General features: G+C 32.7%; 3 protein-coding genes and 1 long non-coding RNA gene across 9 annotated transcripts in view; 1 reads left to right on the top strand and 3 right to left on the bottom strand.

Annotated features, from left to right (window-relative positions):
- Positions 1 to 589, top strand: part of LOC143062952 (uncharacterized) — a 4,557-nt gene extending 3,968 nt beyond the window's left edge. The window contains exon 3 of the mRNA XM_076234812.1: positions 1 to 589. This exon is cut by the window's left edge and continues 1,145 nt beyond it. Coding sequence (XP_076090927.1) covers positions 1 to 483 — 483 coding nt within the window. The 3' untranslated portion in view covers positions 484 to 589.
- A 31,584-nt stretch (positions 590 to 32,173) lies between these two features.
- Positions 32,174 to 63,124, bottom strand: LOC143062951 (sodium- and chloride-dependent glycine transporter 1-like). Of its 2 annotated transcripts, none has more exons than XM_076234811.1 (14): positions 63,024 to 63,124; positions 54,989 to 55,161; positions 53,567 to 53,698; positions 52,895 to 53,207; positions 48,787 to 48,919; positions 47,636 to 47,770; positions 45,927 to 46,030; positions 45,591 to 45,715; positions 43,396 to 43,508; positions 41,376 to 41,504; positions 36,188 to 36,287; positions 34,897 to 34,997; positions 33,177 to 33,347; positions 32,174 to 32,413 (listed from the first exon to the last, which is right to left on the bottom strand). In XM_076234811.1, exons 2-14 carry the CDS (start codon positions 55,143 to 55,145, stop codon positions 32,270 to 32,272), a joined length of 1,857 nt encoding a protein of 618 aa, XP_076090926.1. In that variant the 5' UTR covers positions 55,146 to 55,161; positions 63,024 to 63,124; the 3' UTR covers positions 32,174 to 32,269. The 2 variants fall into 2 exon arrangements, with proteins under 2 accessions (XP_076090926.1, XP_076090925.1); XM_076234810.1 differs by lacking the exon at positions 63,024 to 63,124 and adding an exon at positions 55,950 to 56,091.
- A 3,369-nt stretch (positions 63,125 to 66,493) lies between these two features.
- LOC143062950 (uncharacterized) lies at positions 66,494 to 68,972 on the bottom strand. Its single transcript, XR_012974894.1, has 2 exons — positions 68,559 to 68,972; positions 66,494 to 67,049 (listed from the first exon to the last, which is right to left on the bottom strand). It is a non-coding gene; the product is annotated as an uncharacterized LOC143062950 (long non-coding RNA).
- An 8,437-nt stretch (positions 68,973 to 77,409) lies between these two features.
- On the bottom strand, positions 77,410 to 132,541 carry LOC143062949 (sodium-dependent proline transporter-like). Of its 5 annotated transcripts, none has more exons than XM_076234806.1 (14): positions 132,525 to 132,541; positions 109,864 to 110,030; positions 102,156 to 102,287; positions 101,172 to 101,424; positions 99,873 to 100,005; positions 96,626 to 96,760; positions 95,854 to 95,957; positions 92,017 to 92,141; positions 87,061 to 87,173; positions 86,052 to 86,180; positions 85,015 to 85,114; positions 84,428 to 84,528; positions 79,817 to 79,987; positions 77,410 to 77,642 (listed from the first exon to the last, which is right to left on the bottom strand). In XM_076234806.1, the coding sequence occupies exons 2-14, from the start codon at positions 110,018 to 110,020 to the stop codon at positions 77,502 to 77,504; spliced, it is 1,794 nt and encodes a 597-aa protein (XP_076090921.1). In that variant the 5' UTR covers positions 110,021 to 110,030; positions 132,525 to 132,541; the 3' UTR covers positions 77,410 to 77,501. The 5 variants fall into 5 exon arrangements, with proteins under 5 accessions (XP_076090921.1, XP_076090919.1, XP_076090920.1 ...); XM_076234804.1 differs by lacking the exon at positions 132,525 to 132,541 and adding an exon at positions 115,907 to 116,056; XM_076234805.1 differs by lacking the exon at positions 132,525 to 132,541 and adding an exon at positions 110,245 to 110,350.
- Positions 132,542 to 144,179: the final 11,638 nt, after the last annotated feature.

Genomic DNA, 144,179 nt, shown 5'->3' with positions numbered 1-144,179 from the left:
TCATTTTTGGAACCGTTAATGAAAACACAACATCTCCATTTTCATCACAAAATGATAATAGCAAGCTTTTTAGGATCGATTGCATATTGCTCCTCAGTAATTTTTGCTTGCATACACGAAAGAAAAGAATATTTGATAATGTGTCAGAAATTAATGACAATGATTGGTCTGTATTTTCAAGTTGTTTGTATTTTACAATTAAATAGTTATGGAAAGAAAAAGCGAAGTCTCGGCGAGTACGTATACCTTTTACTCTCTATTTTAAATCTGTACTTCTGGATTGATGATAGTATTTTTGAAGCTACATCTATTTACGATAAGAAAATATTGCAAAGTGTATATAGCATAACAACACAGAAACTCATTTCTCATTGTTTGTTCCCTTTCTTTGTTTTTTTTAGATTTAAATCTTTCATATCATTTTATAATATTTTTCGACAAAATCCAGATAACGACATGCCCCAACAAAACGAGACCATTTAGTTTATTTTGAGCGAGGAAATACTGCATCTGTCTATAGCAACTAAATTCATGTGTATTATAAACATATATGTTCATTCGTTTGAAATAAAATTAAAAAAGAAATTTACTTATGTGTTGTTTTTCTATTGTGTTTAATTATTGAAACAAGTATGGACATTGATCAGTGTGGATAGTAATTGATTGCTTACAGTTAGCATGTTTGACAAACATTTCAGTAGCTTACGTATGCTGGTTCCACCAACCAGATGTTTAATGATATGTTATAAATCTATTTTGTAAGGTTCTATGTTAAATTGTGTCCAACAGATTTATTGAGAGCCAAATTGGATTTCAGATTAGTACAATGTAGCAAAAGCTGAAATCTAGCATGGTGTCATAAAATTTCAATATTTGGTATTAAAGTAAATCAACGAAAATACAGAACTATAAGAAAATTCTAAACAGAAAGTCCATAAGCAAATGGAAAAATTTCAAACTCAAACACATCGAAAAAATGGGAACAACTGTAATATTTCTGACATGGTACTGACATTTTCATATGTAAAAAATGGTTGAATAAGCCTGGTTTTATAGCTAGCTAAACATCCCACTTGTATGAAAGAGGGGCGAAAGATACCAGAGGGACAGTAAAATTCATAGATCGAAAATAAACAGATAAAGCCATGGCTAAAATTGAAAAAGACAAACAGAAAAATAATAGTTTACATTACACAACATAGAAAACTAAAGACTAAGAAATACGAACCCCACCAAAAACTAGGGGTGGTCTCAGGTGATCCAGAACAATAAGCAGATCCTGCTCAAACATCCTGAACAAAACAAAATAGGTAAGCATGTCAATAAAAGGGGTACAGTAGTCCACATTGTGTTATAATCTTAATCAATATAGAAACAAACAAATATGTCAACTAAGAAAAAAACTTAGCAAAAATAAAAGACAAATATTTTTTTCAGATTCCCCCCCCATCTTTTCTATAATATACTTCACATAATTATCAATGAAATATAAGATTCAGTCTATTACAGATAAAAGTTACCAGTCTTTTTATATGTCTAATATGTGTCCAATTATGTGTGAATTTGGATATATTAGAAGTGCATTTGATCCTTCGATGCATGCAATTTTTCTTACAAATGACAAATTATAGTGATATTAAAACCCTCTACAACAACAACAACAACAACAACAAAAAACAATCCCTCCCCAAAAAATAAACGAACAAATAAGCATAAAATTGGAGTCACATTTTATTGTTACGTTTACTTTTATTCGTCGTTTGTTTCGACTTTTGCATCTTCTAACTTCATTCTAATAAAAACTGTCGAAAAGTGCAAATTGGTTTATTACGTCATTTAATCTTCTACTTCCTTGTTGATGAAAAGCTCGAGAGAAAATTTTATTTCTTACCCTAGATATGGATCATATAATTATATTGTTGTTCGTGTATCACTTTGAAATTTTACAATTTTCGTATTATTTTATTTTATGTGGTACTAGTATGACTTGAAGTTGTTACTTTCATTAAAATAATGCATGAAAAGTATAAAATAACAACATTTGATTTTTTACGGTTACTTGTAGGATCATATTTCAAAAAGAAGTCCTCATTTAAATTTTGGAAACCCAGTATGAACAAGAAGTAATTGTAACAGGATGCTGTTACGAAGTCTCCCAAACAAAGCTCCCATAACTCGCCATTTATATGGTCTCATGTTCATTTGATTTGATTTTTTGTCCAATACAAGAATATATATGGCTTACGGGTGGGGATGTTGACCGTTTACAAGTTTTCAAACAAGAGGGGTGGAGTGACCCCCTCGGGACTTTCCTTTTATTTCATTTCATTTGTTTTATTGTCCCCTACAAGAATAAATATGGTTTAGGGGTGGGGATCTGGACCATTTACAAGATAATAGCACATTCTCAAATTGAACGGGGTGGGGGCAACCCCAAGGAACTTCCCTTTAATTTCATTTGATTAGCTTTATTGTCCATAGAAGTATATATATGGTTTAGGGGTGGGGATGTTGACCGTTTACAAGTTTTCAAACAAGTGGGGGTGGGGTGACTCCCTCGGAACTTCCCTTTTATTTTATTTCATTTGTTTTATTGTCCCTTACAAGAATATATATGATTTAAGGGTGGGGATCTGGACCGTTTACGAGATAATAGTACATTCTCAAATTGAACGGGGTGGGGGTGACCCCCAGGAACTTCGATTTAACTTCATTTAATTAGTTTTATTGTCCCATACAAGAATAGATATGATTTAGGGGTGGGGATGTTGACCGTTTACAAGATAATAGTACATTCTCAAATTGAACGGGGTGGGGATGACCCCCGGGACTTCCCTTTAATTTCATTTGATTTGTTTTATCGTCCCATTCAAAAATATATATGGTATAGGGTGGGGATCTGGACCGTTTACAAGATAATAGTACATTCTGAAATTGAACGGGGTGGGGGTGACCCCCAGGAACTTCCATTGAACTTCATTTGATTAGTTTTATTGTTACATACAAGAATAGATACTGTATGGTTTAGGGATGGGGATGTTGACCGTTTACAAGTTTTCAAACAAGAGGGGGTGAGGTGAGCCCCTAGGGACATCACTTTTATTTTATTTCATTTGTTTTATTGTCCCCTACAAGAATATATATGGTTTAGGGGTGGGGATCTGGACTGTTTACAAGATAATAGCACATTATCAAATTGAACGGGATTGGGATGACCCCCGGGGACTTCCCTTTAATTACATTTGATTTGTTTTATCGTCCCATTCAAGAATATATATGGTTTAGGAGTGGGGATCTGGACCGTTTACAAGATAAAAGCATATTCTCAAATTGAAGGGGGTGGGGGTGACCCCCAGGAACTCCCCTATATTTCATGTGATTTGTTTTATTGTCCTATAATCATTTCTGAAGACTGCATGTATCTATCACTTACAGTTTTCAAGTTATATTCATTTGAAAATTTTAGAAAATAAAATCCCATAGGGTTCTATAGTAAATCCCTCCCTCCTTTCTACCCCTAAAAATACCCCTTAATAGACCCCAATGCACAAACGAAACAGTGATGGCTCAACTAAACATGTTAGTCTAACATATTGTAAAATCCTAAGTAAATCTGACAAGCCGTTTAGGAGAACCGCTGCGGACAAGTTCATTTTTAAAGAAGAAGAAGAAGAAGAAGAAGAAGAAGAAGAAGAGGAAGAAGAGGAAGAAGAATAATAAAAATTAAAAACCAATTGTTCAGAGAACAATTGAAGGTCTTTCCACTAGTAAAGATCTATTTTGATATTGAAATATAAAAAAAATCAGTTTAAAATGTTAGTTCCTATGGCTTTGTGATGTATTAATATGAATTTAAAGCAAAGGTCAAAATCTAGAACGTCCTATTAGCCTACGACCTTGACCTCAATTTCAAGATCACAAACCAAGGCCCTTAAATCAAAAGACCCTAGGTCTTTAATATGTTTGGTTAATGAGTAATATCAATTTACGCGTAATTCTAAATGTAAGATGGGCAAAAACTCCCATTTATTGTCTGCGCACCCTTTCAATCAAAATATACAAGTAAGGACATGTCGCAAATAGCAATTTATGAAAAATTATTTGTCGAAATGTCATACGGTATTTGAAAATAAGAGAAAATAAGCATAAATCAAAATTTAGAATGTGACCTTATTTTCATTTTTTGGTACCAAGGACCTCAAATCTAAAGACCCTAGGTCTCAAGACGGTCTCTAGTTATCGATTCATCAAAATTCTCTGCTTGATTTTATAACAGCTACACATTTGCATAAACCGCTCAAATAAATGAGAGGTCATATAAAAAATTAACAAACCAGTGCAAGAAATTGACAAATCTCTGTCTAGCTTATAGTAAAACAGCAAGAAGACAAAAATTTAAATTACCACAGAATTTTCAAACTATTGCTGAATCAATTTAGTTTATAAGTATTAAATATGATAAAGCAAATAATCCGAGGATTACATACATCAATTAATGTTAATAAACATACAGAGAGAGTGAAGAAGAAACACATAAATGAGTAAAAATTAAAAAGCAAGTTGAAAAATAATGACTACTTTATTAAAGTTAAAATCTCGTAAATCATTTCACAAAAAAGAAATTTAGATTACTAACAAAAACCGTGGGAATCGCATTTGTACTGCTGATTAGGAATGCTTTGAAAAGTGTATAATATGGCTAGCTCTAAATTGTATTCAGTCTAGAAATATATAAAATTAGTTAAATAGAGACTTGAATTTGAATAACACATTCTGCTGAATACCACAAACTTTTAAATACTAGAACACAATAACCCTATAACAATGTTCCCGATTTTGGACAGGTGTATGATATGGCTGTTTTTGTTTGTGTGTGTTGGGGAGGGGGGGGGGGCGGTCAATTTACGTAGATTTTGAATAAATTGTAAGTCAGTCATTTGTATACTTTTCATAAGTAAAGCATACATATGGCTGATTTGAATTTAAATTGTGTAACATCAGCAGAATTATAATGTTTCAAGATGCAACAATTACATTTTCACATTAATTTTCCCAAATTGATCAGGTGTGTCGGGTATTATTTTGACATATTTTACTCTGCCTGTAACTGAGATGCATGGATTGACTTTCTATAAAAACAAGCATAATTTACCTGGACGATGTCAGAACACATATAGCAGGTGACAAAAAGACACATCATTTTCTTTTGGAACTAAAGTTTGTGTTCAGCAATGGAATCCTTTGCAAAGTTTTTAAATACTGCCATAGTCCTACTACTAACAGCAGGCGGATCATTAAAAAAACCATCATTCAAGTGAAAACATTCGACCTCATGATGGTAGTATTAGTGGACTTGTACTTCTTTCAAGTGTTTTACTTATATCTGTTCTTTATATGTTCGGAGTTCAGTTTGTAGATAAAGACAAGGACGAGACAATGACAAATCATCTAATTTATTTATATCTTTGTGTCGTAATTTTCTTACCTATAGTCGTATGTGTCGTACACTTGATTATCGAATATCGATGGAGACAGGCAAGTTTTTCATCAACGTCGTTAAATGAAAAAAAAAACAACCTCAAAAGTGAAATTTGTATTTCTGTGGATTTTTACATTTGGGAGCATTCTGTTTTCCCTTGCTAAAATAATTTGCACAATTTGCTGTCACGAGGACTTATTCGACGAGCACAAGCAAATAGGTTGTATAGACAAAAATGCCACATGCGACAAAAGCCATGAGGTAGCGACAGTTAGTTTTCACTGCTTGCAAATAGTATTTTATATTGTACATTCTTGGTTTTTACAAGTTTGCATTCGTTCCTTTTTTAAATGCTCGTGGAAGATTTAGTACAGCTTGTTGTTAATAGTACTAGCGAATAGTTCACAATGGGCTCATTATTTTGCTGAAGTATACAAAGTCACAAACTCTGAAAGCAATGGTATGCATTGTCTAATAAAAACAAATGCCATCCAAAAAGTGTTTTTTAGACTTTATCAAGCCATATGCAACGCCAGCAGAGATGGAATACTTTCTACTCTCAATGATTTTTATTGCTGAACTTTGGCCATCAAATGACAATAAAACACCATCTAGCAGACTTGGACCACATCTCACAAATGTAAATACTCCCTTACTCACCCCTTCGAGTTCATTATTACCAATTACGGATTCAGAGAAATTTTCACATGAAGTCTCAGGGGGAAACAGAACTAAATACCTTTCCTTCCTTGTTTTGTGCATCGTTTTTGGAGTTGTGGTAGTTTTACCGAGTTATATTTTAGGATATTGTAGGTACAAATCCAAATGTACAGACAAGGCTAGTGTGGCTTACGATACCTTTTTATCATTTGTAATAATTCTATTAATTGTTATTTTTCATAGGTTTACTAACGCGTGATACGGTGCTTTTTGTCCGCAATTTGCTTTTTGTTCGCTTTTGCTTTTTGTCCGATAATTTTGCTTTTTGTCCGACACTTTTGCTTTTTGTCCGTTGCCTTTTGTCCGTTTCGCTTTTTGTCCGATAATTTCGCTTTTTGTCCGACACTTTTGCTTTTTGTCCGTTTTGCTTTTTGTCCGATAATTTTGCTTTTTGTCCGACACTTCTGCTTTTTGTACGTTGCTTTTTGTCCGTTTTGCCTTTTTAGCTCACCTGGACCAGAGGGTTAAGCGAGTTTTTTTCATCACTTGGCATCCGTCGTCGTCGATAACTTTCAGAAAATCTGAAACTGATGGCAAAATTAAAGCAAATATGGCCACAATCATCATTAGGGTGTGTAGTTTCAAAAAAGGTATCCGATGACCCCGCCCAAAAATCAAGATGGCCACCATGTCTCAAAATAGAACATTGTGGTAAAATGAAGATTTCAGCTTATATCTCTGAAACTAAAGCATTTAGTTCTGGGATAAAAATATTCATCAAATCATAATCTATAGCCCGAGATTTTTCAGTTACATTAGACAACGCGTTTTGGGGTAGCTGCCCCTGATATTTTAATTTTAAGGTAAATTAGCATTTTTTAGTTTTAGTTTGATTGAAATTTTATTTCAAAGTCGTTATCACGAGTAAGCTTACTTGTTAAATAACGACTTAAACTAACAACACAGCTTACTTGTTTTAACGACTTAACCAACTCGTTTAAACCACTTGACTAACTTGTTTACTTAAAAACTACTTATTGTAAATACACAATTTTTATGTGATGTTTGATAATAATATAATGATTAAATTTGTTGCTATTAGATAATAAATAAAATTGAGAATGGAAATGGGGAATGAGTCAAAGCGACAACAACCCGACCATAGAGCAGACAACAGCCGAAGGCCACCAATGGGTCTTCAATGTAGCGAGAAACTCCCGCACCCGGAGGCGTCCTTCAGCTCCCTAAACAAACATGTATACTAGTTCAGTGATAATGGACGTTATACTTAACTCTGAATTATACAAAGAAATTAAAATTAAAAAGGATACTATACTAACAAAAGCCAGGGGCTCCTGACTTGGGACAGGCGCAAAATTGCAAAGACCCTATAAGTGAATCAATATTAAAGCCAAAATATGCAATCTTTAATGACCTGGCAACAGTATCGTAACTATATCCCTTCTAAATAAGTCTGTTTAAAGGTTTTGTTAGCTTTTGAGGTGAATACTGACATTTTTGTGCTTTGTAAAGAATATTACCATAAAAGATTGGATGTGAAATACCTGAACGTATAAGATATCTGCATGTTGAGTTATATTTACGAATTATTTCCTTGTACCGATGACAAATTAAGTAAATGTTTTGACTAGTTTGTGATATCGAAAACCCTGGTGTAATAATTTTTTAGTAGTACATAAATTTCTCTCGCTAAAATCTAATACGTTGTTTTATACACGAGCGAATCGTACAAGTTGAGATATATAAACACCATAAGATGGTGACAAGGGAACGTCACCATCTAAAAATGGATAATTAACGATAGGAAATGAAAAATCATCTCTTTTATCATAAATTTTTGTATTAAGCTTCCCGTTAATGATATAGATATCAAGATCGAGGAAAGGACAGTGGTCATTGTTACATGTAGTATTAGCTATGTTTAAACTAAGTTTAACAGGATAAATTTCTTTAGTATACACACTGAAGTCGTCATTATTGAGAGCCAATATATCATCCAAAAATTTAAAAGTATTGTTAAATTTTTGTTTCAAATGTTGTTTCGATGGATCTTTGCTGGTTAAGGTCATAGTTTGTAACTCATAACAATACAAAAACAGGTCCGCAATAAATGGTGCACAGTTATTTCCCATTGGAATTCCAATAACTTGACGATATACGGAATCTCCAAAGTGAGCAAAATTGTTATCAAGTAAAAATTCAAGCGCAAATATAGTATCAAAGCATGTCCGATTGACATAGTTCATTTGTTTGTTGCTACTAAAAAATGACCGAAAAGAGTTTGAACATATGTATTGGCATTCTGACTTTTTAAATGCCCAATTAATTAGGGATGTGATTTTTTTTTCTTAATATGAATATGAGACAAAGTGGTTTATAGAGTAGAAAAATCATAACTTTGAACAGATTCAAAATCACCAATATATGCATGCAATTTATCAAGTACTTCCAACGAGTTTTTGACACTCCAAAAGTAATTAATTCCACTATTTTCAAAGGCCTTATTTGAATAATTTATTATCAGGTTTTTGATTGTACCAAGTGTACCTGTAAGTAGAATAGACAATTTAGTAATGCAACAATGGCTTGAAGATGAAATAAATATATACTTGCAATGTGTTTTGTGTAGCTTCGGAAGCCAGTACATAGTTGGGACTTTCATTGTATTTGGTTCTGCTTGTAAAGATGTTGCTAAAAGTTTGTGTTTGTTACAGATGTCGTTTACTGAAAATGAAGTCAGTTGGAATGTTAGTGAATTCGTGATTTCCTTTTGCAGAACCTCAATGTAAAATTTACGTCAAACAATAATGATGTTAATAGTAGCTATATCAGCCGGGACAAAAACAAATTCCTTGGCTAGTTCATTTAGTTTAAGCATGGATTTCTGGCGAAAACATTTATAACGGCCGAATTTAAAGTTTTGTCTTGGTTAATAGAAGAAATTTTCATCATAAAATTGAAACGCATGCGGAAAAACGCACAAACGCATAATATTAGTTATCTTGGTGTAATCAGGGGTGTACAGAATTTTACACCGTTGTTGAAAATTCATACACCCTGAGGCGCAGCCGAATGGGTGTATGAATTTTCAACAACGGTGTAAAATTCCGTACACCCCTGATTACACCAAGATAACGAATTTATTTCTTATGAACATTTCCTTAACTCATTTTGAAACCAGGATGTAAAATTGAAAAAATGGTAATGAAAAATTTACAGTGTAACTTTTTTTCAATGTCTATGTTGCTGCGCATTGTAAAATACTTTTTACTTAATTTTTGGAAAAAATCAGAAAAATTTTGTGTTCTTTGAGTTTTCCGGAAAAAAATTTTTTTTAAATATTTTTTATTTAAAATTTTTTGAATTTTTTTTTTTTTTTTTTTTAAATTTTTAACATTTTATTTTGATTATTTTTTTTTTTTTTTTTTTTTTTTATTTTTTAAAAAAATTTTTTCTTGGCAAGAAAAAGTAAAAAATTCTGAAATTTTTGGCCAAATTTTATTTATCCCGGGGTGAACCAGGGTGGGGTGTTATTTACACCGGGATAATTAACCAATCAGATTGCAGTATTTTTGCTGCATAAGAAATAATATTAGTTATCTTGGTGTAATCAGGGGTGTACAGAATTTTACACCGTTGTTGAAAATTCATACACCCTGAGGCGCAGCCGAATGGGTGTATGAATTTTCAACAACGGTGTAAAATTCCGTACACCCCTGATTACACCAAGATAACGAATTTATTTCTTATGAACATTTCCTTAACTCATTTTGAAACCAGGATGTAAAATTGAAAAAATGGTAATGAAAAATTTACAGTGTAACTTTTTTTCAATGTCTATGTTGCTGCGCATTGTAAAATACTTTTTACTTAATTTTTGGAAAAAATCAGAAAAATTTTGTGTTCTTTGAGTTTTCCGGAAAAAAAATTTTTTTAAATATTTTTTATTTAAAATTTTTTGAATTTTTTTTTTTTTTTTTTTTAAATTTTTAACATTTTATTTTGATTATTTTTTTTTTTTTTTTTTTTTTATTTTTTAAAAAAATTTTTTCTTGGCAAGAAAAAGTAAAAAATTCTGAAATTTTTGGCCAAATTTTATTTATCCCGGGGTGAACCAGGGTGGGGTGTTATTTACACCGGGGTAATTAACCAATCAGATTGCAGTATTTTTGCTGCATAAGAAATAAAGATGTTTATTCAGGACAATAACTTATATCTAAAAATAACAGCAGAAATATATACTGAGTGCCAATGAAAACGCAACACTTGTAAATTTCAAATATTTTAAAATATATAATTATTTTTTTTTAAATGATTACCTATATCGGTTAGAAAATGAATCGTCAGACTTCTTTTGACAACTTTACGCTTGAATGATTTTAGAAAAAAAGTTACGTGCTCGGTTACAAAAAAGTGGGATGAGTCGAGTGCACCGCTATTTAACGCACGAGTGATTTTCTCATTGTGTGTTTTTGAAAGCCTCGCTTAAGAATTGAACTTTCCCATCCTTTTTTGTTAGCCACTGCAATAAACTAAGCCGTAGATGCCAAGACTTTTAGACAACCAGAGACATGAAGTTTGGGGCATGGTGCAAGGAGACATTTCAAGTCGTGAAATTGCACGCAGAATGCATTGTTCAGCCTCAACAATTACCAGACTTATCAAAAGATTCAACCAAACTGGGTCTTTGAATGATAGACCACGTCCCGGAAGACAGAGAGCAACTACTGCCCAACAGGACCGATACATTCGTCTTCAGCATCTGCGAGATCGGTTCCGTACGGCTGTCCAACCAGCACGGGAGACTGTCGGCGTCCATAGGAAACAAATTGGAACAAACACGGTAAGACGCCGTTTGCGCAGCAGTGGATTGAGGGCACGGAGGCCTTTCCGTGGTAACATGCTGACAGCAGTACAACGCCAAAATCGGTTAAGATGGTCACACAGGCAATGGACAACTGTCTTATGGACGGACGAATCAAGATTTCATCTTCGCCGTAGTGATGGACGAACTCGTGTGTGGAGACGAAGAGGAGAACGCTATGCAAATTCGTTTATTTCTTATGCAGCAAAAATACTGCAATCTGATTGGTTAATTACCCCGGTGTAAATAACACCCCACCCTGGTTCACCCCGGGATAAATAAAATTTGGCCAAAAATTTCAGAATTTTTTACTTTTTCTTGCCAAGAAAAATTTTTTTTAAAAAATAAAAAAAAATAAAAAAATAATCAAAATAAAATGTTAAAAATTTAAAAAAAAAAAAAAAAAAAAATTCAAAAAATTTTAAATAAAAAATATTTAAAAAAATTTTTTTTCCGGAAAACTCAAAGAACACAAAATTTTTCTGATTTTTTCCAAAAATTAAGTAAAAAGTATTTTACCAGGTTCAACCCACCACTTTTATTCCCCTTTAAAAGTGTCCTGTACCAAGTCAGGAAGATGGTCATTGTTATATATTGTTCGTTTCTCTTTGTGTTGCATTTTAACGTTGAGTCGTTTGTGTTTTCTCTTATTTTTGAGATATTGAGATAAGACGTGGCACGGTACTTGTCTATCCCAAATTCATGTATTTGGTTTTCATGTTACATTTGTTATTCTCGTGGTGTTTTGTCTGATGATTGGTCTGTTTCTGTGTGTGTTGCGTTTCGATGTTGTGTCGTTGTTCTCCTCTTATATTTAATGCGTTTCGCTCGGTTTTGGTTTGTTACCCCGATTTTGTTTTTTGTCCATGGATTTATGAGTTTTGAACAGCGGTATACTACTGTTGCCTTTATTTACAATGCGCAGCAACATAGACATTGAAAAAAAGTTACACTGTAAATTTTTCATTACCATTTTTTCAATTTTACATCCTGGTTTCAAAATGAGTTAAGGAAATGTTCATAAGAAATAAATTCGTTATCTTGGTGTAATCAGGGGTGTACGGAATTTTACACCGTTGTTGAAAATTCATACACCCATTCGGCTGCGCCTCAGGGTGTATGAATTTTCAACAACGGTGTAAAATTCTGTACACCCCTGATTACACCAAGATAACTAATAGTATCCAAGAGACAGATCGTTGGGGTTATGGTAGTGTCATTGTAAGAATTATATTTGTTTATATTCTTATTTTTAATATTTGGTAGAAGATACATTTATATATAAGCACTAACAGTGTATAGTTCGTCACTTGGCTGTCACTTTTTAATCTATAGGTAAGCTTTTTGTAAAAGCTATTTTTTCTTTGTAATAATTGACGTTTACGGCGCTAAATATATTTGCTGTATTTGCCGTCCGTCTTTATGACGTTATGTTTTCCTATGAATGTTATTTCAATTTGTTTACGGCAGTTTCTAATTTGGATTTTATTTGGACACACAAGATGTTTTTTTATAAGAGAGCATAATCGGTAAGAATATATTTAATCCGACTTTATCATTCATTTCTTTAGCAAGAATTGTAACAATGTTCCGTAAATGAAATATATTGATTTAATCATTTGTGCAAACTTTGTACTTTTATCAGGAAACATGTTTCTTTATATTTTTATGATTGAGAAGTAATTAATGCGCTGTATATTATTTTTATGGATAACGGAATTTAGTTTCACTGTTATTTATGATTTATAATTTATGTATTTGCAGAGAATCGTATCGTATACAACGAAATTAAAGAACTGATTTGATACGCATACTTGACTTTGTTTTTGATTTACTGTGTGGTCCAAACAGTCATGGTATGGGGAGGAATATCATTCAACCATAAAACTCCTCTCATCACTATCAATGGCAATTTAAACGCTCAACGCTACATTGATGAAGTTTTACGACCGACCGTTATACCGTTTATGGCTGGACATCAAGATGTTAATCTTTTTCAGCAAGATAACGCTCGTGCACACTCCGCACGACTCACAACTGCGTTTATCAACAACAACCATGTTCAGACATTACCATGGCCAGCCTTTTCGCCAGATTTGAGTCCAATTGAACACTTATGGGGTCAAATTGGACAAGCCATAAGACGACGACAGCCACCACCAGTTACGCTGCGCCAACTCGAAATTGCATTGCGAGAAAAATGGACAAACATTCCACAACACCGTATCCGACGTCTGGTCAGGTCAATGCCACGTCGTTGTAGAGATTGCGTTGCAGCACGCGGTGGACACATTCGTTATTGAGACTGTGAGTTAGTGAATTGTAGCGTTGTGTTGCATTAATGTATTGCATTCGAATCGTGGTAATTGAACATTTTTGGTTGACTTTTATCTTTAGATAAACCCTTTAACTGTCTTTAACAATTACTGTACACAAAATATTATTTTTTTATACAAATGTTATTTCTAAAAAACTTAGTGTTGCGTTTTCATTGGCACTCAGTATATATGAACTACCACCAATGAAGGTTATAAAATACTATAGGTAATACTTAATGCTTTACATAATGTGCTGTTTATCTTTTTTTTGTCGTTTAGACTTAGAATTGCACAAAAATAATGGATTTATACTTTAACGAAAACATCTCTTGAAAAGTTATTCGTTGATGGCTAAATGATATTTATTTCTGAAATCTAAATCTTTTTTCGCTGTTCTGAGTGTTCAAGATGTTACATGCAGTTAAGAGTGGTGAAACACATACAAAAAAAAACACTGGTCTGTATAAAAGTAAACGAAAGAAAGACGCTGGAATGCATTCCTGGTCTCAGATAAGCATATTTAAAAAATGACAGCTAACATGAAATAAGTGCCAATAAAAGAGTGAGTCCAACACTTGCTTTTTCAAAAACAAAATCTATATTCAAAATGATAATGTATATAAAAAAAAAATGAATATGAACGTTTACAATTCAAACACGAAGGTAGCAAATTGTCTGTGTGACCATCGCTGGCGGCTTTTTGGTACACATAAGATATTTTATTTTGTTGGTTAACAGATTTTTTTTTAATATGCCGGACAGCCATTAAAACATCACCAAGGAAAGGTTGCCATGCTCTCTGTTAATTTCAATGCAACTGATATAGCCCCAAAGGTTTTACATGAACACCAATGAATACTCATGTCAATTTGAAAGCCACGTGGAATCAATATCGAAGATGTTTAAGACAAATGTATCGATCCTGCTGGGCGTTTGTTCCTTGACATGGTCTATCATTGAAAGGTCCCTTTTGAGGACTTGTGGATTATTTGGTATACTGTAGAGGGTAATTATACAGTCTACAAGCAATTGCATCCTTGGAAAAGCCTCCTTAAATTACGCCCCAAATTGTTTGTCATTAGTTGTTAGAAAGACCTGGCATATAGTCTGCTGTTTATTGAAGTGTTTTTACAATAAGGGCGTGACATTCATGACATAAGCTAAACTTTACATGTCGAAAGTAAAAGCAAGAAAAAAGTCATACTTGAGTTAGAAAACGTTCGAACTCGAATTACGTCCGTTCAAATAACCCTTGTCCTTCACATATGTTCCAAAAATCTATTAAGCGAAAAGTATTCGACATTAGTCTTAACAGTCATGTTTAACCAACTATGCATAGTTCTAATAAAAATAAACTAGAAGCTCTAAATAGCCTTTGTGATCACCTGGGTCTATGTGCATATTCAACAAAGGACACTCTCCAACATTATACACAAGAATATAAATCATGACAAATAAAGGCAACAGTAGTATACCGCTGTTCAAAACTCATAAATCCATGGACAAAAAACAAAATCGGGGTAACAAACCAAAACCGAGCGAAACGCATTAAATATAAGAGGAGAACAACGACACAACATCGAAACGCAACACACACAGAAACAGACCAATCATCAGACAAAACACCACGAGAATAACAAATGTAACATGAAAAATCTGTTTTTTTTTATCTTGTATTGCTGATCATGTGCTGTTTCGATTCCTTCTTTCTTGTTTAGTTTTGCTCAAAACACAAAAGAGGATAAAAAAAAATTCTCATTTAAGTGCAATTACTTCTATAAAGATTCACAGTCTACTTAACTTTGTCGACAACATTTGACTCGTTAGTAGATCTTGACTTGCTGATCATTTTTGTGATTTAAAGTGTATCTTAATCTATAATAATTTTCTATAATATATGATAAAACTTAAAAAAAGATAGATGAAAATCTTCTTTAAGGTGGTATGGAAGTTTAGATTAAAAATGCTAGAATGTGCCAAAACGTAGTACAAAAATGTATATATGAACTGTGTAAATAAATGTTTAAAAATTTAATAAATATGATAGGTCACCGAGCATTTTTCGCAAGCTACAGGTTGTGATAAAATGACACAATTTGTATGACAGCGCTGAAGTACGTCCATTATTCATTTTCCATTATTCAAAATTTAATAATGAATAATGAAATATTTTATTTCATTAATTACTATACGTTAAATGATGAATAATGAATAATGAATTAGTTTTTGTTTCAGTATTCAAGTTAAAAAGTGAATAATGAAATAGAATAATATTTTTTGACTGTGACACTATATCCCGTATTACAGAATTCGTAATTTTGATCTTACAAATATTCAAATTAATATCAGACAAAAAAAAATTCAAACGCTCTTTGAAATTTTAAACTTTGTTTATTTATCTAGTTTCGCGGCCTTTTATAGCTGACTATGCGGTATGGGCTTTGCTCATTGTTGAAGGCCGTACGGTGACCTATTGTTGTTAATTCCTGTGTCATTCAGTCTCATGTGGAGAGTTGTCTCATTGGCAATCATAACATATTTCTTTTTTATATTAAGTTAAGAAACACAAACGATAAAGTCAGTATTTTCTCCATTTATATAGGGCATAAAAGGAAAAGTGAGGTCATCAAAATTCATACTTGACCTGTGTTTTGTGGTATACTCATTGTATATAAGTTCCATGCCATTTTTGTAAGGCAAACTGCAGTTAAAGAACGGATATAAAAAGTTCAGCAGTTTTTCCATTTCCAAACTCTAGAGCAGTAAACGTGACGCCAACAAAAATTCAAACTTGATCTGGGATGTGTGGTAATAAGCATTGCGTTTAAGTTCCATAACATTGGTTTGGGACGAACTATTATAATAGTTAAAGAATGGAAACTAATTTTGGACGTCATCTGACAATTTTGACAATTGGTAGAGCTCAACATCCTGCTGTCAGATTTTCTCTCTTTTTAATGGTTTTCAGAATAATAGACAAAACTTTAATTTTACCCCGTATGTTCTATTTCAGTCATGTTGGCCATCTTGGTTGGTAGGCGAGGTATAAATCAGGCATATTTCTTTTTAAATAAGATAACCTAAAGATGATTTTTCGAAGTTCAAAATAAAACCTGCAAAAATATACACGTTTTTATATCGGACATAAAGCAAAATCAGCGGACAAAAAGCAAAACGGACAAAAAGCAACGGACAAAAAGCAAAATTATCGGACAAAAAGCAAAACGGACAAAAAGCAACGGACAAAAAGCAAAAGTGTCGGACAAAAAGCAAAAGCGGACAAAAAGCAAATTGCGGACAAAAAGCATCGTATCAAACGCGTCTTATCTAAGGACAGTAATGGAAAAACTACATCTCCATTTTCATCATAAGATTATTATTCGGCCTAGCCAAGATCAGATGTGCATTTTGTGTTTCACATGAAGTCAAAAATGAGTATCACCTCAGGGAAAAACTCTTTTGATATTTTGGTTCAAAAATGGTTTAAATTATGAAAAATTGCTATCGTTAGGCTAACACTGGAAGCATTTATATAATTACATGCAGTTTTTGGATGAAATATTTAATATTTTTATTAAATAAATTGTGTTTAAAAACTGTATAATTTTCTTTAATGGTTGGCTTCAAGACATGGTCACCAGTGTCAGATTTTTGGTCAATGACAAAGACAACAAAATATGTTTAGAATAATTGAATATCAAACATTTTAATTGAAAAAAAATGACAAGAACATGTTTAACTCATAGTTATTTCAAACAACAGTAGCTTTCTTTGATCATTAATCTTATCTGATAAAACTGTATCTAAAATTATCTATAAATAACAAAACTTCCAAAAAAACCCTTTCTTTTGGTGTATAGAACATTAAAATAACTTGATGCATATTCTTACAATAAACAATCAAACTTAGCAATACAATTTATATGTTTTGTCTACGGACAAGACATTGTATTCATATTTAATGAAATGCATTATTAAAACCTAATTTTGATACAGCTGAAAGTGTTCTCTTAAAAAAAAAACATACATTTTATCAGGTTTATCTATCAAATGATGCTTAACTTCGAGGAAAATGGAAACAAATACATTTTGATAATGTCTACGGACAAGACATTTTATTGATATTCAATTAAATGCTTTCAAAGATGATTGTTAAAGTTAAGATTAAAAGTTACTATTTAAATTTTAAGCTGTGTTTTTTAAATTTTGGAAAATACAAAAATGTACCCATAATTCTTTACATATCTCAATAATTTATTGATTAAGCCAAACTGAAGACACATTCTTTTAACTGAAATACATATATCTGACTGTTTAAAACAATCAAACTATTATTAAAACTCAATTTTGACATAGTTGAATGTGTTCTCTTAAAAGAATAACATACATTTTACCTATCAAATTAGGCTGAAATCAAGGAAATTGGATACAAATATATTGTGGTAATGTCTACGGACAAGACAATTTCAGTTAAACAAAAAATCTGTTAGAATTAATTGTGACTATATTCATGTTGAAAATACTGAGTTTTAATTTGAATAGATAACTTTCATCACCTATAAATAAGATTTAAGTTCCATAGCAGACAAATAATTGAATTTAATACTTGTTATGTACAAGTGTCTTGTCCGTAGACACTTCCTCATCTGCTGTTAATACTGAAATGCAAAAGATAAAGTTAGAGAGAGAGAAATACTTTTTCTTCATTTGATTTAGTTAATCTTTTAAGGTATGCATCAACTGGAATAAACAATATTGAAGTAAAATAAGGTATGCTTTTTATGACTGATAATCTGACACTTTTTAAAATCCACTCCCGTAAAGTCATTTTACAAAAATTGAGAACACTTAAATTACCATTCATTTATTAAAAATAAGATATTTCTAAGTTTAAACAACACATAGGACTAATTAAGACCCATAAAGCCAAGCAATATTGATAAAAAGTCATGTCTACGGACAAGACATGTGTCTACGGACAAGACATTCTGACATGTTTTTGAATTTTTTCCTCTATTAATAGATGGTAGAAAAAAATGTTAGTAGTGTTTTCATATCTACAAAAGAACAGGAACTTAGCAATGCAACATAAATGTAATTATGCTTCCAGTTTACTAGGGAATGCATGTCTACGGACAAGACATTTTTTCACTTTATTTGTATATCCAACTTTGATGGCATATATCTCCAGCTAGGGTACTGCAATTTTGATAAATGAGGTAGTTTCTGATAATGTATATACTAGAAGAGAAAATAAAAGACATAATAGCATAAATTTAATTTATTTTTCTCTTTTATCACTACACTGAGCAAGCTAAAAACAAAAGTACAAAATTGCATAACGAGCGCATAGTATTAAACTTTTTATCATAACTTTGTAACCACTGAAGATTTTTTGTTGCAACAACCAGTAAAAGAAAGAAGAATAAATTGTCTATAACAGTGAACCAATAATGTAGTTCAAATTAAGTTCAATTATTAACTATCAATTGATAAAAAAAGGTAAATTTTAAATGAAACAACATAACGTGTAATTTTGCCCATTTTCAGCGTGTATTTTAGTGTTTTTTTTCAAAACGGTAACACCTATACATGATATTTGATATTCATTGTGAAACCCTACATCCTCTTCTTCAGTTCAAAGATGTATTACTTATGTAAAGTTTATCTTCTTGTCTTTACAAGCCTATAACATAGACCCAATATGAAATGCACATCTGATCTTGGCTAGGCCGATTGCAAGTTTTGTATGTTCGATCGGATATCAATCACTTATTGTGCTTTCCAGCTTTCACAATAAGTCAATTTTTTTCATGTTCCAAAAGTTTTTATTAATGTTAGAATTGTATTTACAAACTGTTTGTATACTACAATTCAATTGTTTTACGAAGTATCGCCTGAACCCAAAAAATTATGTTTATCTTCTATTATCTGTAGTCAATCTGTGCTGTTGGATTGGTGATAGTATTGTTAAAGCTACTGCCTACGATAAGGAAACATTGCAAAACGTATATACTGTTTCTTCAGAAAAACTAATTTCTCACTGTTTATTTCCTTTCCTTGTCTTTTTGAGGTTTAAATCTTTTATTTTTTCTATGGTATTTTTCGCCAAAGCCCAAACGAGGATAGATATGAGGAAAACTTAATAATATAGTTCTGATAAACGCTTGATCTCATACTCAGATTTAAAGATTTTTACTGTTTGCAAAAGTATAAATTATTCGAAATACCAGGCATAGATTACCTTAACCGTATTTGGCACAAATTTTTGAGTTTTAAGGTCCTCTTTGCTCTTCAAATAAAATAAAATGTAAACGAAACGCGCGTCTGGCGTATAAAATTATCAGCATGGTTCCTTTGAAAACTATTTAATCATAAATATTAAAACATAAATATATGAATAGTTTTTTGTGCCTTTTCACAACAGGTGATACAGCCCGTAACAGAGTAGTGATCGAATTCGCGTTTCTTTACCGTCAGAATAAGTTACGTTATCGACAAACTTATTTTAAAAGTGACATAATCTAATTTTCTTCATCGACAAAATATTTCATGTCCAACGTGTAAGTGTACATTGTTTAAGTCGAAGTTTTTTTAACACAGTAAAACATTTTTTATAATCAACCTCTGGCATTGGCATTTTCATTTTAACGGTAAAGGATCAAATACGGGATCTCCGAAATTTCTATCATTTGTTACGAGGAAATCATTATTCAATCGAACATATGCTCAATGTAGATATTATATACTGCTTGCCTGTGAATATTTATGGGATTCAACAATGTAATAGTTTTTCTTTCGTCTGATACAAAATACCCCATATCTTTTCTTTTTCATACCTATCTGTTTACTATGTCCCCGGGATTATGTGAATCATACATTGTTGCAATACCAACATGCTTGTACTTTGTCACAGAATAAATAAATTTCCTTCAAATCGAAGTAAAAAATACAAATGTACCCTTTAACATTTGAAATGTTGAAGACAAAATTGCTCTATATCTTAAGTTATTGACGAATATTTGAAATTTAAACCTCTATAAGATGTGATGTACGGCATTTCATTTTATCATTGGTATTGATCCATATCTGACAGAGAAGAGATATTCATAATTCTCAGAAAGCTTTCATAAATATTGTTAGATACCACTAATCGTTCCAACAATCAAGACAACAGAGACAAACAGGGAAAAAAATATGAAAATGAAAAGATATCATGACTTAAGTGTTAGCATGTTCAGGGAGACGAAACTCAATTTACAAAAAAATAATTGATGTTTTAAGGAACTGTAGAGGTCTCCACAGGTTTTCAACAAGGGTAGAATTCAAATATGAAAGCCTCCAAATCCATGATACTTTTTCTGTGCGGTAGTTATATCTACAAAATCCAATCATGTACACGACATATAATACATGTATATTCATACATGTATATTTATATATTGGGAATTTATTATTTTTCCAAACAGAATTATAAGGTTAATATGTATAAGTGCCTCCGTTCACTACACAATTGTAAATTGTCTTCCTAAAGACCAGCAAAAATAAATTGCACAAGTTCACGTAGTCATAAATTTAAAAAAAGTCGTATAATTTACGTTATCGAACAAAAAATCAGAAATACGGAATATTATATGTGAATGGTTAGGAAATCCGTTTCCCCTACATGTTTTAAAAGTCAAAGAAAAATGTTTTCTCTGATACAAACGTTTTAAGAACCAGCTTTGTGTAACCTATAGACAAATTCGACTGGATATAAGGAAGTTAATATGTTTACTCTGATTTGAAATTATCTTTTAGAACTTTTTTTGGTGTGTTCCCATTTCGCCTTAGTTGTGAATTCCAGGTAAAAAAGGTAAAAAAAGTACTAAGGCGATATGGAAATTCAACCAAGGCGAAATGTGAATTTAGATAAAAATGTTAAATAAACAAATTAAACCTCTGTGTTTTTATAACAATGTAAAAAATAACATGGAATTAGGGAAGTGTTGATTTTTTTTTATATTCATTTATAAGTGACAATTTTTTTGATTTCAACAGTTGCGAAATCAGAAAAAAATCTGCAATAAAAACCATTTTTTCAGTAGGAAAGTTGCTTCTCTTGATATTTTAATGTATAAAAATAAAGAAACATTTAAAATTGTGCTAATTATATACAATAAGGAAAATCCATATGGTACAAGTAAACAATGTCTTGACTTCTTTAAGATTGGACCAAATTACCAATTATTAGTTCACCATGGGATGCCTAGACCCTTGAGACTGCACTATAACTGCCTTCATTCGAAAGCAGGAGATAAGCACTCTACATAACAGACAAAAACTGTACCACAAATACCAAATACTAGACCAAAATTCACGCCCTGGAAAACGATAAGACAGATGCCTGCACCAAATTAACGTGTAATTCTGACATGGATAGAAGGCATATACCCATACCTGCATGGAACCACCACAAGACAGAAGGCCGAGGACAAACAATCACTTAGAGGGCTCACATAACAAGCTAAAAAATGGGGAAATTTATTATCCAGGGGCCAATTTCACGAATCTGTCTTAGGAATGTCTAAGAATGGTCTTACGACATATCGTAGAATAATATTATATATAATCTAAAATTGTGCTTGTAATCTAATGCAGATTCAGAAATGAAATATTTGTTATGAATATATGATATTTGTCTTTATTCTATTCATTGAAATATGAAATATTCCGTACAGATTTGTCATCTCTAATAAGAGACAAGATTTTTATTTACAAAATTTATCACATAAGTGAAAAAAAAACAAGTTTATAATGGCAGATTTTTACATTAAAATAACAAATATAAAATAATTGCAATGCAAACAAAACATTACTTAACTATATTGTTTACAAAAGTTCCCATTGGTTCATTCAACCTATGCCAACATTCTAAAATTTAGGTATATAATTGTGTGAAAAAATGTTGGCATAGGTTGAATAATTTGTTACAGATTAAGTGCTATAAAAACATAAATTAATTAGGGCCTAATCAATCTACAACCAGTTTAAACCTAGCGTTGATTTTTACTCAATATACAATTTCTTTTACAAGTACTAGTGAAAATGTAGGTAATTGTGTGTGTTGAGGATCTCTATTTCATAAACAAAAGGAATTAGTTGAAAATTAATATAATGAAAAATGGGGGGAAAAGGATTTTATGAATTTTTATTTAAGGAACAATCATCTAGTCATATTGAATATCTATCAGTGTCATTCTCATGAATAATATAGAAATATATGATAAAAATATTAAATTTTATGTAAAATAGATTCCTTCAAATACAATGGCATACATCACTATTGAAACTCATGTATTTCATAGATACTGGCTCATGTAAAATATCTATTTTAAATGTTCACTTTTAATTCCAACACATTCAGAGAATAAGACAAATTTCACTAATATGATTGTCTCAAAAGTCATACTATAAGATATGAATTGATGTTGCATCTGCACAAGCAACTGGTCATGTTGTTATCCTCGAGTCTCTGGGGACAGGTTCACAAAGTGGTCCTTAATTTGGACATCTATTAAATTTTGTCACAAAGTAATGACTACATGAGAAATTGTTTATATAAATTACACTAATTTTTGTCGAGCCTTCGACTTTAGTAAAAAAAAAATCAAGACATAGCGATCCTACATTCTGTCGGCGGTGACGGCTTCCACAAATATTCACTCTGTGGTTAAAGTTTTTGAAATTTTGATATTAACTTTCTTAAACTATTCTGGATTTCCACCAAACTTGGACAGAAGCTTGTTTATGATCATAAGATAGTATCTAGAGGTAAATTTTGTAAAACAAAACATCCATTTTTTCAATATTTTTCTTATAAAAGGACTTAGTTATAAAACATAACATTTGCTCTGTGGTTAAATTTAAAAAAAATTGAATAATTTTCTTAAACTATCCTGGATCTGAACCAAACTTGGACAGAAGTTTGTTTATGATCATTAGATAGTATCTAGAAGTAAATTTTGTAAAACAAAAAATCCATTTTTTCCCGTATTTTACTTATAAAAGGACTTAGTTTTTCTGCCAGGATACAATACATTCACTCTATTGATAAAGTTTTTAAAAAAAATAATAACTTTCTTATACTATCCAGGATGTGTACCAAACTTGGACAGAAGCTTGTTTATGATAATAAAATAGTATCCAGAAGTTAGAAATTTAGTCTTATTTTATTTTTATAATAATTCAATATTTATTTCAACTCAATTTTGCTAGTATCATGGGTTCCATTTTACAATTTATGTCTTTTTAGAATTTGTTTATAATTCCATTTTTACTACAACAGAATTTTGCAAATACTTCATTTTTGTTTGTGAATTTTTAAAGAGTAATATTTAATGCTTAAATACACTGACTGTATTTTACCTTTTATTAATTAATAAGTGTTATAACAACAGCTATTGTATTTTGTTTGTAGGCATAGATTGAATATATTTTTATCAAATGTTGGCATAGGTTGAAGACACCGTTCCCATTTCGCCTTAGTTAATTATCTTTTACCTGAAAATTTGTACTAAGGCAAAATGGGATTAATTTTATGTAAAGATTTTGACAGCTAAAGCGAAATGAGAATAAGCCCTTTTTTTTAGCAATAGAGAACCTATGTTGTTTATGGGTAATAGGTGAAATATTGCATGATCCCTCAAAATGACAGCAAGCGCAGTTTTCCGGACGATTTTCATTTGTACACTGCTAAAAACTGTCAGGTCCTGGCCATGGTATATTTTGGAGAAATTTTTTTTTACTGATTTTTACTAAAAAAAATATTCTCTGTGTGTGCCATTGCAAGAAATAGTTTTGTTCGTTATTTTGTCATATTAAAAAAAATTCTCAACAAAATTTTCCCGTTTAAACTGTACTAGGAAAAAGTTTGGCATGTGAAACGGACGAAGACATATTCTAACAGAAGTACAAATACCAGTCCTCCCTTTTGTGTATACATATGAGAAAACATTTCAAAGTTATTGATTGAATTCAAATCCATCACACATACGGTACACATTGTAGTCCGAAAAAATAAAGGACTTCATTCCTATCAAACACCTTTTTAATTGTTTACCAGTATATTTCTTTTAGTTTTGGATAAAATTGTAAAGGAAATAATACTATCAAGACGTCCTTCCATAAATCTTTTTTTTCTGTTCTGACTTTGAAGAAATGACTACTTTTCGCCCAATCGAAATGGTGCATGGACATATTTTGTTTCATATTATTAGAATTATTTTCAATATTATCGGTATTAAACTTGATTATCGACACATGAAAGATTGTCAGCATTGTCAATCTTTTTAGTTGGGTCACTACTCAATTAAGTTTGTCGATGACGTAGCTAATTTTGACGGTAAAGAAACATCAATTCGATCACTTCTCTGTTACGGGCTGTACATTTGGAGTCAAAAGAAGGCAATATGCCTATTTACATCAATATCCTGCCAATCTATTCTTTTCAAAAAAAAAAGTACTATCACAAAAATACTGAACTCCGATGCAAATTCAAACGGAAAGTCCCTAATCAAACGGAAAAATCAAAAGCTCAAACACATCAAACGAATGGATTACAACTGTCACATTCCTGACTTGGTACAGGCATTTTCTTATGTAGAAAATGGTGGATTGAACCCGGCCTAACAGCCAGCCAAACTTCTCATTTGTATACAAAAAATTGCAAACAACACTTTGTATAACTGCCGAGTCAAATTCCATTAATTGCCAAAAAATGGCATACAGACCAAGCATACTAGCAAAATTAATGACAAGAATACACAAATTGTTCATAGTACAATAACACAATGACGGGATGTAGAAGTACATAGCCACGTCAAATATGTAACAAAGACACACCAAAAGGCACACAGACAAAACACACCAGCAAAAATGTAAGACAAGAATACGAGATTATTATAAACAATAATGACAGGATGCACAGGCACCACAAGTATCTCAATAACAACAAAACAAACAAATATTTAACAAAAAGGCATATATTAGAATGAACAACGTCATGCATTGATCTTATTTTTGAACTTTATTTATGCATGTTAAATCCACCCATCAACGATTGAAAGGTTTTAAGCACTGGGACCGAATGGCCAGATCAAGATGGCTCTAACGTAGAATCGCGCGTTTGACGTCAGAATGTAAACGTCACAGAGGTAAAGATACAACATAATTTTGTCGTTCAAAGTATGAAAATAATAAAGCCTATATTTCTTGAGGCATATCCTCTGCGAGATGATCAAGTACAGCGCCACGTCATATGTATCAAAGAAACACAAAAAGTCACAAGGACACAGCAAATATAAAAGATTAATGCAAACAACACAATGACGGGATGCACAAGTACAGAGCCATGTCAAATGGATATCACCAAAAACAGACCAAACAGTAAAAGTAATATCAATAAAGACAAAAAAAAAGAGAATATACTATAATATACTATAATTGTCAATGCTAAAAACTAAGAATATACTATAATTGAATTTGTCAATGCTCAAAACGATTCAAGAGAGTTCAAATGCATTGGAATCAAGCAACTATATGTCACCGTACGGCAAGGACAAATATGCAAAACCACATCTGTATTTTAAATTATGAAAAGCGGGCGGATTAAACCAGTTTGTGACCGCTCAACCCTCCCCTAAACTGAGATAAAGATGTAACAGCACAACATATAAACAAACTATAAAGATCAACAAGAGAAACACGAAAAAAAAACCATCTAACATAAAAAATAATAGACACAAGATCTGACGTAGGAGTAATCGAAATATAACATCTAATAAATATACCATGTTTCACCCGGCTCAAGTTAAAGCTTATAACTAACTAATGTACAGAAAATCAAGAAAATCACTTTTGTCATAATTAGTATATTAACTTAGTTTAAACAATATTTATTCAGATAAATCAACATTAAACATATTATACAATGAAATAATATTAAGGATTCAGAAACAAGCAATTTGCTTTTACAAATCTGTCTCTGTATATTAACTTGTTAAATATTTATGTGAACACTTGAGTATTTCGCATATTTTTCTCAATAAAATATCATACTGAACAATATTGTACATTAGATTATCATTTCAGACAGATTTATAAAAATGTTTGCATATAAATAATGTTACCGTAACAATGAATATTTAAAATAAATTATCAGGTGGAATCATACTTCAACAGTGTATCAATATTTGCGATACATTATAAAACAATGTTAGTATATCACGTCAATAGAAGATTTCAAAGGATGAAAATATAATGTTCATTTAAATTTCAAACATTACTAAAATAAATGAGAATCTGAAACCAGCCGGAATATGTATACTTTATTTTAAAAAGACACAAAAATAGCACCAACATGAACAGCAATAGATAGGAAAAGAACGACTTATAATGTCCGCAAAAACACTAGTCAGAAGAACCGTCATACAGAATTTACTGGATGCAGATATTGAATAAAGTTAAAAACGTTTCTTGCGCGATTTAGAAGCTCATTCTTGATATTTGTTTGCGTTGTTTGCATTCCTATTACAATTTAATTATATATACATGTTTTCTTCATTAGAATCAATAAGTATTAATTCACTTGAATTCATGTTATCACGTTTATAATTATAGTGTAAGTAGTACTTTGTAGTTATGGAGAAAATGTTAAAGATATATTTCCAACAAAATTAGAACCAATGTGGCACCAATGGCACCATATACTATCACCGCGTACAGCGGATATAGGTACTAACCAAGCGGGCATGTGGTCAGGTAAACACCGTACACAACACTTCTTTTCGGAATAAAATATCGATAAAAACATATGCATGAAAGATTTTAATGCCAATTATTGATACAACTATACTTATTACACACGCACAGTGGCCTTCTATCAGAAAAAGAGTTGCAATGAATATAAAATCATATCGGATGAGACGAGTGCCAACTTCTTTGACAAGTATTTGTACATGTTTTTAGTAATCGTTCTTGTTTTGGGAAAATAATGAGACATCTCTAATCATCAACCTGCGACCAAATCATTTCTTAAAACAGCAATTATAGTTAGATTGAGGTACACATTGATATCATGTGAACAAAACAAAGATTTTCGTTACCGTGTGAGGTCAAAATCGATCACGCCCACTTGGTTAGTATCTATATCCGCTGTACTGATGATACACGGTGACTATGTATGATACAAGATCTGTTTGAAATAAGATCATAATACAGAGGTTCTTCAAATCTACGTTCACATAGAATTGCCGCCATGTACTATTCATGTTACCAGATCAGTTTGAAATGAAATTCAATACAGATAGTTATCAAAGGTACCAGGATTATAATTTAGTACACCAGACGCGGGTTTCGTCTACATAAGACTCTTCAGTGACGCTCATATCAAACTATTTATAAAGCCAAACAAGTACAAAGTTGAAGAGCATTGAGGATCCAAAATTCCAAAAAGTTGTACCAAATACGGCTAAGGTAATATATGCCTGGGTAATTCTTAGTTCTTCGAAAAATTCAAGGTGTAAACAGGAAATTTACAAAAATGACCACATTATTGATATTCATGTCAACACCGAAGTGTTGACTACTGGGCTGGTGATACCCTCGAAGAAGAAACGTCCACCAGCAGTGGCAACGACCCAGTGATGTTAATAGCTATTAAAATAATCTATGTCTGCGATATCTTTAAATCTACATTCACAAAAATGGCCGCTTTTGACAATGTATGCTTCTAGATCAGAATAAATGAAAATTAAATACAGTGGTTCATTCTCATAGTATGAAAAAATTAATTCCATACAGAGGTTCCTTAAAGTTTTGTTTACTTACAAACTAGCCGCCTATTACAATTTATGTTACTTTATCAGTATGCAATAATCATTTAAAGACTTTTTTCGAATCTGCATTCACATAAAAATTAAACGAGATTGGCTTTGTATTTGAGAAAATATCTGAACCAACAACTCCCATGCAGAAATTTTGTTGTGTTTTGTGTCCAACATTGATAATAGAGAGACGAAAGATACCAGAGTGAAAAATAAAGACTTAGCGAAATGAACAGCACCAAAAACTGAGGGTCATCGAAGGTGCTCCGGGAGGGTAAGCATATCAATCTCTGCATGTGGCACCCGTCGTGTTGCTCATTATGGAAACCAGGTCATAATTCTAATCCGGCAGGCCACATTCGGTAAAAGGGAACGGGATTGTAGTTACGACAAAAATCCGATATAATCTGTGATCCAGATATTCCATTACGGTTAACAAACTCGTATTGACGTCCGTAAAATTTACGAAGGAATAATTTCAACTTCAACATTTTAAACTCTTGCATTTTTAAATTACTTCATTGTGAGCAGCAACTCTGTATCCAGTAAATCATGATAGGAAATACAAGCCCGGGAACATCATATTAATTGGGAGATATATACTCCGTATGCAGGCGTTGCTAGATAGAAATGGAAAGTTCACAATTGGAAAGCTGAAGTCATCTCGTTAGTCGTAAAGTTTTGTTTTCATCCGTCCTTCATTGTCAATTTCCAGATGTAATTCAATATATGAGACGGGCTTTATGTGTTGTATCCTTTACCTCTAGTTCGATGAGATAGATGCGTTCAAAATAGTCACCAAGTTTTGAATTATTTAGTGAGAGAACATCATCTTCATAGCGAAAAGTAAAGTTAAAGGATACTGCTAACTTCCTTTCTTTTTTTCTAAAAGACTACAATTAGGTAATATTAATTACTGTCAGTCTCATAAGAATAAGAGAAGAAGACAACAAGACTAGAGGTACATTTGGTTCCAATGGGAATGCGTAGAGTTTGTTTAAATACACGTCCTCCAAACGTCACAATCAAGAAATCAAGGATCTTGATAAGGTCTGTTTCAGATAATTTTTTTTTGAATCAGACTGATATTTTACAAAGTAGGATATAACCCTCTCCAAGATAAGATACTAAGGATTTGTTTGGAATGAGGAATACTTCTGTAAAGTGCAGAAAGTTGAATGGTTAAATACTATTGCAAGTTATAATGGAATAACGGTTTCACAGATGATATCGGATTTGTTTATCATGTCGTAACTATACAATCACCTTCCCTTTACACGAATGTGACCTACCTAATTAGACTATTTCCCAGGTTTGGAATAACATGAGCAACACGACGAGTGCCACAGGTGGAGCAGGATCTACTTATACTTCCGGAATAAATGAGATCACGCTCAGTTTTTGGTGGGGTTCGTGTTGCCTAGTCTTTAGTTTTTAGTTTTGAATTGTCAATACCTAATTTATTTATCAATCAGTTTATGTAATGTGATTTATACACAAAAACGATGTTGTTAGAGGCTTCATCTTTGGGGACAACAACATATTTGTCATGAAGGTAGGACAAGTGTTTTGTAACATTTGGGTCTTTAAAGCTTGAAGTAGCATGAATATTGATAGACCCATTCAGTTTCTTAATTTTGAAAGCGAGATTCAGAACATAGATGTGTAAGATATCGGGCAGGTTTTGTGCAACTAGCAACCATGATCGATGCATCATCGACATTTTATGTGAATTCCATTTAACAGGAAATTGAAAATGTAAAGGACCACTAAATCATTGTTCCATGATAATGGCTATAATGCTTTAACATTTTAGCCTCCATTTTCATTTGTATAAAGCCGTTCAAACAAGAAATAAATTATAATGGGGAATTTTTTAGTTCTTTGAAAATGGAGGATAAAGTGTTAAAGCATTTCAGCTATTACATGTATACTTGGGCTGATCCGTTACTGAATAAAAGTAACTACGCCTTATTTTAAGCCTGCATTTTTCTTCATCGTATTGTCATACGATTGGGTCGTGATAGTCATAAACTGCATATTTTTCTCTGCTTTTAAAATCTTTTTGTTTAATTCCTAGTTTTCTGTGTGGTGTTTGTGTACTGTTTGTCTTTCGTTGTTTTATGTTTTTTTGTAATGACATTGTTGGTTTGCTTTCGACTTTTGAGTTTTAATATCCCTATGGTATGTTTCAGCTCTCTTTTACTTGAAGCTATTTCAAAACCAATAACAACTAATAAATAAATCATGTATACAAGACTAGAAATATCAATCAGTACAGATCAAATGGTGAAATTAGTTATCAAAGGTACCAGGATTATAATTTATTACGCCAGACGCGCGTTTCGTCTACATAAGACTCATCAGTGAAGCTCAGATCCAAAAAGTTGTAAAGCCAAACAAGTACAAAGTTGAAGAGCATTGAGGGCCCAAAATTTCAAAAAATTGTGCCAAATACGGCTAAGGAAATCTATTCCTGGGATAAGAAAATCCTTAGTTTTTCAAAAAGTTCAAAGTTTTGTTACAGAAAATTTATACAAAATGATCACACCGAAGTGCTGACTACTGGGCTGGTGATACCTTAGGGGACGAAACGTCCACCAGCAGTGACATCGACCCAGTGGTGTAAATAGTTATCAAAGGTACAAGGATTATAATGTATTACGCCAGACGCGCGTTTCGTCTACATAAGACTCATCAGTGACGCTCAGATAAAAAAAGTTGTAAAGCTAAACAAGTACAAAGCTGAAGAGCATTGAATGCCAAAATTCCAAAAAGTTGTGTCAAATACGGCTAAAAACGATATTAACAGTCTGAGAAAAACATGAAGCTGTCTTTTACAAAATATATTTATCAACTGATATTTTTCTATTGCGATACTTAGAAATATTATTTACTGAAAGTCATGTCTTCTCTGACTGTTCATGACGTTAAAATACTAAATCACTGGGATGTGTTTTAGTTGATTTTAGTCTCTGATGCATGATTTTTTTTATTATTAATTGTTTTTTGGCTTTTAACTAGCTGTCAGTAACTGCGAGTACTCTCAAATCGTATTTTCTTGTTAATTCGACCTGTTGATAATGTTTATAATGCTTTTTTGTTATTTTATATTTATATGGATCTTGTCTATATACCAGCTTTGATTATTTAGAATATCACTTCTTCTTACTACATTTGTATAAACTTCAAGATTTACCTGTATTTTTTTAAAACCGGTTTTGTTTCTAAAGTGAATATTTTCGAAGGGTTAAATATTTCGCAGTGGTGTCTTGACATGGCTTTGTTTGGTCTTGCTTGTTTGCTTTTTGGCCACTTGCTTGTTTGCTTTTTGGCCTTGAATGTTTGTCCCTAATATTCTTTTAACTGTGCATTTGCATTCAGATATCGCAGATCAAAATTATTCGTTTATAGTGTATTATTGTACGTTTTTTGATTGCGTTAAGCCTGCCAATTGATATTTTATCGTGTGTTTTTCTATGTTGTGATGTTATGCTATTGTTTCAGAAAAAGGGAGAAGGTTTGGATCCATTAAAACGTTTTATCACGCTTCAAATGTTTGCACCTGTCCGAAGTCAGGAATTTGATGTACAGTAGTTGTCGTTTGTTTATGTAATTTATACGTGTTTCTCGTTTCTCGTTTTATTTTTATTTTATATAGATTAGACCGTTGGTTTTCCCGTTTGAATGATTTTACACTAGTAATTTTGGGGCCCTTCATAGCTTGCTGTTCGGTTAGAACCAATGCTCCGTGTTGAAAACCGTACATTGACCTATAATGGTTTACTTTTTTTAAATTGTTATTTGGATGGAAAGTTGTCTCATTGGCACTCACACCACATCTTCCTATATCTATTATGAAATATTTGTCAATTATTTTATCAATTTCACATCGAATGCAATACGTGTACCCTATTCACATGGTGTATATAGGTGTATATAATACATCTACCAAAAAGACATAGCGAAAACGGACATAAGATCTAATAAAATTTCCGTTTATACACTTTGTGTTCATGACAATTAATATTACATCTATTCTTGCAGCTTATTTAGTTGGCTCCTACAAATTTTCGCCAATTAAATTAAGCTTCACTTTTTCAAAAAACCGCATTTGCTTTACTGTTCCATTTTCATAGTAATTACTTTGGATTTCTTTAATAGCTGGCTTCCATTTTGATGATGGCCTGAACGCTGCTGTTATTTTCTGTGAAAAATATAATCATATGATAGTTAGAATATATATTTATACATGAAAGTTAGAAGATTTAGTTTGGGGTGTTGGAAAATCATTCTTTTACAAATATATGTTTCTCTCTCCATAGTGTACTATCAAAAATAGGTAAAATAGGTAAAATCTAACAATTAAGATATAACAGAAGATCCTCATTTTGCTACTGATTTCTTAATATACACATTAAACCAATCTAAAAATAAATTATTGGTACCCTATCATTGATTTGATCAGACCGTAACACAGCGAATAGTCAATAATTGTTATACGTATTTTTCAACCGCCTTAATCATTAAAACATATAACAATAGGCTTTTGTCAATGTTTTCCAGTTTTCGAACGGGACACATCCATGAGATGATCTAAGTATTTAATTTTGAGTATTTAAATACTATAAATAAATAATTTTTTTTCCCTGGTCAAGTGAGGCTGTTAAAAAACTGGGGTCCGTAAGTATGCGATCTGGGCTACTTAGGTATTTATATGGCAGGAAATAACTGAATAAAACTATTTGTTATCGTTAAAAAAAAAATTAAGTAAAAATACGCTCATTGTTGAAGGTCGTACGGTGACCTATAGTGTTAATTTCTGAGTCATTTGGTTTTCTGTGGAGTGTTGTCTCATTGGCAATCATACCACATCTTCTTTTTATATAGTTAATACTGATTACGCAAATGATAGATGATAATGAAACTATAGTTGGTACCTTATGCAGTATGATAAGGTTTTTTCTTACTTGTTTATATGTATCTCCTGGCATATTTAGTACAACTATGAAAGCACACACAATGATGGGTATCAAAGGAAACACCGATACACATATTCCAAATCCTACTGCTGCATCTGGATATTGGTAAGATCCATATGTCGGTGGCTGATACGCCGTTATACTATATACCAATACTGCCTAAGAAAGAAATGTCAATAAGTGTGACTGGAAATGTCCAATAAAGTCTTAAAACTCAATTAGGAATAGTATAATGTTGTTTTTACATGTCAATTCAGAAGATGCGCTGATGTACTCACAAGTTTGCTGACACACTAGATCTGATTCGTAGAATAATCTTTTTTTTTTAAATCTCTGGAAATGTACGTATTTCACTAGAGTAAATCGTATGCAAACATTATAGTTCAATATCCAATAAACCAATGAACGAATTTTGAGCCAAAGAAAGCCATCAGTCTATTATTTTGCATGTCTCTTCTATTGGGTAAAATTTCATTTTATGCAGACTTAACATATAAAGGACAGAAAATTCATAAAATACACTGTAAATGTTGAGTTCGAGGTGAATACAACCAAAAGCCAACTTTCATTGCCTGTTTTACCAATTTATTTATTATAGTTATAGTATAACTTGCGTATATAATGACTGGTGAAATATATTTAAGCATAATTGTTTTAGTATAGAATTATGAATATCAAAACGATGATAGCGACAACAACCACTATAAGTCGTTCAGCATTTTTCATATATGTACTGTATATATTATTGAACCATTAAAACGGTAGTAACTTTGTTTTCATACAATCCCTGCTTATAACGAATATATTTTGAAGCTGGTATAAAACAAGGAACCAACAATCAATTGATTTGCTGAAAAAAAGAAAACAAACTAGACAATAAATTAATTGTAAAATCTAGTGCTTGAAAATTATGAGATATCATGAAGGAATAACTGTAACATTTTTTCTGTCTATGAAGAAATAACATCAAAAATGTGGTGCACACTGAATAATCCGCAAAGCGTGTTATTCAAAAGTGTGTACAACTTTTTTTTATGTTATTTCGAATAGACAGAAAAAATATTACAGTCATTTCTTTTAATATAATTCTAAATTCTATTTTGAAACGGTCAGATGGCAAAATTATGTCCATATCTGATGAATAAAACATCGTCAGCCAATCAGAAGACGCGTTACATACAAAATTAAATCATTAAGTTAAAAAGCCAAAATGCGCTAGTATATAGTTACATTTGTATAAGGAAATTGCTTTTTCTGTATAAATTTTCTTGCTAATTGAATGAGAGGTACACATCATCTTTCAAAAGGCACATGAGTGTAAAATATTGTAATTTTGACCGAAAACGTTTTTATATTAATATCTCATTTATCTCAATTATTACTTTCACAATTAGAATATTTTAACATTTGGATACTGCTTAGCAATACTTATAATGTCTAACTATAGTATACTGTTTTGCTATTCTGCTTTATTGTATTTGGTATTGTAACTCTATATTGTCATAAAATGAACTTTGCCCCTTGAAGGTTCCTCTTATGGAAATAAAAGATATTCGATTTTATTTTATTTTATATCCCCGGAGATATACTTAGTTATACAGACAATCAGATTTAAATTGATATGCTCAATTGCATATTCGTAGACTTGTGATTCCACTGCTTGTAATATAATTAGAAAAAAAAATGCCACACAATAGTAAATACTCACTAGAAGTATAGATGGTGTAATGAAACATATGCAAATTCTAAAGAATATTGGTATTCCTCTTCCTAACATGAGTTTAACATCACGTGAAAATCTGTCTAATCCTAAAAAAAATTGAAAAACGTATAATATTATTCTTCTACTGTGTGAAATTCCTTGTAAAAATAAAATCACCAAAATACTGAACTCCGAAAACCGAAAGTCCCTTATCAAATGGCAAAACCTTAAGCTAAAACATATCAAACGAATGGATAACAATTGCCATATTCCTGACTTAGTACAGGCATTTTCTCATGTAGAAAATGGTAGATTGGACCAGATTTTATAGCTAACTAAACCTCTCACTTGTATGACAGGCGCATCGAATTCCATTATATTGACAACGATGTGTGAACAAAACAAACAGACATAAAATGTAAAAATGTCAATAATGGAATTTAAATAAATAGACTTAAATTCAGTTATCGCTGGGGCCACTGACGGATTGTGTTTCATGTTTTATATTTACCTAACATGAATGACGTTATATTCTGTGACGTAATTTAGTCCTTTTTAGAATTTCATCGCAGCAAGCAAGATGTTTAAATTTTGTAAGCGGAAAAATTGAAAATTGATATGGTAAAGTAGTGTTAGTTTTGTATGGTTATAACCTGCCTCTTGCTTCTAATGTTTATTAGAAGTAATCTTACAAAGAATTCATTTCATTGATCGTCATTTTTTAACCATATTTCATCGCCACGTGGAGAGCACATGCAAAGACTGAAAGAAATTGGTTCTATGAATGGATTATTCGTTTTCATTTTTATAATTATTCAATTTTTACAAATATGAGTAATTAGATGCAATATTGTCCTAAGATTTGCAGGTTATAATAATGTTTTTCGTCGTTGTATTAGTTTCTACATTAAATTAGATGCATGTATTCGTGTGTATATATATATGGATGACGACGAGTTTAATTTGTTTTTATTTTATTGTTTTGTTTTTATATTAATTTTTTTCCCATATCTTAATACTATTGAAATTGAGTATTGACAGATCGTCTAGTGCCTATGAGTAAGCAACTATTGTCAATAAAAATATTCATACATATATATATATATATATATATATATATATATATATATATATATATATATATATATATATATATATATAAAGTCATATTTATATTTGTTAATAGAAGTAATATGTTGTAACAAAATGCATATCATATACATATTTTCAAAAGTATTGGCACCACATTTAAATTAACTAAATACAATGTACATAATGATTTCGAATATAAGCATACCATAAATCCAGCCGAACACGATACACTCTATAATACCAAACACTGCGGGACAAAAAGCAGCAATATACCAGTCTATTACTTGAAATATATATATGCCTCCCTAATAATAGAATGAAATAAAATGCAGCAATATATCAGTCTTTTACTTGAAATATATATATGCCTCCTTAATAATAGAATAAAATAAAATGCAGCAACATATTAGTCTATTACTTGTTATATATATGTGCCTCCCTAATAATAGAATTAAACAGATAAAGACGATAATTTGACACCGATTAACGAAAATATTTGAAACTCATTAAGTTTTTTGCCCTTCATAACCTGAATTGCAAAATTACACCCATAAGGGTCAAGCCATGCAAACAAACAATTATACAATTAGATACAATGCAATACAGCACAATACAATATAATAGAACATATTTTAATAGTTCAATTATAAAATTTATGTAAAAAAAACATCATGACCCCCTCAGTTCTAAAGACTGCTTAATAAAGACTCCAATATGACGAACACGTACAGGGGTTGGGTTTAAAATGTGTTTTAGTTTATTAAAAGAATCAAGATGTTGAAGTAATGGTACTGAGTACTTGAGTACTTAAGGCGGTACCTAAAACTACAGGGAGATTCCTCTGTAAAATCAGCTAAACGTTTTAATCAAGATGTGTTGATAAGGAAATATTAAGCTTCTCAATGATCAAAACTAGTGTTTGTCAAACTGCTATATAACCAGTGTATTTTTTCTGATAAATTGGTTGGTTCAAAGTTTTTGAAATTTTTATATTTTTGTCAAAGGGTCAAAGTAAATACTTTGTCAAAATTTTATGAAAATTAAACGAGCCAAATTAATTTCAAACTAAGGATTTTCTTATCCCAGGCATAGATTACCTTAGCCGTATTTGGTACAACTTTTTGGAATTTTGGATCCTCAATGCTCTTCAACTTTGTACTATTTTGGCTTTATAAATATTTTGATATGAGCGTCACTGATAAGTCTTATGTAGATGAAACGCGCGTCTGGCGTACTAAATTATAATCCTGGTACCTTTGATAACTATTTACACCACTGGGTCGATGCCACTGCTGGTGGACGTTTCGTCCCCGAGGGTATCACCATCCAAGTAGTCAGCACTTCGGTGTTGACATGAATATCAATAATGTGGTCATTTTTATAAATTTCCTCTTTACAAAACTTTGAATTTTTCGAAAAACTAAGGATTTTCTTATCCCAGGCATAGATTACCTTAGCCGTATTTGGTACAACTTTTTGGAATTTTGGATCCTCAATGCTCTTCAACTTTGTACTATTTTGGCTTTATAAATATTTTGATATGAGCGTCACTGATGAGTCTTATGTAGATGAAACGCCCGTCTGGCATACTAAATTATAATCCTGGTACCTTTGATAACTATTTACACCACTGGGTCGATGCCACTGCTGGTGGACGTTTCGTCCCCGAGGGTATCACCAGCCCAGTAGTCAGCACTTCGGTGTTGACATGAATGTCAATAATGTGGTCATTTTTATAAATTTCCTCTTTACAAAACTTTGAATTTTTCGAAAAACTAAGGATTTTCTTCTCCAAGGCATAGATTACCTTACCCGTATTTGGTACAACTTTTTGGAATTTTGGATCCTCAATGCTCTTCAACTTTGTACTATTTTGGCTTTATAAATATTTTGATATGAGCGTCACTGATGAGTCTTATGTAGATGAAACGCGCGTCTGGCGTACTAAATTATAATCCTGGTACCTTTGATAACTATTTACACCACTGGGTCGATGCCACTGCTGGTGGACGTTTCGTCCCCGAGGGTATCACCAGCCCAGTAGTCAGCACTTCGGTGTTGACATGAATATCAATAATGTGGTCATTTTTATAAATTTCCTCTTTACAAAACTTTGAATTTTTCGAAAAACTAAGGATTTTTTTTATCCCAGGCATAGATTACCTTACCCGTATTTGGTACAACTTTTTGGAATTTTGGATCCTCAATGCTCTTCAACTTTGTACTATTTTGGCTTTATAAATATTTTGATATGAGCGTCACTGATGAGTCTTATGTAGATGAAACGCGCGTCTGGCGTACTAAATTATAATCCTGGTACCTTTGATAACTATTTACACCACTGGGTCGATGCCACTGCTGGTGGACGTTTCGTCCCCGAGGGTATCACCAGCCCAGTAGTTAGCACTTCGGTGTTGACATGAATATCAATAATGTGGTCATTTTTATAAATTTCCTCTTTACAAAACTTTGAATTTTTCGAAAAACTAAGGATTTTCTTATCCCAGGCATAGATTACCTTAGCCGTATTTGGTACAACTTTTTGGAATTTTGGATCCTCAATGCTCTTCAACTTTGTACTATTTTGGCTTTATAAATATTTTGATATGAGCGTCACTGATGAGTCTTATGTAGATGAAACGCGCGTCTGGCATACTAAATTATAATCCTGGTACCTTTGATAACTATTAACGCGATTTCTTATTATTCAAAATATACATTAATATTATGTATATTTGATTTTATATCTTTATTTTTTTATCCGCAAATGAAAACCAAGAATAAAATACCAGTTAGAAGTCACTGTCACAAAAGAGGGACGAAAGATACCAAAGGGACAGTCAAACTCATAAATCTAAAACAAACTGACAACGCCATGGCTAAAAATGAAAAAGACAAACAGAAAAACAATAGTACACATGACACAACATAGAAAACTAAAGAATAAACAACACGAACCCCACCAAAAAGTAGGGGAAATCTCAGGTGCTCCGGAAGGGTAAGCAGATCCTGCTCCACATGTGGCACCCGTCGTGTTGCATATGTGATTACAAATCCGGTAAATAATCTAATTCGGTAGGTCACATTCATGAAAGGGAAGGGGATTGTATTTACGACGTAAGGAACATATCCGATATCATTTGTGAAACGGTTATTCCATAACGGTCAACCAACTCGTGATGGCGTCCGTAAAATTTACGAAGGGATGATTTCAACTTCACCATTTGGAACTCTTGGTTTAATAGCTTCCTTGTGAGCAGTAACCCTCTATCAAGAAAATCATGATAGGAAATGCAAGCACGGGAATATCGTATCAATTGGGAGATATATACCCCGTATGCAGGTGCTGCTGGAATGTTGCTACTTAGAAATGGAAAGTTCACAATTGGAAAGCTGAAATCATCTCTTTTGTCGTAATGTTTTGTTTTCAACCGACCGTCATTGTCAATTTATAGATGTAAGTCAAGATATGAAGCCGACTTAACTGTATCTGTAGTATCCTTTATCTCCAATTCGATTGCGTTCCACATAGCCACCAAATTTTGAATTGTTTAGTGAAAGAACGTCATCTATATAGCGGAAAGTAGAGTTAAAGGATATTGCTAACTTCTTATCTTTCTTCCTAAGAAGTTCCTGGATGAAGTCAGCCTCATAATAATAAAGAAAGTCGGCAAGTAGAGGGGCACAGTTTGTTCCCATTGGGATGCCGACAGTCTGTTGAAAAACACGTCCTCCGAACGTTACAAATATGTTGTCAATCAAGAAATCAAGCATCTTGATAATATCGGTTTCAGAGAATTTTTTTGTTTGAATCAGAGTGATTCTTTACAAAGTATGATTTATCCCTCCCTAAGACAAGATGTCAATGATATCATACTCCAGTCGAAATTTACAAATTTGATCTCAACTTTATTTTGCCAATAGAATTCTAGCTAAGAAAGAGATAACTAAACCAGATTAATATCTGTGTATTCGACAAATTGGTATAAGGCATCTGTTTTCGGTCAAACAACGGAACAAGTATAGCAGAGGGTTGATTACGAGCGACCACAAACATGTATAGTCTCACCAAATTGTGCAAGTTCTAGACATAAGTCACCAACATGAATGAAATTCAGTGGTTGTTTGGTTGCTGTCTGTAATATTAATCTTTTTGACTGTTTTAGCACAAATATTGCTGTTTTCTTATTTGAACTGTTTTACATTTTGTTAACCTGTTCCTCTTGATTGTCATTGAAGGTCGTACGGTGACCTATAGTTGTTACACCCTCGTCCTGTGCGTACTGGTAGATAGGTGGATAGGTTCTCATTGGAATTCATACCACATTTCTTTATCTCTATATCTTTTATTAAAGTTTTATGTTATGGGTAATTGCATGGGTAACGACTTGATACCATAAACCCAATAAAAAACACTTGGGTCTCAGGTGTTGCTAATGGGTAACAGATCCTACTCAAACAATATTTTTCTCTAGGTCAACAACCAAAATATGGTGGGTAATGAACTAATTCTACTTATTTTACATAAACTGACCACTATTTCAGTTATTTATGGTTGGTGTGGGTCGAGTTTAGATTAGATTTTCAGATACATCAATAATTTTAAAAACAAATTTTCAAAAATGTTACTATAAAAAAGTATAGCTCTATCGCCAACAATAATCTTCACAAAAAATAAAATTATTTGAATTATAGCTCTGTTGTCATCACCGGTCAGGGGCCTAGGTGGTCAGTAATAGTTATCAAAGGTACAATGATTATAATTCAATACGCCAGACGCACGTTTCGTCTACACAAGACTCATCAGTGATGCTCAGATCAAAATAGTTAAAAACGAAACAAGTACAAAGTTGAAGAGCATTAAGTACCCAAAATTCCAAAAAGTTGGGCCAAATACGGCTAAGTTAATCTGTTCCTGGGATAAGAAAATCCTTTGTTTTTAGAAAATTCAAGTTTTGTAACAGGAAATTTATAAAAATGACCATATAATTGATATTTATGTCAACATCGAAGTGCTGACTACGAGGCTGGTGATACTCTCGGAGACGAAACGTCCACCAGCAGTTGCATCGACTCAGTGGTGTTAATCGTTATCAAAGGTACCAGGATTGATATTTGAATATGCGCAAGACGTGTCCAGTTGTGTTAGTTGATCAACAACTATATCACTAGCCTGGCAACTCTGATGTTGTGAGTTTTAATCTCGCACGTGACAGGTGCGTTCTATTTTAAGTTATTAACCAGGATTATCAGATTAAAAATTGGCATCCTCCACCAATAAAAAGTGATCGCCATGAGACAGTAAAATAGTGCTAAAAGTAGCGTTAAATACCAATTAATCATCAATCAATCATCAAGGGTCTTTAAAGAAAATAAATTGTTATAATATTTACCTCTGTTGTCATTATCACTCCGCAGAGAAAATTGGCAAAGCAGACGACAATGACAAACTTTACTCTGCGACTGCGTAACCAATGAAAATTATCTGTACAGGCAACTATTGCAACTTCACAATATGCAAACTAAAATTAAAATCATAATATTGTGTTTAAGTCTCTTCAATTGCATAACCGCTGCAGAAAAATAACGGAAAATATTATAGGATGAATACACACGAAATTGTTAGTGTAATTACGCAAAATTCATTTATTTTTACTATGTAGATTTTCGAACTTCAAAGTTGCTTAAAATTATCCAATAACGTAAAAGCGTTCTATTTTGTGAATGTATGATTTCCCCTTCACTTAACACAAATTATATAAATATTGCATTGTCGTTTGGTAGGTTATTAATTGACGATCAACATCTTCTGTTCATTTACCCTTTTTCATTTAAAAATATTTAATTTTGGATGTAACGCGTCTTCTGATTGGCTGACGTTGTTTTGTTTATCAGCTTATAGACATAGACATGTGATTGTGACCATATCAACGTTTTTTTCATGATTTCCTCCGGTTTAAAATGGAATTAAGAATTACATTATAAGAAATTACTGTAATAATTTTTCTGGCTATTCGAAATGACATAACAATGTGGTGCACATTTTAATATAACCCGCGTAGCGGATTATTTATTGTGCACCACATTTTTTATGTTATTTCTTCATAGACAGAAAAAAATATTCCAGTCATTCCTTAAATCTAATGCCGAAAGGAATTAATGGTAAATGTTTACATTTGTTATACTTTATACTTTTTTGTATAATTTTTCAAGGTGTTTATTTATTTTTGCAAAGACACCTACATGGGTATGTTAATAGCAAACACAATAGTCATTCATTAACATAATACAAAAATATAAAACTTTGGGAAAAACAGCCATATTGAAATATACGTAGTATTCGTTTGTAAAAATATTACTTAAGGTAGCACAATACAAAGATTTTTTTACTTCCAATAACTAACCTTTAAAATGCTTTAACTTTGTTATGAATGCATACAAAATAATAAAAGAGGTATATAAAGATAGATAAAAGATTAAACTTTTAAATGAATGCAATATTTTTATTATGCAATTATTATGTAAAAAATTATTATGTAATTAGTGGCAAAATCTCGGTCAGTTCACTTGAATGAATTTAGCTCTTTCATCTCTTTAACTATACAGAAAATTTTAACGAAATCTTAATCAACACATCATGGGGTCCAAAAGAGTGTCTCAAATTGTCCCTATGGTATTTCATTCTCCCATAAATCTCTAATTAGTGTGAACATCCTAACCACATAAAAGAAGATAATGTTTAATTAGGTGTAATTGGTCTATACATTCTATCTGAAATCTGAGACACCCTTTTGTAGATAGATAATGGCCATTGAAACAACATATAATAAGATCAATCCCTTAGGAATACCTATGAGAAAGCAAATTTCAATTGAAAGTGGAAATTTGAGGAAAAATGTTTGAGACACAGTTAACATTATAATTGGTTACATAATTGTTGCATCATACTAACATTGCATTTATTTGAAAGAATAATCTGTTAGCTATCCATAACTACCCCTTTTATAAATGTTCAAGTATTATTAAGAAAGTTACAGCATTTTAAAACTTGGGAGTTGGAGTTATAAAATCTTTGTATTATGCTACCTTAACAGCTGAAAAAAACAATTTAAATAAAACTTTATGAACTTTAAAAGTAGTATTGTGGCAGTCAGAATTAAACAAATCATTATTTACCATCATGCTGACTGTGAAAAATTTTCATATCATTAGACACATAATATTATGTTATGATCCTTCATATCTGGCTTTCTCATAGTGACTTTACCTTTCACTAAACGCAAAATATATATATAATGCATTGTCTTTTGGTAGGTTATTCATCCAAACCCCTTCCGTTAATTTACTTTTTTCATAACATTAGACACTTGTTGTCTTAATATAATATTGTGTCAGAAGTGAATCCCTCCATACCTGGGAGTCTAAACCGACAGTTAGTAGCATCACAAAAAATAAAGCCGACCATATATTTTGTCCTGGTAGTTGCCCCAAAGCTTCAGGATATAGTATAAATCCCAGTCCTGGTCCTACATGTAAATAAAAAGAATTAAGAATATTGCTTTTAAGTACATTTTCTAATGTGCTGACTTGTATCTAAATCACATTGTGAAGCATTGTTAAGCATAGCAAAGCAAAATGTAAGATCTATGTGAATTGTTTGAAAGAGTTCCTTTTCTCAATAACTTTCATAAAATATCTTGATGGATGCTAAGAAGTTAAACATGATGAATTTGAGTATTACTTTAAAAGAGAAAAAAGAAAAACAAACTAGGAGACACCCAAAACAATTTGGTTTTGAAGGCAAATGAACATTTATATAAAAATTGCATTGAGAACTAATAAGGTGTACTAAGTTATTACTACATACAATGAAAAAAGTAATAGTGAACAATTTTAATAAAATTTAAAGCTTCATTTTGTTTGTCACTGACTCATTTAGCTTCTCTGCGACAAATTCCAATTTCAATTAAGAACTGTTTGGTGAAATGTTTCGGAACTGTGTGTGGACAATCATGTTTCAAAATGAAAATAACGCTATAAAATGTATGCATCCCAATCTAATTTCTGAATTATTTTCATCAGGAACGCTGAAAAGCAAAGACATGAAAGCCATTAATGAATGAGACCCGCAAAACGTTGAGAGCTATATCACATATGACAAATAACGATCTAAGAATAATTGTCAAATATGCATAAGATCAAAAGAGAGGTGAACGATACAAAATGGACGTTCAAACTCCATGTCGAAAATAAACTGACAGTGCTATGGCATCAAGATAATGATCTAAAGACAAACAACAGTACACAAAACACAACATAGATAACTAAAGACTGAACAACACGAACCCCACCAAAAAAGAGGGTTTGTTATAAATCATGTAATTACCGAAGCACTGAAAAAAAGGTAACTAATGATACCACAATTGGGGATTTGCGGTGTGTTGTTTGGACTTAATTTGTGGTTTTAGTCTTATCCGTATTGCATTTGCCTATAATCTAACCGGGTTTTTTTAAATGGAGTGGAAGATTAAGTTGTTTGATTCTAAATCTCTTGAACATAATTGTTTCAGGAGGAAGTTAAATAAATACATTTTGTATCTTATAATTAAAAAAAGTAATATTGTTCTTGTCTTGTATTGAATCCCCCTTTTTTTCATCCCTTCCCATACACATACACACAAAAATGGTCAGTACTTAATTGTTTTCTGATTAGGTAAAAGTAGCTAGCATTTATCTTCAGCTATAGACTCAAGTTCCAAGTTATCTATATGATACCATTGCAACAGATGATTCATTTGTTGAATATGTTGATTTCATGTTTTCAATCTAAGTTGAAATAATGAATGCGACATATATAGCGTAATCTGATTCATGCATTGATCACCAGTTGGGGTTTGAAAGTGGGTGTCTGTTGATAGAACTAAACTTTTACGGCAGCATTTTCATTTCTATGGAGGTATATCCAGGCACCACTTGCGTCACAAAGTCAATTTGTCCTAATAACAACATTTTCTTGTTGCTCGGATGATGGCTATTCATTATTTCACATTTTCATGCTGATGTCTTTTATGCGAACTCGTTTGGCAAATTAATAGTAATTTAAAAAAAAAGGAAATAAAAAGGAAAAATAGCAAAACAAGTTTAAAAAAATATACCAGAAATAAACAGAAATAGAAAATCCCCGCCCCTCTCGAGTTAATATTATAGGTCTATACTCATATTGAACACGGCCAGTCATGCCACTAGTGGAGAGAAAATCTTGAGTCAACAGTTGTCATCTACCAATGCTATATAGCTCGCTTTAAAACCAGATTTTATCCACCATTTTCTACATAAGACAAAGCATGTACCAAGTCAGGAATATGACAGTTATTATCCATTTGTTTGATGTGTTTGAGCTTTTGATTTTGCCATTTGGATAGGCACTTTCCTTTTTTTAATTTTCCTCGGAGTTCAGTATTTTTTATGATTATACTTTTTTAAGAACTATTTCAGTAAAGTGTGAGTAATGCAACTTGAATTCTCAGTAGGATGTAACTGTTTACCCTCCGCGGTGCCATTTCATACAAATATCAACACTAACTTTATGATAAATAATGTAATGATACCTGATGTTACAATTTTGTCAAGTGGAAGCGAATAACGTGCAGACAAAAATCCTAAAACTGTGAAAATTATTAACCCTGCATAAACGCTGGTTCCTTCTCCAATAAACGACAGAATAATGGAATCACTGCAATGATAAATATAGGACGAAATTAATTAATAATTAATTTTCATGTTATTCAAACAAAACAAATAAAGAATTTAATCCGAAGTGGAAATAACCGTAATTTAATTAATTAAATACATATTGTAGTTTTGAGCATATATGTAAAGTCAACTAATTATATTGCTAATGATAAACCTTTGGATATTCAAATAAAATATAAATAAATACATACCGCAAACAGTTGTTTTTAAATTTATTAAAACTAGCCATTGTAAACAACGGACCCCAAGTCGCACCAAGAGAATAAAATACTTGTATAGAAGCTTCTATCCATACCTGAAATAGGACAATCATAATGTTGTTATAATGTTTCATGTTTTCTTAAACTATCCTGTACCAAGTGAGGAAAATGGCTATTGTTATCTAACACTTCGTTTCTGTGTGTGTGTTGCATTTTATTGTTTCTCTTGTGTTGTTATTCTCCTCTTAAGCCTCGGTCACACCTTACCGGATAGCACGAACGGACGCCTAACGGATGAAAATAAAAGTTGTCCGTTGAAAAAATTGTTATCCGTTGGGAGTCCGTTGATGTACTGACCGAATAAAACGGACGTGTAACGGACAAACACCGGATATGTAACGTACGAGAAACGGACACGTTCCGGACAGAACGGATGTCGAACGTACATCCAACGGACGAGTACCGCATAAAACGGACACATAACGAAAGCGTACCGGATAAAACGGATGAACAAGATATACGGAAAGATCAAAGGCGACAATAATAATACATGTAAATCGCATAAATATTCAAAATGTTTCTGTGTAACTAGTTTTGGTTTGTTCTTCAAAATTCCGCCAAAGGGCAGTGTCTGGTCTGAATAAGAACTGCTTGATCGTGTTGACGTGACTTTACTCTAAGATTGATTATCAATAATAAGAATTCATGAACCTTAAGAAATCTGACATACCAATAATTGGCATTTCTGACGCGAAATTTTGAATTAGCATTGATCCGTTTCACATCCGTTCATCATCCGTTTTATCCGTTATACGTCCGGTAGAAGTCCGTTTCTCGTCCGTTCATCATCCGTTTTATCCGTTAAACGTCCGGTAGAAGTCCGTTGGTGAATTTATCTTCCAGACCTCCAACGGATGTATAACGGACACGTAACGGATACAAAACGGAAACGAAACGGACGAGTACCGTACAAAACGGACGCCTAACGGACGTTCAACGGACATTTTATCCGTTGGACGTCCGTTCAAAGTTTTGAACATGCTCAAAATTTTCCACTGGACAGAACGAACGTCGACGGATAAAACGTACGCTTAACGGACATGCAACGGATATGGACGGACGTCTAACGGATAAGAACGGACGTCTAACGGACATGAACGGATTGAAAAAAAGTTATCCGTTAGGCGTCCGTTCGAGCTATCCGGTAAGGTGTGGCCGAGGCTTTATATTTGACGTGTTTTCCTCAGTTTGAGTAGTTTGTAACCCGGATTTGTTTTTTTTGCAATCAATTTATGAATTTCGAACAGCGTTATATTACTGTTGCCTTTATTCATCATAATTTATCTGAGTTCATGTATGCGACATAAGATGGATTTGTTCATATAAGAAGAAATGTCAACTGCATATATATTTAATCCTATCGCATTTTGTTATGGATGTTTACCGTTCAACGTCAAAATGACACGATTTTCATTACTTCAGGGTCGCGTTCAATATCGTAGCTGCTACGTAGTGCTACGTAGATTTGTCTATTGAACGTGCAGCTAGCCTATAGTTTTCTACGTATATTTTGATAGTAGCTGCTACGATATTGAACACGACCCAGTTAAATTTTGGTTATTTATTTAATGTTAAACAGTGGGTAATTTATATTTGTATGTTGTCATAACGTATCATAGTACAAATAAAAGCGTAAATACCTGCAATTTAAGCAATTTGCTAAAATCTGGTTTCAAATATACTATCACTCCATCGATAGCTCCATCTAGGGTTAATCCTTTGACGAGAACGATAGTTAGAAGAATATAGGGTAAAGTGGCGGTAACGTAAACAACCTAAAAGCAAAACGAAATTTAATTGAAGCAGGATATGCTAACCCCCTTATTCTCGAACACCAGACATACGTTGGAATTCGTATGGCTTAGTCTTTGAGTTTTAATGTTGTGTTTGGTTAACTGTTGTTTGTATTTTTTGTCGTTTTTCGTGTTTTGTTTTTCAACATTGCATTGTCAATGTTATGTTCGACCCATGCGTTTGAATTCCCTTTGGTACTTTTTTGTCAATCTTATGAAGTATTTTTATGTAATATACAAGCATATTAACCAATTGTCAGTTTATTTACTAAGACTTAATCGCGTCTGGTAGAGACACACTACATATATATGTTAAAGTATTTTTTTTTCAAATTGGAACAAACAGTCTTTTCTTATGTCAAATCTGATGAATATTTATCGTTTAAATCAACGTTCTGGAATGGAATAGATTGGTGCTTGTCTTTATTTATACATTAAGTAATGTTCTGATGAAAACAAACATAAACGACTACAATAAGACAAACTTTATAATTCAAATGCTGCGTTAAAACTTGAATCAAAATTTTCTCGTTTACCGAATAAAAGACCATGATTAGTTCCGGAATGATTTAGAAAGAAAGTTTTGCTCGAGCTCGCCTCTGTGATGACAATGACAATATTTAAGTACCAATGTCACCAATATGGTAACGCTATTTATATATAAACTGAATCTCTTGATTTCACTGAGCATAACACGTGCTTTCAAACGCACTCCCTAAAGTTTAAGGTCAATTGATTTTTGACACAGTTTCCCAATTCCCGACCTATATTTTATTTTAAAAAAATATACCATTCAACAACAAAAATATATAATAATCCATCCACGAAACGAGGTATTTTGAATACAATTTATCAGCTGCGAGTCACCCATAGTTATTACATTGTGATATGTTTATTTGGTGACTGTAAATTTGTATGTATATAGCCTCCCTTAAATTACAGAACCGACAATTCTGTAGTAATAAAAATAGCTCAAATTATACTAAATTTGGTCTTGCCTTTCCAACAGATTTGACGCCTTTACTTAAACACACACAGATGAGTAACCATGCCCCAAACAAGCACAATACCAATCGCCAGTTTAAATCTCCAATATCATGTATTCCAGAAGACATCTGAAGAACGTTATACCTGAAACATATTCAAACATAATATCAGAAATATTTTATATATTATTCTTAACCAAAATTTATTAAAGTAATATCATTTTATTTACTTGTATATATATGTTACAGTGAATTTGTATAATCAGTGATTATGTAGAATCCCTAAAATTTTCAGGGATTATATAGAATCACTGGCTAGTTAAGGGATTATACATAATAACTAAAATGTTCAGGGATTATGTCTAATCACTAGAAAAAAACATCAGGGATTATACATAATAACTGATATAAAGAAGTTTTATTTATAATACTGAAAATGAATAAAAGTTAAATAATTCTTTCTATAAAATCATATAAAAACATCATAAACACAAATTGATGTGTTAAGTATATTAAAATATTAAGCACAATATATCAAATGATAACCTTAATATTTTAAAATGATAGGCACAAGACATTAAATATTAGGCACAGTATATACGAATATTAAACACAATACAATAAACTGGTTATATTTTAAAATATTGAACATAATGTTTTATCAAGTATTTGGGATATCCCTTTCCTCTATCTACATGTGGAATTGGTATGAGAAAATTACATCCAATGTCGGTTTCCTCTAAAAGTTTGTTCGATTCCGACAATCATACGTTCTGCCTGTTCTGCTATTGTACATTTAGTTGTTTTAGTTCACACAGTGTGAATTTCTTGTCCATTTGAAGTAAAGAAAAAAAAAAAAAAGCAGATGTTCCTTAACGTTCTTCAATTTTTGTTTTACCTCAAATATATACTGTGGACTTACAATTAAAACATGAATGTGCATTTGACAATATGTTTGATAAACAATACATGTACATGTAAAGTTATTGCTATAATGTTGATATTATTCATTTCAATTTCTTCAACGGTGTCTCGAAACCCAGTGTTGGTTATATCTTTAAGATCATCCTCTGTGTTCAGTGTTGACATGAATATCAATAATGTGGTCATTTTATAAATTTCATGTTTAAAAACTTGGAAATTTGAAAGTTATTGTGTAATAAAATTCATTTTTAGACAGCTGAGTACTAATTTAGCCTTCAAAAATTGTTTATAAAAACATCAAGATTACATTTTACATGTTTTATGTTCTATTTTCTGTTTGACTCTCCGTATTTTCATAGCTCGACCGGTCATTGGTCCAGAAATTAATGTTATTGTTCGATTTGAAATATAATTCCGAATTGTTGGGTTTCTTCTATTTATTATTATTGAATTTATTTATTTAGGTCTTTCCACTTTTCGTGGAAAGACCTTTTGTTTTTCTTCTGATTATTTTTTTTTCTTCTGCCGTCTGAGATGCTTTTTTGTCTTACAACATATCGAATGGATTTTTTGGCCAATGATGTTGTACAGTAATGGGGGTTTCAAAACTCACCCTGTGTAACCGAACACTTATTCTTATAGGAGTTATCTCCCCGCGTCCCCTTCTTCTTGTTAACGCTATATCTCTAAAACCGTAAAAGATTTTAGCAAACTGTTTTTTCCAAATTGTTCGTCTACTCTTGAGAATGATTTGGTTTATTTTGACTTGAGTGATCGGAAGACATCTTATTAGAGTTATTTCCCTATGAAAATTTAAGATAGGCGATTTGTTGGATAAATTCATACGTTATAAGTTGTAGAGGCCTAGTCTTTTGATATGAAGTCCTTGGTCCATTGAAAGGAAATTGAGATCAAGGTCAAAGGTCAAGGTCATGTTCTCAATTTTGAATTTTGCTTGTTATCGTTATTCCACAGAAACTGTGACAGTAAATGATATGATGTGTTTGCCAAATAGCTGTTTACAATAAGGCGCAACTTCAACCTATTTCAGTCAAAGTGTTTTGGTTAGCCCTTATAGGAGTTTTCTCCCCTTATGTATTTCAAATCAGTATTTCTCCACAACCATACAACTGATTGACCTCCAGTCTTCCGTTTTGAGTTCACTGACCTATGACCTCGAAATTGAGATCAAGGTCGAAGGTCAAGGTCATATTATAAATTTTGAATTTTGCTTGTTATTGTTGTTCAAAAGAAACTGTTACAGTTAATGATATGGTTTGTTTGCCAAATTACTGTTTACAAAAAGGCGCAACTTCAAACTATTTCAGTCGAAGTGTTTTGGTTAAGGTTAACCCTTATAGGAGTTTTCTCCCCTTATTGCATTTGAAACCATTTCTCCAGGTCAATTTGACGTTCTAGATTTTGACTTTTGCTAAAAACTATTTTCTGTTCATAATAAAACAATTAAGTCTTCTGCATATACCTATTAATCTTATTTTTTTATATCAATTTGAAGAACCAAAATACATCAACAGGGAGTGACATTTTCTAACATCGTTTTTGAAATTTCATTCTTATTATCGAGGTGGAAAGACCTTCAATTGTTCTCTGAAGAATTGGTTTTTAATTTATTTATAATACTTAAAGATACTATGTTTGAGTATTTGCGCATATGTAACGTTACGCTCATGAACATTGTAATATTTCCCGTTTTTTTTAAGTTTTATGATGTTTCGCTTTTGACGTACATAACGTTGTCTAGTTTTTATTGATTGCTAGTTATTTGATATTCGGAGACACATCATTATTTTATAAAGAGAACATAATCGGTAAAAGATAATAATGGTACATTTTTAAGAACAATATTTATTTAAAGAAGAAATATTAAGAATTATAAAAGTATTTTTAAATTAATATTTGTTCTAATTAACCTTTTCATTTAACAAGTTACTTATGAAGCATGAAAGAAAGAAAATCATAATGTTTGATTAGTATTATGCCTTTAGTTTTTTAAGTATTTCTTTTTACTTACGATGTATGTTTATGTGTATTTGTATTTTATTGTAGAGAATCGGTTCTTATGATATAGTATATGAAGCCAAAATTATATGTAGTTTTGAAGAATACAGATACTTATATAGACCGCATACTCGACTTATCGCCTTATTTGATGTCTTTGATGTGATCCGTTACAGTTATTATACACACTTTTTTTCTACACGACGTTTTTGACGCAATTTTACCAAAAAATGAGATGAAAGACATATGATTTTCATTAAATTTACTGAAAGATTTATAGAAACAGTTTCAGAAAAGGTAATACTTCAAGTAATTGAAATTCTACTTTTAGCCAAATTTTAGGGAAATATGTGACATCTTTACCCCCCTTTTTGCAATATTTTATAGCAAATAAATGCAGATTGTTCCCATGGATACACCTTAAAGAAATGCTAGTTTACCATTTTGTATATTGGATATAAAATCTATGGAAGATTCTGATTAAAGTAAAGTAAGCTTAATATTGCAAGAAAGCAATGAAAATGGGATGGTAAGATTTATGAACGCAAATTTTAATATTTTTCCTAACTGTTTATTGCTACCTAAGTGGTAAGCCTTCTTTGCACATATCGTGCTGCTCGTTAGTAGATAATTGTTTAAGGGGTAGTAAGAGGGGAAAACTCGTTACTAATGAGATGCATTTGTGTTTTCTACTTTGGAAATCTTATGGTCGACTTATTTGTACTGTTCTATTTCTTTCTGGGTTTCATGAGTGTTACTGTTGACATAGGGGAAAAAACGTATTTAGCCAAATGCAGTAAAAAATAAGACCAACTAGATAAAAATTAAGATGTAGCTTAGTATGATATTTTCTTTATTCAGCCTGAATGTTATGAGCGTAGAGTTGTACATTCCAGGGCAAAAATCTAGACTCGATCTCTTCCTATTCAGTTTTAAGGAAACTTTATGAATTTAAAGCAAAAGACATCAAGTTACAAAATGAATAAATCATTGTCCGAAGCAATAAAGATAATGAATTTAGTCAGAGAAACCATTGTCCGAAGCAATAAAGCTAATGAATTTAGTTAGAGAATCATTGCTTAAAATCGAAACCTAAATTTGTATGTAGCAGATAAAGATATGAATTTTTAATTTGGGTTGTGATATGTAATATGAAGGACTTTTGTATTGAACTTACTGCCAAAATTCCTCTTGAGCAGTCATCAACTTTGAAGTATCATTTGTCCACGTATATTCATTTGAAGTGGTTGTGTTATCGACATCTATATTGTGCATTTTAATCGTTAAATTGTGATTTTGAGTGGTAAAGTTTCTTCCTTGATTGACACCACGATCAGTTACGCATTGTTGACTATTCCAAGTATTATCGCATGTCGTCCAAGGTAGAGGACCAATGAAAGAATTGCCAATGTAGAAAATTGTCCATGCAAGAATAATGTTATAGTAAAGACTGCAGATGACATTTAGTATTACCATACCAATTCCAACACCTGCAAATAATATTTGCACATACGATATTAAAAAGGATTAACAAACAACTTTGAATCGGTTTCTGAAAAATTACTCTTTGCAATGTGGTAATAAATCGTAAAACTAATGTTTTTGTATTCAAATGTAACTCGATGATGTTTATCTAGATAATTTTTGTTTGGTTTTTAATGTTGCTCATCTTTATATAGCTTTTGGTTTTTCAAATGTTAAAATGACAAGAGCGTTATTGACTAGTCTTTAATGACAAACACGCTCGTCTGGCGTGACAAACTGTCAGACTGGTATCGTTGATGAGCTTTTACATCACTTATTTATCTCATGTTTAAAATATAAAAAAAAAGAATAATATTTGTCATACCTTTAAATATCGGGCATACCTCCCAGACATGCAGAAGTCCTTGGCCTGAAAATTGTCCGGCAGCAGTTTCCAAGAAAAACAGAGGAATGCCAAATAAAAGCAAACATATGAAATACGGTATCAAAAATGCACCTAAAATAAATTTTAATGAATATTCATTATTACTATCCAGCTTAACACGCTCGTATTTCAATGTCACAGCAATACTGATGTTTTAATATTTTCAAATGTACTAGTTTTAAATCAAGAATTGATTGTCGTGATTTTGTCTGTCTTTCTCAGAGCTATGATCTTTGCGCTGTGAGTTTTGATTTTCCTTTTTGTATCGTCTGTTTTTTTTTTAAATTTATCTCGGTCTTCTAAACTTTAGATAATCATAAAATGTTTGGGATGTAAGTACCATTAAGGAGGGATTTTCCTAACCGAATGGAACTGTTTTTTTTTTATTCGATAAGTATCTATTTAAATCGCTTCTGTTTTACAACCAATACAGTAATATTCGAAACAAAAACTTTCTGTTATTTGGAAGAAAAAACATAGGTATCCAGATCTACCTACCTAAGTCAAATACTGGTAAACAGAAAAATGTTTATGTTTCTGTTTTATAAAAAATAAAATCAGAGAAATACTGAACTCTTAGGAAAATTCAAAACGGAAAGTCCCTAATCAAATGGCAAAATCAAAAGATAAAGCGCATCAAACGAATAGACAACAACTGTCATATTCCTGACTTGGAGAGTGAAATTTCTTCCCCAAATATACTGGTTAGGTCCTTGTTGTTTTCTGGTTTTTTTTTTTTACTTCTGGCCGTTTAGTATTTTTTCTCTCGAGAGATATATAATGGTACTTAAGACAAATATATCGCGTGTACTGCGATATTTTGTCATACACAAGTACACGTGTTATTTCTATAAAAAAGAAGATGTGGTATGATTGCCAATGAGACAACTGTCCACAAGAGACCAACATGACACAGATATTAACAACTATAGGTCACCGTACGGCCTTCAACAATGAACAAAGCCCATACCGCATAGGCAGCTATAAAAGGCCCCGATAAGGCAATGTAAAACAATTCAAACGAGAAAACTAACGGCCTTATTTATATAAAAAATGAAAAAGCAATTATGTAACACATAAAACAAACGACAACCACTGAATTACAGGCTAGTTTACATATTATGTTTACTGCTACAAACTCACATCCGTGTATGCAAAATATGACGCAAATCAGCTTCAAACAATTCATTTTATTTTATATATAATTATCAATTTAAGAAAATTCAGTGTGACCCCTTTCCGTTTTCACTTAAGATTAGCGGGTTCAAAATATTAAAAGTTACATTTTTTTCCAACTAACCATTTCAGACATATTTCAGATTGAATATTAAATAAAATAGTGCAGTTATAAAGTATACAAACCTCCACCGTTCCTTAAACAGATATACGGAAAGCGCCACAAGTTTCCCAAACCAACTGTAAAACCAACCATCGTTAAAAAGTACTCAAGTTTTCTCCCCCATTGTCCTCTTGTTGGTATTTCATCTTCTGTGACTGGAGATATGTTTGAATTGCTCATCTTTTTCAATTATGCCCTGCGTTGAAATACCACATCCATAATAATCAATAATACAACGATACTAACTTCTCCAGGTACGGTATTTCAGCGACATGCTGATTACTTTAAATGTGTTTTTCATATCTAAGTTTCTTTAGGAAACATTCAACTGAACATTGACTCATTATATAAAATATTTCATGCATTTTCATATGAACGAAACAGAATCTGACAAATCGCTCAATAAAGCTAACGTTTCCACTGTACAACCAATTATTATGAACATCTGAAAACACTATATATCTATCAAGTAACTTAAAAAAAACTCTTCAAAATACCAGGCTTAAAATTTGTACGACAGATAAATTCGTCAAAAGATTTGAAAAAAGTTTTTAAAAAAATCAAATATAAAGTCGAGAATCATAGAATTAACATGAGTAACATAACCATAAAGACAGCATACAGAAATAGTAGGTTGGTTGTTTTAGAATTTAAATACTAGTAGTGTCTAATATCTTTAATATCAAAAACGCTAAAATTCCAGCAGGACACAAACAAAGTCTTAAATCAAAAGACCCGTTACTTCTTTGACCGAATCGAGGTTCATCATCTGGCAATACAGATTCAAAATCCTGATCAGACCAGCAGCTAAATTATGAGACATACAAACAATTTATGTTTTATTGACAATGAACATATGAATTAACTAATTATAGTTTACCTTAAGTTATCCAACTCTTATCAACAATATAAAGTTGTAGACATTAAAATAAAAATATAAGTTTGCCTCTAATGTCCAATTGGATTTATATATACAAAACATACCAATCCTCTACAAAGCGAACATGATACAGTAAAATCTTCAAACAATAGCACGTAAATAAACGAAAACAAATGTAAAGGCTGCATGAACATAAATCTGATATGTTTCCAAGGTCAATCTCAGTAATATAGAAAATGTGATGAGGTTATCAAGGTATTCTGTTAAATTATCAGTCTTTAAATTGTTAAAACCTGTCTCTGATTTGATATTAAAGTAATCTGGATGACCTATGGGTGGACTTATTTTGATGTATATGCATATACACGATACGCATTATATGTCAACACATGAAATTTAAATAAAAATACTTCTTTTGTACTTAAAAATCGTAAGGCTTTGATACAAAAATAAGGAGATATGGTATTATTGCCAATGAGACAACTATCCACCAAAGTTCAAATGAAGTGTATGTAAGCAATTATGGGCAACCGGACGGCATTCAACAATGAGAAAAATAGATCGAATTCTATTTGTGGATTCTTATATATTCTTATATATATAACTTTTGGACTATTTTCAATCTCGGTCTATTTCTGTAATTTATTTTTACATACTTTTGATTTTTTAACCCTATATGCTAACATTGCCTATGTAAATTTTAAAATTGTTTGTATGCACATTGAACGACAAATCTACGTGACGTATAAAATTTGCTGACGTCAGACACACACACCAATGAATGTGTTTGTAGATAGATGTTTTTGTGTTCTGTTAAATTGTTCCTTCTGAAACTGTTATACGATGATGACTGATGTATCCATAATTTGACTATTTTTTTTATTGCGTCTGTTGGGTTAACGCATCAATGAAAATATAACGGAATTTGATGAGACTGTCATGAAAGTGAGAGGGTTAGCGCTATAAAACCAGGTTTTATCCACCATTTTCTACATTTGAAAATGCATGTACCAAGTCAGGAATATGACAGTTCTTGTCCATTTGTTTTTGATGCGTTTTGTTATTTGATTTTGCCATGTTATTATGGACTTTCCGAATTAATTTTCCTTTAAGTTCAGTATTTTTGTGATTTTACTTTTTTTTCAAGAAAAATATGGACTGGGGACAGGTATACATAGAATGTGGCGGGGTTAAACTCGTTTGAATGCGAAATTCCCTTAACTCGGACTGTAGTGTAACAGTTCAACGTTAGAACAATATAGTAAATAGTTATCAAAAGTACCGGGATTATAATTTAGTACGCCAGACGCGCGTTTCGTCTACTTAAGACTCATCAATGATGCTCAGATCAAAATAGTTATAAAGCCAAACAAGTACAAAGTTGAAGAGCATTGAGGACCCCAAATTTGTAACATTTGTGCCAAATACGGCTAAAGTAATCCATTCCTGGGATAAGTAAATCCTTAGTTTTTCGAAAAATTCAAAGTTTTGTAACAAGAAATCTATATTTTTAAAAGACCATATAATTGATATTTATGTCAACACCGAAGTGCAGACTACTTGGCTAGTGATACCCTCTGGGACGAAACGTCCACCAGCATTGTCATCGACCCAGTGGTGTAAATAGTCACCAAAGGTAGTATGAACAGGCTAAACTCATCAGATGCATACCAATGTAAATACATCTTTCAAAAACACAGATTAGACGTGAACGAATACTTATACATCCCAACAAAATTTACCGATAGTGCTGTCAGCTAGTTCCAAGCCAATAACAACTAATACAAAAATAATGTATCTAAAACAAAGATATCAATCAGTACAAAATTTAATTCAACATTCAATTTGCCTGCTTATTACACCAGGTAACTTATTTACACTAATTATGCTACTTTAGATGTACATTGATATTTTATTTCCGTTTTTTTACCTAATACTTTATGTAGTTATGATATTTTTTCCAAATAAATGTACGCCTAACAAGATTATAAAATACCAATACGGTTGAAAAATTTCATACACCTGCAACTGTTGAATATAATATACATTTAACAAAAAAAAGTCAAATACCACCTTTCAGTAAACTCCTTCATTTAAGATTATATATATGAAAAAATATTGAATAAAATTTATTTGGTTTATGCATACAATATGATAACAGGTATAATTTAAATATTTTCAATACAACAGACAACTTCAACCATCAACACTCGACTTATCTGACCATCTCCCAAATAAACGTGCAACCAAGCACAAGCAAAAACTCCATTACTGTAAAATATAATGGCGAACATGTAACTTACAATCCTAGTTTGTTGGTGGTATATGAGATTTGAAAAAGGACTAATTTACAACAGTTACTCACACTTTGTAGGTACTTTCTAGATTAAAAAAATATTTTGACATAGAAATGTTGATATAATATTTGATAAGTGATTTGACCGAGAGAAAAAAGACAGAAATATTTCATTTAACATTTCCTAGGTTAATATCTTTAATTATAAGGTTGAATGATACCGTAAATGTATATATACATAGTACATTAGTAAATGTTTAGTTATCTCCCCCCGCCCCAGGCGACAAGTTTTTTGGATACGAAAAACATTTATACAAATAAAGACAAGTCTATAAGAAAAACAAATTTTCAGGAATGTTCTGTTGAGATTTCTTGACACGAACAAATTTAAACGCATAATGTCCTTTCACAATTTCAATCAAAAAGTCTCTAGGTTCACTTATTTATGTCCAAATAAATTTCATCAATCAGTTCCTGATTCATCAATGTTATATTCTGTTGTGTTTCGGTGGCTTGTTCTTCGTATTGGCAATAGCTCCTTTTCCCAGCTTTATTGTGTATCTAAAGACGGGAAATAGCACGTGGTATCCCAATTCATAGCAGGCACATCTGGTTCAGAGAAGTATGGGTATGACTAGTCCAAATCTAGTTGTAGCGGTTGTTGAATTGTCCGAGTTACCGATTTTGGAGTTGGGACTTTAATCGGTATGTCATTCAATGCAGCTGGTGGACTTAATATTCTTATTGACGATAAAGACATAGGTATCGTGGGTCCTTGTGGGAGTGTCGTCTTGGACGGAGTTGGAAAATTCAAGATTTCTTCCTGATGATGAACAATGAGTGAGTGCAATCGAAGTACCTTGTGTTTTGGTGGTTTAAGAGGATATAACTTTTGGAGGTGCTGGCGGTTGCTAATAGTAACTCGGCCTGTGCCATCTATAACATGCTGGTGGTATTGCCGTACTTCAACAACTTACCACGGCGTTCCCATCTCATGGGATGGTTGCTTAATAAGGTTTGTATGATCTCCATCTAGAGTGACGGCAGATTGTGAGTGTGTTCATTCCACCGATCATGTTCCCTCGAATGCCGTTTGGCAAGTGCCATATCTTGTTAAGACATCAACTCAGTCCATGTTAAGTCTCTTAACAAGTCCCACTGCACCTTATTCAGACTCGTATACATTGTCCAGTTTGAATACATGATAACAATAACTGCATAGTCGTTACTGTCACATGTGTTATATGTGAAGTAGTCGCTGCAAATCATCTGGAACGGATACTAGTAATCTGACGGTGTTATGTCAGATGGTGGCTGCAAAGAGTTTGACCTTGCCATTTGATGGCAGTGAACACACTGGTCCCTTACCCGGGTAATATCTACTGTGATATCAGACAAATACACAGAGTCCATGACCCTTGCACGCATAGTGCTGACGTATTGATTGGCTGCGTGGAGACGATTGAGTACTGGTTTCCCGAAGAGCTGTTACACATATAACAGTAATGACTATGTAGTTATTTTTGACAGATGTCCAACCTGGACAATGTTATACAAGGCTGAATCAGGTGCAGAGGGACTTGTTAAAGATACATCTTCAGACGTTTGTGAATAATAAAAATCATCTTTTAATTATCAATCGGAATAGGTCATAAGATTTATCAATTTCCATTGTAAGTGTTATTGCATGTGTATATGTGAACTCTCCAATTAGTTTTATTCTGAAAAATTATAAGTCATAACATTTACAGCTCACTAGAAAAGACCAAAACTACCACCACCAACCAACTCCTTTGATATCGCGATTAGTCACACAATCAAAAAAGTCAATCTCCAGCGAACAACAGCCGTTAAACTAGTCTTACCCGCTCACAAACCTCCTAATACTAGTATGTGAATGCAGACCCTGTGTCGTTCAACCAACACACAGAACAAAACAGCTAACAACAGAGTGTATTATTTTCAGTTAAACTAACAAAAACAAAACGATACACAGAACACTAAGAATTAAGCAACATGAACCTCACTAGAACCGGGGATAAATTTAGAATTTTCGAAAGTCACGTTTTGAGTTTTTAATACAATTAAAAGCCCGGTAGTAAGTCACATATAGTTATCTCACAATCGTCTTAAAGAGGATGGAAACAGGTGAAATATATCCATAGTTATCGGTAACTTTATTTAGAGTACCATTTTGCATCTTATTATTCAGTAAACTTGTACAGGGATAACACCACATTAATATACATTAGAATACTAGAAGATGTGGAATGATTTCCAATGGGAAAAATTGTCCCATCAGAGACAAGACAAAGATGTTGACAACCGTACGGACTTCAATGAAAAACCTATAACTTATATATATATATTTAGCTCATGAATGAAAAATAGAAAACATCGGCCTCATTTATGCTAAAAAACAACAACCGAAAAACAAATAATTACCCTAACATTGCAAGGTCATTGGGGTAAAGTTGATGACCGTTACTGCATTCACGGTCATCCCAAGATGTCTGTTAAAAAAATAGGTCAGTATTTGTATTGTCTGTTAAAGTGTTTCTATATCATTTTCTTTACAAAGCATACATTGGTACAATGTAAATTTATAAAACATTTAGACGAAAATCACAAATTACTACCGAGAAATGTGTACGAAACAGGAAATTTGATTTGAATAAGATGACCGTAAATTATAAACGAGATGACCGTAACAGGATCAGCGATTCATAACAAGAGTGACCGTAATTGGTCAAAAGATTACCGTAACTTGTAAAAGATAACCGTAACTTTTTTTTCTTTACTTTTTGTTGAGTTTGTCTCAAAAGGGGCTCGGTTTAATAGCGAATAAAAAATATGTTTAATTAATTTCTTTTTAACTATTTTTCCGTATTTTGAGTTTATGACAATGATAGTAAATTGCATATTTCTGGCAAATGATTAAATATTTATTGATAACGACGTTAACATTTTAATACAAATTGACAGCGATACGACAAAAAGTTGAAGAAAAAACACCCATAAATAAACATATCAATATCCGGTAATCGAGCCCATGTGTATGGTTCCAGAGGAAGCAGATTACAATCTTAACATCTGCCAGAAAACTAACGCGTTCCCCTGACCACACCGGATCCGATGGAACTGCAAAATTTATTCTGCATTCCGTTGGTTTGACTGGTGTGTTTTCAGCTGATATTCCTTCAGCTTTATAACCTCTTTAAAAAAGTTAACTCCTTTATCCTTGAACAGTTTCTTAATAGTAATTCAGAATGCCATCGTTTCTGGAACATATCTTGTAGAGCATATTGTTGTCTGAGAATAAAACCTTCTGACATCCAGTAGCAAATGAAAAGCAATATTTTCAGTAAATATTCCATTAGATATGGATTTCAATACGGAAATGAAGTCTTCGTATCCCCTATATCTTTCAGTTTTGCTTCAATATTTGGCAATAGTTGATAAATAATTATAAAAAAGAACATGTGCTATGATTGCCAATGAAAAAAACTCTCCACAAGAGACCAAAATGCCACAGAAATTTTAAACAACTATAGGTCACCGTACGGCCTTCAACAAAGCCCATACCGCATAGTCAGGTATAAAATGTCCCTGAATAACCATATAAAACAATTCAAACGAGAAAACTAACGGCCTAATAAAGTTATTTTTTAAATTCCGTTTGACATCCTTCTTCGACATAACCGCCACTGACTTTCAAATTTAAGGAACATCTTTTGAATGATATAGCTTGTTTTTCTAAATTTATATTTGGCTTATAACTTTTCCCTGACATCATTTTAAGTTTTGTTACTTCAACTCCGAAATGTACTGACCGATATGTAGAATGACCAGTGTTTCATCCAAAACTTTCTTTCTAAAACTGAATGTTTGTGGACCAACATTATTGTCTATAGTGTGTATCAAAATGATGTCTACATTCGATGAGGTGAATTTGCAGGTGGTATAATGATAAGACATGTACTTATCTGAAATAAAGAACATTTGCAATGGTAGTTGAAACGATATAATACCAATGGGTGTACATGCATTGATATTTTGAAAAAGGTGTATTTATTATATGACATGATAAGGAATCCCAGAAATAAAAAAATCTTTTGGCTTGTGGTTATAGGCTACACATGGTGAACTATCTTGTATTTGAAGCACGTCTTATTTCTTCTACCTATAGACAATGCTGTCTGTCTTATAAATACGTTATACTAACACGATTAATTATTTGATACACAAAAATAAGGTAATACAAATACGGATATTTCTTAGAATTGATGGTCATCCTTTAAAAGTTACGATCATCCTTTTATTTTATAAATTACTGTCATCCATTACAAATTACGGTCATCTTTTTCCCAATCACTGTCATCATATTTATATGTTACGGTCATCGTGAAAATATTTTAATGCCGATTTACGGTCATCTAAGCGATTTTTTCAAATCCAATTTCCTGTTTCATACACATTTCTCGGTAGTAATTGTTATTTCCGTGTGAATCTTTTATAAATTTACTTTGTACCAACGTATGCTTTGGAAAAAAAATGATATAGAAAAACTTTAACAGACACTACAGATACTGACCTAACTTTTCATCCGACATCTTGGGATGACCGTGAATGCAGTTACGGTCACCAGCTTTGCCCCAGTGAAGGTCTACAAATTTCTAGAGGCAGTTTTATGTCCTTTCACTAACCATTTTTAAAGCCAAGCTTTTAAAAGCATTTTTTGTCAACATACCAAGAAATGATAGTCTTTGTTTCAAACGTTTTCTAGTCCTATATGGAAACATTATGATTATCCAACCAAACACGTATTATAATACGTACACTAAATATCGAAATGCGAAATAAAAACTACAAAATACATTACGTGTAATGGTGTCCAAGTGTCGTGCTTTCAGGTATTTACTTGAAAAAATGTCTACGATTGCGCAGTTTGTTTTATCAATTTATCCTATAACTATTTTTTTTGATACACTGTTGCACTTATAGAAAGTATAAAACGAAGTTTTAGTTTATATATATAGTAACATGTCGTTAAAATCCTTTAGAAATACGTGTTTATCTATAGAACTAATCGAAGCGTTTAAAGGATGTCTATATAAATCACATTTATATCCATCATCTAAAATTGCTTTAATTTTTGAAAGAAATAAAATAAATAACAAAACTAAAATGTTAATTTTATTCACATTTACCCATCGAAATGTGTAATCTTCAGCATACTAAAAGTTTAATATGTTGAAACGACAACTTTTGGAAGAATACTTGGTACATGTTTTCAATGAAGTGGAAAATCATTTAACTTTTGATACAAATACAACATATATATGAACGTTGAACGATGAAACTGTTATTTTTTATACTAATTGTTCCCGGTCACACCATGAACAGCCGATAATTGGATATAGCTTTGCTTCATAGCGTTCTACATATACTTTGTATCGCGTACTTAATCTATGTCTAGGGCTTCTATAGGTAACTTAAATTAACATTCAGAAACCTGACTGCTTCTGACGTCTTTACACTAAATACATAAGATTTTGAATGTGTACTGATTTATAATTTATTTCAGTAATAACTGTATTTTTTCTGTCTATGAAGAAATAACATAAAACATGTGGTGTACACTGAATAACGCGCGTACGTAGCGCATAATTAAGTCATTTCTTATAATTTAATTCTTAATTCCATTTTAAACTGGAGAAAATCATGAAAAAACGTTGATGACGTCACGTTCACATGACAAAATTATGTCTATGGGCTGATAAACAAAACGACGTCAGCCAATCAGAAGACAAGTTACATCCAAAATTAAATTATTATTAGATGCATGATTTTTTTTATTAGTTGTTAGTGGCTTTGAACTAGCTGTCAGTATCTGTAGTACTTTCAGATGTGTGCTTAGTGTCTTTTTGTTATTGGGATATAAAAGTACCCGGCCACGTCCACTCTGATTGTTAGATTTATTTCTACTTGTAACCGTCTGATGAGCCTTTTTCAACTGACTTTTATAGTTCGTTCTAATGTTGTACTGTTTCACCACTGTTCAAGGTTAGGGGAAGGGTTTGGATCCCGCTAACATGTCTAACCCCGACACATTCTGTATATATGTATGTGCCTGTCCCAAGTCAGGAATCTGTAATTCAGGGGTTGTTGTTTGTTGATGAGTTACATAATTGTTTTTCGTTCATTTTCTTTTGTACCGGTGATAAATTAGGCCGTAAGTTTTCTCGTTTGAATTGTTTTACATTTATCATTTCGTGGCCTTTTATAGCTGACTTTGCGGTATGGGCTTTGCTGATTGTTGAAGGCCGTATGGTGACATATAGTTGTAATTTTCTGTGTCATTTGGTCTCTTGTGGAAAGTTGTCTCATTAGCAATAATACCACGTCTTCTGTTGTATATGCTATACAAATGAATTCGATTGATATCTATTAGATATATATTAAATTATTTACTTAGTTTACTTTTTTGCAGTTATTTTGGTTCAAGAAATGTATATAAAAAAATGAAAATGAACACAACACGTTATAAATTTCATGTGTCCGAAGCTCTTTTCTGTCAGAGAAAGTAAAAAAAATCCTTCTACTTCTTTAAAGTGTTATTTGATTTTTTGCAAGAACATGCAGTAAACTACATTTGAAATACAAACCTATAATGTACTGTATTCGTATCGAAAAAGAATCATCTTTGGTAAACGAATCGCCAGTCTGGTGTTCAAAACTTTAACCTTGGTATCTAAGACGAGCTTATTTATAGGAATATAAATTAACGTTATGAAAATTCCTCAAGGAGTGTTTAAGAAACAGATACAATTATTAAAATATCGAACAGTTTAGACAAATATGATATTGCTCTACCTATATGTCTGCTATATGTTCCGTATTAACTACTGAGCTGATTAAATCCTTTGGAATGAATCATGTACCAGTAGCGGCATCGAAACTGGGGTTGTAAACAAATGAACGACTGAAATGGACCCAGTTTGTTCATCACCCTTACGCGTCATATGACCAATCCGACGTATCTCAACTCATTACTGACATGTAATTATTGTAGTCTTTGATCCTTAGTTACTAGTTTATTGGTCTGAGCTTGAATTTAACCGTTTGTGACATTTTGACTGAGTACGAATTCGCATGGTGGGTTAACCGTTATGCATACAAATCAGGAGATGCTTACAAAAACATACATATATTTCTCGTCTGATCTCTAAATAAACCGATTCCATTCCCCAATTTTACACTTTGATTAATTGTGTTTTCGACTGACGGTAGATATTTATTTTTAGGTCTTAATTTACAATGCTATATTTCGCATTTAGTTTTTACGGTTATTTTGTTTCAAGCGCTTACAAGTTATGAATAGTTTTGAACCAAAACATAAAGAGAGGCAAAAGAAACCAAAGGTATATTAAAAATCATAAGTTAAAAAAAACCTGCCAATGTCATGGTAAAAAACTGGAAAAGGGCAAAACGCGAACAGCAGTATTTTAAACACCACATCGGAAACCACACTGAGCACACAAACATTTTTTTGGGGTACCACCAAAGACAGGGGTGATCTCAGCTGCTCGGGTAAATTAATTTTGCCCCACATATAGTATCATTCGTGTTTCTTTGTGGATTTTTGTTACAATTTCGATGCGGCTTTCATACAAGTGGGAGGTTTAACTAGATATAAAGCCAGGTTTTATCCACCATTTACCATATAAAAAAGGCCTGTATCATGTCAGGAATATGAAAGTTGTTATACATTCGTTTGATGTGTTTGAGCTTTTGATTTTGCCATTTGATTTGTCGAAAATAAACTTTCAACGCCAGAGCTATACAAGATCAAGACAAACAAATGATAATACACAAAACACAACACAGAAAACTACAGACAGGGCTACACGAACTTCACAAAAAAAAAAAACTGGGGATGATCTCGTGTGCTCTGGAGCATTTTTTTTGTAAAGAACAATGCATTATGTTTCCTCAACTGTTATAACTATGAACTCAAAACGGGTGTGTCTATTACTTTTTAGTATTATTTGACAAACATAAAACAAATTTTATAATTTTGCGACATTTTTTCATCTTAAAATGATATTGTTTCTTAAATGCATTTAGTTGTTCTGGATGCATTGTTACCGATTACAGTTCTGATATACATAAACCCACTTAAATTAAGGTATCCAGTCGTAGTACTAAGCGTTCAACAAAACTTTTAGAATGTTTTGGTCCTCAAAGCTCTTCAACGTCGTACTTGATTCAGCCATTTTAACAATTTTTGATTCGGGCGTCACTGATGAGTCTTTTGTAGACGCGTTTGGCGTGATTATAAAATTTCAATCCTGGTTTTTATGATGAGTTTATTTTCAACAATTTACAATTTGCTAATAGTCTTATATGTTATACGATCTTTTTTACGATCTGTTTTTCACCTTGATATAAATTGATTAGTTGAGTTTCCATCCTGAGAATGTTGTTCGTGTACGATCTGCTCTGCTTAGAATGGCACCTTGGTGCGCATAAATATTTCTCAAATAAGCATTGTTTTTAACATTTTTGATTATAAATCCCGTAGAACATTCGTCATCAGCGGATTTTTCTGTATCTGCATGTAGCGCTCCACAAATCTGTCCATCAACAATCAACTGTGTTCCGAACTCCCCAATATCTTCATCTTTAATTCTAGAATCTACACATATTGTCCAGGTAAAGGCATACATTCCGCTAGATGGTGCTGTGAAGACACCTGTTTTCTCGCTATAGACAGAAGCTGTGTTGGTTTCAGTTTTGTCAAAAATCAACGTACTCCTCTGGGTCAAAGATTGACTATGAGCTACCACATAACCGTCAGACATATAGGCTGAAAATCCAATAAACCTTTTCTGACACTCACAATCTGAAAGAAATCAAACAAATAATTATATTGTAATTATGTTTTAGAACATTAAGCGTTTAACATAGAGATAAAGTACATGGATAATTCATATATATATGCACTTAACATGTTCCCACTTGATCTATAAGATTAGACATTAAGATCGTGTTTCAATCAAACATGCACGTTAGTATGTAGAAATATGTCTTGGGACCAGTTTTCTTTAATTTCATTATTTCCTAAATAATAGCTTTTTAATTGTTGAAGGAAACATTGAGAATTTTGGAGAATTGCATTGCACGTTTTTGAGTGAAAGACAATCAAATAAGAAACAAAACAAAACAGATATTAAGCAAACAATTAATTAGGCCTACGTAAACAGCAGTATTACCATACAATATCAAAAGTTTGTCTGAAAAACATATTTATAAAACTTGGTATAATTCACATTTTTTTTACATATGAATGCCGGTACCAAGTCCGGAATATCCATTCGTTTGATGTGTTTGAGCTATTGATTATGTTTTTACGTTTTTAATTTTCCTCCGAGTTCGGTGTTTTTTTTTTTTATTGTACATTGTACTAAGATTAACACTTTTGAAATATTAAAGTATTTTATTGCTCTTCATAAATTAAACATCTTTTGTAGGAATAAAGAGATTCAGAGAATTCGACATCAAAATGTTGAATCCAACAGAAATCTTAATGAATAAAGCGGAAAATAAGCATAGTGAATAATGCCACATCGAATCTCATGTTTCTTTTCATAGAGATATTTATCGGTCTCATCCGAGTGCTGCTAAACAGGAGGGAATTATGAAGAAGAAGAAGATGGCATTTACGAATGGAATTCTCAAAATTAAATATTGCAAAATCAGTGATCTGGAATAAGTGTTCTAAAACACAAATTGATAAATTCAACCGTTCAAATTGATACTGAATTTGTGACAGTTTTTATACATTTCTTTTAATCGTTTTTGTTTATTTTGTTTTTTTAATTTTTTTTAGGGGGATCTTAAAGTATTTTCCAACACTCTGCCTACTCGACATTATACATCAGATTTTTAGATGGTCCGTCTTTAGACATTGCTCTATCATATGATTTACATTTTTTTTAAAAAACTTTAACTGACAAGTAAGCCATAAATTAATGATATCATATGGCCTTTCAATCGACAAACCTCGCATATCACGTATCTAAGATACTTCCATTTTTTTGTGGGATTGAGTTTCAACAGTTTGTGATAAATAAGATTTTAAAATTTCACAATATTCTAAATAGAAAAGTGTAGAAAAATGTCTAGACAGCGATACCAAGTTCTGAAATACTAACTTTTGACGCTTCTTTTGTCAAGCATATTATCTAAACATGTTGATAGATTTTGTTATAAAAATGTTTTGTAAAGTAATTTATGTGATATCAAATCAGTCTTCGAGTGTCAAGAAAAGTGAGTAGGACTAAAATAGAAAGATACAAATTGCGTTTACTGGGTGACTTTTTTATAACTAATGCAACGCAAATTACTATACCTTGAAATTTCTCAACTACAGCATTCACATTAGACTGTGTTAATCTTGTCACGTTGTCTGTAATTTGTTCAACAGCTCTCTCCATTTGAGTGTCAAACGTTCCTTTGACAGTTTTAATCACTTCTTGTTGAATATACCTATGCAAAACTTTATTAAGTTCGGCAACGTCCAGGTCAGCTTTCAGTGTGGCCTTCATGTTATCTAATAGAGGAATGGATACAACTTCCGAACATTGCTGTCCAATACAGTCCTCCACATGGGCATTCGTGGTCAATAGAAAACAACACAACTGCACAGCTATTAAAGAAATCATCTTAATACGAAATCGATTGAAGTTTAAAAGCAAAAAAAGAAAAGTGTTTTCTTTCCGTCTCAGACGTTCGTTGTTTGTTCTTAGATTAACATAGAATAAATGTTTTTCCAAAATGTAAAACAAACATGATGCTCGTTTACGTAACACGTCGTGTTTTTTCCGCTCGTGATTAACTGGTTGTTTTCTGTTTGACATATTCAATCGACCGGATTAGGATGTAGATAACACAGCAACAATACTAATGAGTTTGCACTTGCCAAACACAAAAAGAAAGGGTGTAGACATGTGCTTGTTAATACTGATTATGCAAACAGGTTAAAAGTAATGCACTGCTTATTATATAATAACAATGGACGTGTCTTTTAACAGTTTATAGTAGTTTCAAAATAGACAAGTGTTAGTTCTCTTCTAGGATTGAAGTATTTTGTTTTACATAACTCGTACTATATTTTTCTGGTTGTTTTGCATTGGAAGTTTTCTGTTCACACATATTTTCGTGGGTATCAATTTTCGTGGATTGCTGAAAACTTGCATATTCGTGGATATTTGATTTCATGGTTTTGTCAATCTCTGTATACAAAGCCTATTGAAAATATGATATTTGTTGAACATTTGAATTCGAGGTTCACCTGTAACCACGAAAATTGGTATCCAACGAATATTAATAAATTCTCAGTATTTATTTACCAAGATACATTATGCAGGCGAATTATTATGATAAAGAAGAAGAAAAATAAATCCAAAGCCACTTAATCAAAAGTATTCAAACACTATAGAAAGGAATATTCTTCTCATGTAGCTGTTTTCATACGCATTATCCGAAAAAGGTAATCTACTGATGATTAGTAAAAGAAAGACGATCGATACCAAAGCGGCATTTGATTCAAAATGTTGTATAATTTGAACAAGATGCCTCTGGCGCAAATACAAACTTTCAATCCTGGTATCTATGGTGAGTTTATTATAACAAAATGAGAACTCGATAACAAATTCCTAGTAATTCAAAACTACTTCCGTTTTAATAACATACATAGAATTTCCATACATTTCGTAATGTGTTTTCCTGAGGTATTCCAAAAGTTTTATCCTGTTTTTCCATTTTCGAAAATTCATCAAACTTAAATAAAACATACAACATACAATTCATATGTTCACTCAGTCGTTATTGCTAAAGATAACTAAACAAAGGAAACTTTTTACAAAAGAAAAGAAAATATGTAACTTATTTTGATAATGGTTGTGTTGTGGTTTAGGATATCACTTAATGCGAGGTTTTATCTTTTTAGCAACATGTTTTCTCTCGGTCTTCGATCTTTAGGTCCTATGATTTTCGGCTATTTCGATTGTGGCATTTTGACTGAGTGTAAATTTTGCATAGCGGGTGATGCATGCATTTCAGGTTATGCTTATCATGTAGACACACCCGGTCTTGCTCCTTTTGGTGATTGCGATCCCCACTGTTTTTGTTTTGTTTTGTTTATTACCTTGATCTGTCTCGTACTATTCGAGTTTCGAGATTTGAACATTGGTAGAATGCAGTCACCTTTATTTTTTTTTCTCGATATAAAAAAATTGTTGAATACTGAAACAAAACCGTTTTAATTTAAGGACCATGTATTGCAATAATTATCATTTCGAATGTATTGGTAAAAATATGTGAAAAGTATAACAAACGTACCAAACTCTTAGGACAACTCAGAAAGGGAAGAGTATAACAAACGTACCAAACTCTTAGGACAATTCAGAAAGGGAAGAGTATAACAAACGTACCAAACTCTTAGAACAACTCAGAAAGGGAAGAGGTATAACAAACGTACCAAACTCTTAGGACAACTCAGAAAGGGAAAAGGATAACAAACGTACCAAACTCTTAGGACAACTCAGAAAGGGAAGAGTATAACAAACGTACCAAACTCTTAGAACAATTCAGACAGGGAAGAGTATAACAAACGTACCAAACTCTTAGGACAACTCAGAAAGGGAAGAGTATAACAAACGTACCAAACTCTTAGGACAATTCAGAAAGGGAATAGTATAACAAACGTACCAAACTCTTAGAACAACTCAGAAAGGGAAGAGTATAACAAACGTACCAAACTCTTAGGACAACTCAAAAAGGGAAGAGTATAACAAACGTACCAAACTCTTAGGACAACTCAGAAAGGGAAAAGTATAACAAACGTACAAACTCTTAGGACAACTCAGAAAGGGAAAAGTATAACAAACGTACCAAACTATTAGGACAACTTAGAAAGGGAAGAGTATAACAAACGTACCAAACTCTTAGAACAACTCAGAAAGGGAATAGTATAACAAACGTACCAAACTCTTAGGACAACTCAGAAAGGGAAGAGTATAACAAACGTACCAAACTCTTAGGACAAACGTACCAACTCTTAGGACTACTCAGAAAGGGAAAAGTATAACAAACGTACCAAACTCTTAGGACAACTCAGAAAGGGAAAAGTATAACAAACGTACAAACTCTTAGGACAACTCAGAAAGGGAAAAGTATAACAAACGTACCAAACTATTAGGACAACTTAGAAAGGGAAGAGTATAACAAACGTACCAAACTCTTAGGACAACTCAGAAAGGGAAAAGTATAACAAACGTACCAAACTCTTAGGACAACTCAGAAAGGGAAGAGTATAACAAACGTACCAAACTCTTAGGACAAACGTACCAACTCTTAGGACTACTCAGAAAGGGAAAAGTATAACAAACGTACCAAACTCTTAGGACAAACGTACCAAACTCTTAGGACAACTCAGAAAGGGAAAAGTATAACAAACGTACCAAACTCTTAGGACAACTCAGAAAGGGAAGAGTATAACAAACGTACCAAACTCTTAGGACAACTCAGAAAGGGAAGAGGTATAACAAACGTACCAAACTCTTAGGACAACTCAGAAAGGGAAAAGTATAACAAACGTACCAAACTCCTAGGACAACTCAGAAAGGGAAAAGTATAACAAACGTACCAAACTCTTAGGACAACTCAGAAAGGGAAGAGGTATAACAAACGTACCAAACTCTTAGGACAACTCAGAAAGGGAAGAGTATAACAAACGTACCAACTCTTAGGACTACTCAGAAAGGGAAAAGTATAACAAACGTACCAAACTCTTAGGACAACTCAGAAAGGGAAGAGTATAACAAACGTACCAAACTCTTAGGACAAACGTACCAAACTCTTAGGACTACTCAGAAAGGGAAGAGTATAACAAACGTATCAAACTCTTAGGACAACTCAGAAAGGGAAAAGTATAACAAACGTACCAAACTCTTAGGACAACTCAGAAAGGGAAAAGTATAACAAATGTACCAAACTATTAGGACAACTCAGAAAGGGAAAAGTATAACAAACGTACCAAACTATTAGGACAACTTAGAAAGGGAAAAGTATAACAAACGTACCAAACTCTTAGGACAAACGTACCAACTCTTAAGACTACTCAGAAAGGGAAAAGTATAACAAACGTACCAAACTCTTAGGACAACTCAGAAAGGGAAGAGTATAACAAACGTACCAAACTCTTAGGACAACTCAGAAAGGGAAGAGGTATAACAAACGTACCAAACTCTTAGAACAACTCAGAAAGGGAAGAGTATAACAAACGTACCAAACTCTTAGGACAACTCAGAAAGGGAAAAGTATAACAAACGTACCAAACTCTTAGAACAACTCAGAAAGGGAAGAGTATAACAAACGTACCAAACTCTTAGGACAACTCAGAAAGGGAAGAGTATAACAAACGTACCAAACTCTTAGGACAACTCAGAAAGGGAAGAGTATAACAAACGTACCAAACTCTTAGGACAACTCAGAAAGGGAAAAGTATAACAAACGTACCAAACTCTTAGGACAACTCAGAAAGGGAAAAGTATAACAAACGTACTAAACTCTTAGGACAACTCAGAAAGGGAAGAGTATAACAAACGTACCAAACTCTTAGGCCAATTCAGAAAGGGAAGAGTATAACAAACGTACCAAACTCTTAGGACAACTCAGAAAGGGAAGAGTATAACAAACGTACCAAACTCTTAGGACGACTCAGAAAGGGAAGAGTATAACAAACGTACCAAACTCTTAGGACGACTCAGAAAGGGAAGAGTATAACAAACGTACCAAACTCTTAGGACAATTCAGAAAGGGAAGAGTATAACAAACGTACCAAACTCTTAGGACAACTCAGAAAGGGAAAAGTATAACAAACGTACCAAACTCTTAGGACAAACGTACCAAACTCTTAGGACAACTCAGAAAGGGAAGAGTATAACAAACGTACCAAACTCTTAGGACAACTCAGACAGAGAAGAGTATAACAAACGTATCAAACTCTTAGGACAACTCAGAAAGGGAAAAGTATAACAAACGTACCAAACTCTTAGGACAACTCAGAAAGGGAAAAGTATAACAAATGTACCAAACTATTAGGACAACTCAGAAAGGGAAAAGTATAACAAACGTACCAAACTATTAGGACAACTTAGAAAGGGAAAAGTATAACAAACGTACCAAACTCTTAGGACAAACGTACCAACTCTTAAGACAACTCAGAAAGGGAAAAGTATAACAAACGTACCAAACTATTAGGACAACTTAGAAAGGGAAGAGTATAACAAACGTACCAAACTCTTAGAACAACTCAGAAAGGGAATAGTATAACAAACGTACCAAACTCTTAGGACAACTCAGAAAGGGAAGAGTATAACAAACGTACCAAACTCTTAGGACAAACGTACCAACTCTTAGGACTACTCAGAAAGGGAAAAGTATAACAAACGTACCAAACTCTTAGGACAACTCAGAAAGGGAAAAGTATAACAAACGTACAAACTCTTAGGACAACTCAGAAAGGGAAAAGTATAACAAACGTACCAAACTATTAGGACAACTTAGAAAGGGAAGAGTATAACAAACGTACCAAACTCTTAGGACAACTCAGAAAGGGAAAAGTATAACAAACGTACCAAACTCTTAGGACAACTCAGAAAGGGAAGAGTATAACAAACGTACCAAACTCTTAGGACAAACGTACCAACTCTTAGGACTACTCAGAAAGGGAAAAGTATAACAAACGTACCAAACTCTTAGGACAAACGTACCAAACTCTTAGGACAACTCAGAAAGGGAAAAGTATAACAAACGTACCAAACTCTTAGGACAACTCAGAAAGGGAAGAGTATAACAAACGTACCAAACTCTTAGGACAACTCAGAAAGGGAAGAGGTATAACAAACGTACCAAACTCTTAGGACAACTCAGAAAGGGAAAAGTATAACAAACGTACCAAACTCCTAGGACAACTCAGAAAGGGAAAAGTATAACAAACGTACCAAACTCTTAGGACAACTCAGAAAGGGAAGAGGTATAACAAACGTACCAAACTCTTAGGACAACTCAGAAAGGGAAGAGTATAACAAACGTACCAACTCTTAGGACTACTCAGAAAGGGAAAAGTATAACAAACGTACCAAACTCTTAGGACAACTCAGAAAGGGAAGAGTATAACAAACGTACCAAACTCTTAGGACAAACGTACCAAACTCTTAGGACTACTCAGAAAGGGAAGAGTATAACAAACGTATCAAACTCTTAGGACAACTCAGAAAGGGAAAAGTATAACAAACGTACCAAACTCTTAGGACAACTCAGAAAGGGAAAAGTATAACAAATGTACCAAACTATTAGGACAACTCAGAAAGGGAAAAGTATAACAAACGTACCAAACTATTAGGACAACTTAGAAAGGGAAAAGTATAACAAACGTACCAAACTCTTAGGACAAACGTACCAACTCTTAAGACTACTCAGAAAGGGAAAAGTATAACAAACGTACCAAACTCTTAGGACAACTCAGAAAGGGAAGAGTATAACAAACGTACCAAACTCTTAGGACAACTCAGAAAGGGAAGAGGTATAACAAACGTACCAAACTCTTAGAACAACTCAGAAAGGGAAGAGTATAACAAACGTACCAAACTCTTAGGACAACTCAGAAAGGGAAAAGTATAACAAACGTACCAAACTCTTAGAACAACTCAGAAAGGGAAGAGTATAACAAACGTACCAAACTCTTAGGACAACTCAGAAAGGGAAGAGTATAACAAACGTACCAAACTCTTAGGACAACTCAGAAAGGGAAGAGTATAACAAACGTACCAAACTCTTAGGACAACTCAGAAAGGGAAAAGTATAACAAACGTACCAAACTCTTAGGACAACTCAGAAAGGGAAAAGTATAACAAACGTACTAAACTCTTAGGACAACTCAGAAAGGGAAGAGTATAACAAACGTACCAAACTCTTAGGCCAATTCAGAAAGGGAAGAGTATAACAAACGTACCAAACTCTTAGGACAACTCAGAAAGGGAAGAGTATAACAAACGTACCAAACTCTTAGGACGACTCAGAAAGGGAAGAGTATAACAAACGTACCAAACTCTTAGGACGACTCAGAAAGGGAAGAGTATAACAAACGTACCAAACTCTTAGGACAATTCAGAAAGGGAAGAGTATAACAAACGTACCAAACTCTTAGGACAACTCAGAAAGGGAAAAGTATAACAAACGTACCAAACTCTTAGGACAAACGTACCAAACTCTTAGGACAACTCAGAAAGGGAAGAGTATAACAAACGTACCAAACTCTTAGGACAACTCAGACAGAGAAGAGTATAACAAACGTACCAAACTCTTGGGACAATTCAGAAAGGGAAGAGTATAACAAACGTACCAAACTCTTAGGACAACTCAAAAAGGGAAAAGTATAACAAACGTACCAAACTCTTAGGACAACTCAGAAAGGGAAGAGTATAACAAACGTACCAAACTCTTAGGACAACTCAGAAAGGGAAGAGTATAACAAACGTACCAAACTCTTAGGACAACTCAGAAAGGGAAAAGTATAACAAACGTACCAAACTCTTAGGACGACTCAGAAAGGGAAGAGTATAACAAACGTACCAAACTCTTAGGACAACTCAGAAAGGGAAGAGTATAACAAACGTACCAAACTCTTAGGACAACTCAAAAAGGGAAGAGTATAACAAACGTACCAAACTCTTAGGACAATTCAGAAAGGGAAGAGTATAACAAACGTACCAAACTCTTAGGACAACTCAAAAAGGGAAGAGTATAACAAACGTACCAAACTCTTAGGACAACTCAGAAAGGGAAAAGTATAACAAACGTACCAAACTCTAAGGACAAACGTACCAAACTCTTAGGACAACTCAGAAAGGGAAGAGTATAACAAACGTACCAAACTCTTAGGACAACTCAGAAAGGGAAAAGTATAACAAACGTACCAAACTCTTAGGACAACTCAGAAAGGGAAAAGTATAACAAACGTACCAAACTCTCAGGACAACTCAGAAAGGGAAAAGTATAACAAACGTACCAAACTCTTAGGACAACTCAGAAAGAGAAGAGTATAACAAACGTACCAAACTCTTAGGACAACTCAAAAAGGGAAAAGTATAACAAACGTACCAAACTCTTAGGACAACTCAGAAAGGGAAGAGTATAACAAACGTACCAAACTCTTAGGACAACTCAATAAGGGAAGAGTATAACAAACGTACCAAACTCTTAGGACAACTCAGAAAGGGAAGAGTATAACAAACGTACCAAACTCTTAGGACAACTCAGAAAGGGAAGAGTATAACAAACGTACCAAACTCTTAGGACAACTCAGAAAGGGAAGAGCATTAAAACTGACAAAATTAAACGCTATCAATCAACAGACCAGGTATAACACAACTAAAATTGAGAATGGAAATGGGGAATATGTCAAAGAGACAACAACCCGACCATAGAAAAAACAACAGCAGAAGGTCACCAACAGGTCTTCAATGTAGTGAGAAATTCCCGCACCCGGAGGCGTCCCTCAGCTGACCCCTAAACAAATATATACTAGTTCAGTGATAATGAACGCCATACTAATTTCCAAATTGTACACAAGAAACTAAAATTAAAATAATACAAGACTAACAAAGGCAAGAGGATTCTGACTTGGTACAGGCGCAAAAATGTGGCGGGGTTTTACATGTTTCTGACTTGGTACAGGCATTTTAACAAGTAAATTGTAAGTTAAACATGGTTTCATAGCTAACTCAACCTCTCAATTGTATGAAGTTTGTTTATCAGTCCTTTATACTGACAAAATTGGGTAAGCAACCTAAACAGATATAATAACTTAATAGGACAGTTATTGCGAATCAGCAATTAACACTGTGTAAACATACATCACAGACTTACAGTAATTGTCTTAAAAAACTTTGAAGTATAAAATATAGATTCTTTACTATGCGAACTCAATTGAGTTTCATCAACTCACTACCTTCGTATTTTGACATAGTTAAACAAATAAGGATGAAATCGCTCATTTATCTTTGAATGACCTATAGTATCTGTTTGACTCTCTATATTAAATGTCAATTAGATAAACTAAACATCTTTAAAGCAAACACATTTGAATGAACAATGGATATAAAGATACAACTTTAATATTCATTGAAATAAGTGAGTGAGCGGTAAAAAATTATTTAATAATCACTTATTTTACACTACATTCATATTTTAACGTGTCTTAAATCTCAATATTGTCTTTGACGAAATATTATGTTCGCCCCATAACATTCAACTTGATTGTCTCTATCAAGCTTCTGCTACTTTCGCTGTCACTATCATAGTAACTGTCCTGAAGTTCCTTACTGACAGGCTTCCATTTTGGAGTTGGTTTCAACGCTGTTGCAATTTTCTGAAATGAAAACGATTTCAATTTAGATGCAAATTATGCACTTCAAAACAATTGTTTTACATTCCGGAAAATTGTTTAATCATATGTTACCTATTTAAGAACATAATCTCGTTATCTCATTTGGTCTTTGCAACCACAACGTCGGACATTTGAGGCACAAGACGATCTAGAAGTTGTTAAACAATTACATGAAGAAAACATATGAAATCACAGCGTTTGAGAGCAATGAAGGGTCAAAATTACTATTGCTTTCAATATGACGATGAAATTAAACAAAATGTATTTAAGAATTGAATGCTTCCTTTTGTAACTTCATTGGGGTGTAAAAGCTTGACCGAAGTATATTTTGTATGAAGCGCGGAAGCGTTCCATACTAAAAATGTGCGCACGGTCAACGCTTTTACAACCCTATGAAGTTACAAAAAGAAGCATTCAATACTTATAATTACATTTTTTTAGCAATGATCATGAAAACACGAATTTTATTATTGTTTTATTTAATTCACCTGTGCACTTTATTGTGGGACCACGTGTTATCATGAATGAAAAGTTTTATTGAGCAATGCCATTGCTTACGGAATAACACGCGATGTGCAGTTAGCCAATCAGAATAAAGTATCATAATGAAACATACATCTAATGTAATTATTGTATTATTCACTTGTTCCTTATTATAGTTAAACCTGTTTTAAAACAGATCATTTCTTACACCATGTACAACTTGGCTGACCCGTGTTAAGAGAGAGCAATATCTCTTGCACGTTAAAGACACCCTTGTAGATTTCGAAAAAGAGTAGACTAATACCGCTACAAGGCAGCACTCGCACCCGCAAAGTGGAAAGGTGAAATTTTCAAAATAAAGTTTTCTTGAAAAGAATGGATATACACATACTCGTCATTTTGTAGTTTGATGAATATAAAATTTTAAAAATCTTAACATAACTAAGAACAATATTGTACTTCATTGTTTGTGCGTCTAAGGGGCAAGTATGAGGTCACGAAAAAGAAGTTGGTGACAAGTCAGGTACAACAGGATTTTGATAGAATTTCAGACAATCGTTTCTCAAAAGACAAAGACAGCTTCAAAAGTTTGTGGAAGTTGCCAAAAAGATGGCTTTTTATCAAAGTAATGACAGATGGAAAGTATCCTTCGTATTAAGATTTCTGTATGTATAAAAAAGAATATGTAGTATGACTGCCAATGAGGCAACTCTCCACAAGAGACCAAATGACACAGAAATTATGGGTTGTTTTTAATTTCTTTTTCATCTGTTATTGAACGGAAATTTATAAATTATATGCCATTGCGTTTTCAAGAACATTTTGACCTCTTTAAGCGTCCTTTTCAAATTTTGGAAAATATCAACTCTTGTAATGTTTTCGAAACATCCCTCTAAAGTTTCGTTTTATTTGGTACATTGGAACTTTGAAAAATTGATCATTATAACCTATTTTTGGAGCACCTTGAAGACTCATTTGACGTTTCATTAGAATCAAAAGAGCAGCACTTGTTAAGTAACTCTTAAAGATCATTGTTTTGAGAAATAATGTCAAAATGTATTTCTCCATAAGATTTCGATATATACTTTGCCCCTAGGATATATTGAATATCTGAATTGCATTAAGGAACACTTAAAAATGTCCTTCATATGAACACATCTGACATGGTATCCAATTCTGAAGAACATTTATTTTTGCCTTAAACCTTTTTTTATTCGAGCGTCACTGATGAGTCTTTTGTAAACGAAACGCGCGTCTGGCGTATATATTTTTTTTAATCCTGGTATCTATTATGAGTTTATTCACAAGTTGGACTTTATTTGATCAAATAAGGCAATACCCAAAGTTCAACATGACCAAAGTTACCTCACTTGAAAAAAAACCCGTAAGGTTTCATTTGACTTCATCTGGCTTGATAAAAACAAATATAATTTCCTATAGAGCTTCAACGAAAACTGTGGTATAATGTGTCGGTCAATCTGAACGGCATTAAAGTATCATTTGGTGTGAACATAGAAAAAAACATTTGAATATAAAATCTTTTTTTCCTATCTTAGCCCCTTGAAGATGTATCCTTTCAAAAGCACTTTGATATTAGTTTTCTTGAGTTTTGATCAAATTTTTTTTGTTGTTTTTTTTTTAATTTTTCAAACAAATATCAAAAAAATACTTACATCTTTCAGTGTGTCTCCAGGTGCGTGTAAAACAATACCAACAGCACAAATTGGTATTGGTATTAACGGTAAGATTGACAAAAATGTTCCAAACCCTGCTGCTAATAGTGGATATTCGTAAGACCCGTATGATGGGGGTTTATATGATGTCAAGCTGTAAACAAACAACCCCTGGAAAGATAAAATGATAATATGTGACCAATGGTTTAAATATAGAGCATAACCACAGCTACAATATTAACCTGTTCGATAAAATTACAAACACATTTGTTTTTCACTACATATTATACTCAAATGCACTCATGTTTAGCGATTGCCCGATCACTACTAACAAAGTTGTTTGTATTGAAGAAATTGAAATGTATCGATCGATTTCATTGGCCAATAAGATAAAAACAACAATCATAGTATTGATTTAATTTCATCAATGAACTCACGTGACTACAAAAGAATTTACTACAACTACTCACTGATGCAATGAAACAAAACAAAATATCTAAACATTAAAATAGCCGGTATGTCTATAAAATCCTTGAATATCAGAATGATTTATTTCCTGAATGGCTTTTATCACGGCTAATTTAAGGTTTTTGCTGACAAGTTTCTTACATCTTTCTTGTTTTATAACAGTTTTAATTTTTGAAAAACATATTTCGATGGGATTCAGATCTGGTGAGTATACCGGAAGAAACCCATAATCAATACCTTGCATATTAAAGAAAGTATTAAGTATTCTCTCAGATTGATTGTGGTGGATGGCGCAATTATCAACAATTATCAAATCTTACCAAGCAAAGCAAAATCGTTAGTAATGCCCCTGATACATTTCGAATGTTCGGATCGTAATGTACAAATATGGAGACGTAGTCTGATTGTAAATGGGCCATCTATCCATCGGATAAAAATATTATTTTTATATATGAACAAATCCATCAACAAATAGTAAAACCCTTGTCGTACAGTTTGTTGAGCCAAAATAACTGTAACCACCAGGCGGCCTATTTTCGGCAATTTTGTGTAATTTATATATTCAATTCTGAACCTTGGGCAATGTGCATGCTTGTTAATGAGAAAACTATTTATGTCCAAGTCAGGAGCATCTCACCTTTGTAAGTCTTGTATTTACTTTTAATTTTAGTTTCTTGTATACAATTTGGAGTTTAGTATGGCGTTCATTACTAGTATCACTGAACTAGTATATATATTTGCCCAGGGGCCAGTCGAAGGACGCCCCGGTTGCAGGAATTTCTCGCTGGATTAAAGACCTGTTGGTGACCTTCTGCTTTTGTGTGTTCTATGGTCGGGCTGTTGTCTCTTTGACACGTTTCCCATTTCCATTCTCAATTTTATATGGACACAAGAAGATGTAAACAAAACATGTTTTTTATATTAACAGTTAAAAAGAACGCTTAGCATACTACACGTATGCTAAGGTGTGATGAAGTGCGAAATGGTTGCAAAAAGAATAGCAATGACCAGATGTATAGTGTTTCGTCTTTTCGAACCAAATCAATGCACATGTAAAACATTTATACATATAACAAGGTAAAAAAAAAATACATCGCCGTTGATACTAGCTATTATGTTGTGATGTTTAGCCTTTGTCACATATTTACAAAAAAAATAATTAAGTGCCTGATATGTGGTACATATAGAGATGTGGTATAATTGTCAATGATGCGACTCTTCCACAAGAGATCAAATGACACAGAAATTAAAATATATATGTCACCGTACGTCCTTCAATAATGAGCAACCGCATAGTCCAATATAAAAGGCCCCGAAATGACAAATGTAGTTTAAACAAGAACTCTAATGACAAAATTTATGTAAAATCGATATAAACGAAAAACAATTATGCCCACATCAACAGACGACAATCACTAAATACTGGCTCCTGGTTTGGACAGGCTCTTACAATTAGCAATATGTGGCAGAGATAAACATGTTTTGTTAGCTTTTTATTTTGTGTCAAATGTTACATGTTGGTTGTGCTATTGACACTGAAGTTTAAGATGAAATTTAATCCACAAATTCGAAGTGCATGTAGTGTACTAGACCGACATATATAATGGAATAGAATAGACAATTTTGTATTTCCCAAATTACAGGGCCCATAAAGGGCATACAATCAGATACATTTGATTTACGTATAATTGGTAACAACAACATATATACAGCACTAAGTCAGGAATATGACATCCATCCCTTCCGTTGATTGACCATATAGTGGAGCGTATGGTTTAGTTAGTTATTTAAGGCTTTCCTTTCTAATTGAATTTGTACCTTGGACAGTTTTGAATATTTTTGTCGTTTATTAATTATTGACGTAATCTTCTTCCTTTTTAAACATTTAAAAACAGAAATAACATGTCAGTGGCGAATACATTGACGATCAATGTTTTTAAATGGAGACGTATGGACTGGTTGGAACACCCATTTTTTTCTATTGTATGACCCCCCCCAAAAAAAAAAAAACCCAAAAAATTAAATCAAAAAATCAAAAAAAAAAACTCGCACCTTTTGAGGCTGGATCCACCTCTGCATGTGCATGGGATCTAATTGACTTTATATCTCCGTGACGCCGTGAAAAGAGAGAACATTGATCAAACGTAAAACAAAAGACTTGAATAATACTTATACATTTATAAAATTCACACATCATAACTAGAAATGCAGGGGAAACTCCCGATCATATGTGTAAACTTGCTATGTTTATCATGTGAGTTGTTAGCATGTGTGTCTGGGCGGAGCTTCAGCGCTTGAAGGTCAAATCAGGTTTGAAGCGACCAATGACAATGATTGTTTCTTTACGTGTCGATCCAATTAAGTTTTGTTCACTAATCGTGTCGTAGGACCTTTCGCTAAACATGAGTGCATTTGAGTATAGTTTGGCAAAGCAGAAAAATGAGCGACAAAAAGAAGTTAATAACTATTAACATAGATTGAAAAGTCTGGCATCAAATTGAATACTGTCGTTAATTCTTTCTGAGCTTATCTTGCTGATACAGGTAACCTATTCGTAGATAACTTTTTTCCAGAATTCATGTGGAAAATGCGAAAAATGTTTATTTATAAGGAACATTGTAACAATTTATACATCTGATTCCTTTATATTCCTACTATTTTCTGGTTAATTTTTAACCACATCATTTGTTGTATCCAGGTTAATAAAACATTAAATTACAATTAACAATATATGTTTGCAAGAACTTTAGCGTGTTATTATTCCTATATTTTAATCAATAATACAGTTTTCAACAAGTCATTGTCAACAACAACAGAAGAAACTAGTTTTAACGATATAATAAAACTACCGCTTCTGTTAAATCAAACGCAAACTGTAAAAGAGGGAAGAAAGATACCAGAGGGACTTTCAAACTCATAAATCAAAAATAAACTGACAACGCGCCATGGCTAAAAATGAAAAAGACAAACAGACAAACAATAGTACACATGACACGACATAGAAAATAAAAGAATTAGCAACACGAACCCCACCAAAAACTGGGGATGATCTCAGATGTTCCGGACGGGTAAGCAGATGCTGCTCTACATATGGCACCCCTCGTGTTGCTAATGTTATAACAAATCCGGTAAATAGTCTAATTCGGTAAGCATTTTCATGAAAGGGAAGGGGATCGAGTTACGACGTAAAGAACATATCCGATAACATCTGTGAAACGGTTATTCTATAACGGTCAACCAACGCGTGATGGCGTCCGTAAATTTTACGAAGGGATGATTTCAACTTCACCATTTGATACTCTTGGTTTAATAGCTTCCTTGTGAGCAGCAACCCTCTATCAAGACAATCATGATAGGAAATACAATCACGGGAATATCATACCAATTGAGAGATATACCCCTTATGTAGGTGCTGCTGGAATGCAAGTGTATTTATAGTTTTTAAAACACTATAAATTAACTATTTTACAATGCTATCATTTTTGTTTCGGGTAGCCGTTTTTGGAGGTCAACATATATCTTTGACAACATTATAACTACTGATAAAATGAGATTATTTCATCACATATAATCATTGGAAGCAAATTTCGGCCATTTATTGAGAGGACATATAGCATGTCGAGAAGTAATAGGATTAAATAAACTCTGATCTTTCTTTTTTTAGTCCCTTTTAGCCTTGTTTGAAATTTGGCTCATACGAAATGAGCTACAATCCGATCGACAACTATCAAAAGAAGAAGAGCTCAGCTTGTTTCCTACAAACTGTTTTTATTCGAACGCCACTGATGAGTCTTTTATAGACAGAACGTGCGTCTGGCGTAAATACAAATGTTCAATCCTAGTATTTTTGATGAGTTTATTTCTATATTAAAACAGACTGTCTGTTGAAAATCAACTCATTAACCAAACGTAACAAATTATTTGTTAAAAGAACCAAGAAGAATCTTCATGATATCAATTTCAGAGATTTTTCGTTCAAATCATATAAGATAAAATTTTCCTTTTTGATATTTGTATCGTATATAGTTATTCATTTTAATACAAATAATGTTGGACTAATTTATCAAAACTGATGTTTACCTGCAAGCTATACAACTTATCATTCTACCTATATGCAGTTCTATGAGATTGAATTGTACTCACCAACAGAATAGCAGGTGTTATGAAGCAAATACAGATTCTGAAGAACATTGGTATTCCCCTACCAAGCATTAAATGGACATCTTTTGAGAATCTGTCAAATCCTAAATATAACAATTTCATTAAGCATTAATAAAAGTATTTGTAAAGTATATACATAAGTAAGAAAGCAAAAATACGACACTTATAACGAAAAGACATCTGTAAATTTTAAATTGTTTACTCCTTTTTATTTGAGCTTGTTATCTCCCTTGCTCCATACAAGTATCCATTGTCTGTACATTTAGTGATTTATCAGAGCTGAACAGATAACGGACAGGGAATTAGTGTACTTTTTATATTACCCTTCAATACAAAATAAGTATGGAGTCATTCAGACAGACATCCTCTTTTGTTCCTCTCTTATTCATGGACATGTAGCAATAACGTTTACTCATAACTGTTTGTATTTTTTATGTTATGATTAACAAAGTGTTATGTTGTTTTTCTTTATTAGCACTATACATAAAGTATTTTGTATAAAACAGTACATAATGGGTTTCTATACAATCAAAAAGTCTGGAAATATCAGACTACTTTATTGCTATTACCGTATATCCAACCAAAGACTATGCATTCAATGAGTCCAAAAACAGCTGGAGAAAATGCTGCTACGTACCAATCAACCAACTGGAACACGTATATGCCTCCCTGTAAAAGTATTATAGAAGTCTTTAGATTATTATCTATCAAAATACAACGAATAAATGCAATACAAACATGTTCCTTTTCTCCGAATTACAACTACACTGCGAATGGCAATAAATTATGGTTGAAATAAAACCACTCTAGAATGATATGATTGTCATTCGGGCTTTATGTGATATTTAACATTGCCATTAAAGCGGGAGGTTTGGCATGCCACAAAACCAGGTTCCAATTGTCCTGTACCGAGTCAGGAATATGGCCATTGTTATATTAAAGTTTCTATGTGTGTTACATTTTAACGTTGTGTTTCCGTTGTGTCGTTTGTTTTCTCTTATATTTGAGTGTGAATTCACATTACTATAAGACGTGTCACGGTACCTTTCTATCATGAATTCATGTATTTGGTTTTGTTGTTATATTTGTTATTCTCATCGGATTTTGTCTAATGTTTAGTCTGTTTCTGTGCGCGTAACATTTTAATGTTGTGTCGTTGTTCTTCTCTTATATTTAATGCGTTTCTCTCTGTTTTAGTTTGTCTACCCCGATTTTGTCCATCGATTTACGAGTTTTGAACAGCGGTATACTATTGTTGCCTTTATTTACAGTGGATATCCCCATAAATACATGTACATGCAGCAAAAAATCATACGAGTCTAATCACTAAACCACTAAAAAAGCAATGTTTCATGTGTGTACTGTTTACGATTAGTAAATGAAAACGAATTCAAATTAAAAAAAATATGTTTATTAGTAACTTGAAGAATTTGAATTCCGCAAGAAATCAAGCACTTGGAAAATGTGCTATTGCTGACTTTCTTCGTGTATTTGTACATCTTTGACTGCGCGTTCTTGATCCTCAAAAGCACTCTGGATTTGCGAAATTTTTTAGGCTCTTTTAGATTTTCAGTGTTTTTATTTGTGATAGAAGAAAATACAGTACCTGTGTAACCATGATTAAACCTAGAAGGAAGTTTGCAATGCAAAAGGCTACAACAAACAGGATTCTTCTTTTTCTCAGTTTTTTAAATTTGTCAGTACAAGCGACGATAACAGCCTCACAATATGCGAACTGAAATATAATGTCATTATATCAACATTGCTACATCAAAAAGTGTTGGCCACATGATTGCATTACAATGTTTTTATTCGACAACCCTTCAAATGATGTCGTCTATAAGGGAACAAATTATGCAACAAAACAGTTTAAACTGTGCCCTCATATAACGGATTTTTTGTTTGACTGTCTGGGCAAAATTTTCCTTCAGTAGACAGTTAAGTGTTGGTGTCGAAAAAAACAAAAAACAGCTATAGTCCTACAACCAAAAGACCTCTGATAGATTGTCGCTATATGGCCTTATCCAAATCCCATGAAGAAGTGAACTGTCGCACTATATTTAATATCTTACTGTGATAACGCAATGAGAACCTGCAAAAAAAAAATCGCCGTTCTTTTGAACGGTTAGGTTCGTGTGTGGACTTTGGGTAAATACAACATATCCCATCTTTTCGTACTATCTAATGATTTTATGTAGTTGTTTTACGGCGGCACGCGTCCACTATTAGAAATGTTGGCTAGTATACATGCTCGATCCAGTTTTAAGTACGACAATCTGCAAAATTCAGCATTATAAAAACATTGAATGACGGCTAGTTCAGCTCATCTTCTTTTGTTCTGTTTTAGTTCTTGTTTAAAAAGCAGCTACTTAATATAGGCGAAAACAAACTGCTCAATAGTCGATAATTTCATGTCTTTACCTACTGTTTCTATAACGGTTATGATCTATGCACTTTAATTCCAATATATTTCGTTTCAAATACTTGTTGAACGAATATACGCAAGAATGTTTCATTGAAACAATAAAAATATATAAATAAATGTATAATACCCAGCTAGGAAATAAAACATAAGTTGAATATAAATAAAGTTATTTTTAAGAACATCAATATACCTGACTATCTAAACCAACTGTTAACAGCATCACAAAAAATATAAAAGCCCAAACATTTTGTCCAGGTAATTGGGCTAATGCTTCCGGGTATACAATAAAACCCAGTCCAGGACCTGAAAATGTTAAACTCATTTCAAATTCAAAAAATAATGGGGAGCTTCAACATCATGTATTAATCAAAGAATGAAAGCTCTGAGGAAAAATGACGCCACTGCCTCTAATATTGGGATACTTTTTATGCAAGTCTTGATTTTCACATACCGTAATAAGTTTAACATTGCAACATGTCTCGTAAGCATATAATTGATATTCGTGTGTGTCTGTGTGTGTGAAGATGACAACTGACATTTTATTAGTACCAATGAATAGGTCAAGAGTCAAGACTACCTGAATGATCTACAGTATCCAATGACTACTTGCTGGTTTTTTTTGTACAAATAAATAGGTCAAGACTACCTGAATGATCTACAGTCTCCAATGACTACTGGCTTTTTGTACAAATAAATAGGTCAAAACTACTGGAATCATCTACAATATCCAATGACTAATAGCTCTTCTTTTGTACTAATAAATAGGTCAAGACTATTTAAATGATCTACAATACACAATGACTACTGGCTGTTGTTTTGTACATACTTAATAAAGACTACCTGAATGATCTATTTCTGTAGATTTACACAATAGCATAATATGAGGAGATTTATTTCCCCGAGGGTATCACCAGCCCAGTAGTCAGCACTTTTATGTTGACTTGAGTTATATCTTTGATATGTTCATAATTATAAATTAACTGTTAAAAAAACTTTGAATTTTTGAAAACTAAGGCTTTTCTACCTCAGGAATAGATTACCTAAGCTGTATTTGGCAAATCTTTTCGGAACTTTTGACCCTCAATGCTCTTCAACTTCGTACTTTATTCGGCCTTTTATAACATTTTTGACTCGAGCGTCACTGATGAGTCTTTTGTAGACGAAACGCGCGTCTGGCGTAAATATTAAATTTTATTCCTGATATCTATGAAGAGTTTATTTGTTATACTAGTTTTATTTTACCTTGAAGATTAGACAAACTAGATATCATTGAGATGGGAGCCATCTCTGTGGGACCCGCTGTGAATAATGTGCATCAAAAAATTGTATCTTTAGCATAGGACATGGGTTTGTCAACTGAAATCAAAGTTTTTGACCTTGACCTTTGACCTATGAAGTTGTAAATAAATTATGACACACCCTTTGGTGTTGGTTTATAGACATGTCAAGTATAAACTTTGAAATGATAAAGGTTCTCAAGATATAAAGCGGACACGATCTTTACCATAGGACATGGGGTTGTCAACTGAAACCAAAGTTTTTGACCTTGACCTTTGACCTAGGAAGTTGCACATAAATTATGACACACCCTTTGGTGTTGGTTTATATACATGTCAAGTATAAACTTTGAAATGATAACGGTTCTCAAGATATAGAGCGGACACAATCTTTACCATAGGACATGGGGTTTTCAACTGAAACCAAAGTTTTTGACCTTGAACTATGCGCTAGGCAGTCGTTCATAAATTATGACACACCCTCTGGTGTTGGTTCATATACTTGTCAAGTATAAACTTTGAAATCATAACGGTTCTCAAGATATAGAGCGGACACGATCTTCACCACAGGACACAGGGTTGTCAACTGAAACCAAAGTTTTTTTACCTTGACCTTTAACCTAGGAAGTTGTACATACATCATGACACGCCCTCTGGTGGTGGTTAATAAACATGTAAAGTATAAAGTATGAAATCATAATGGTTCTCTAGATATGGAGCACACAAAGTGTTACGGACGGACGGACAGACGGACGGACAGACGGACGGACGGACGGACGGACGGACGGACAGACTGATCACTATAGGGGACCGCCTTTGGCGAGACCCTAATAAGGATACTTCTTTGCTTTATATGAAACTGGAAACCACTTATCTGCCATATTGATATTTTATAACAAAACTCTGCCCTTGACCCATATAATTGATATTTATTCTTTAACCATATATCATAGTAAGATAGTTTTTTGTTTTTTTTTACACTAACCCACCATCTTTCCTGTCAAATTTCTGTCTCCATTTAAGTTTATGCCATTGAAACATCATGGTATTAAACACAATTCCAAGTAATTATGCTGTTATAGTGGGTCACCATATATTCAACTTGGGTGACATTCCAGTTATTGAAATTTTTGTCAGATTAGAACAATGAACTAGACCTTTAGGAATGGATCGTATAATTTAATATGAAGCCATAGTATGCGACCCCTGTCCGGTAACAAAAATAAACAAGCTTGATAGGATACATGTCAAGCGGCAAAATTAAACCAGAGATTACAAGTCAAGAGAGGATGGATACTTCTACAAAATGCTTGCCAAACTGGAACTACAACAAGAACTCCAGACAAGGACGAACAAGGCGTTGAAGCCAAAGTTAGTGTTTATGTAAAAAGTAGTTGAGGGGCTGATTCATACTATTGAACCAGACGAGTTCCTCAAAAAAGCATGTCAGAAGAGAACCATGACTGCCGAGAAATTCAAAGAATACCACGCAACAATTATTGTGAAGAATAACTCTAACTGTGAGTGTATTGACATTCCACCAAGTAAAACACCGTTCAATATTCAGACGCATCCTTTGTAAGACAGTGATTGCGTCGAATCAGCTAGACGACACTGTTGTGCACGCATCAAACGTAGAGAGCTCCAATTCTGTTCTCACGGCCCGCCAATAAATCGGCGGCGCTCTCTCAAACCGTTGTATTAATTCAGTAATTTATTCACATGTCATACAGATACAGTCTTTTACAGACTCTGCTGCTGTAACTTTGTAAATAAAGATTAAGTCGGGCCCAGTCTGCGTCGTTAACCACTAGCCCGATGCCCCAGACTAGTATTAAATTTCAGCTCCGACTAGTAAATTTTAATTATCGCTAGCCCCACAGATTGACAAGTAATGCAGAAAAGATCGTCAAGTAAATGTGTGCGAACGTTACGAAGTCGAAACTATCGAAATCGATAATTATACATTTATCCTCAGAAAGTGAAATACAGCGTAAACCAGCGCAATATTTCCGGTAATTCGATCTGTCGTTTAACCAGTAGAAAGTGGACTAATACGGACACATTATATTTTCTTATAATAAGGCAGTTGTTTGTAAAACGAAAAGACTATCATGTCCCCCCCCCCCATTTATTATATATCTGTTGTGTTCTAACAATGTTTTAGTTTTACTTCACATAATCAATAAAGTTATAATAATAGATTTATGAGTGTCTTAACAACATCGTGTTGGTACACTGCGATCTTTTTTGGTAATAAGAAGGACCGGAGATCGTGTGTCATCAGACGATTCATACGCACCGCGTTGGTAAAATCGTATTACTAATTTCCAATTATTCAAAACTTCGTAAATCTGGACAAAGACCAGTATCTATCCAATGGATGTCAAGATGATTCCGATTAATACTTTTTTAATGGTTGTTAAGTTGAAATGGTAAGAAAGGCTGACATGAAATGGTAAGAAAGGCTGACATTATTTAGGAGAACTATTTTGTCTAGCGATTGCTGATCATTGGTGTATGAAAAGTCCAGAACCATGTCAAAACGAATCTATTTGTTTATTACGTAGATAAAAGCGAAAGCTTAAATAAATAGGAAAAGTATAACAAAGGGAAAGCTCAAAATACCATTTAATAGCAATAAACAAATGAGCAAGTCAAAATTTTTATTCTGTAAATAAAGTATGTAAACTGGTTCCCGGTTGAATACTACACAACAACGATAATACAAGCAGATTCCAGTTTGTATGTAAAATAGTAAATACAAAACCTAGCGCGGTAGGCGGAGAAATTTAAAAGAAAGAAAATACGAAACCAACCGCGGTAGGCAGAGAAATATAATGGAAGTTCAGGTCAATAGTATCGGAAACATGCCGCTGAAAGCGTCATTTTCCAAAAACTGGTTTAAAATTTCGAGTAGAAAATTTTTGATGATATTCATAACTCTATGAAATAAAATTTGGTAACTAATTTTTCAGCTAAATATGTTATTTTATGGTTTCCAAATTTAAGATCGGGTACACAGGGTAAAGCTTTCGTCAAGAGGACGCTGTGTAGTTCTAATTCCATGTCCACGTTTGACTTCACTTGTAGTCCTTTTTTGTTTTATCATCTCTTCTGTGTTTGTGATACGTTTTAGATTCTTTAATATATTGCTTCTAGAATCATTAAAGATGCTTATGGTGTGGAAAACATTGGTACCGTTAATGCGTTTGCACAATAATTCGATTTTTTGTAATAAATTGAATGGAAAACGCAGGCTTAGGTGTCCATAATTAAAAACAATTATATTGAAACTTCCCAACCAATTTTGATAAACTTTAAGCCGTAATAACAATTTTATTCACATTCATTTAAAGGTATATTACCACTGGGTCGATGCCTCTGCTGATGGACTATTAGTCCCCGAGGGTATCACCAGCCCAGTAGCCAGTACTTCGGTACTGGCATGAAAATACGGATTTTTTGTGTTATTAAAATTTGCTGTTACAAAATGATAGAAATTATTATAAAATAAGGAATGTATCTCCCTCGTGCAAAGCTCTGATTCCTTTCACGGATTTGGCTATACTTTTTGGACCATTTGGATTATAGCTCTTCCTCTTTTATATAAGCTTTGGATTTCAAATATTTTGGCCACGAGCATCACTGAAGAGACATGTATTGTCGAAATGCGCATCTGGTGCAAGAAAATTGGTACCGTTAATATTATTATCTATGGTACCTTCAGTTAACCCCTAACCGTGTTGTCTTGGCTGAGACAAAGTTATGTAAATTGTTAATTCAAACACAAAATACTAGAATATAATAAAACATATTGCATAACTTCTGGTTGTGTTTGGATTTTCTTTCCAATTTTTAATATTTACCTGACTTGACTAGTTTATCTATAGGAAGTGAGAAGGATGTTGACATGAATCCAAGAACCGTGAAGATAATAAATCCTGAATATAAACTGGTTCCCTCGCCAGCTAATGATAGCAGTACTGAATCACTGAAAAAAGATGTAGAAACATAAACAGTACATGTTTTTTTAATTTAAAGTATTTAAGATTAGTGCTGTTTCTAACTGAACTTACACTATAAGGTCAAACTAAACAATGAATATTGTTTAAAGACATACTATATCTAATTTGAAACTTTTACAGAGTATATAATTCAACATAAACCTAGTTATCGCGTTTCCTCAAAATTTTCAATTTGATCAATACCTGTAAAAACATAGTTAAAAATATTTAGATAGTATGCATTTTGAAAAAAAAATACTATATCATCATAAGACAATATTGGTTTAACATAAAATGGATAGAAATTGCCTTTCTCTTCAATAAAGGCAACAGTAGTATACCTCTGTTTAAAACTCGTAAATCTATGGACAAAAACCAAAATTGGGGTAACAAACCAAAACTGAGGGAAACGCATTAAATATAAGAGGAGAACAACGACACAACATTAAAATGTAACACACACAGAAACGGATTAAGCATTAGACAAAATCCGATGAGAAAAGTTTCTATAGTAAATGAAAATGATTCAGAGCTCATTTCATTCCATTTTAGTCCGAGTTGTCTGGTTGCAGATTGTTTTGTGTGAACACGGTATAAAATGTAAAATATATATCCTTATCAATTATGATCGTTCTAACTTTTTTCTGAGTGAACACTACGTTTGAAAGCCAAAGATTTTAAAATATTTGATTGAGAAGTTCTATGTATGACCAAAAAGGGACGTTAAAACAATATCTCCATGAAGAGAGAAAAATGAAGGATTGAAGCTTCGTCTTTTCGGAATTTCTTAAAACAATTTCTGTGACAAAGATGGACAAAAAAGCGCTTGGGATATTTTTATCAAAGGGAGTTACAAGCTAAGTTCCTTTTATATATCCCCAAAAAAGGGGACCGTGAGAATTACAAAAAAACATTATTTTCCACGATTGGAAACCTTCATAAAATATAATTTGTTAAGATTGATTACGATTTGCCATGATTTGTTACAAAGGAAAAAATATAATTTCAATTAAGTAGAGCTTTAACAGAATATATTTACATTTTTTCCAACAATTTAACAGTGTAAAATGAATAATTTTTATGAAGGGTACACAACTCATTACTTCTAATAACTCTGATTTGATGTTGTACTTTCTTCAAGCAAGAAATTTAAAGAAATAGATGAGGAATGTGTCCGTAGGATGAAGCCGCCACTTGCTTTTAACGTTAAAAGGGGATATCACTAAAGACTGTTAAAGTGATGTCACCAAAATTCATACTTAATATTTGTTATGTTGTGGTAATAAGTATTGTGTATTAGTATCAGACATTAGGTTGAAGCAAACTCAAGTTAGAGAACGGAAACTACGGTGTAGTCAAAAGCATAAGAGTTAAGCATCCTTCAAAAAGGTCAACCTGTATAATAATAACTTCGTCTGTAAATTATTAATTAACACTTCTGTGTTGACATGAATTATTATCGATAAGGTCATTATTATAAATTAACTGCTTCCATAACTGAAAATGTTTGAAATATTAAGACTTTTCTACCTCAGGAATAGATAACCTTAGCTGTATAAGGCAAAAAGTTATAGAATTTTTGGTCTTCGATGCTTTTCAACTTTTATTATATTCGATCGTGACTAATGAGTCTTTTGTAGACAAACGCGTGTCTAGCGCAAAAACAAAATTCCAAATACTGGTATCTATGATGAGTTTATTTACAAAATACAGAAAGATTATTTCATATCAAGGAGCCTCACAAAAATGTGTTTTGTTTATAAGTTTAATTCAAAAAGCCGTATCTTATTCAAAACAAACTAGTAAACGAATGTCAGTCTTTAATCTCTGAACAACAACTACAACAGACATGGGGTATCTAATACATAATTTTCGATGAAAATGTTTTAGATTTGCAAAAAGAGTTATAAATCACAATGAATTATCTACATATATATATAGACAGAATTGTTTTTTTTTTCCTCGGAGTTCAGTATTTTTGTGATTTTACTTTTTCATACTGTATTTTTTTCAGTAATTTCGAAACTATCTGTTTATGTTGTATGCTGCAATAGTTAATTTATACAAGTACGTGCAATGTAAATGGATACAACCAAAACCACGTAAATATCAGAAAATAAATACATGCACTATCATTCTTCAGAAAGTTTTGAACCTAAATTATCGGAAGCATTACATACACTTCCATTCTCCAGAAAAGTTTGGAGCCTTAGTTATTTCTTTTAGGGCATGTAGTCATTAGAATATGACATTGATATTACAAACCACTGACAGTGCTATTATTTTATCCAATTACGCTGATTGGTTCACTAAATCTGATAAATTTGTACACAAAACATGACGTCCATTATCTTATTTGTTTAGGGGCCAGCTGAAGGACGCCTCCTGGTGCGGGAGTTTCTCGCTGCATTGAAGACCTATTGGTGACTTTCTGCTGTTGTCTGTTCTATGGTAGGGTTGTTGTCTCTTTGACACATTCCCCATTTCAGTTCTTAATTTAATGTATTACATAAATCAATGGGTTCATAAAAACAAATTCAACAATAGGCATCGGAGCAGATATTATTTGAAAAAGTGTTACCGTGCACAGTTGCCGGGAAATGACTTTTTTGGAAGGGGAGTCAAAATAGTTTAGAAATTTGGAACATTCTTGCAATTTCCAACAATACAAACTATTGGATTAAAGGTAATTTAAATGTCAAAACGGCTTTTTGAAATTTCACAACTTTTAAATAGTTATGCCCTTTACACTGGAATACTGAGTACCTTGACTACACAGTCAAACACTGTTTTTATATAAATACCTATATTTCTATATTCTCTTGTGTACACTTGGTTCGACCAAAGGTCTTGTGTCCAGTTTTGTTTTTAAAAATACTGACCTGTTTTTAAACTTTGTATTATCTTTGCTATTATAGAATTGATTTTGTTACCTGGAATACTCAGTACGTACTTTTTTATAAATACCTTTATTTCTATGTTATGTTGCACTAGGTTCGTCCAAAGGTGTTGAGTCCAAAAATACTTACCTTATTTCAAACTTTGTTTTATCTTTGCTATTATAGAATTTAATTTTGTTACCTGTAATAATCAGTACCATGACTACACAGTACATACTTAGTAATCATCTTTACCATGCCTGTATACCGGACTGTTTAACCAAAGAAAAACGTATATTCTATTAATAAACTGGTTTTTTTTAAACATGATTTGTTGGCTTTAAATATATTTTTAGGACAGAGAAATAATAAATCGTCTTTTGCTGATACATCTCCAATACTAATGGTTAAGAATTTACATTTTATAGTAGTAGAAGTAAATATGTGTATGTTATCACCATAAATGTAATATTTGTGTAGTTAATTAAAGCACAAATATGTTAAAGAAGATGGATAAAATTGGGGAGACAAAAATACCGATTTGCAAATGAGTTGGTTAAATGATACAATGTGTATATGTGTTATGTTTTATTTGTGTATGCTTATAAATCAAAAGAAAATTTACTGTTTCTCATTAAATCACAAATTTAAGAAGCATTGTGAAAACTAAATTTCGTTTTTACACAATTCAATGAAGGTTAAAAGTTTATCCTTTTTCTTTTGATTTGATTTAAGTTTTGTTTTCAATTTTGAAGTGAACATATTTGTGCTATTTTTATACATCCAACTAAAGACATCTATAAAATGAGATGATACTTACCGAAGACAGTTATTGTTAAACTTATTAAAACTTGCCATAGTGAATAATGGTCCCCATCCAGGTCCAAGAGAATAAAACACTTGAATTGCAGCTTCTAGCCAAACCTAAAGATAAAACAAATAGTATACAAATACCAATGAAATTGGTATAAAACCTAGGCACATAATGTATAATTAAATTCGTAAAGGAAGCACTCAATTTGCATGTGATGATGCGACAAATACATGAAATAGTATACAAATACCAATGAACTTGATCTAAAATCTACGCACGATGTGTAAATGAATTCTTAAAGGAAGTACTCAATTTGCAAGCGATGATATTAGGAGAACATACATACATGTAACCATTTAGATTGTGTGTTCTGAGAAACAGGTTGGAATTAACTGGATAATTTGTAACAAAGATTTAATGGAGAGATCAGAACAACTTATTTATTGCATGTAATTCTTAACTACTGAATACATGTGCAAGTTTTGTTCTTTTATCGTTAAGTCCTGTAAGTAGTCAGTATGCACAAAACTATTGTGTACCAGTACAGAATATATTCTTAAATATCATTTGTTCTGCACTGTCAATTTCATATAATCAAAATACTAAGAAGTGAACTAATATCAGTGTACCAGTAAAATTGAGGTTCTAAAATTTTTTTAGGGTACTATTACAGTGATATGCATTTTAAGGTATATGTTATGTACTTTAAAGTAGAACGAACATGGAACATATTCATACATAAGCAGCTGTGAGGTTGATTTGTTACAAAACGATCTACCTGAAGTTCCAATAATTTGCTGAAATCTGGGGAAAGATAAACTTTAATTCCGTCTATTGAGCCATCAAGTGTTAGTCCTCGGACCAGTATAACAGTAAGTAAAATATATGGTATTGTAGCTGTCACATACACTACCTAAAAGTATAACAAATAAAAAGTCAAAATACAAAAACACTGACTGACTCCAAAAATAAAACTAGAGTCTCTTAAGAGCCTGTGTCGCTCACCTTGGTCTATGTGCATATTTATTCTTTAGTTTTCTATGTTGTGTCATGTGTACTATTGTTTGTCTGTTTCGTCTTTTTCATTTTTAGCCATGGCGTTGTCAGTTAATTTTTCGATTTATGAGTTTGACTGTCCCTTTGGTATCTTTCGTCCCTCTTTTTTAAACAAAAATGGATTCATGACAGAATTGTGTACTTTTGGTGATGGTGATGTGTTTGTAGATCTTACTCTACTGAACATTCTTGCTACTTACAATTTTCTCTATCTGTAATGAACTTGGCCCTTTAGTTACAGAGGAAAATATTTTGTAAATACCAAAATTTACCAAATCAATGAAAATTGTTAAAAATTTACTATAAAGGGCAATAACTTCTTAAGGAGTCTACTGACCATTTTGGTCATGCTGACTTATTTGTAAATTTTACTTTGCTGAACATGATTGCTGTTTACAGTTTATCTCTATCTATAATAGTATTCAAGATAATAACCAGAAATGTCCTTAAAAATTACCAATTGGGAAGGGGGCAGCAACCCAACAACCAGTTGTCCAATTCATCTGAAAACTTCAGGGCTGATAGATGTTGACTTGATTAACAATTTTTTCTTGTCAGACTTGCTCTAAATGCTTTGGTTTCAGAGTTATAATTTAAAATATACATTTTACCCCTATGTTCTATTTTTAGCCATGGCGGCCAACTTGGTTGGTTTGGCGGGTCACCGGACACATTTTTTAAACTAGATACCCCAATAATGATTGTGGCCAAGTATTGTTAAATTTGGCCCAGTAGTGTCACAGGAGAACATTTTTGTAAAAGTTAACGACGACGGCCAGGTGAGCTAAAAAGGTAAGTTTCTAATATAATGGCAAAATCAAAAGCTTAAACACATCAAACGAATTGATAACAACGGTCATATTCCTGATTTGGTACAGGCATTTTCTTATGTAGAAAATGGTGGATTGAACCTACAGCTAGCTAAACCTCTCTCTTGTATGACAGTCACATCAAATTCCATCATATTGACAACGATGTGTGAACAAAACAACTAGACACAATAGGTTAAACAGTAAAAAAAATAGGGGTACAGCAGTCAACATTGTGTCATCATATTAATAATTGATTCTTTTTCTTGTAAGTCTTGTGTTCCTCTTAAAGGAATCGAATCACATCTCCCCCTCTTCGTGCTCTTAAAACAAACACAAAACTTCTGTTAATCTGGTTTGATTTGTTTTACATATTTCTAAAAGTGGAATGGTTATATAAGAGACAATTATCCATCAGAGTCTAAATGACGTGGACATTAACAAATATAGGTTCTTGCATGGTCTTTGATCTAGAAAAATGAATACTGCATAGTCAGCAATAAAAGGCTTGACAAGACAGAACGTGAAACATTTTAAGATAGATCATCGGTTTTTATTTCCTCAGATAGAATTTTCATAATCTTTACCAAAATGAAGATTTTACTAAGCTTTTTTCTAAAATATGTTGAAAAGTATGGGTCACCGTGTTATTTTTCAAGCTACGAGTCAATCAAAATTGCACTAATTTGCTTAGATTGTTCATGAAAAAAACACATTTATGTGTATAAAAAGAAATCTATGAGATCGAATTTTGAAATAAAATATGAGAAGATAATTTTAAGATATGTTTTAAAAATAAAAATACAAAAATGGTGTCACCGAATTTGGGTTTTTTGTTGCTACAAAAAAAAAGTGTTCCTATCACCCCAGTATAAAGTTTTTACTAATAGAGTTACCCTTAAATAGCTAAGTTGAAAATTGATTCTAAAAAACACAAATATTTGGAATTTGTTTAAACATTTGGATAGTGCAATGAATTACTAAGTTTTCTTTAAGAAAAATGAAAGTCTAACCAAAAGATTGCAAATCTGTTTATCAAAATTTGCAGATTTGTACAAAGAACTTGACCGATTGTGTACTGCGTTTGTACAATCCAAGATGGCGATATATCATAAATCTACCTTAAACAAGACAACCAATGACCTGTTTTTAAAGGCAAAACAACTACAAATGAAACAGACAACATTCAACGATAATCACTGAATGAATGATTACAAGCTCCCGACTTGCACATATAAAAAGCGGGATCAAATCCGATTTCAAAAACTCATCCATCCCATTCCCTGGGACAGTGGTGAAACATTACAACAACAGTAACAAGAGGATGTCAGAGTGACAGTGAACCGGTCTTTTCTGCAGAGGTCGAACCCTGAACAGTTGATCAAGTATTAAAAGAGCTCTGAATTTGGATAGTGATTGAATATTTGACACTAATTTGACACCTTCACCTTGGTCTATGTGCATATTAAACAAATGACACATTTTTTAAACTAGATACCCCTATGATGATTGTGGCCAAGTATGGTTAAATTTGGCCCATTAGTTTCAGAGGAGAAGATTTTTGTAAACGTTAACGACGACGGACGACGACGACGACGCACGACAGATGCCAAGTGATGAGAAAAGCTCACTTGGCCCTTTGGGCCAGGTGAGCTAATAAAAATAAATGTTGCTACTGAAAGGTTTACAACAGCTAAAACTGTGAAAAGTAGAACTTGACTTTCATTAAGTCACATGTGGCAGCCGCACACCGGCTCGCCCTCAATACATCCCAAATCAATGCCCGATTCGATTTCCTTTCGAAAATCCGGTTAAAAATCAGTTTGGCATGAAACATCAGACGGGCACAAAGCACAAAAACAATGCAAAGGTCTTCCATTAAAATGTTGTATCGCTTATACATTGATTCTCTTTTTTCTTCATCCTGTATTACTATCATTAAAAAAAATATTTCGTGCCAGATGAGGAGGTGGAATAATTGTAAACTTTGTTTTCCCATCAATGGATAGTAATGGTTAAACATGTTTATATGTACTATGTTGTTTATGAAAACTTAAAATACTTTACAAACCAACAGTTTGTATACAATTATCATGATTATAACAATCCGAATAATTCAGATTTCTTTTAATCACTTCTTTAAAAATAATATGCACTCACTTTTCCAAGAGATTTTACACCTTTAATGATGCATAACCCAACAACCACCCATGCTCCTAGTAAACACAGCATCAGCTTCCAATTAATAGTACCAATTTCTTCTATTCCTGAAGACATACCCAGCACGCTTTCTCTGTAAAAAAATAGTTGTTCAAAGTTCTATTCATTAAATGATTGTTCTAAAGTAAATGCAATGTCAAAATTGTCATGCATGTTTAATAATTTTCTTATGTTTCTTGATACATTTCCCTTTTTAAGATCTTTGGTTTTACCTGTCCAGAGATCGAACCTACGACCTGAGACATTCGAGGTGAGCACGCTATCATTAGAAAAAAAAGCTTCTGAAAATAAAGGAGTGTGTATACAGGACCACAAACCAATTAAATACTACAATTACAAGAATATAACCTAAATGCATTAAAAAGAGGGCACAAGAAGGGAGGGGGGAGAAGGAGAAGGAGAAGGACCATGTCGACGACGAAGACGATCATGATGATAAACGTCTAAAGGCAGATACTACATGTACTTGAGGACGATAGTATGTTAATGTGATATGAATTTCGACCCTGCTTTTTAATAAAACAACAGCTAAACCTAGCTTTAAAGGTACTGGTTAACTTGCTTATATACAGACTATAATAGAGTGCCAGCGAACTTTGCACTGCAGCAAATGACAAAGTTCGACCAGGCCGTGGATCGCACCCACGATATCTCGCATTCGAAGCAATTACAAGTCCTGCATTTCATGAAGCTTAGGTTCACATGTTCACAAATGTTTGTAAAACAGATAGTAACAAGCAGAATGATTCCTGTATTAACTGAGATTGTGTTACTGATCTTTGGCGCCGCGTACCCAAAATTGTACTTGATCTGAGTTTTGTGGTAATAAGTATTGTGTATAAGTTTCATAACATTTGGTTGAGGCAAACTTAAGTAAGAGAACGGAAACCAATTTAAGGTCGTACGTACGGACGGACGTACAATGTACGTCCGGGCAGACGGACAAGGGTAAAACTTAATGCCCCCTTCGGTCCGGCGGGGGCAAAAAACGTAATAGGTAGTAGGTTTTTCATTGGTGTGTTAAATTTTTTCCGAATAGCAATACAATTTTTTTTAGATTTTAATCCGTGAACTTTAGTGTATATATTCATAGTTTTACTAGAAACTTTTTTATGTGTGCGATATGAACTTTTTTATAACTCCTCATCCGTAATTTATTCCAATGAGAAGGTGTTCCATGACTAGAAGATAATATGTATAGAAAAAAAGGAAGAAACATCTCACTTGATCAATACTTACTGCCAAAATTCTTCTTGAGCCGTTATCCAATTCGGAGTGCTGTTAGTTGAATTAATACCCTGCAGGACTTGGCTTGTCAGATTCAAAGTACTGCGGTCGTCTGTACAATACTCGCTGTTCCATTCATTATTACAGGATGTCCATGGAAGAGGCACGACAAACGAACTAGCTATGTAATACAGTGACCATGCCATAATAACATTGTAATAAATACAAAAAATAGTCATTGATATGAGCATACCTACTCCAACTCCTGAAAAATAAAATAAAATGCTTCATAAATTATCATGACATTTACATAAATGAAAATGTATTCGACACATTCCGGCATATAATGGCATTAAAGAACGAATTACACAGGAACAAAACTTCAATTCATGTACATTTGATTTTCAAGGCTTCACCTTATAAAAATGAAAGGAGATCTGAATATAAAATCATCAATAATTAAACAACAATCTGGAGCTTATGGAATCGTCCTGAACATGTATGAATTATTTGCGTTATTTCTCGTTTAAAAAAAATATATTTCATATAACTTGTTGGGAGGTATGGTATGCCTTTATATGTTGATACTATCTTTATTCTTAATACAATGTATGTGTACATGTCATAGTAGCGTCAGCCCTATATATATAAATACTCTTTAAGAACTATTTAAAAAAAATAATACAACATAACTATGTTGCATGTACGTCATTACATCCATAACATAAATATTTACAAAGAACACAGAAGTAGATTATACATGATAAGCAGATAATAATAGAGAATAGGTGGAAAGAAGTGTCATAAATATTTTTCTTTTACTATCAGTGTTCTGGTGGATTATTGGGGCGGTCTGTCTACTGTGTTTCACATGATTTGAGTAACATTCCAGCTTTACAGTAAATACATATTGTCGCCGCTTGACATTTTCCAATTTTGTAGAAGATGCCAATATATCTCTAATATAGTAAAGGGAAAAAAGGATCGTAATCTTACCTTTGAAAATTGGACAGACCTCCCACACATGAAGTGTACCTTGTCCAGTAAACTGTCCAACAGCTGTTTCAAGAAAGAACAAAGGTATTCCACAGAACACCAAACAGATGAAAAACGGTATCAAAAACGCACCTTAAAATAAAAGAAACATTTGGATTATTTTTTATTATTATTATTATTTTATATCTATTTTCATATTTTTCAGTTATAGTTCCTTTCATACATGCATCGCCATTTACACTTTTAATTAAAATTCGAGTTGTACATAAATAGCATGATACATCTGCAGCACAGGCACTTGTCCCTTTTTTCAATATATACCTTGTTATATTACGGTATATATATAAAAAGAAAAATTAAGACAAGTGCCTGTGATTTACAGTTAAGATCGAGCTAGAAATGATGTATCGCCACTTCCATTTTCAGGTAAAGATCGAGTATTGCCACGTGCATTTTCATTTTTTCTTCTGTAAACTTTAAACCGGGTGAAAAAGTGATAACGAGGCGAGCAATGTTTGTTTATTTCTGTATCCAATACAGATGTTATACTTGAGATATTCGAAAGAAATAATTATCAAACTATAAATGTCAGTACCAATTTGCAAGTCGCTGTAATTAGCGAATACATTGACCAACATGTACTTCCTTGGATTGACAAATAAAGACAAAGGACGTATACATATAATTGATAAATTTTTTTCATATTCTTTCAAATTGGATTGTGATGGTTAATTGCAATCAGGTCTTTGTGGAATTAACAAAGTTATTACATTTTTAATCATTTAAATATTTATGATTTGAAATACCATCTATAAAAGATAAAACTAGAGGTTGAATCTTTCAGTTGCAAAAATATGGATATTTTTTAATCATCTTTTCTAGATGATTGTTTTCTTCTTCAGAAAAACAAACTTGTAGATTCCGTAGAAAGGAAAATATTGTAAAAATTGAGATCAGAATAAAAAATTAATTATATAAACCCTTCTAAGCCTAGATAAAATGGACACTTACTAATCATTCATAACAATATACGTGCTGGTATACCCGAAATTGCTTCTTCTATATAAATTTTCAATTATTCCCTCCCTCTCTGATTGTCTAAATATGATAAAACATGTACAAAATCCGTCAAAGGTTTCTAAATATCCCAGCTAAAGGACATCCAATAAAATTGGGATTGAATTTTTTTTAGACAAATAATACTCAAAGTAAGTGTGCAATATTTTAAGCTAAATCACAGAACATTATGAACGTGATACCCCAATAAGAGCCACAACCCAAATTGGGTGAATCTAATCTAAACCAAGATAGTATTGTCTAATAACCCCTCCTAATCTATTGAAACCTTTCAATAGTTTTGGATGGGTTTACATACCCTAGACGTACAACACTTTGTTCACGTACCCTAAAGATATGCGTAACTATTTGTTCACGTACCCTAGACGAACACGTAACTGTTAGTTCACGTATGCGGAATAACCTTTATAACCTATCCACAATTAAGTCGTCTGCTGGAAAACACTTATTGACCAATTAAATCAGGTCTTTTTAAATATCGTTGAAAAAAGCTGTCTTACATGTAAAACCATTTGGAACTTTTATAAGCAATAATTTAAATAAGTTTATTTTCATCTATAACTCCTACTTGGTTCAAAGATTTTTTTAAACAGTCAAAGTTGAAATAAATACATGTTATTCTATCTAAGTATACAACCTTTGGAAAATATTATTCATTACTTGATTTATACTTTTAAAACTCGGTCAAAATTATTGATTTATACTTATATTTATATTAAACATTAATGTAAGTGTTCCGGACCATATGAGTATTTGGACCATACGCGTATGGTCATGACCATATGCGTATACTCATCTTACAAATTTCTCAATTGATTTTGGAAGCAAAACTAATCAAATAAGGGTTTAATAAACAATGGCGTAATCAAATAGCTAAGTATCAAAATGATTGTTCACATATATATTTAGCAAATTTCATAATGAACGCACCGAAATAATATATATCAGATATGCTCGCAACGCATGGAAGACTTTCTTTATTGATAACAATGAAACTAACTTGTGATAAAGATGAATCATACTGTCCTCGTTCAGATTGACAATGATTGATTCGACAAAATCAGACCTGTACTTTTGAATTCCTTTTTTTATACAAATTAGACAGTTGGTTTTCCTGTTTGAATGGTTTAACACTAGTAAATAGCGTGGTGTTCGCTGTAAGCCAAGGCTCCGTGTTTAATGCCCTACTTTGATCTATAATGGTTTACTTTAAACAAATTATTACTTTGATGGAAAGTTGTCTCATTCGAACTCATGCACCATCTTCTTAAATCTTTACAATTTGCCCTTATAAATAACTGCATTCCAGTCCTCAAACTGAACGATCTAAATTTATAAATATAGAAAAGATATATACACATTTCTAACGTCAAAAGACATTTACATCTTATTTATTTGTGTTCTAAACATCTTTTTAGTACTCATTGAAGAAAAGAATTTATAACAAGCAATACGGTTTGTTATTTTGCACTAAGAAATGTTCGAGTATTTATACGATCGGTTACCAGTAAAAAACGAAAGTCAAATCTCTGTGACAACAATACATCGGAATGCCCTAACGGTCATCGATGTAAAAGAGTGTTCACTCGGCGAGCTGATTATGTTCATAGAGATATCGGTTTACCAACGGGAAAAGTCTTTGATATCCAAAAAGAACTGTTTTCCTTCTCAATATTTTTTTCTATGTTAATAATAAATACATTTTCTGTTTGACAAGATTTTTTATTTTTGTTATATCTAAAGTTGTCCAATTTATAGTCTGAGGCTACTCAGTTGGTATCTTCAAAGTCGGGACATCAGCATTTGTACATTTTAATTTGTTTGAATTCTTTATTCTACCATTTGAATATTCATTGCAATTCGGAGCTGTATTGGATTGGATTGTTTGAATGAATGTATCTTTTAAGTAATGATATTTTTGTCTATTTCGATATTACCAAGGTGGATAAGCTATAGCAGTGTGACCAGTATATTAGAATCTAATAAGTCGGTAAACGTATTTGCAACCGCATTTAAATTTCGCCATTGCATCATCACTTCAAATAGAATTATAAAAAGAAGATGTGGTATGACTGTCAATGAGACAAATGTCTACAAGAGACCAAAATAACACAGACATTAACAACTATAGGTCACCGTACGGCCTTCACAATCAGCAAAGCCCATACAACATAGTCAGCTATAAAAGGCACCGATAAGACAATGTTAAACAATTCAAACGAGAAAACTAACGGCCTTATTTATTTAAAAAAAAAATGAACGATAAACAAATATGTAACACATAAACAAACGACAACCACTGCATTACAGGCTCCTGACTTGGGACAGGCACGTACATAAATAATGTGGCGGGGTTAAACATGTTAGTTAGTCGGTTAAACCATGTGATTGAAAACAATAGACTGAACAGGTTGTTAACACTTTCAACTATCAAAAGGGTCAAGCAACATTTTCGAAATGATAAGTTCATGTAAACGTTAATTTTGTTACAGTTACGAAATTTTAGTGATGTTGATCCTAAAACATTAAACCGGTCATGATCTAAGTTTGTGAATTATGTTTGCAGTTTTCTTGACATGCATTGTGACGTGTCATCGTATTCATTTTATATTAGAAAACTATAGCATTTATATTAGAAAAGTATCGCATTCATAAATTTTTGATATTAAAAAATCATCGCTATGATATAAGACAAATATCGCATTGTTATGATAAAATATAGCAGTATCTTTGACTTATAGGTGATTTTGGCTTAGCAAACAATTGAATTCATCTCAATTGCATTCCACTGAATTTGCTACATGACATTTATAGAATGTGTACATCTACAAATTATAAATTGTGCATTTATGTTTCATTTATTCAACAATTCAATTTTCTCGTTTAAATACACCTTGCTTGTTATTAAATAAAATAATTCATGGAAATTATACACCAGACGTATTTTGTGTTAAATGTCACCCTGTTTTAAGAAAAGAGTCATTACTTTATATCGAGAAATCTGCCTTATTTCGTACAAATGCTAACATTCGTCTGAAATTTCCAACAATGCAACTCGTTGATATAAGACAATATCGCTCGTTGATATAAGAAAAGTTTTTATCGAATCGCTTCTTCCATAGACTGAATATCGTAAAATGAATATCACAGATCAAATTAAATAAAGGCAGTGGCTATTTCATGCCTCTTAAATGCTATTTTACCGGTATTATAATTACGATTAAAATAGAAGTATAGAAATAAAGAATAGAAAAAAATGAAGAAACATACACTTTTAATATTTTACTTACATATATTATTTTCAAAAATGTCTTAAAAATATCATGATCCTTAAAAATTATCATGATCCTTGCCGGTGATGTCAACTACTTTAAACAATAAAATTCCTTTTACAATATGTTCCTTTTATTTTGACATCTTATAATTGTACTTACAAATAGTAAGTATAATTAACTGTGTGAAACTGCTTTTTTAATAAGTTTTTTTTGAATATATAATAAAATGACATTTTAGTGACGTAATAACCAGAAGGGTCACACCTAATGAAGAGTTTAAAAGTATACGTGTTGATTACCCCGACCATACGCGTATGGTTGTACCATATGAGTATATACCCATATGGTCATGACCATACGCGTATGGTCCAGATACTCATATGGTCCGGAACATAAGCAACAGATGCTTTACATCGAAAATAGTATTCTTCGTTTTGTTGTCTGTTGTAGCCACATTTCAAGCAGTTTTTACAGAGTTGTCTCCTATATCCAAAAAGTAAAATCACAAAAAACAGAATTCCGAGGAAAATTCAAAAAGGAAAGTGCCTAATCAAATGGCAAAATCAAAAGCTCAAACACATTAAACGAATGGATAACAACTGTCACTTCAGTCCTGACTTGGTACAGGCATTTTCCTATGTAGGAATGTGTATTTCCCAGTACACATTCTTTATGATAAAATTAATCAAACATTCCGGGAGTATTGCATGGCAGTATATATATATAGTCCCCTACCGGTTAAAATTTCAGTACACTGGAACGAAATGCTAGCTGGATCTATAATTTTTCAAGGTGTAAACAATGTGGCAAATATCAAGACAAAATCTTCATGCATGACGGGTGAAAAAATGTGGAAAAAGGATCATGCTGATTATTAAAGTGAATTTTCTAAGTCCAAAGACCATTATACTCATCAGACCAGAACAAAATTTGAATTTGATCTATAACTTGGTCACGATAAACCTATCTTACAATTATCAAATCAATATCCTCAAACTTATTGAAAATAGTACGGAAAACTGATTATTTGAGCGAAATTTCTAAATTCAAGGACCACAAATCTTCACAAAATCATCAGACTGGAAAAAAATTGGAACTTGATCTGCACTTGTCGTGATAAACAATACACCAAATATCGAATCAATATCTTCATGTACGAAGAAAACTGACAGACTGGCTGACTGACTAACTTGACTGTTACGCGTACTTCCAGGGTACATGAACAAACAGTTACGCGTACCCCAGGGTACGTGAACAAACTGTTACGCGCACCTCTAGGAACGTGAAAAAACTGTTGCAGTGGCGGATCCAGCCATTTAAAAAAATGGGGGGTCCCAACCCAGGACAAAGGGGGTTCCAACTATATGTTCCCATTCAAATGCATTGATCGGCCAAAAAAAGGGGGGTTCCAACCCCCGAAATCCCCCCCCCCCTTGGATCCGCCAATGTGTTACGTATATACCTTTAAGGTACGTAAACACAGTGTTACGTGTTGCTCTAGGGTACGTAAACTACATGTTAGCGTACCTCAAGGATACGAGAACGAACTGTTATATATAAATACGTACCTCTAGCGTACGAGCAAAAACATTAATTATGAACCGAACGACCCTTCATATTTCATTAAATATGCGTTAGGTCATTTATAACTTTCAAAAGACAAGATGGGCCTCGTTGCATGGAAACAGACATAATTATGTGATTTCTACACATATTTCACCTAAAAAATTAAATCCTTATTGCAAAATAATATTCTTCATTCTGAACTAGTTTTAAAATGTCTGATATTTATATTTGACACCGGAAAAGGACTTATATGATGACACATTGATGTGACATTGAAATTGAATAACTCGAGTTGATATCAAGCGATATCAAATTGTCAATCGTTATGAGACCTATAACTATCCAACGTTTATCTTGGTTTATCTTGATGTATGTCATTTTTTATGGATTTACAATATTTGAACATCAACACACGGCTGTTGCCTCTCATTATTCATCCAGATACTAGGTTAAATACTTGAAAGACCATGCAACTACATAATAATACTCAGAGCTATGTCTATAATGTATGTCACATCTTTGACATGCGATTTGTGGATAACGAATCAGAATTTACTTTCTGTCACATACCAACTGTATCTGATGCATATCGCTGTCAAAATGTTACTACTCGACTAGACGGAAAGGCATACCGAACTTACATAATCTACATAGTATTGTGTAAAGATAAAAAAAGTTACATGGACTAAGAAAGATGCATTATTTTAGTTAGAGGAAATTCTATGGACCAATGTAGAAGACACTCACGAATACTTGTGTTATGCGAATGGGTTACGATTTCAAAATTCTCATCAAATATTTATTCACAACTCTGCATGCCATTGGTATATATCTATTTTTTGTCAAACAACAACAATTATAATGTTATTTTATTAATTCTTCGGTTATATGTTGTGGTTTTCTTCCTTTTACTTGATCTTTCAAAAGAAAATATTGTATACAATATATGTAATTCGTCTCAAATTGTCAGATCTTCAAATTGGCGTGAACAAATTTTTGTTCTCACCTAACGGGATTCGAACACTGACCTTTGTGACAGTGTGGTAACAACACCGTATCCAGCGACCTTTTTAATCTTTATCATTTATTTCCGTATTCAGCGACCTAAACTCTCAGCCTAAACTCCTCGACCAGGATGTTCATATTAATTGCTATGCCGCCATATCATTTCATTAAACACATTTAAACATGTTAAAATTTAATGACAGCCACTCTCCATCAGATAACATGTAGACTACGAGTTAAACAGGGCTTACCGTTAACTATATATAATCATAGATGTAATACCCATACATCTATGATATAATCGTCTATATATTATGTCTAAATTTACTAATTCAGAAACTTTCGGTTCCTTACTCCTTTATTTAAACATTAAAAGTCAGGAACATTTTTGTACCCGTCCCATTTTCAATGATTGTAGGATGTTAGAAGGAACATGATATATCATTGATCATATTGATCTGGTCATAATTATAAATAAAATGTTTATAAAACTTTCGTACTTTATTTAGCCTTTTCAACATTTTTTTATTCGAGCGTCACTGATGAATCTTTTGTAGACGAAACGCGCGTCTTGCGCAAATCCTGGTATCTAAAGTTAATGCATTTCCACTATTTAAGAGTTTGAAAAATAAATGATTAGACATTGAAATATATAACAGATAATATACTTGGCAAAATTTATAAAGAACACAGAAAATGGCTTAAAAATAGAAGAAAACAGAATTGAAGGACTCCCACAAAGACCCTCATTAAAAAAAAGAAGAAATAACAAATAATACACTTACCTCCACCATTTCTCAGACAAATATAAGGAAAACGCCACAGGTTCCCCAAGCCTACAATGTAACCAAGGACGGATAACAGGTATTCAATCTTCTTCGACCACACTCCCCTCTCTATAACTCCATTGTCAGACACAGAACTTTCACTGTCTTTGGTCATTTTGTTTTTCCTGTAATAAACCAGGTTCTCTATTAAACAGCTTCGCTGAGAAGTGAAATAATTCCCGCTTACAAGCCGCGTGCGATACACTGATAAAACTAAATATATTAAAACGTAAACAAAGAATCGATTTAGACATGCATTAGTTATTTTGGCTTAAGTTATGCAACTACATACGATCAGAATAGTATGAAATTTATAAAAATATTTGTGTTTTGTCTTACTTAGTACATGAACTCTTTAACCTTTGACAATTTGTAATAAGTTCGGCTGCACTAATAAATACTCGATATTTGCGCAAGCGCAAGCGTGGCCGATATATAGGATCATTAAAATATAAAAAATATTGACTATGGTCTATATAAAAGACGTCAAAACTACTTGTTTTGAAGTGTTTCTATTTTAATTCTACATTATTGTCAAAGACTTAAGTCATGATATGGTCGTTCCGTTATTAATTTGTTTATTTTCGATTTTTAAACCGACATTGCACATTGTACTAATGACTGCATACCATTGTATTTTACAACGGTTATCAGGTTACAACTTTCAGTTCTGATTGACCTACTCAGCAATAAAGATCAATACACGCTGCGGCCAGTGCACTCTTTGAACTATAAACAGCAAATTGCTATTAAAAACTAACATTCTCAGCTAACATGTTATCCTGTTACCGTAAAATCCATTGACAATAGATCTGAATCTTACAGAACTACCCAACCGTATAATATCTGTGCATTATACATCTCAATCCAACAATATTTATTTCAGAAATATTTCTTTTCTGTTGTTATTGTTTTATATATCTAAAATATTTGTATTTGTTTATGTACTTATAGCTTAGCATGATGAACAATGAATTTAGATAACCACTGATGTATCATACATTCATGTTGTCCAGAACTTTGATTTTCATCGGAAAGAGAGCAAAACGGCAAATCATAACTAGTGTTCTTATTATAAATCAGTAGCGGAACTTGATAGCTTATGTTATATATGGTTTATAATTACAGCTTGAATAAATGCTGACAATTAACTGGCATGTGCTAAAAAGTGGAGTGGAGTGGAGTGTTTGAGTGGACTGTTGCGGAGTCATGGAGTGAAAATATGGAGTAAGGAAATGAAGTGTAGTTGAGTTATCAGGTTAATAAATTTAGAATTAAACCAATTTATAAAATATGTTTTTTTATAGCTTTGAAAATTATAGAATTTATTTGAATGTTTGGTCTCAACATTGTACTAATATAAATCACCTTGGATGTATGATTTACGGTGATATCTCCAAACATGCAGTCTAGATCGCACATACATTTAAAGGTGTCCTGAAATGTATATTAAGATGCACCATGATGGCGTTAGTCCAAGTAGGTGTATCTAATTTACATCCAAAGAATTATGATTGATGTTAAATGATATATTTCTTTAATTAAGGAGGGGGTCTTTCAGCAATCTTACCTTAGTTAACGACATTCTTGTGTAAATAATTTTACTTGCAAGGCAAAGTTAAAGTTATAAACTTCAAGCATATATGAAACAACAGCATAAATAGAACAGTCTTTAGCAAAAAACGACACTTGGATACTGTATGTTTCAATTTAAAAAGCCCGATTTGAACTTGTTAACTTGGTAAAAAATATATGTATCTATGGAGGTCAATATATCAATAACTTAAGTTATTCTTAAATAAAGAATCAAAACTTTGTCTGTTTGACATAAAAGAGGGACGAAAGATACCAAAGGGACAGTCAAACTCATAAATCTAAAACAAACTGACAACGCCATGGCTAAAAATGAAAAAAAAAAAAAAACAAGCAACAGCACACACGACACAACATAGAAAACTAAAGAATAAACAACACGAACCCCACCAAAAAACTGGGGGTGATCTCAGGTGCTTCGGAAATAAATATAAATAAATTATATTGTTTTATTCGATGATGATCAATTAATTTTACACATTTCAATATTCAAGAATCTTGTCATTCACACGAAATGTAGCACATCAGATTCATGGCATAATCCTTTAAACTTTAAGATCATATTCAAAAATTAAAATTATGCTGTTATAGTAACGCTCCACCACTCCACTCCACTCAACGTTTTTGTACATGCCTAATTAACTAGAAGAGTTTTAGATGTTTATAAAGAACTGAACCTTTTCAAAGTGCAAGATTTAACATACAATTAATACATCTATATTGACAGAACTAGTTTTTCGTAGTCTGGTGGTGTGGTTCCGCAGTGATATTATTCTCTCATACTTTGTAAAATGTTGTCGATTTGTGACACATTCTCTCGCCTACATTTGTTAATTATTGTCATATTTGTTAACTGTCAAATGTATACACCACTTGACCAACTTTAAGGCTATTTAGAGCATGACATATGGTAGGGTCAATTCATCAATTTTATCATTTGTTGACGACCTTATAATGACCTCTGGGTGACATATTGGTTTCATTGTTTCCTTGAAGTAGAATATAACTAACGTTTTCTAGTTTCGACAATAGATAACAGAGGATCTGGATGTGTTCCCTATTTAAAGAATAGAGAATAACAATGGACCAATACAATCGAAATGGTCCGAAAAGATGAGTGAAAAATAGAGAAAAATATGACAAAAAGATAAAGAATAGAGAATTATGGGGTGTGGGGATGGGGGGTGGGGGGGGGGGTGCTAAATATAAAGGAGAGAATGACCCCAACCTAGACCCTCATAACAAGATCATGATACAAAACAAAATTATGTCTATCGATTGATTGAAATAATCTTATACCTTTTGCAATATTTGGTTTAAATATAGCTGTGCTGTCATGTTAAAAAAATATGTTAACGGATACTTGTACAATCGTTCAACACAGCCGTTCGCCCTACTAATAGTATAACAAATGTGGGAACCTATTTAGAATGATGAAAAGATATAATTTTTTTAAGATAAAAGATTGTTCCATCAGATTTAAATGATATAAAAAAAATTATGTTGAATATCTGATTTTTTTTTTAGATAAAACAGTTATGCGAGTAGCCACAAGATTTCCAGGATCATGGAGGTACAATGTGTAAAATTGGCTTTTTGCCTCTTTATCCTGTGCACGCTGAAACAAAACTTGGTCATGTTATTGTGACCTTCTCAGAGATGACCTATCTGTTGAAATAACAATAACATTAGTCTTTTTGAACATTGGCACAATGATAAGTGTGTTATACAATACAATATTATTGTATTCTATTGGCGCTTTGTAGTCTCCAACAAAGTATTTGAATACAAATTTCAAATGATTTACATTTACTACAATACAATCAGTTCTTTGCTCTCTTTTTGAAAATGTAATCCAAATAATTATGTTTAAATGAAGTTAGTATAAAAAAATAAAATAAAAGAAAGCTGCAATCAAATAATGTTTAAATGTTGAAGTATTTTTTTAGAAAACACTTTGCCTTTGCTTCTAGTTTTGCTGGCAACTACATGCACGCTATCGTATCGTTTGAATTGAGAGAAAAAAATAATCTACATATTGAATGGATAAAAAAGATATGAAAATTATTTACCCGATATATTTCCCTAAATGAAATCTAAAAATATATTATATATGATAAATGTATCATATAAAAATCCTAAATGAAATTGTATTTTGTGAACTAAATGTATAGCTACTGCTTATAAACTGAATTGGATGTTGGATGTGTTCTGATTGATAATTTAGTCTTAGATGAATGAATGTTTTATAAGAAGTTATTGGCTTTGAAAAAAATGACAATAACACGATATAAATTTCATGCGTCCGAAGCTAACTACAAAATGTGGCTGTCTGTAATACGAGTAATCTCAGATCTGTACGTATTGTTCAAGTACCCGGTCACGTCCACTGTATTTTTGTTAGTTGTTTTTCTTTTTGTATCCATCTGATGAGTAAATAGATATACGAGAATGTGGCATGAGTGCAAATGAGACAACTCACATTTATAAAAGTAAACCATTATAGTTCAAAGTACGGTCGTCAACACTTCAACACGGAGACTTGGCTCACACCGAACAGCAAGCCTTTTTCAACTGATTTTGTTTAGCTTTTTTTATGTTGGACTGTTACACCACTGTCACAGAAGAGGGGCGAAAGATATCAGAGGGACAGTCAAACTCATAGATAAAGGTAAGAAAGAGGTTGGGATCCAGCTAACATGTTTAACACCAACACACTCTATATGTATCCGTCTCAAGTCTGGAGCTTGTTATTCAATGGTTGTCGTTTGTTGTTGTGTTATATATTTGTTTTTCGTTCATTGTTTTGTACATAAATTAGGCCGTTAGTTTTCTCGTTAGAATTGTTAAATACATTTGTCATTTCGGGGCATTTTATAGCTGACTATGCAGTATGGGCTTTGCTAATTGTTGAAGGTCGTACAGTTGTTTATTTCTGTATTATATGGTCTCTTGTGAAGAGTTGTCTCATTGGTTATCATATTTTTATATTAAATTTTACTCTTCAAATATAAAAGACATAATTATATATAAAAAAAATAGAAATGAACACTATATTTTACAAAAGTAGGGGAGGGTGTTGATTCTAAATGCCTAACCGGCTTGACTAAAACCACAGCAAAAATTCGATAAATTTAGGCTAATTAAGGATGTACTTAGGTGAGGTTTTGGATTAAGTGTCAAATGTCCGGACTCCGTGGTGTTTTTCCATACAAAGTAAAATATTTTGCCCCATAACACCTTTTTATCTTTAACATATTAAGACTTTAAAATAGCTCATAAAAGGTAATTCGGCAAAATTTAGGCAGATTCTTTATTCTCTTTCTTTTGATTGGAGACCCAAATAATACCAATGCAAATATAAGGTAAAAGTCCGAGTCAGCCTTTTCCCACCTTATTTATAAATCGAAAAGGAGCTCAATGACTTATCAATATTTTTAGCTTATTTTGATCCTTTACTAATACTCTTCCAGCTTACAGTATTAATTTTGAATTCTTGATTTATTTAATTTTACCTTAGATCACCTAAGTGCATCCTTAAAGATAATATATAGCTTGTCACGAGAAAATGTCTGTTCATGATCATGTTATAATTACCACCTTTGTTCGTAGGGACATCCTATCCTCTTGTAATTAAAAACAAAAACAAAAACAAACCAAACAGAACAAACGAACAAACAAACAACATTTTTATTTGTTCATTTTTGAAACTAAGCGAATCTATATTATTTCAAATCTTACATACTATGGTAAGTATCGAAACTCATTTCTTTTTTTTTTCTTTTCGTTATGGTTCTGGGGAAAATGTTCGCCTTGGCCAACCAAAGTTGTTTAGATCTATTCTGTAGTTTCGGTACATCCTATATATAAAAAAGAAGATGTGGTTTGATTGCCAATGAGACAACTGTCCACAAGAGACCAAAATGACGCAGAAATTATGAACTATAGGTCACCGTACGGCCTTCAACAATGAGCAAAACCCATACCACGTAGTCAGCTATAAATGGCACCGAAATGACAATGTGAAACAATTCAAACGAGAAAACTAACAGCCTTATTTATATCAAAAATGAACGAAAAACAAATATGTAACACATATACAAACGACAACCACTGAATTACAGGCTCCTGACTTGGGACAGGCACATACATACATAATGTGGCGGGGTTAAACATGTTAGCGAGATCCCATTATATGCCATTATTTTTTCTTGGTTTATTTTTCCTCTAAAATTAAACTGTTCGGAACATTTCAAATGCTCTTTATGTAAAATAATACAGTATAAACAGTTTCAGATGATTATAAAGTACACATTATTTTAACACTGATATTTATTTATATACTAGTACTAGAATACGTAAAAGGTCCATATACACGTTAATTAAATTTGTTTAAAGATATTCATACCTCTCTCTCTCTCTTTTATGCCTTATTGGTCTGCTAATTTTTTTTAATCCCACATATAAATATGTACATGAACACCAAAAATGATCTTCATACACTGAAGTTCAAATTAAGACTACACTGTTCCGAAAGGCAACAATAACCTTATGTTGTTGATCAGTCGGGGTAATCATATGTGACCCGCTACGACATGTTCAGGCTCATGAAGGTAAAAATGTCATTGTGAGGGAGAAACGTCAAATTATATAGATATACATAGGATAGTTACCATACTTTAATATCGAGTTCCGAATGCTTTTATCCAAATTAAAACTTTAAGCTAACATTGACATTCATTGACCGTCACATTTTCTAATGAACATATTTTATATGCAAACCTTCTTCGTATCAATATAACCTCACCATGTAGTATGTATAACATAGGAGCAGTCAATAATTCAATTCAAACTTTATTGTCATATAAATCAACTTATATATGATATTTGACTTAAATAAATAAAACTTTTTTACAATACAGTTTTACGAATGTTATATAGTGTTACGGCTTTAGTAGGTATTGTATTTTAATAAGATTAAATCTCTTTCAAGTAGTTTATCTAATTCAATTTTCTTCTTTTCTATCTGTACTCTAATGTGGTTTTTCGTTTGCTTTATCTTACTATTTAAAGTCAATGTCATTCAGTTTGCTATTTAATACCCTCCATTTTACTGAACAGTCAGGATTCTACTTCGTCAAAATTATCTCCCCATTACGCCAGTTCATTTTCACAATCGTAGAAATGGAAGCCATTGTAGGGATGACGCGCTGCCAATTTTGCTCTCGGAAATCGATAAATTTATCCACATTGCACCATTACGATCCTTATATGTCAGTTGTATTTTAAAAGACAAATGTATCAACTAGCTAATGAGCATCAGTTAATGATCTTGTCTGCATTGATTCAACTTAAAACTATTGTCTGATCGGTTGTCAGGTGGAATTTTCGAAAATTCATAAACATGTTAAAAAATTCTAATTAAATAATTCGTGGAAGGGCAGACTAGATTTTTTTAGTGGTTGAAGACTATAAACCCTAGTTTTCACACACAAAAAATTATAATTTTTCGAAGATATGCATTTTCATCATCCAACTTGAAAGACTGTCGTCAAGTATTTTCAGTAAAAAATAGCTATTCGAACACACCTTCTCTGTTTTTGTGATTCATTAGATAGGTATTTCACTTGACCCATATATTTCATCTTTTAGTACTGTGATTTTTTTATGTTATAAAGTCAACCTGTAGCTTTGATATATAAAAATGATAGAATCTGAAGTGACATGATGTATGAAATATTCTTGTCTCTACAATATCAAGACAAAATATTCAACTCAAACACACCCTAACATAAAAAGGTGCACTCGATTTCCTTTTTTTTTCGATACAATTGTTACCCATTTTTGGAATTTTTTCTTAAGTCACATAATGGAAGGGCAGACACGAAAATTACTGGACTAATAGATTGATATGTTTTACGTCCGTGGTATTTTTTTTTTTAAAATTCGGAGGTTATGCATTTTCTACATCCAACTTGAAAGATACCCATGCCGTCGACTTGATATCTAATTGTTCTGCTTAACTATGTACTAAATAAATTGAAAACTTATGCAAATGGTGTTTTTAAAATAAAACACTTCTTAATTTAGAAGAAAATGGTAATTTTGTTTGTTTCTACTAACTTTTAAAATTTTTGTCACTATAGTAAACATTACAGTAAGCATTTATCGCCTTCTCTAACAAAGAGCTTCGATTCTTTTGTTCTATTTCAACCGGGTTTCCGACTGTGAAAAATACTGCCGTGCTACCTAATTGATATAAAATAGAGTTAAAGAGGTGCCAAAACTTGTCGTAAGGTATGGCCGACATGAACTGAGAAGTATATTAATTTAATGAATTCGAAAGGCACAAATCGTTAATAATTAACAATATATAAAATGATCATAATATTTCTTAAAGATATAATACAAGCATAAAGACTATCTCAACATTCTATAGTAAAGTTATAATGTCCAAACGCATTCCGTTACAACTTGAAAAAGTATATTCGTAAAAAAATCAACGTATTTTTGTTAAGTTGTAACAAGTCAATAAAAGAACGGTCTCGCTTCATATATGATATCAAACGCTTTTGACTTCATGAATGATGATGATGTTGATGTTGGGTTTTAACGTCCGGCTATCTAAATAGATATTGCGGACTACAATAAACTATTCTTGCAGTGTTGGATCTGCTGTTCCTTTCCCTTCCATCATGCTCCGACCTGGTGGTTGAGATTGGTACGGAGTGTCTGGCCGTTCTAGTAAGGCGAAGTCAGTTCGAATGGCCTCTGGATCTGGCAAGGATATTGGCCATGTATGTGATGGTGTGCGAAGTAGGTCGGGGCCATCGATGTCAAAACCCTCTGTGAAGTTTATCCTATACAACGCTTACTTCTAGGTTTGGTTGGAGTATAAAATTACCGGCGATGGCATGCCTTTTGAGAGTTGTACGGACTAGTGACAATGTCCGTCTTGATGTTAAGTCCCTCTGGTTCTCCGCGATGTTTTGTTCGTGAAAGTTGTATATCAATAACTGTATCCCTTGCTTGCGTCTGACAGATGTTATCTACGCTTGTACTGATGATAGGTTCAGGGTTTGCAGCGGAAGCAACTGTTTCTTTTTTTTTTTAAGTCCATCCACTGGGTGAAACGCTCGGCATTTCGTCTCCTGGTAGATGGAGGCTTGTATTTCCTTTCAAGGGCCGGCTTAGGTTTCCTGGATATAGTGTCCGGGTCCTTAGCCTTGATCAAGGTGAGTTTGACTGTAACATGGACAGAACTGGCAGTAAATTTCCACTCAGGTTATTTTCCTTCTAACTTCATGGTGGCTAAAAGCGCTTTCAAATCATTCAGTAATTCCATAATAATAGTTCACGAGGTTGACGGTTCAGAATACAGCTCACTTCATGAATGTGTCAGGAACTCTAATATATCTTAGCCTCAATAAGAATGAAAAGTGTCTAATTAAGGGAATCAGTCTGATCATTTAAATAAAGAAGATGTATTTGTCTATGGTAAATTTGTAAACCACTTAAAAGTGCATGACATGAGGTATATAGACATGCACATATATCCCGTTTACAATAAAAATATAAAAAGCTATCTTCAGCTTTCATTGAGACACGTTTTATCTTTTGTAGGTCGTCTGCCGTACAATTGTTTAATCTTTGTTTCTATGATGAGATTGATTACACTAACTTCGAAATTCATTACAACAAGTTTAAACTAGATTTTTTTCTAAAAGTGCAAGTTAAAGCACTGTATTTAATCTGGTACGTTTGTGCTTAATTGATATATTATGTCCCAGATTTAATACATCTAAAAGGTGGAAGTGTAAGTTATTAAGGGCAAAAAAAACAACATCATTTATACTAGGAACCGTCTGCAACGGTCGATTGTTCTATCACGTTCAAAACTCATGTCATAGCAGTAATTGATCACGAACCTGGAACTCTTCGAAAATTTGACCTAGTTAGTCAGAATATTTCTTTTCTTTAATACTGTTTAAAAATAATAATTCAGTGTTTTTGGTAATCAAAAAGTCGCCATTCAGTACACATGGTACAGAATATCCTGATGATAATATTCAAAAAGATTTTTATTTCAACAAATACATGAAATATGTTAAGCGTTTTGTTTCAGTAGGTAATGGAAACTATGCAATTAGGCAATTTTAGAGTAGGTATCCCAATAAGTTTGGAAATATCATAATCACATATGTTACAGTGAATTTGTATAATCAGGGATTATGTAGAATTCCTGATTTTTCAGGGATTATGTAGAATCACTAAAATCATTAGTGATTATATAGATTCCCTGAAAATAACCAGTGATTTTATATAATTACTGATAATTTTAATTATTATTCTACAAATTCCCTAATATGATTTCAGGGATTATCAATAATTAAAAGCTTCAAATATAATATCTCAAACCAATTACACTAGTGGTTCCAGCAAGGATTTGTATAGTCTTACACCATGTACACATAATCCCTGAAAGTTTTAGTGATTATATATGATCCCTAAACTAACCAGTGATTATACATAATCCCTGAAAATTTTAGGGATTCTACATAATCCCTGATTATACAAATTCCCTAGTACTGTAACATATGTTACAGTGAATTTGTATAATCAGGGATTATGTAGAATCCCTGATTTTTCAGGGAATATGTAGAATCACTAAAACCATTAGTAATTATATATAATTCCTGAAAATGACCAGTGATTTTACATAATCACTGAACTTTTTAATAATTATTCTACAAATTCCCTAATATGATTTCAGGAGTTATGAATAATTTAATGATCCTTTGTTTGATAAAAAAAAATAATATAGACCTTGCCAGATGAAATAATTTTGCTTTTAAACACAGAGGATGATCGATCTAAAAGATATAACCAACACAGGGTTTCGAGATAAAGTTGAAGACTTCAAAATTAATAATATCAACATTCCCTTTATAGCAATAGCTTTACATGTATTGTTTGTTTATCAAAAGCCAGCGTCAAATGAATATTCAGGTAAAAAAAGAAGATGTGGTGTTATTGCCAATGAGACAGCTGTCAACAAGAGACCAACATGACACAGAAATTAACATCTATAGGTCACCGTATGGATTCAACAATGAGCAAAGCCCATACCACATAGTCAGCTATAAAAGGCCCCGAAATGACAATGTAAAACAATTCAAACGAGAAAACTAACAGCCTTATTTATGCTCTATTTTTAAACCACAAAGCATGTTATTTGTGATACATGTAAAGCAAATGGTATAGAAGATTATGGAACATCTGTTTTGTGTGTTTTTTTTTTTTTTTTTTTTTTTTGTTGTTTAAATGAACAAGACATTCAAACTGTGAGAACTTAGGCATCTAAATGTAGGAAAAACAGGCAAAACTTAGGATTGACTCATAGAAACAAATGTTAGAGGAAGCTTGCATTTGGTGTTATATTCTCATAGCAATTCCACATGGTAAAAAAGGAAAAGGAAACCCGAAAAACATAATGACAATTGTTTAAAAAAAAGTCTGAAAAAGGATATCACCTGACTACAAAACATGGTATCTTTCTTGCTCGAACCGGTTCAAGGTTGCAAATTGCCATCTTTTCTTGGGGGGTACCTTCAGATGTTTTACTGAACACTTTATTTCACTTAGGCGTGTCGTTAAAATCTGATTCTATATGTGCAGGAAAAGATTTTCTAAAATGTGGATATTGTGGTAATAACAGATGTGAAGCATATTATTTTGATATATTGTTTTTCACATTTTCATGTAGTGTGCCTAACATTTAAAAAAAAATGGGTTATCATTTTGATATATTGTGCTTAACATTTTACAATTTATGTTACTTTATAATGATGTTTCTATGTGATTTTTATAGAATAAATAATTTCAATTTTATTCATTTTCTTTATAAATAAAACTTTTTCTTCATTTCAGTTATTATGTATAATCCCTGACGTTTTTTCTAATGATTATACATAATCCCTGAAAATTTTAGTGATTATATATAATCCCTAAACTAGCCAGTGATTCTACATAATCTCTGAAAATTTTAGGGATTCTACATAATCACTGATTATACAAATTCACTGTAACATATATAAATATGTGTGCGTGTTCAAATTTTTCCAGTTTCACACAATGTCATTTTTTCCGGGTCAGTGTCGGTCATATTTGACAATTAATTTATAAATCTGTCAAATGTAGCTTATGCAAACAACAACAAACTATTTATGTATTGGAAATGTGGACACCCAGCGAGGCAGTGTAGTTGGTATACAAAGTCCGAAAACACGAGTATAAACAAGTAAAAAAAATATTTACATGTAAAGTGCTTACATTTCATAAAATACATATACATAAATAAAATGGTAGACGCAGAGCACTGGCACAGAGCTATGTATTTTATTTCAATATGCCAACGGTTAAAGTATGAATAGTATTATATCATGAATTTGATATACCTCAATAATTTAATATCTTTGATTTGATATTAACTTCATGTTTAAACGTACTTTGACCAACTTTGATTTACTTTTACAAATTGTGATTTGGATGGAGAGTTGTCTCATTGACACTCATACCGTATCTTCTTATATATCTATTGAATAAAGATTGATTATATATACAATTTAGATATAGAGCACTATGATGTTTTGCTTGGTTCTTTTTTTCTGTAGGATATGTAAATGGGTCTCTAGCTGACATAATCTCAATGGATTTATATTAATTTTGTACTTTAATAGGAGACCTACATTTGAAAACTTAGTTGCTATTTTGTCACGTTGAGAATATCCAAGCTTATCTTAGAACAATTATCCGCCTTCCACTTTGGCGCAAAACTATGTCCCCTCCCTCGCAAACCTTCCCACTTTTTCCTTGAAAAAAAAATTTTGAAAACAGAAAATGAGAATTCATGATGTTGTTGGCTTACTTCTAGTCTATATGACTATATAATATTGTTTTTGCTTCTTTGTTACTTGTAAAATGGTGCCCCTCAGCCACTTTTTAGGTAAACCATCAAGTATGGTGTCACCTGATTATTGTAAAAAGTATCGAGAGAATATGTTCAAACTACAATTGAGGAAAAAAATGAACTTTTATACGCGTATTATAATCGAAGACCCCAAATCAAAATATAAGAACACGAACACGACATTGTAAACGATAGAGCCGGACCTATGAGAGGGGATGAGGCCAGGCAACGCCTCTTGAGAAGCTTCATCTTGAGTTGATAAATGCTTAGAAAGTTTACACGTATCACTCCAAACTTTTGCATGCCAGGGGCTCCCTTTTTTAATATCCCGGATTCACACCTGAGGTTTTTTGTAACCTGTTTAGCAGACGACAGAGTTTGGGAAAGTATTTTCAAGAAAGTCCAATGTGATTTTTTAATCACAAGCCCCTTTAAGTTATACTTAAAAAGTTTGTTTATTAAACTTTCATAACGTATAAGTATTTTGTTATATTGTTATTACATGTTACACCAATCTTTTCACTTTTAATTATATTCATTTTTGCATTCAGCTACTATATTACAATAAGCATTGCAATATTGCATAACGATTAGGCAACTGATTATGTTTTAATTTGTAAGTAGCCCCTGATCAAAGAACTGACACTGTTCACTCAGATAGTAACACATATGAATGGAGTCAAAAATCTGTCTTGCAGCAAGTCACATAAAAACTCATCTTCCCTGAATAATCCAAAAGTTAAACTGATGTGAATCTAAATATTACCATTTTGTTGTTAAGTGTACGGAAGTAAACAAACAGCGTACGAACATAGAAGTGAATTTTTTGTCATACATGTTTAACATAGTGAGACGAGATCCAACACCAAATAGGTAGACATTGAATTACAGAAATTCATTAGAAATTGTGTCAACAGGTCAAATTAACACAACAGAACGATTTGAGAGTACTCGCAGTCCAGTGGCGGATCCGGGGGGGGGGGGGGGGGTTCCGGGGGTGCGCACCCCCCTTTATTTTTGCCGATCAATGCATTTGTATCGGGACATATGTTTTGCACCCCCCCCCCCTTTGCCCTGGGTTCCCTGGGTTAGCACCCCCCTTTCGAAAATTCCTGCATCCGCCCCTGCAGTCACTGAAATCTAGTTAAAAACAATTAACAAAAATCATGCATCAGAAACTAAAATCAATTCAAAACAGGTCTTATCGTAAGGATTTTACTTAAGTAAATTTTACCCTTAGACCTCAATATTTCTCACCCGGAAATTAGACCTATAATTTTACTCGTTGCTCAATTGTTTTCAAAAAATAGACAGAAACAGGCACTTCGCCGTATTAAACTGGTATGATAGACAGCAAAACACAATAACAAATTAAACATAAACTGTTGACACAGAGACATGTCTCGTTATTTTATAATTTCGATATTATACATGTAAACCATGCAAAACATACAAAGGGTGCGTTTCTTTCTAACACAAACGATACAAACGGTTCTGTGAGCACACGTTTAGATCATTTGTTTGTACCATATGTTTTCAAAGTTGGCATGAACTTTGACAAACTATACAAACTATACACTCGCTCAAAAAGCGTCTACAGTTTGTCGTTCGTCGTTTGTTAGTACAAATGCTGCATAGAATGAAATTCAAAACAGTGTGGCTGTGGCCATTGATTGACACATTAAGTTCATCCATTGACTGGGACAATTTAGGTGAACGTTTGTATGTAACGACCACTGCTCACTATGTACTTTTTAAAGACACTAAAACCATGGGGTCACCAAAGGTTCTCAACACTTTCATAAAGTAATTCGAAAAACTAATCAGAAATAACACGATGTTTTGATTTATATCAATTATATAAATCAAAACATAAAGGTTATTCCTGATTAATTTTTTGAATTATTTTATAATTAAAGGCGTTAAGAAACCTTTGGTGACCCCACAGTTTAAATGTCTATCGTAGGTACGTCGTGAACAGTGGTCCTTACAGACAAACGTTCATGTAAATTGTCCCAGTCAATGGATGAATTTAATGTGTCAATCAATGGCCACAGCCACACTGTTTTGAATTTCATTCTATCTTTCTATTTAACATTTAATCAATTATCTATTCATATTTTTCTCACTAAAAAAAATTGATTCTGACGAAAGAAAATAGAAGTATAATCCTGATTGTCATAACTCAAAACAATCTCAACAATAATTTATTACTCAAATTTAGGTATTTTAAGAGTGCATTTCTTTCTAACCAAAATTTTGTAAACGTTGTGTGGCGTTTGTTGTTGTTTTCTAAACGCTACAAACGTAGAAACAAATACATCGTTCAATCAGTGTTTACTGACCCTGTTTGAACTTTCAATAATGCATGCACATGAACATAAACAGACTTTTTACAAACATAAAAACAAATACATCGTTTAATCAGGCTGAAGTTTAAATCAATTGTAGCGTTTGTTCTTACAAACGATGAACGACAAACTGTAGACGCATTTTTTGCGAGTGCATAGTTTGTTAAAGTTTATGTAAACTTTGCAAACGTATGTTAGAAACAAATGATCAAAATATGTGCGCGCTTACCCGTTTGCATCGTTTGTGTTAGAAATAAATGCATCCTAGGTAATATGCCCTCATTTCTTTCTGTGCTGCTATTTTACGTTCATCTGATGAAGATGAAGAACTGACAATAGAACTATCGATGCACCGACGTCCTGTGTGTACAGAATCTATTTTCCAGCGTAATAAGTTTGTTAATGTTTTGATATGGAACGCCACTACTGCCTTATGTTAATAATCAGCATTATACGCAGTGTTCCCAGCATTATATGAAGTGATCACAGCATTATATGTAGTGCTCACAACATTATATGAAGTGATCACAGCATTATATGCAGTGCTCACAGCATTATATGCAGTGTTCACAACATTATATGAAGTGCTCACAACATTATATTAAGTGCTCACAACATTATATTAAGTGCTCACAACATTATATTAAGTGCTCACAACATTATATTAAGTGTTCACAACATTATACGTTTGTTGTTGTATGATGAGATTGATGTATGATGAGATTTATGAATGATGAGATCATTCGGTAAACTTCGTTTTTTAGCGGAGATTACCGAATCCATAGTTGGTAAATAACGGTAATGCCCAGCAAACAAATTTAAAAAGTTATTAAAATCATGTTATCATAAGGTAGCATACAATATTTAAAACTGATTGAAATAAGTAAGGAAAAGATGAAACTGAGAGGTGAATGATTGAAGTAGTTCTGTTCGTCGTAAGAAATACGAATGGCAAAATTTAAGTTAAATAATAAAAAGTTTATTTAATGAAATATCGAAGGAAAATTTGTATGATATATTCTCGAGTTCATTTCCTACTGAAGAAATTTAGCAAGGTGCCACTTTATAGTCCGTACTCAGTTTTAAAAAGCTTAATTACCTTTTAAATAAAACAGTCAGCTTTCTATAACACATAGGTGCCATATTACGCTAGCTTATATATGTCATGATAGAGTCATTTTTGGCATCGATTTTCAGAATTTTGCATTTTTACATGTATAAGTATCTAACAGATATGGAAAATGCAGTTTAAAGCATTTCACTGTAGGTGTTCAACATAACTTTACATCAATTATTCCATTTTTTTACAAGCTTTTTAGCACGGCAAGTACTAAGATTGTCTTCTAAATATGATCAGCAGTCTTATATAGAAATTTAAACTTTCATAGAAAAAATTACCCTTTCAAGACCCTGTTTAACATATTCATTTAAAGTTATCATCTCTTATGAAAATTGAGTTTGTGGGGATGAATAAAACGTTTACTACGTTTGTTCGTCAGTTTGCACGGTACATATATATATAAAAGTGGTATGCTTGCCAATGAAACAACTTTCCACAAGAGACAAAATGACATCACAGAAATTTTAAACAGCTAAACGGCCACAGTACGACCTTCAACAATGAGGAAAGCCCATACCGGATAGTCAGCTATAGAAGGCCCCGAAATGATAAACGAAAAATATTCCTAATTTATGTACAAACAAACGATTGAAAAATTAACATGTATATATAACACATTAATTAACAAACGACAACCACTGAAATAAAGGCTCCTCCTGATTTGGGACGGCCACATATATGCAAAATGTGGCGGGTTTTAACATGTTAGCGGGATGTTGGTATCCTCCCTCTAACCTGGGACAGTGGCGTAACAGAACAACATAAGAACGAACTATGAAAATCAGTTGTAAAAGGCTTGTTAGTTTTCTCGTTTGAATTGTTTTACATGGTCGTATCGGGGCCTTTTATAGCTGACTATGCGGTATGGGCTTTGCTCATTGTTGAAGGCCGTACGGTGACCTATAGTTGTTAATGTTTGTGTCATTTTGGTATTTTGTGGATAGTTGTCTCATTGGCAATCATACCACATCTTTTTTTTTTATATTAACTCATTAGATTGGTACAAATATAAATACATATGATCTAACAAGAAAATAGAGTGAACGTGCATGTGGGCGGGTACTTGTATATTCCAATAAAAAGACTGATCTGAGAGTATATATAACTAATATAGTACCATGCTGTTGATTAAAAATAACATCACTCCAGACCCTTTTGTTTTCCACATAATTAATATTGCCAATAATTAAGAAGTTCGGGGTCGAATAGATACCAATAATATATTCACCTGTTAACTATTACATTATCTGTACGTTCCGCATCTGACAGGAGTACCACGCAACGCTGTATTTAAGATTTTGCTATATACACGGGTCGTAATCACAGGGTTGAAACTACTTAATTCAATCATTGTCACATTGTTCCCGATTGTAGTACTTTTAAAATCAGTATGACTTTCTAAGATGACAATACGAATAATAAAAATCTGGACTTACAATAATGCGTATAGGTACAACATGTACAGTTTTCAATTTGTTAGACGTAAAACAGCGAATCAAAGATTCAATTTTATTCATAACTCATAAAGGACAAAACTGTTGATTAAAAAATACTCCTTTCCAGAGACTTTTGTTTTCCAAACAAAATCAATAATACCAATATTAAATTGACAAGTTCCAGGTCGACGGATTCAAACAGAAAGATGTTAAAAGCAGAAAAAACTTCATCTTACAATCGGCATGACTTTATCAGATGACAATACCAATACTCAAATAAGGCTTACGCATAGTTATATTCTTTAATTCAGTCACAGACCCGCGATATCACGGATGTGTTCTAGTAAATATATATACATATTAATTTGTGAATATGGTGAAACTAATCCTCAAAATAAGTTTAAAATGCCCTGGTGTGGAATAAACTTGGGTTAAATTGATCATACTTCTTAATTTACTTATTTCAATCCGTTTTAAATATTGGATACTGCCTTAAATGATCACATATATAATAATAACTGTTTAAATTTGTTTGCTGGGCATTGATTTACCGTAATTTACCAATTATGGATTCGGTAATTTCCGCTAAAAACGAAGTTTACCGAATGATCTCATCATTCATAAATCTCATCATACATCAATCTCATCATACAACAAAAAACGTATAATGTTGTGAACACTTAATATAATGTTGTGAGCACTTAATATAATGTTGTGAGCACTGCATATAATGCTGTGAGCACTTAATATTATGTTGTGAGCACTTAATATAATGCTGTGAGCACTTAATATAATGTTGTGAGCACTTAATATAATGTTGTGAGCACTGCATATAATGCTGTGAGCACTTAATATAATGTTGTGAGCACTTAATATAATGCTGTGAGCACTTAATATAATGTTGTGAGCACTTAATATAATGTTGTGAGCACTGCATATAATGCTGTGAGCACTTAATATAATGTTGTGAGCACTTAATATAAAGCTGTGAGCACTTAATATAATGTTGTGAGCACTTAATATAATGCTGTGAGCACTTAATATAATGCTGTGAGCACTGCATATAATGCTGTGATCACATCATATAATGTTGTGAGCACTACATATAATGCTGTGATCACTTCATATAATGCTGTGAACACTGCGTATAATGCTGATTATTAACATAAGGCAGTCGTGGCGTTCCATATTTTGACAGTCCAAACAGGGTAAGTAAAAACTTATTAAACGATGCATTTGTTTCAACTTTTGTAACGTTTAATAAACTACAAAAAACGGCACACAACGTTAACAAAACATACTTAGAAAGAAATGCACTCAAAGGGTGCATTTCTTTCAAACCAAAATTTTGTAAACGTTGTGTACCGTTTGTTATCGTTTGCTAAACGGTACAAAAGTAGAAACAAATACAGCGTTTCCTTAGTATTAATATTTACAGACCCTGTTTGAACAATCAATAATGCATGCACATGTTGTTGGTAAACAGGATTAATACAAAAGTTGAAACAAATACATCGTTTAATCAGGCTGAAGTTAGAAACATAATGAAGCGTTTGTACTAACAAACGATGAACGACAAACTGTAGACGCATCTTTAGCGAGTGTATAGTTTGTCAAAGTTTAGGTAAACTTTGCAAACGTATGTTAGAAACAAATGATAAAAATATGTGCGCGCTTACCCGTTTGCATCGTTTGTGTTAGAATAGAATGCGCCCAAAGTCAATGAACCACTTCTGAAAGGTGTACGCAAATGAGAAATACGATCGCTATAAAAATGTAAAACCAAATACCATAGACTTAGTGGAACCTTTCAAACCAACCCAAACACAAACGTAAGCCTATAAACTATGCAAAAGTTTCAAACGAATCAAAGTCATTGAACCATGATGATGAGCGGACGAATAAACTCCATGAAAACATGATGTGCCAATGATAATAAAACTGAATACCAAATATTAGTGACATACCAACAGTGGTCCCCCATAAACTGATCAAATCACAAATTTATACATTGTTGGCGCCGCCTCCGGAAACAGCACGGCTAATTTTCAATTTTTCGACTTCGTCGTAGCGAGACAAAACCCGTCTCGAGTAATGGTCGCAGTAATTGAAAGATATTCAGTCACGCCAACCTTACATTCTTTGACTTATTTTTTTTTTGTTTACAAAATTTACAGTCTATGGAAGAAGCGAATCGATAAAAACTTTTCTTATATCACATAGCGGTATTGTCTAATATCAATTGTAAATATGCAGACATTCCATGCGGAAATGTTGTTTTCGGCAACGAAAAATTAAGAAAATACTAACTTTAAAACTTATTGTTCATATATAAACATCAATTGAGTCTAAATATACATTCAGAAGTTAGTAAGAAGCAAACGTTTATGTCCGTGTAAAATTTGAAGTGCTGTGTTTTTCTTATAAACACAAATATACAAATGCTATTAGTTCTAATATCAATGCGATACTTTTAAATATCATAGCGGTGTTTTTCTTTTATCAATATTAGAACTTATTAGTATTACTATTTTAATGATGTACCCATATTTTGACAATTTTACCTATTATGTCTGTTTTGTTCACGCATCGTTGTAAATATGACAGAAATTGACGAGACTGTCATACACGTGAGAGGTTTAACGCTATAAAACCAGGTTCAATCCACCATTTTCAAAATTTGAAAATGCCAGTACCGATGGGGTTTAATAAACAATGTCGTAATCAAATAGCTAAGTATCAAAATTATTGTTCACATATATAACATTTAGTTTTTATAATGATCGCACCACAATAATTAATATATATCTGATATGCTCGCACGCACGCATGGAAGATCTAGACTTTCTTTAATGATAACAATGAAACTAACTTGTGACAAAGATGAATTATACTGTCCTCGTTCAGATTGATTCGACAAAATCTGACATGCACTATTGAATCTCCTTTTTTTACAAATTAGACCGTTGGTTTTCCTGAATGGTTTAACACTAGTAATTGTTTGGTTCCTATATAGTGTGGTGTTCGCTGTGAGCCAAGGCTCCTTGTTTATGGCCCAACTTTGATCTATAATGATTTACTTGAAAAAAATATTACTTTGATTGAAAGTTGTCTTATTCAAACTCATGCACTATCTTCTTATATCTATAAATCTTTAAAATGTCCCCTTAAAAATAACTTCTTTCCAGTCCTGCAAAAACGTCATTTGGGTGCTGAATAACCAGCACACTTCTAAAGCTTTAACGGTAACGACAGTTATGATGGTACAAGAACGATTACGTCAATAAAAATTCCAAATAAACAGCACTGAACGATCTAAATTTATAAATATAGAAAAAGATGTATACACATTTCTAAAGTCAACAGACATTTACATCTTATTTATTTGTTTTCTAAACATTTTTTTTTAGTATTTATTGAAGAAATGAATCTATAACAAGCAAAACGGATTGTTATTTTGCACTTAGAAATGTTCGCGTATTTATACGATCGGTTAATAGTCAAAAACGAAAGTCAAATCTCTGTGGCAACACTACATCGGAATGCCCTCACGGTCATCGGATGTAAAAGAGTGTCCACGCGACGAGCTGATTATGTTCATAGAGATATCGATTTATCCACGTGAAAAGTCTTTGATATATAAAAAAAAAACTGTTTTCCTTCTCAATATTTTTTTCTATGTTAATAATAAATACATTTTCTGTCTGACAAAATTTTTGATTTTCGTTGTATCTGAAGTTGTTCAATTTATAGTCTGAGGCTACTCAGTTGGCATCTTCAAAGTTCGGGACATCAGCATTTAAAATTGAGAATGGAAATGGGGAATGTGTCAAAGAGACAACAACCCGACCATAGAGCAGACAACAGCAGAAGGTGACCAACAGGTCTTCAGTGCAGCGATAAATACCCGCACCCGGAGGCGTCCTTCAGCTGGCCCCTAAACAAATATATATACTAGTTCAGTGATAATGAACGCCATACTAAACTACAAATTGCACACAAGAAACTTAAAATAAAAATAATACAAGACTAACAAAGGCCAAAGGCTCCTGACTTGGGACAGGCGCAAAATTGCGGCGGGGTTAAACAAGTTGGATGGTTGACAAGATTTGTGTACATTTTTATTTGTTTGGAATATCTATTTTACCATTTCGAATATTCATTGTAATTTGGAGCTGTGTTGGATTGGATTGTTTGAATGAATTTGTTTTTCTTTTAAGTAATGATATTTTTGTCTTTTTCGATATTACCAATGGCGATAGACTATAGCAGTGTGACCTCAAGGGCGGATCCAGCCGTTTTCAAAGGGAGGGGGCGGGTCGGGGTTCCAACCTTATGTCCCCATTCAAATGCATTGATCGGCCAAAAAAGGGGGTTTCTAACCCAGGAACACCCCCCCCCCCTTTTGGATCCGCCACTGGACCCATATTAGAATCTAATAGGTCGGTAGACTATTTACAACTGCATTTAAATTCCGCCATTGCATCATTCAAATAGAATTAGTCGCGTAAACCATGTTTGCAGTTTTCTTGACATGCATTGTAACGTGTCATCGTATTCATTTTATATTAGAAAACTATAGCAGTTATATTAGAAAAGTATCGCATTCATAAAATGTTGATATTAAAAACACATCGCTATGATATAAGACAAACATCGCATTGATATAATAAAATATAGCAGTATCTTTGACTTATAGGTGATTTTGGCTTAGCAAACAATTGAATTCATCTCAATTGCATTCCACTGAAATTGCTACATGATATTTATTGAATGTATACATCTACAAAACATAATCGTGCATCTATGTTTCATTTATTCAACAATTTAATTTTCTCGTTTAAATACACCTTGCTTGTTATTACATAAAATAATTCATGGAAATTATACAGCAGACGTATGTCGTGTTAAATGTCACCCAGTTTTAAGAAGAGTCATTACTTTATACCGAGAAATCTGCCTTTCTTCTTACAAATGCTAACATTCGTCTGAAATTTCCCACAATACAACTCGTTGATATAAGACAATATCGCTCGTTGATATAAGAAAAGTTTATATCGATTCGCTTCTTCCATAGACTGATAATAAATTTGTATTTGTTTCAATATTTCATGCTATGTTTTATGTTCAAAAGTTTCATATATTCTCACCTTGAACAAATCGTGTAGCGTCAGTTTTCTAATCTTTAATTGAAAACAATAACAGGAAACAGACAAGTAAAGTAGATTAATACTATAATGCCTAACGAGATTTTGTGAGGGGGACAAATCCGGAAATATTGTACTAATATTGTGCTAAAAGCGCGGAAATCACTACGTGATCCGTGTAAACTCATCAGTCATTTACATAAATTTATTAGTAAAGGTCATCATATTCTTATTCGCCACGCTCAATCGAATATGAATTGTTCGATGAGATAAAACAACACATAAGTAGCATGAGTGTGTCTACAGGTGTAGCAGCCTTAAATATCATTTACGCTCAAAACTGTTTAATCTAAAGTTCTTCAATATAAATGCAGGCAAGCACACAACCAAGCACATAATATAATAGAATACAAAATCAAAATCTTATCTACAAAAGAAGAAAAATACATATTGATATAATGTAATATTGTTACCCACATTAACCATAATCAACTCAAAAAGAATGGATGGCTGAGTATACATAATAGCGAACTGCTGAGTATAAACAAACAAGTAAACAAACACTTGATAGTTATTAATTAAGGGTCAATAACACGGGTGTCATTCGGTTTAAGGAGAAAAATGATCGTGAAAGAATATCTAACGGTGGTCAAGTATTGCGAGACGATCGCGAAAGCTCTGGTACCGGATCGTGAAAGATATTTAATTGAGAAGACATATCAAAGGTCATTAAATAATCTAAAAAAATATAATTAATTACACAGACAAATTTACAACAAAATAATACTGTCTGTCAAAATGGTTCAACATTATGATCAGTATGTGAGAAAATCCAGTTTTAAAAGTATATAGTTTTTACATAACAACAAAAGGCAGATTGCTTCTCGACATTTCAATGACATAAAAAATGTAAACAAACATAATTTTTTCACCAATTCGAAAACAATAAACTACTTTTATCCGAATAAGAGCATTTTATTTGAATGAATTAAATGGTTCTCACAGTTATTTTGTATAAACATAATCTGAAACTTGGTAAAAAAAGAAATATTTACACAAAATTGATTTTTCTGATCGTGAAAGATCACGTACCGCTTTTTTGAAGATCGTGAAAGATCTGATGCTAAGAAGACGTTCAAATTATTCTTTAATTATATGATAAACACTGGACACTTTTAATTTGCAAAACACTCATTTGCAAATCCGCTGCGCCTCAAATAAGAGCTACAGTGTCATGTATATAACCAAAAGGTGCGGAATTACATTGGATTCAATCATTTCATTGGTTTTCTACTGTTACTATTATATTTATTTGCTATTTGATTTATAAAAACATGAGATTTTCAATATCCCATGGGACAGGGCAAAATCCCATGGGATTGACCATTATCCCATGGGATTTTTTTTGGTCCCATAGGATAATGGTAGTCCCATGGGATATTTGTTGTCCCATGGGATATTTGTTGTCCCATGGGATATTTGTTGTCCCATGGGACAAAAAGAAATCCCATGGGACAAAATAAAATCCCATGGGATTCAAATCATAAATATGTAGATATAAATTTACAGTAATGTGTATGTTACAATGAATGCTGTTTGGTAGTAAAAAGTTTTAAATGTATACGTGTTTTTTTATATTTCAATTGATATAATAACATTGTTGCATTTACATGATCAAGTTCTATGCATCTATGATCGTGATGATATGACTCGTTTATAGTCATTATGTTGAAATTTGCCTCATTTCATGGATCAAGATTTAGTTTTGTGGTCAAGTCCGTATTCGTTAAGCTTTAGGTAGCAATACACAGTTAAAAAAAACCTTAAAATTGACACTCATAATTTTTAAACACCCTCTTTCCCCTCCTGTCTAACAAAGAAGACTTTACATGTGTGTTATGCATGTATATACTTATAGAAAGGGAATCTTCCATAGGTTTGATTTCTAATGGTCATAAGGGTGAAATATAATCCCTTTTGGGTGTAACCATGGCAACAATCTGCATTTCTTAGATACAACATATAGCAAAAAGGGGGGTGAACATGTCACAAAAGTCTCCAAAATTTGGTCTAAAGGAAAATTTCAAGCAATTACAGTGATACCTTTCTTGAATTCATAGGTTTATATCTATCAAGTGGTCGAAAAAAATCATATGCATTTCTGCTCGTTTTTCCATAAAATTGAATTGAAAAGATCGGGCGCAAAATCTTTGTTGATAAACACTACAATAATTTATGGACCTATGGTACGGATAGGAACATACGGACTGTCAATCATATAAATGGCTTATACAACATGTTAAAAACAATCTTAATGTTCATATAAACCCACTAAAAAGGCTATATTATTCTTCAATTATCTAACAATCAATTTTATTGTACAAAAACTTTCCTATTTAAAAAAAATCACAGGGGCCATAATGCAAAACTAAACTTCTAACTGTGTATTTCTACCTTAGGATAACTCTGTTGTTATGATTGTAAGGTGTCTTTTTCTTTTTCTTTGGCAAGGTTTCAAATAACATTGACCTCATTATAATGCATCATTTGGCAATGTTCGTTTAATGTTGTTTGGTCTTTTATACCTGTATATGCTATAGCGCCACGGTATTTGGTGTATGGTGTACATGTCTGTCTTCACGTTTCATATATGACGTCAATTGTATTTGATATATTGAATGATAGTAAGATGTCTATGTCTGGCTGTCGGTCAGGGTTCATATACTTTCGACCTTATGTTCCAAATTTATTGACCAAACCCAACTTTTACATTTGTCAGTTTCTATGGTACTGTGAGGATCGGAACACCTATATTTGGTGTACGGGATGTTTGTAGAGATCTGTATGGCATGGTTCATCTGACCTTGACCTCTTGTTATGAACCATTGACAATCTTAAGCGTATTTGACATTTCTAGTAAAACCCTTAATATAACAGACGTTGAACAAATATACTATCAAAAGTAAAGTAGACGAGACATTACAGCATTTGCGCACTGGTATTCTTTAGTCTGTAGTATACAGTTATCTCATTGGAAATCAATTCAAATCTGCTACGTTGTATATAAAGACAAATAGAACTAAAGTCAAGAAAGTACTGTTGCACAAAATGTTGGTTATCGTTTAATCTCAAATTGTTCATGAAAGATGCTGTTTTTACTGTAAGTTTTTGGTTGATGTTTAATATTTTGGTTTAAACGTTACATACCCATATCATTGGGTAAATAGTGGCGGTCTGCCTGAATTGTACTAGACCGATCCTCAGAGCTAAATTTGTCACACTGATTTAGACACATTTTTAGTTGTGTTACAGGTTTCAACCAGTTGCAGGTATATAAAATTGTATAGAAATATTGATAACTGATTACTAGTATTAAGTCTGGTCACGCATTATCTTTCACGATCAAAATAATGCGTTGCTTGATCTTTCACGATCAAGTTTGATGAAATCTCAACAAAATTCAAGGTTTTCGTAAACAAATTAACGCTTTTAAGGGAAGAACATACTTTTATTTTACTGTACTATCAGATACACCAAAGATTAAATTTCAAATATATAATGTTATATTGAAATTTGACAATTACAGGTACAAATAGCGTGTTTTTTGGTTTTTTTTCCATAGACATGCATTTGCGCCTTTTGTGTTTTTTCGTAAAGTACTGCATAATTTCTTTATCTTATTGCACAGTAATATTGAGGAAGTTGAACAACTTTGACAGTCATATTTTTTTGTTCGGATTTGTTCCGCGTTTTGAAAATTAACAGATTTTTTCACAGATTCTGACCTAGAATTTACATTACAATTCTTTCACGATCCGTTACCAGAACTTTCATGATCGTCTCGCAATATTTGACCACCGTAAGATATTCTTTCACGATCATTTCTCTCGTTAAACCGAATGACACCCGTGAATAGCTTTAAGAGATATAGAGTAGATCATGGCATTTTTCATATCAGACACCTTATCAGATAGAAAATACAAGCACTGGAATATCGTATCAGCTGGGAGATATATATACCGTATGCAAGCGCTACTAGATATAGAATGTATAATGATATAGAATGTTGATATATAGAAATGAACAGTTCACAATTTGGAAGTTGAAATCATATGTTTTCAACCGACCCTCATTATCAATTTCATATGTAAGTCAAGATTTGACGCAGACTTAACTGTATATGTAGTACCCTCTATCCCAAGTACGATGCGATAGATGCGCTCAACATTGTCACCAGATTTTGAATTATTTAGTAAGAGAACATCATCTGTGTAGTGAAAAGTAAAGTTGAAGGATACTGCTTACTTCTTTTCTTTCTTCCTAAGAAGTTTCTGTATGAAATCAGCCTCATATGAATGACGGAACAAGTCGGCAAGAAGAGGGGCACTGTTTGATCCCATATGAACGCTGATTGTTTATTGAAAAACACGTTCCCAAATGTACTTTAAAGTACTTGGGAAAACTTATTATGTTGATACCGGAACTAATGCATGCATTTATATGTTTGTCCCAGGTTGAAATTATTATCACTTGGACATATGAAATTACAAAAGTTATATAATTGAGAATGGAAAGGGGAATGTGTCAAAGAGAGAACAACCCGACCATAGAACAAACAACAGCAGTAGGTCACCATAAGGTCTTCAATGCAGCGAAAAATTCCCGCACCCGGAGATGTCCTTTAGCTTGCCCCTTATCAAATATATATACTAGTTCAGTGATAATGAACGCCATACTAAACTCCAAATTATACACAAGAAACTAAAATAAAAAATAATACAAGACTAACAAAGGCCAGAGGCTCCTGACTTGGGACAGGCGCAAAAATGCAGCGGGGTTCAACATGTTTATGAGATCTCATCCCCCCTTAATACCTCAGGCCAATGTAGAAAAGTAAAATAATTATCTCTTTTGAAAAAAAATATCAGTTAAAAATTTACCACTTTATCTTTTAACAATATAAAAAAATCCAGAGTTATCCCTCTTTGTATAGGAAAGCAAAGCTTTCATTGTACGCATGCTACGTTTAAGAATCCTTTACATCTTGTGTCTATTTGTTTTGTTCACACAGCGTTCTCCATTTTATGGAATTTTATGCGACTGTCATACAAGTGAGAGGGTTAGCTAGTTATGAAACCAGACATAATTCACAATTTTCTTATTAAGAAATTGCATGTACCAAGCCAGGAATATGACAGTTGTTGTCCAATTGTTTGGTGTTTTTAAGCTTTTGATGTTTCTATTTGTTAAGGAACTTTCCTTCAAGAAGTTTCATCGGTGTTCGGTATTTTTGTAATCTTACTTTCCATTATATAGAAGCATGACTATGAGTAGTGGTGTAAAGTAAGGCATACATTTAGCAAACTGTATCGGCACAGATTTAATGTAAGCATTTTCCAATCTCGGTCGTCTCGTTTTTTTAACGTCTCCAAAAATGATTCCTTGCATTATACCAATCAAATTATATTCGAACGATTTTCACCATTTAATCACAGGCATAGATTACCTTAGCCATATTGGGCACAATGTTTTGGAATTTTAGGTTCTCAATGCTCTCCTACTTTGTACTTGCTTTGCCTTTCTAACTATTTTGATCTGAGCGTCATTGATAAGTCTTATGTAGACAAATCGCGCGTCTGGCGTATTAAATTATAAGCCTGGTACCTTGGATAACTATTAATATAAGAACAAATATGCAATGTTTGTTTGCACATGTATTTTAAAAAGAAATCAATTTGAAATATTTTTAATTACAGTTGCAGATGAGTTGTTTGATCCTTGTGTTTTAAATGTGAAACGGTAAATATGACATGCTTGTTAACATTATGGTATGTGCCATATAAGCTGATTTTTGTCTCGATACAGGTCACCTACGGACTCCTCAAAGTCTTGATATACTGTTTACTTAACGTGCAGACTGATAATTTCTATTTGTAAATGTTTACAAGGGCGTTTCTATTTCATATTGAATAAATGCAGAAGTATGCATTTCTCCTAATAGCTGATGAGGTCGTCTAATTTTAGGAAGTTCAAAATTTTGACACTAAAGGTTTTAAGGCGTATTGTGATAAAAGAGGGGCGAAAGATAACAAAGGGACACTCAAACTCATAAATCTAAAACAAACTGACAACGCCATGGCTAAAAATTAAAAAGACAAACAAATAACAGCACACATGAAACAACATAGAAAACTAAAGAATAAACAACACGAACCCCATAAAAAAACTAGGGGTGATGTCAGGTGCTCCGGAAGGGTAAGCAGATCCTGCTCCACATGTAGCACCCGTCGTGTTGCTTATGTGATAACAAATCCGATAAATAGTCTAATTCGGTAGGTCACATTCATGAAAGGGAAGGGAATCGTAGTAACGACGCAAGGAACATATCCGATATCATTTGTGAAACGGTTATTCCGTAACGGGCAACCAACTCGTAATGGCGTCCGTAAAATTTACGAAGGGATGATTTCAACTTCTCCATTTGGAACTTTTGGTTTGATAGCTTCCTTGTGAGCAGCAACTCTCCTGATAGGAAAAAAATCATAATTGGAAATGCAAGCACGGAAATATCGTATCAATTGGGAGATATATACCCCGTATGCAGGTGCTGCTGGAATGTTGCTACTTAGAAATGGAAAGTTCACAATTGGAAAGCTGAAATCATATCTTTTGTCGTAAAGTTTTGTTTTCAAACGACCCTGATTGTCAATTTCTAGATGTAAGTCAAGATATGAGGCCGACTTATCTGAATCTGTAGTATCCTTTATCTCTAGCTCGATGGGATAGATGCGTTCCACATAGTCACCAAATTTTGAATTTTTTAGTGAAAGACCATCATCTATATATCGGATAGTAGAGTTAAAGGACATTGCTAACTGCTTATCTTTCTTTCTAAGAAGTTCCTGCACGAAGTCAGCCTCATAATAATAAAGAAACAAGTCGAAAGTAGAGGGGCAGATTTATCCCTCCCTAAGACAAGATACTTGTATCTACGTTGGCCAATCTTTTTTATGAAGCAAAGCAATACCAACTCTTTTAATTTGTCTTTTAGTTTGGAATGTGGAATATTTGTGTAAAGAGTAGAAAAGTCAAATGTTTTAAAACTGTTACAAGATGAAAGAGAGTTAGATTGTATGTACTCTAAAAGATCTTTGGAATTTTTAAGTATCCACATATGATTCACGCCACCTCTAGAATAGGCAGTTTCACAATAACTTTGAAGCCCGTCATTGATTGCTGATAAAATAGATGTTAGTAATTTAGAAAGAGGTTTCTTGGTGCACTTGGAAGGTCCAGCAATATACCGATGTTTGTAAGGACACTTATGTAGTTTAGGTATCCAATACAGTGATGGAAGATCCAGTTCTTCATCTTTGGTTGAAATTCCAAAGGAACACAGAACAGACCTATGATTATCCTGGATTTCCTCTTTGGTAAGTGTCGTGAGGGTATATGTTGAGTTTCCAAGTGAATTGTCAATACCTAATTCTTTATCAAGCAGTTAATGTAATGGGTTTTACACAGAAAAACGATGTTGTTTGGGGTTTTATCTGCAGGGACAACAACATATTTGTCACGGAGGTAGGATAGATGTTTTGCAACATTTGGGTCTTTAAAGATTGACGTAGCATGGGCATTGATAGACCCATTCAGTTTCTTAATTCTGATTTGTATCAACGACCTCACTGTCTTAATCCATTCGGAAAGAGTGTCTACGTCTTCCTCCTCCCGCTTAGCCCATTGCCTGGCATAATCCTCAAACTGAATCCATCAAAATTTTAAAGTTGTATTTTATATTTATGGATTTAGGCTCACGATATTTCGGACCTTTCGATAACACATTTCGAAGAGAAATGTTATTAACAATGTTGAGGTCACCGGTAATAACGTGGCTAACAGGACTATATGTGAATTGGGAACTAGCACAAGTGCAATCAGGAGGTGTAGACTTGAAGTCGTCAATATCGAGATCCTGCAAAACGTGTTATTAATTAAAAATTTTAGTTGCAATAGGTTTGGTATAGGTATAAGAAATGATTGGTACAGAATGTGATGAATACCTAATGGCTTTTGTATAAATGGCAGCAGGTCATTAATAAATACATCATGCACAGGAGGTGCTGTATAATGACGATTACCATGACTGAGTCTACGTAAATGGCAACAGGTGATTAATAAATACATCATGCAGAGAAGGTGATGAATAATGACGCTGACCATGACGCCGTCTGCGTAAATGGCAGAGGTCATTAATAGATACATCATACAGAGAAGGTAGCTTCATTCTAATTAAACGCCTGTTTGTCATATTAGTTCCTAAAAAAATGCTTTAAGTGGTGAGCATGCTCGTTAAGCGAAATTGTTAATTTCATTTTTAAAGCAAAAGTAAAACGAATCAACATTTTTTTCCTTTTTAGCTAGAATAGCACAATATGGAACGTTCTCATAGACAAAGAGAAAAGTATTTTGAAAAGTTAAATTTCGCTTTGATATATATTGATGACTTTCTGTCACTCAATAAATAATATTGCCTAGCGATCTTGAAATTAAGGATACAGCCGGAAGTAGAAGGTCAGTTTCATATCTTGATTTTCCTCCTCGATGATGTTGGCACAGATGAATGACTTGAAACGAGAATACATAGAAAACGGGATAAATTCAACTTTCTAGTTGTCAACCTCCCATATCTCAGCAGTAACATACCCGCTGTTCCGTCGTATGGCATTTACAGATCTCAGTTTATACATTACGGATGTTCATTATCCCTCTATACGGACCTTTTCAACTGATATTTTTAAATGTGTTCTTATGTTGTAAAGTTATTAAAACGGCTCAGGTTAGGGTTTGCGCCTTCAAACAAGTTTTAGCCCGCACATTATTTATGTGCATGTCCCAAGTCAGGAACTTGTAATTCGGTGGTTATCGTTTGTTACTGTGTATCATATTGTTTTTTCGTTTATTATTTTGTACATAACTCAGGCCGTTAGTTTTTCTCGTTTGAATAGTTTTATATTTTTTTCATTTCGGAGCCTTTTATAACCGACTATGCGGTATGGGTTCAACTGATTGTTGAAAGCCGTACAGTGATCTATAGTTGTTAATTTCTGTGTCATTTTGTATCTTTTGGAGAATTGTTTCATTGGCAATCATTTCAAATCTTCTTATTTTTATATTAACTAACATGGGTGTGCTCCTTACGAATAAACTTTTCTATAATAGAACGCTGAAATCGACGTAACACCACGGGTATCATTTGGTTTAACGAGAGAAATGGTCGTGAAAGAATATCTAACGGCGGTCAAGTAACGAGAGACGATCGTGAAAGCTCTGGTAACGTATCGTGAAAGACATTTAATGAAAATTCTAGGTCAGAATCTTTGAAAAAAATCGCTTGATTTTCAAAACGCGTAACAAATCCTAACAAAAAAATATGTCTATCAAAATGGTTTAACTTCCTCAACATAACTGTGAAATAAGATAGAGAAAATATGCAGTACTTTATGAAAAAACACAAAAGGCGCAATGCATGTCTTTGAAATTAATTACAAATAACACGCTTTTTGTACCTATAATGGTCATCTTTCAGTTTATCGTGATATATTTGAAATGTAATCTTTGGTGTATCTGATAGTACAGTAAAATTAAGGTATGTTCTTCTCTTAAAAGCATTGATTTGTATATGAAAACATTCGATTTGTTGAATATCCATCAAACTTGATCGTGGAAGATCAGGCAACGCATTATTTTGATCGTGAAAGATAATGCATGACCAGACTTATTACTAGTAATCAGAAATCAGTATTTCTTTTACCATTTGATAAACCTGCAACTGGTTGAAGCCTGTAACTATTTTGATAAGGATGAACATTAAAGTTTTTTTTTTTATTCAACACTTCACCTCGAAAGTTAAAAAAAAATAACAACTAAAAACGTCTCTAAATAAGTTTGAAAGATTCAGCTCTGAGAATCGGTCAAGTACAATTCAGGCAGACCGACACTATTTAGCCAATTATATGGATATGCAAAGTAAAAAATAGTGTTGTCAACGATTAACCGGTTAATCGGTTAATCGGTCGAACGACCGAATACCGAATTCCAAAAACGCTAACCGGTTAACCGGACTTTTTTCGATTTTGATAGATTTAATATAAATTTGTGTTGAAAATCAAATTATTAAATAGTTATGTTTTATTTCAAAATTGTCCTCATGGTAATTAGTTTGACAGATCAATTGTCCAGTATATTGATTGCTATTGTTAATCCTAACAACATAAAATTAATTAGAGTTCGGGGCAGGATCTTTTAGAAACATAATTAGGTCTTTCCACCTTTCGTGTGGAAAGACCTATTGATTTTGTTCTGATTAATTTTTTTTCTTCCGCCTAATTTTTTTCTTGCGGTGTAAAAATGTTTCAAAAGATGTCGCTTAGTTTTTTTGTATATGAAATCATACAGTCTATACGCTTTTGAAACTCACCCTGTTTAACCGAACACTTTTCTTTGTAAGAGTTATCTCCCCAAACACTGTTTTTCTTGTTATCAGATCTCCTCCGCAACCGTAAAAGAAAGCGACAAATTTATTTTTTCAAATTGCTCGTTATATCCTCAGGATGTTACGTTTTATTTTGACCGAAGCTTTACGAAGACCCCATATGAGAGTAATTTCCCCTTTTGTATTGAAATAAGTGAAATAAATTTGTAACTGGAAAACCATAAGTGATAGAGGCCTAGGGTCTTTTGATTTGAGGCCCTTGCTCAAAAAGTATGAAAATGAGGTCAAGGTCAAAGGTCAAGGTCATGTTCAAGTTTTTGATTTTGGCTTGTTATCTCTTATTTTCAGAAATCATACAAGATATCGACAAAATATTTTCACACAATTGTTAGTTGCAACATGTCGTAACATGTAAATTTTACTTAAAAGGGTACGTAACATTTAATGCGAGTTTTGCCCCCTTTTATATCTAATATTAGTTGAATGGTAATATAACTCATTAACAATATAAAGTAGAGGCCTACAGTCTTTTGATTTGAGGTCCTTGGTTGATGACCTTGAAATTGAGCTCAAGGTCATAGGTAAATTTAACGTTCTAGATTTTGACCTTTGCCTTTTCCTCTTATATATACATGATAAAGCCATGGGAATTTTGGCAAAAGGTTGCAAGCAATGTGACCTTGAAAAAGCCAACCGGAAGTGACCTTTTGTAAACCGGAAGTAGCCATTTTCTGTACTAATTTAATGTAAAAGTATATAGAACCATCTATTTTTGGAATCAGTGTCACGTAAACTATCAAAACATACCGGAAATAACATTTTTTAAACCGGAAGTAAAAAATGATATCCCTTATATATATCTTTTTGTATAGAAACCATATATTTTGGAATCAGCGTCCAATAAGCTGTCATTTGACGCTAAAATTGACATTTAAAACCGAATTTTAATATTTTCATATAAAAAAGATCCTTACTGGTGGAAAGACCATCAATGGTTCTCTGAACAATTGGTTTTTAATTAGTAAATATGTTTTTTTAACAGTAACTTTAAATCAGTAATGAGATTTAATTTTACTAATTAATTCATCATTTCGTTTTCGATCTAATATCGTGTTAACCTACATTTAAATGTGCAACCTCCGTAGTGCAAGGATTAGTCTTATTTA

The sequence above is a fragment of the Mytilus galloprovincialis genome, chromosome 2 (genome assembly GCF_965363235.1).
Source record: "Mytilus galloprovincialis chromosome 2, xbMytGall1.hap1.1, whole genome shotgun sequence".
Taxonomy (NCBI): domain Eukaryota; kingdom Metazoa; phylum Mollusca; class Bivalvia; order Mytilida; family Mytilidae; genus Mytilus; species Mytilus galloprovincialis.
The sequence above is the reverse complement of the archived record's forward strand: the minus strand, read 5'-3'. Positions and strand labels throughout refer to the sequence as shown.

What these genes read in the sequence shown, in the direction of transcription:
- LOC143062951 (XM_076234811.1), bottom strand. Translation starts at nt 55,145, where the DNA reads ATGAGCAATTCAAACATATCTCCAGTCACAGAAGATGAAATACCAACA. An exon ending in CTGTTTAAGGAACGGTGGAG is followed by an intron (nt 53,699 to 54,988) that starts GTTTGTATACTT and finishes AATTTATTTTAG; the next exon opens with GTGCATTTTTGATACCGTAT. An exon ending in GGTATGCCCGATATTTAAAG is followed by an intron (nt 53,208 to 53,566) that starts GTATGACAAATA and finishes TATTATTTGCAG; the next exon opens with GTGTTGGAATTGGTATGGTA.
- LOC143062949 (XM_076234806.1), bottom strand. Translation starts at nt 110,020, where the DNA reads ATGACCAAAGACAGTGAAAGTTCTGTGTCTGACAATGGAGTTATAGAG. An exon ending in AGATAAACTAGTCAAGTCAG is followed by an intron (nt 87,174 to 92,016) that starts GTAAATATTAAA and finishes TAACATTTTCAG; the next exon opens with GTCCTGGACTGGGTTTTATT. An exon ending in CTGGAGACACACTGAAAGAT is followed by an intron (nt 77,643 to 79,816) that starts GTAAGTATTTTT and finishes TTTTCATTTCAG; the next exon opens with AAAATTGCAACAGCGTTGAA.